This window comes from Heteronotia binoei, chromosome 15, assembly GCF_032191835.1.
Source record: "Heteronotia binoei isolate CCM8104 ecotype False Entrance Well chromosome 15, APGP_CSIRO_Hbin_v1, whole genome shotgun sequence".
Lineage (NCBI taxonomy): Eukaryota > Metazoa > Chordata > Lepidosauria > Squamata > Gekkonidae > Heteronotia > Heteronotia binoei.
This window is the reverse complement of record NC_083237.1, coordinates 20,983,774-21,103,526: the sequence shown is the minus strand read 5'-3', so window position 1 is coordinate 21,103,526 and position 119,753 is coordinate 20,983,774. Positions and strand designations below refer to the sequence as shown.

The 119,753-nt window shown below is 49.0% G+C and overlaps 3 protein-coding genes across 9 annotated transcripts; 2 read left to right on the top strand and 1 right to left on the bottom strand.

Annotated features, from left to right (window-relative positions):
- Positions 1 to 5,487: 5,487 nt before the first annotated feature.
- Positions 5,488 to 56,430, bottom strand: FBXL19 (F-box and leucine rich repeat protein 19). 4 transcript variants are annotated; one of them, XM_060255670.1, is made up of 13 exons: positions 56,078 to 56,430; positions 55,858 to 55,908; positions 43,384 to 43,588; positions 40,821 to 41,003; positions 40,625 to 40,711; positions 38,906 to 39,121; positions 36,415 to 36,447; positions 35,021 to 35,161; positions 30,149 to 30,864; positions 20,484 to 20,647; positions 18,976 to 19,137; positions 16,198 to 16,416; positions 5,488 to 11,143 (listed from the first exon to the last, which is right to left on the bottom strand). In XM_060255670.1, the coding sequence occupies exons 3-13, from the start codon at positions 43,555 to 43,557 to the stop codon at positions 10,920 to 10,922; spliced, it is 2,319 nt and encodes a 772-aa protein (XP_060111653.1). In that variant the 5' UTR covers positions 43,558 to 43,588; positions 55,858 to 55,908; positions 56,078 to 56,430; the 3' UTR covers positions 5,488 to 10,919. The 4 variants fall into 4 exon arrangements, with proteins under 4 accessions (XP_060111653.1, XP_060111656.1, XP_060111654.1 ...); XM_060255673.1 differs by having other exon boundaries at positions 40,821 to 40,964; XM_060255671.1 differs by lacking the exon at positions 55,858 to 55,908.
- Positions 56,431 to 61,212: 4,782 nt separating this feature from the next.
- Positions 61,213 to 82,679, top strand: LOC132584314 (zinc finger protein 436-like). 4 transcript variants are annotated; one of them, XM_060256171.1, is made up of 4 exons: positions 61,213 to 61,454; positions 67,586 to 67,691; positions 74,501 to 74,617; positions 79,919 to 82,679. In XM_060256171.1, exons 2-4 carry the CDS (start codon positions 67,604 to 67,606, stop codon positions 80,839 to 80,841), a joined length of 1,128 nt encoding a protein of 375 aa, XP_060112154.1. In that variant the 5' UTR covers positions 61,213 to 61,454; positions 67,586 to 67,603; the 3' UTR covers positions 80,842 to 82,679. The 4 variants fall into 4 exon arrangements, with proteins under 4 accessions (XP_060112154.1, XP_060112155.1, XP_060112153.1 ...); XM_060256170.1 differs by lacking the exon at positions 61,213 to 61,454 and adding an exon at positions 64,873 to 65,053; XM_060256172.1 differs by lacking the exon at positions 74,501 to 74,617.
- A 16,193-nt stretch (positions 82,680 to 98,872) lies between these two features.
- On the top strand, positions 98,873 to 110,560 carry LOC132584705 (cardiotrophin-2-like). The gene is made up of 3 exons (XM_060256599.1): positions 98,873 to 98,991; positions 102,778 to 102,923; positions 110,038 to 110,560. Exons 1-3 carry the CDS (start codon positions 98,976 to 98,978, stop codon positions 110,512 to 110,514), a joined length of 639 nt encoding a protein of 212 aa, XP_060112582.1. The 5' UTR covers positions 98,873 to 98,975; the 3' UTR covers positions 110,515 to 110,560.
- The last annotated feature ends 9,193 nt before the right edge of the window (positions 110,561 to 119,753 follow it).

Genomic DNA, 119,753 nt, shown 5'->3' with positions numbered 1-119,753 from the left:
GGTTAACAAAAAAGTTTAAAAATAAATAAATAAATCCTAGTTGGAATCCTTCATCCTCCTGCAGGGGGCTGGTTGGGCCTGTGTCGTGCCCTGTGCGGAGCCTGCGTGCAACAAGCTGCTGTCCGCCCCCTCCCGCAGTCCGAAATGGTATAGTCCAGGGGACGCTGCAGAAAGAGCCCTGTAGTCCTGGGCCCCAGTTAGAGGAGAGTCGAGGCCATTCAGTTGGAAGAAAGAAGCAGGCTGCTTTCGTTTGCAAAATGAAAACTGGGGACCAGGACCGGCATTGCCTTTCCGTGCACGTCGCTTTTCAGGAACTGTTTTAAATTGCTTTCTAGCGGTTTATTGGTTTAAGTCACGAGTGGCCAAACTGTAGCTCGGGAGCTACATGAGGCTCTTTCACGCACATATTGTGTGGCTCTCGAAGCCGCCGTCAGCCAGCTTGGAAAAGGAATTTCTCTCTTTATAATGTATAATTTGTCGGCTGCCTGGGGGCTCCCTTGTGCAGCCAGGCAGCTTAGAAAATGCATTTGAAGTTGCTTTCTTTCGACCTCCCTTCCTCCTTCCTGCCCCCATCTATTTGCCTGTCTTCCTTCCTTCCTGCAGCTCTCAAACACCTGACGTCCATGTCTTGCAGCTCTCAGATATATTGTCTTTATTCTGTGTGGCTCTTGTGTTAAGCATGTTTGGCCACGCCTGATTTAAGCTGTCAGGCAGAAAGTGAAGTCCTTTGACCTGTGGTGTTGGAGTTTTATGGACACCAAATCAAGCCTGAGCCTCGTCAGAAACGAAAATGTCCAAATGGAAGCTTTTGTCCTTCGATCACATAGTGAGAAGCTAAGAGTCACTGGAAAAGACAATAACGCTGGAAAGGTTGGAGCAGAGTTGCTAAGTCCGACTCAAGAAATATCTGGAGACTTTGGGGATGGAGACGGGAGCAAGGATGTGACAAGCATGAGCAAACTCCAGAAGGAGTTCTGGCAATCACGTTTGTTGGGACTGCTCCTTTTAAATGCCTACCTTCCATAAGAAATAATGGGAGGATGGAGGCACCTTCTTTGGGGGCTCATAACTGGACTCCCTGGTTCAATCATTTAAAAACTTGTGTTTTGAGGATAAGCACTGCATGCTATGCTGAAAATTTGGTGTCTCTACCTCAAAAAAACAATCCTCCCCAGAGCCCCAGATACCCACGGATCAATTCTTCATCATACCCTATGGGAATCAATCTCCATAGGGTATAATGGAGAGTCCAGCAGACATTTCCCTCCCCTCCAGCTTTCTGATAACCCTGAAGCAGGGGGAGGGCCTCCAAACCCAGGGATCCCCTGCCCCCAGCTGGGGATTGGCAACCCTCAGTTGAAGACAGCCAGAAAAGAGGAAGCCTCCATTTGCTAGAGCTGAGAATGACTTTAATCACAGGACATACTGAAGGACAACTCGTACGGCTGCCAGAAGTTGAAAGCAACTTGAGAGCACTTTTAACGCCCACATTGGTTTATTATTTTAATGGGGGGGTTTGGCCTTTGAATTACCTTGCGGACATTTTTGTTTCTTTGATGTCATTGTAAGAAGAGCAGGTCTGCTGGATCAGACTTTTGGTCCATCTAATCCAGAATCCGGTTTCATGTCATTTCTGAGCAGAGGCCCACCGGAGGCCCATGTGGAGGGCATGGATGCTGAAGCCTCCTGTGCCCCTCCCCTTTCATAACGTTCTCGAACCACCAATGTTTTGAAACCACTTCAAGAAATTTGTAGGAGAAAAAGGAAACTTGAAGGCTCGTCATTGATCTGGATTAAATTAATGGCTTTGCCACTGTGGTTTTCCACCAAAGACTGGGAATTTCAGTCTCGTGGAGGGAAGGGAGACTTCCTCTGTTTGCAATTTTATCTACCCATCCACATCATACACATTTTCAGTTTGGAGAACTTCTTGCCTGGGACCTTTTCAGTTGAACAAAGGATTGGGTTGCAAAAAAATAGTGCAGATGTAGACCAGACTTCAGGAGTGAGGAAAACTGAAGACACAAAGGGAACACAAAGAGCATAACGGTGAGGGAAAAGGATATAGTTCATGCTGAAAGTCATAAAAAGTGAAATGTCCATACAGGAAATAATGAAAACGAGGTTTTTTTTATAGTAGGGACTCCTTTGCATATTTGGCCACGACCCCTTGATGTAGGCCCTGTAAGAAGAGCCCTGTAAGCTTTTGGAGGATTGGCCACATCAGGGGTGTGTGGCCTAATTTGCAAAGGAGTTCCTGCTACAAAAAAAGCTCTTGACACAAATTAGAATCAACTTTTACCTTCAGAAATGGGTAGGGCGGGATATAAATCTAATTAAAAAAGACATTTCCCTGTGCAAGCCTTGAGTTGTTACCGACCCATGGGGTGACATTACATCATGATGTTTACTTGGCAGATTTTTTTATGGGGTGGTTGCCCATTGCCTTCCCCAGTCATCTACGCTTTATCCCCAGCAAACTGGGTACTCATTTTACCAACCTTGGAAGGGTGGAAGGCTGAGTCAGCCTTGAGCTGGCTACTTGAACCCAGCTTCCGATGTCTCACACAGTACTTAATTGCCTCAATACTACAGGCTGCCTTCTCTCTATCCAACCCTCCTCCTCCATCTTGCTCATCCTTTAGCTACATCTGAGCAGGGTGTGATCCATAGGGAGAAGAACCTTTCGAGGGATGTACTAGGATCAGATACTGGAACCTGGGAGGCGATGGATGGGGTGAGTGGCACTCGCAGAAATGGTCCACAGATCGAAAGACAGAAGGCTATTTGTGGATGCACGCAGAACTTCTATGAAGCTCTGAAAACATGACCATACCTGTGGCTGCGTACAGAAAAGACAGGTGCTGACCAGGAGATAATGCAACAATCTGAACAAGATGAACCTGCCCGGCTTCGTTTAAATTTTGCAAGGCACAATCCAAGGACAAAAACTATTTCCTTGTTGGTCCCAAATGGTCCATCTAACGGCTCTTAGGTGTCCATGGGAAATTCAGAAGCACAACATTATAGAACCCATTTGGTCTGGCAGTGGAGTTTTTTCACCTCTGATCAGAGAGGCTGCACTCTGAGCGGAGCTGATAATGCCCCCTCCAGGTCCTATGAAGGATACCGGTCATCTTCCACACAACCAAGCTGGTCCAGCCACACAAGATAGCTCTGCATCCATCCACAGGGCTGTGCTGCCAAGCGTTACAGTGCCCAATGGAATGGGCTACTTCATACCTACCACTGATGGCTCTACCCCAAAGGCTTCTTTCAACATTCCATGAACCAACACAGGATTTTAAGGTTCAGAATTGGAGACTTCACCCTCCCAGGTCCAACTTGGTGACTTCCACCAGGGGCATTTCTAAATCATTTGTAGGGACAGACAAATTTGGTTTCCCGTTTGGTGTAGTGGTTAAGTGTGTGGACTCTTATCTGGAAGAACCGGGTTTGATTCCCCACTTCTCCACTTGCAGCTGCTGGAATGGCTTTAGGTTAGCCATGGCTTTCACAAGCGCTGTCCTTGAAAGGGCAGCTGCTGTGAGAGCCCTCTCAGTCCCACCCACCTCACAGGGTGTCTGTTGTGGAGGAGGAAGATAGAGGAGATGGTAAGCCGCTCTGAGACTCTGATTCAGAGAGAAGGGCGGGGTATAAATCTGCAGTCGTCTTCTTCCAGAACAAAGGACCAACACGATGATGGCAGACTGCATTCTCGTTTTGACCTAAGCTTTAGCCTACAGGGGGCTCGAAGGAAACAATAATCAGGGTTGAAATGACTTTGTGATTCCTGTTTCTCATCATTGTGAACTGAATACTGTCTGCTAGGATATCTGGCTTCACCCGTTTTGTCCCTAGGATGTCCGTTCCCTCCAAGTTCTTAACAGAAACCTGCTAAAGTTTGGCCTCTGGCTGGAGTCCTGCAAGTTAGCAATGGTAGTGGAATTACCACAAGGATTTGGGTTCGAATCGCAGCTCAGCCTGTGACTCACCAGGGCAGCAGTCTCAGTTTCCCATTTGTAAAAAAGTTACTCATAGCATCACCTTCAGGGCTGCTAGGACGAATATGGTTTAAAAGCTTTGTGTGAAGACATAGCTGTTCTTTAACATCTGGTTGTAACTGTGGCTTTTGGAGAAGGATCCAAAGACAACGACTAATGACTGGGGAGGGCAGGGGGTGCATGCTACTAATTCCTTCTCCCCACCCCCCGTTGCATGGCCAACTGCTTATGTAATGCAGGGGACTTACAAAGTTGGTGCATAAATATGACGGGATCAGATGTTCAGGGCAGGGAGAACCAAAGGTGACTGGGCTGCTGGCAAGCGCTTGTTGGGGAGAAGTCTGTTCTCTGGAGTGAGCCATGAAGATTTACCTGTTGATGTGACTTTGCTATAGGAAGCAAAAGCTCTCCCAGTCCAAATTTTGATCTTCAGAACACAGGCACATGGTTAAAGGTGGCCATTAGTAACTGCCAAAATGTGTTCCACAAGAACCCTGTTTTATTCAAAACCACGTCTCCTGTGAGCCTAAAGAACCCACCCACCAAAGAGGCTGCCTTCTGTGTCCCTGTATGATCCACTGTGTTGGCCTCAGAAGTGATTAGCCTCCACCAGAGCTAGGTAATGTATGTCCCTGCATGGGCTGTAATTGCCTCAGTTGTCCCTACATGGGCTGTTATTGCCTCAGCTGTTCCTATAAAAAGACGCAGCAGTTACCCAGTCTCAGAGGCGGCTCTTTGTTGCACCTCTGTACTGTACCTGTTCTGTTTTTTTCTCCTTTCTGAAAATGGGAAGCATAATTCTGGCCCAGGATCTGCAAGGGCTGTGCTTGGAGTAGTGAAATCAAACTTACTACAAAGACTTGAGTCCACATGCAACACAAGAGACCGGCAAAGTTTTCAGGGTAACATGCTTTAGAGAGTCAAAGCTCAGTTTCTCACTTTATATCCAGAAAAACTTGTCAGCCGCTAAGGAACTACTGAACTTGAACCTGGCTCTTCTACTGCAGATGGACTCCGATGCCCTCTGGAATTACCTGCTCATAGAAAAGCCATGCACAGACTTGCCCCCAGACACAAAGAATGGGGTCTGGACCACGGCTTCTTTTTTGTACCAGGGACTCCTTTGCATATTAGGCCACACCCTCCTAATGCAGCTAATCCTCCTGGAGCGTACTAAGAGCCATGTAAGCTCTTGGAGGATTGGCTACATCAGGGTTGTGTGGCCTAATAGGCAAAGGAGTTCCTGCTACAAAAAAAACCCCTGGTCCAGGGGAACCTTTTTAACAGGCTGAAGCAGGTTTCTAATTTAAGTTCTGGAAGAAGAAAAAGGTGACCGTCAATATGTCAGAAATTGTCAAGATGTTGGGGATTTTCGGAGGCGTCAACCTAGACCCCAGCCCGCTTGCCTGCTTCTCCTCCTGCCCACCCTAGACCGGGAACGTCAAGAACCAATGCAAAGTGAAAAAGAAAAGAAAAGAAAGACTTTGAAAAAAACCAAAAGGAGAGTTTATAAAAAAATATTTCCAGAAACCATAACAACAGAACCCAAATAAAATAAAATAATTAAAAATAAAAAACCCAACAATTTTATTAATGACATTTTTTAGGGGGGGGGAAAGGAAAATAAAAGTGGGGTGGGGTGGGGTGGGGGAATAACGAAAAACAGGCTTTAGACCAAAACATTTTTCTTTTTTTTTTCCTTTTCTTTATATAGCAAACAGTTATTGTACAATAATAGAACCCCTGAAATTCAGATCGGAACCTGGTCTCGCATCCCCTTCCCCCTCCATCATCCAAGCAGTCCCATGGGGCTGGGATGGGGGGGGATTTGCAGGTTGAAATTCACAAAAGACGCATTGCTCCAAACTGGATTTTTCTTTCTTTCGCTTTCTCCCCACCCCACCCCCGACTGTCTTTGTCTCAATGGAGAGGTGTGGAGGAGAAAGAATGGGGGTGCGTGTGCCATCAAACTGGTAGCCAAAAGGATGAGATCTGGCAGAGGGGGGAGGAGTATAGCTTTGGTCCACTAACTTGGGGGGGGGGAGGCATATGTATATGCATGTGTGTCCATCCAGATGTCCCACGGTATACCTGGGAGGAAAATCCCTTGGAACGTATTTTAAGATAGGCTACCTCCTTGGGGGTGGGAGGGGGGAAAGTGGGGTTCAGTAAGACTTCCCCACGTTTGTTCTCCCCATCCCTGTGTGTCTGAAACAGTTGTCCTATGCATGTACAATGATATGTCTTTCGAGTGACCGGAGGGGGAGGGGGAGCGGGCTTATCTCAGCGGCCTCTTCTCTGCCTGGGCTGCCGATGCCCCTCTAAGTCGGACTTCCCCGGCCTCGATCCCTCCCCCCCCCCCGCGTCCACGTTTCCCAAAGCAGCAATCTGTGGTAACGCATCCATAGATGAATAGTCTCGACTAATTTTTTTTTTCTCTTCACCGTTTCTTTTTTTAAACCTGAGGTATTTTTCTTTTTTTTTTCAGTTAAAACATCCATAAAAATAAAAAAAATACAACCCTAAAAGATATGTTTGAAACAGCACCTTCTGGCGTATCACTACCCTTGATTATAGAAGGAAAGCTGAAGCTGGGGGCCACCGCAGCAGAGTGGGGGTGACTCTCCTCCATTGCCACTCCCCCCACCCCCCAATAAAGCATGCAAAGAAACATGGAGTTGGTTAAGGTTCCAAGTCTCTTTTGCCAAGAGGGTAATCTGAGATCGGTGGCTTGAAGCCCAGGGGTGGGGTCTGGCTTGGCCCCACCTCCCTTGTTTGCACCATGGAGTGTATCTCTTCAGGGAGGATGGGGGTGCTAAATAAAGGGGGAAGGAGGAAGCCATACAGTACATAATTGATGCCAAAGCACCTGTGCCCACAAAAGAATTTAAACGTACAGAGAAGGAGGCCTTTTCCCACACATGGACGCCCCCCTCGCCCCCCCTCCTCTCGAATTGCAGAATACCAACCCATACTTCCATCGCTTGGCCAAAAGGCCTCCCCTCCCCACCGTTTCTGTTCTTCCCCTCCCAAATCTTTTAATACTTCTTCGGAGAATTCTAATGGACGAATAAGGATGTAGGCAGCTGGAAACTCCGGTATAAAACGGAAAGAAACAAACAAAACCCTCCGGAGAACAGGGGAAGGGAATAAAACACCTTGGCCCTCTTTGGCTAATGGAGCGAGGGAAGGATTTTTTTTCCTTTATCAGACAAATTAAAAAAAAATTAAAAAATAAAGACCAACAAAGAAACAGAACCAAAGTTTTCTTAAAAACAAATTAAAAAAGAGCACCCAACAGAACCTCAAAAAATTAAAAAAATAGACACCGAAAAACCTCGCCTCCGATTCCACAACCTATCGCTGCGTTTTTCAAGTAATGCTTTAGTAATAAATGAACGTTCAAGTATATATATTAAAAAAGAGTGTTATGGTTACCAATTTTAAAATCCATCTCATGCCACCTCTCCCCGCCCCTCTTCCCGACACGTTTGTCGAGGGGCGATATGCTCTAGCCCTGGGTGGGGGGGATGGGATAAAGTTTGAAGTAGATGGGTGATGCGAGGAGGGGGGGACAGGAAGGGACCAGGCACTGGGACGTGTTTGTAAGGAAGGGAAGGGGGTCACTCTAGCTAGTGTGAAGTCAGACAACCTGTCGCTCTGAAACCCAGAAGAAGGCTATCGTCACCTCTAAGGAGCCAAGAAGGAAGCAAAATGGTGGCGGAGGGAGCAGAGGAGGCACCATCGAAAGTGGGTGGAGATGGCCACCCAGAGGAGGAACTCCGTGGCTGTGCCCTCTCCCTGGGGGGAGGCAGGAAGGAAGCACCGGGGGGGGGGGACAACAGTTGCACCCACCACTTTCTCCCTCTTCTGCATTTGAGGAAAAGAGCCAAGGGCAGAGGTGCCTTTGGCCTGGAACATTCGTTTCTCGGCTCTTCTTTTTCTACAGTAATTCCCTCTCCCCCTTATTTTTGAACGCTCCCCCCCCTCCCCAACACACTTCCAGCAGAAAACTCTCCTGCACGAGTTGGTGGTGGAGGAGCAGAAGGGAGGGGTTCAAGTCTGCAAAATCCAGGGCAGAATTCAGCCTACCCCGAGGCCAAGCTAAGCAGTGCAGTGGTCGAGAGATGCAGCCCTCTGCTCCGCTCCCCACCACCACCCTGTTTCCAAAAAGTGGTTATTAAAGCTGTATGGGCCAAAAAAAAAAAAAGTAAAAGAAGAAGCAGGGGCTGGAGTAGAGAGGTCAGGGCTAACAGCTGCATCTCTTCCCAAGACAGGGCTGAAACCATTTGTTTAAAGTGTACAGGAAGAGGGTGAGCTGGGTCAGACATCTCCCCCTGCACTCCTCCCCCCAGTGCTCATACAGATGCTTCTTGGAGAAAAAGGGGGAGAGGAGAGAAAGAGATGTAAAGGATGGTAAAGAGAGCTCTCTCTCTCTCTCTCTCTCTCACACACACACACACAGTCCTGTGGAGGGAAAGGGTGAGAAAGTAAGAAAACCGGGAGATAAGGAGGGCAGGGAGGATACTAAGGGGGTTCGTTTACAAGGAAAAGGCAGCGGGGGCTGGAGACCTGCCTTGCGACATGGGAACTCTAGGGAGAGGGGCTTTATGCGGGGCACAGGATGTGAGAGGGACGTGTGTGTGGCAGGGGGATACGGATGTGCAAGGATGCGCTCTTACGGGAGGGCAGAGCACGTCTGGGCATGGGAAACGGTTGATGCATGACTGTGGTTCCCAACCGCCCTGGTCCTTTCCAGGTTCTCTTCTCCAGCATAGCCCGGGAGAGGTGCAACACCACAAAGGGCACACGAGGAGTCGCCTGCAGAGTTATCCTGTAAGATCTGGTCTCCGCACATAGGGAAACGCAGGGTCTGTGGCAGCTTCATACCACTGAACACAAAACCTCTTACAAACAGGAAACTGAGCTCATTGGAGGAAAGGTTCTCGCCTGAGTCCCTTTCTTGCTAGGCTGGCTTTCTGCTTACAAGGGGTTTCCTAACAAACCAGAAGCATTCAGAATGTGATGCTTCCATCCGTCCCCTGTAGTCTGAAGCAGCACAGTCCCGCCCTTGCCATCTGAGGACTGTACCACCTCATTCTGCTGCAGGTGGAAAGGAGCCCAAGTTACACAGAAATGAGGCAGCAGAACACCGGGTCGTACCACTTCAAACTGCGAGGGAGGCAGTGTGTTACATTTTTATAGGCCTTCCCATATCAACGCATTCCAGGCATCTGCTAAACTCAGACATAAAAGTTTAACATGCCCCTCCTGCTATCATGTGGTAGTGGAACTCATGCAGGGGAGTTTTCTGCTGGAAGTGTGTGTGTGTGGAGGAAACACCTTCAAAAATAAGGCTCCGTGCGCACCCCTGAGAAATCTGGAATGGTGCGGTCCAGAATTCCGCCATCTGAAACCTCCCATCTCATTCTGCGTCTTGTCGCCTTTACTGCCAGCAGAACTCGGAAAACTTGTGGCCTTCCGGCTCAACCAGCCTCAAGGCAGATTGTGGGACTGTGCCGATCCACCGCCCTCAATTGCTCAGGTGGGTATCCTGTTCGCCAACGGGGTAAAGCGGTGCCGTCTGGAGAACAAAAGGACCCACCGCCCAATTCCCAGCACCCAGCCTGATGCATGTCAATGGAGCACTGAGAAAGGAATATTAACTGCACAAACAGAAGCATTTTTTTGGAGTGCGCTTGTATAACACTGTGCATACGAAAAGTAAGACTTCTGAATGGATGCAGGAAAGGGGCAGCCTGGTACTAAGGGTGGGAGGATTGAAGGTTGGGTGTTGGACATTCACTGGCGAGCAGGGGGCCTGCGCACGCACCTCGTTTGTGCGGGCAGGTTGATTGCATGTGCAAACAATACAGCAGTGGAGACAGCATTCATACAGACTGCAATGCGTGTGTCTGAAGGTTTTGGCAGTCCGAGCACAATGAGGACACGGGTTAGGCACACGTGTCAAGATCCCAGGGCGTGTGTCAACAAGATCAGAGGGTGGGGAGTGCAGTGGGGAGAGCAGGTGGGAAGACAGAGAGGAGGTTACAGAGGATCAGGATGGGAGTGGAGACCACTCGCCACGCAGGCGCCCTGATGGTGGGCGGCACGGCATTTCTACAAAGAACGTCTCCTTCCGGGGCTCCACAGAGCAGATGCTGTGCACACGCGGCAACTCGCATGCTGCGGCGGAGGTGGACGGAATTTCAGCAGGCGTGTAATGAGGTGGGGCAGGGGGGCATGTAAGTATCAGCTGCCTGGCTCCCCTCCCTCCGTAAAAACCGCACTGAAAAACCAAACCGTTGGGAAGGGGTGACGGGGAGAGAAGGGACAAGAGACTGACAGAAACACATTCACACAGCTTTCAGAAGTATAAAGGCAGCATGTGGGAGGGGGATGGATGAGATTACAGTGCAGATGTGTGGAGGGGGGTGAGGAGAGAGAGAGAGTCCGACACCATACAATAAGCTGCCTACCTCGTGAGCCGGCATTTCAAGGCTGGGTGTCTCCCCCTCCCAATTCCACCCCCCCAGTGTGTGGTACCAACTGTGACATGGACTAATGGACAGGGGGAGGAACGGCGCAGTGCATGATAGGAGGAACACACCTTCCTCAACATTGTAAAGCGACAAGGCTCCCCCGGGCCCTACTTACTCCGTGGCTCCATCCTGGAACGAGAGGGGGGAGGGCACGGGGGCGGAGCGAGAGGTGGCCTGCCCCCCCTTACAGGCCAGACCGGGGAGGGGGAGACACGGCCCTCCACCCTCTTCGCTGCGCACATAAAGGGGGTGGAGACGCCACTCCGGTTCAGTGCATGGCTTTAAGTAAAAAGGTTCTCTCAGAGTCCGTGTGTCCGGTCCGGTCGTCCGATTGGCGAGGCAGACTCCTCACGCCTCCACCCCAGGGCGGGTATTAGCTGTCCTTCAGCAGCAATTTCTCCTCGGGGCAACGGAACGGAGGCCCGGGGGGCGCCGAGCCAGGGGCAGGAGGGACAGAGGTGCTGTTGGAGACAGAGTCCTCGGCAAAGCGGGCGCAGGCCTCGGGCGTGACGTGGTGGCAAGAGCGCAGGTCGATGAGGGAGAGGCGAGGGCAGCGGCGGAAAAGGGGCAGACACTGATCTGTCAGCCGGTTGCACCCTGCGAGGAAAGGACGAAGCAGATGAGTCAAAAGTCTGTCACAGTCATGTAGCGGCAACTGTGATTCACCTCAGAGGGCCCTGCGTTATGTGGAAGGAGATGGTAAGCTCAGCATGAGGGAAGCCCCCGTCCCTCTCCACACAGGCTATCTAAGGCAGGGGTGTCGAACTCATGAGGGTTGAATTTGGCATAAATGAGACCTTGTTGGGCTGGACCATGTGTGCACCTATTTAAAATTAGGTAGCAGAGATGTAACTTTAATAAAGGACACAAATAAACACTATGAAATATTTTTTTTTCAAAAAAATTTAAAATAAAACATTTGTAAAACATTAGCACTTGTTGGTCTTAAAGGTGTTTCTTGGTATTTCTCCCAGGGGATTCAGGGAACTGGGCAAGGAAGCTCTGGCTCTTTCCTTCCTTCCCCAGGAGACCAGGAGGGGGAGGAGCCTCAGCCAATAGAAGGAAGAGAGGCTTGGCTCAGTAGCTCTGCTGTGCGATTGAGACAGCCTCCCTCTCCCCCTTTCCTCCCCAAGGGAGGAGCCTCCGCCAATGGAGAAAATAGAGGCTTTGCTCTATCGCTCCTGTGCGATTGAGCAAGTCTCGCAAAGCAAGCTGCAATGCAGAAAGAAGCAAGAGAGAAGGAGAAGGAAGCAGGTGACAGCCAGTTGCTCGGGGGCCTGATTTAGCCCCCAGGCCGCATGTCTTGACACCTCTGATCTAGGGCAAATACCAGTCCTCAGGCATGCAGAGAGATCTGAAAAGGTGAAGATCAAGAAAGATAAAATGACAGAGAAATGCTGAATGAGGTTTTTCAAACCCAAGAACCACCAAAGGACTTCTAGCACAGTGGCTCTCAAATTGGGGGTCCTGTGGGGCACTAAGAGGGTGGCAGGGGGAGTGCTGGATGTAGGTCACTTTGACTGTGGGGTTCACATTTATAACTGAACAGGCTAGAGCCTGGAGTGCAAACACCTTCCTCTGCTTTGTGTTTAAAGTTTTACTGCCCTTACAGCTTTCGAAGTTATTTCCTTTTGTCACATGTGCCTTTAAGATTGAATTGTTACAAGTCACAGTTACTGGTAACAGCTAATAATTTTCTTATAAATTAGTAACTGTAAATCTGCAATATGTGAAGGTTTAGGTAAGATTAGATCAGAGTATATATTTATTTTCGAGTACATAAAATGATGCACACTCATGCCTATAAATTGGCTTTTCTGGGAATCTATATTTTGTAAAAAAAAAGTGAGGGTAATTTTTTCTCTTTTGAACTGAATGTGGGGATACCAAATTTACTGTATATTAAGCATAGATCTACATTAGCTTGCATTCCAAAAAACCACAGAAAAATCATCCTTAGCAGCTAATATTGTTTGTGGAAATGTTTGTTTTTGCAAAATATCCCAGGATGAAGCGGAGATATTCAACTTTTTATGAATATAACTAAAACTTCATTGGTAATTAGCTGTACCATGCAAATATTTAATTTAAGAAGGTAACTTAATGTAAATGTATTTTTAAATCTGACATCTCATTGGTTTTTTTATGAAAGAGATCCAATAGAGATCCAATGCCTTTTCATTTGTCTGCATTTAGACATGTTTCATAGGCTGTTTATCACAAGTAGAAGAAATAGTGCAGCGGTGTCAACCCTGAGCGCTCCTATCAGGCCCCTGAGCAACTGGCTGTCTGCTTCCTTCTTCCTCTCTCTTGCTTCCTTCTGCATCTCAGCTTGCTTTGCAAGGCTTGCTCAATCACAGAGGAGCTACAGAGCAAAACCTCTATTTTCTCCATTGGCTGAGGCTCTTCCCCCTCCTGGTTTTCTGGAGAGGGAGGGAAAGAGCCAGAACTTCCTTTGCCCAGTTCCCTGGATCCCATGGGAGAAATACAACGAAAGCACCTTTCAGACCAACAAGTGCTAATGTTTTAAGCATGCTTTATTTTAAGTTAAAAAAAAAAATCTTTGTGTTTGTTTGTGTCCTTTATAAAGTTTATATCTCTGCTACCTAATCTTAAATAGGTTCACACATGGCCTGGCCCTACAAGGCCCGGCCCGATAAGGTCTCATTTATGTCACATCCGGCCCTCATGAGTTCAACACCCCTGAAATAGTAGGATTATGGCCCTGGGCTGGGAAATGGCACTCCAAATATGCCAAGTGACCATCTGGATGCATGAAGCACTTGAGAAATCTGAGGCTCTTCATTCGATGGGAAGTCTAGACTGGGTAAGAAATCCATTTTCAGATACTGAGGAAGTTGGGGTAACTAACTGAACCACAAAATGACATCGAGCTGAGGCCAAAAGTTTTAAGAAGTCGTAGGGAGAGTTTGGTTACAGATGGAAATGTCTGATAGTTATCCTGAACAATTAACAGTCGTTAAGGAGCTCTTTGATGTATTCCCAACATCCTGTTTGGTGGAACGTGCTTTTAATGTGGTCATCCAACTTCTCTCCAGGGAAAGAAATTAACTCCAGATTACCACAAGTGGTGATTCAAGACTCATGCTAAGCGACTTTAAACCAGACACTGGGAAACTGGTATCTGTCAGGAGTGCCTATTGCCCTGAATTTGGTCCCTGTGCTTGCCATAATCATGCAATAAACTTACTCTGCTAAATTCTGAGAAGTGTCTATCGATGAGGACTGTGCAAAACTTGACAGTATCACTTCCTCAAGCCCATCCAGTGCATTACGAATTTACTGAACAGTGAAGTAACAGAATCAAAGAGTTGGAAGGGACCTCCAGGGTCATCTAGTCCCACCCCCTGTACCAATGTGCTAAGATCCTTGTTAAATGGCTGTCAGACTATGACAATCTAGTATCACTGGATCAAGGCCCTCAATTTTGTTGAATAAATTGCACTAAAAAAAGTGTTCACTGGATTTGGAATAAATGTGCAATTAATTTCTGAATTTTATTATTACCATCCTCCTTAGTGGGTTGCACCCGTTGCTCTACCCTGCTTTTTATAGGGTAAGGCAAGACAGGAGGTTCTAGGGATGCGTTTATGGAAGCAAGGGGGTGGTTGCTTGAAACAGTTTGGGAGCCACTGGTCCAGAGTGACAGTGAGAATGATGGCAAGCACATGGTTCCACTGGTGGACTTCTGATGGCCTGGGTTTTTGGCCTCTGTGTGACAGAGTGTTGGACTGGATGGGCCATTGGCCTGAGCTAACATGGCTCCCCTTATGTTCTCTTACGTTCTTATGGAAATCTCCAGAGGGTCTGCTTAGCCGTACAACAGTCTTAAACTGGTTTAAGAGTCAGTCTCTCAACCCAGGGATATTCAAGACCATTTCAGTGTGTGGGAAGGGAATGCCAGAGAGCTCTCAGCACTCTCCGGCATAACTCCTAGAAATCTATGGCCAACTGATACATCGTTGAGGGTAGTTTTCTGACGGCTGTTCAGTCTCTCTCAGATGTGAACAAAAGCAGATTTTAACCCTCTTCGGAACAAAACAGATGGGGTAGCAGTCAGAGTGTCAGACGAGGATTTGGTAGACCCAGGTTCGAATCCCCACTCCGCCATAGATGTCTGCTGGGTGACTTTGGGCCAACCACCATCTCTCAGCCAAGCCTACGTCACAGGGCTGTTGTGGCGAGGATAAAATGGAGGAGAGGAGAAGAAGAAGAAGATATTGGATTTATATCCCACCCTCCACTCCAAAGAGTCTCAGAGCGGCTCACAATCTCCTTTCCCTTCCTCCCCCACAACAGACACCCTGTGAGGTGGGTGGGGCTGAGAGGGCTCTCACAGCAACTGCCCTTTCAAGGACAACCTCTGCCAGAGCTATGGCTGACCCAAGGCCATGCTAGCAGGTGCAAGTGGAGGAGTGGGGAATCAAACCCGGTTCTCCCAGATAAGAGTCCGCACACTTAACCACTACACCAAACTGGCTCTCCAAGGGCAGGAGAAGGACACGGGCTGCTTTGGGTTCCCACCGAGCTGAGAGGTGGGGGGATCAAGTGGAATTTAAAAAAACCCAAACCCTGAAAGTTCTGAGATGAAGTTGGGACTGCACAGTGGCAATAATGACAAGGGCAGGACCTCTACAAATCAGGAACCCCTCAGCAGGTTTTTGGATCTCGCCACAGTTGGCTCGAAAACAGACTTCTGATTCCTGCTTCAAAATCCCTTCCTCTAGACAGGAAGGGAGGCTTCCTGGGAGTTACAAGAGGGCAAAAGAAACAGAACAAAGTTGGAGTCCAGAGATGTCTTGAACCAGAGCTTTTTTTTTTTTAGCAGGAACTCCTTTGCATATTAGGCCGTGCATTCCTGATATAGCCAATCCTCTTGGAGCTTACAGTAGGCCCTGTACTAAGAGCCCTGTAAGCTCTTGGAGGATTGGCTACATCAGGGGCACGTGGCCTAATATACAAAAGAGTTCTTGCTACAAAAAAAAGCCCTGCCTTTAATACTGACAAAGCTCAGTTCTGGGTATAAGCTTGCAGTGTGCACACACCAAAAAGCTTATTTAAAAAAAAGGTAAAGGCAGTCCCCCTGCACAAGCACCAGTCGTTTCTGACTCTGGGGTGACGTCACACCATGACGTTTTCACGGCAGACTTTTTATGGGGTGATTTGCCAATGCCTTCCCCAGTCATTTACACTTTCCCCCCAGCAAGCTGGGTACTCATTTTACTGACCTCGGAAGGATGGAAGGCTGAGTCATCTTGGAGCTGGCAACCTGAACCCAGCTTCTGCCAGGATCGAACTCAGGTTGTGAGCAGAGCTTGGAGTGAAGTACTGCAGCTTTACCACCCTGCACCACGGGCCACCTCAGCTTATGCCCAGAATTAAACTTTGTTGGCCACTGGACTCCAACTTTGTTTTGTTGTTCAGACCGACATGGCTACCCACCTGAATCTATCTTCCTGGAGGGCAAAACAAAGGAGCGCTTGCCCAGAACAGAAAGCGCTAGTTCCAAAAGCTTCAGCAGGAAACAGTGAATAGAGGGGGGGCTAGAGCTTCACAGTCAGGCAGCAGGACAGGAAACCCTCTGGGAGGGGACCGAGAGCCACGCTCGGGGCGAGGTGTTCTCAACTCACCGGCGAGGTTGAGCTCGGTGAGGGTTTCTCGGAGCGGGGAGTTAGCAGCGGTCAGCAGGTTAACAGACTGGTCGCCCACGTGGTTGCAGTGGCTCAGGTCCAGTTTGGCAAGCTGGGGGGTGTGCCGGATCACCAGGCGCAGCGAGGAGTCCGTGATGTCCAGCCCGGAGAGACGCAGCTCAGAGACATTCTGGAGCCGACCCCGACTGTCGGTCTGGCCTAGGGATCGGGAGGAAGGGGAAGGAGAATGAGCCAGATGTGAACCAGGTCCAACGGTCTGCTTCGGGCAAGAGATTTTCATTGCCTGCTCAAAGATGCTGGGTGAACATCATTATTTTGAAATATAAAACAGCCTGGGCTTGGGCCATTTTATCTATTTCCAGAATTTATACCCCACATTTCTGTCCTCATTAGGGCCACCAAGGCAGCTAACAAATTCAAACACACATAATAAATCACATCTTAAGTACTACTTAAACAAGCAAAACCACATCGTTAAAACTGGAGCTAAAATACCTACAAAAACAATAAAAACAACAACTGAAACACTGGGCAGGAAGGAGGGATCACTGAGGGAATGCCAAACAAAACAACAACAAGGTCTTCACCTGCTGGCAGAAGATGGCAACAAAAGGAAGCAGAAGAGTCTCCCCTGGGGACAGAGTGCCAGAGTTTTGGTGCCACGACTGAGAAGACTCTGTCCTGGCTTGCCACCTGCCTAATCTCAGACAGCAGGGGCACCTGAAAAAGATTCCTGTCGTGGCCAGTGTGTCATCTGTGATCCAGTGAGAGAGGGTGGGAAGGACAATGACAGTGCATTTGTGATGGTATTGTCCCCAAAGTTTGCCTCCTCCAAACAGGGTAGGGACAGACCACCTGTTGACAGTCTTTCCCCTCAACGTACTGAAAGGCTAATAATGGCAAAATGGCAGTTTTGTGACCCGCCAATGGGAATGCAGCCCACCAGCCAGGCACTGTGGCTCGCCACGTATGCAGCAACCTGCTTGGCTCTGCAGGCCCAGTAGCAAAACCAGCAGGCTCCTGATTGGCCACCGCCTGTTTGGCTCCTGATTGGCCAACGCCTGTTTGGCCCAGTGAATAGCATAAACCTGACCTAATTGGCAGATCTCTCAGCCAAGCCCCTCTTCCTAGTCTGTCCTAGAGAAAGTGCCTGATCAAACAGCATGCAGAAATATCTCTGGTGTCTCAGGGGAATGAGGGCGGGGAGAGGGGACCGTATGGGGTGGGGGCATCCTCAGCACAGCGCAGGAGAGGAATGAGCAGGTGAGAGATCAGAAAATGTGGAGAAGCTGGACCGCTTCTGAAATGTGCACTTAAATGCTGCAGTGCAGACGAATCCGTGGCTGCTGATGCTCCACCCCTAGTTACTGACTCGGACTGTTGCTATGGAGCAAAGGCTCTCTCTCTCTCATTTTTCATTACATCCAAGCGGCACCTTGCACTATTTCCTCATTCTGTGTCTACAGAAGTTTACATTACTCTCATTCTTAAAAGAGAATTCAGACTGCTGATGCTGTTTGCAGTAGTTTCAATAAATAAAGATTATAAGTAAGTAAATAAGCACACACACGTATGCATGCCATGTTTTCTCTGCCTTTTGGGGGTGGGCAGGTGAAAGGACATTCATTCTCTGGAGGGAAAAAAGTCTTCGGGCATTTATAAAAACTATCACTAATTATCAACCTTACCGGCTCCTTCCGAGCCCCCTCCAGTTAAACTGGTTTCCACTGTGCCACAGTGGTTAGAGTGTGGGACAAGGGTTTGGGAGACCCAGGTTCGAATCCCCTTGGGCCAGTCACACCCTCTCTCAGCCAAACCAACCTCATCAGGTTGTTGCAAAGATAAAATGAGATGGGGGAGAACAATGCCTTAAACTGCTTTGCCCACCCCTTCCCCCGGGGAGAAAAGTTGGTTAAAAGCATGACTAAATAATTGGAACGGGTGTGGGAGAATTTTGCCATTATTCTTGCTTCCTTAAAATGTGTGTGAGTGAAGATGGCGGGGTGCTCGATCACTGAAAACTCCATGGGGTTTGCCAGAAATCGACTGTGACTTGATGGCACTTTACACAAACAAAATGTGCACACAAACAAAAACCCACAATGGGAAAAATAAAAGGCAGGAGAAGAGAGTCATTCTTAAAAGGAAGGCTCTTGCCTTGAAACTCTATTGCAGGGGTGGCCAAGCTGCAGCTCAGTAGCTACATGTGGCCCTTTCAGACGTATTGCGTGGCTCTCGAAGCCCCAACAGCCCCATCAGCTGGCTTGGAGAAGGCATCTGTCTCTTCACCAAGCCAAGCCAGATGCCTGCTTGGAGAATGCATTTAAAATTAAAGTTGCTTTCTTTTCACCTCTCTCCCTTTCCTCCATTTGCCTTCCTGCCTGCTCTCAAACATCTGATGTTCATGTCTTGGCTCTCAGACATCTGGCGTTTCTTCTACATGGCTCTTACATGAAGCAAGTTTGGTCACCCCTGTTCTATTGCTTGGGAAAATACTCCTCCCCTCCTACCCACCCACTGGCACCCGCTCCAGGTTACTGATACAACCAACCGTCCAACTACAGTGGACAAAAACAGCCTTTCCCTCTCCTACCATGCAGGCCGCTTGGGTGGTCTGTACTTCTGGAACAAATTGGATGCAAACTCCACCGCAGAGGGAGAAAGCGTGCCTGAAAACCGTTCATACCACATGTCATCACATGCTGTCCGTCTTCCTCCCACCCCCCCAGCCACTTTGTGGGGCAGGTCCAGCTTTACCCGGCTTGGTGTCTGTGGCAGGCAGCAGCAGCTCGCGGAGGTGCGAGTCCTTGACGTCTTCGATCCAGCGCAAGTCCAGGAGCCGCAGAGAGGGGAAGCTGGCGGTGCTGAGCGCCGACACTGAGCACCAAGAGCAGCCTGTCAGGATGAGCTCCTTGAGGCCTGGGCGGGCGAGATGGAGATAGGGGGTGAGCTGTATGCAGAAAAGCCTGATCTCTCACTCCTCTCCTCGCCCAGGCTGTTCCTCCTCTTCTTCTCCCAGCACAACAAACCCCTGCCCCTCAGAGGTCCTACCCTCCTCAGCTAACTCCAGGAGCAATAAGTCTTTGCTCTTCACTCCAATCCTTCCTGTTCCTCACAGAAGACCTCCTCGCTTTCTTTCCCATCTGTTTTCCAAGCTAATCCTCCCCTGACGTCTATGAGCGCAAAACCTGAACCAGGATACACCCGGGCATCACTGTAGACCTTGAACAACCACACAAGCCGCATCTAAGTTCCGGGGGAACCTTTAGAACAGTGCGACATTCAGCACAGGGAAGGGAAATCAGTGACACCTCCCTGGATGTATCCAGAAATTTGTTCCCCATTAACACTTGGGGATCAGAGTGCCCAGAATTCATTTCTCTCTCTAAAATGAGGCCGATGGGGATCAAATGCAGACTGGGATCCTACCAAGAGGTTGGGATTGAAAAGCCGCCTTCGCTATGCTGCTTCCCCTGACCTGAAACAGCCCCGGAGAGCCTTTATTTGCCCTGCTGGGGAAATAAACAAGGGCCACTTCAAGTCTGGAAAAACCATACTGGGACCTGATTTTGAGAGAAAACAACTCCCTGAGGAGCTCAATTAATGGAACCCCCACTGCCTTGCCCAACTTAGCCCTTTCTGAAGTGGAAAACCTGCATTTGTGGCATATGCAGGGCTTTTTTGTAGCAGGAACTCCTTTGCATATTAGGCTATGCCCCCCCCCCCCCCCGATGTAGCCAATCCTTCTGGAGCTTACAGGGCTCTTCTTACAGGGAGCTCCTGCTACAGCAAAGGAGTTCCTGCTACAAAAAAAAAAGCCCTGGGTCTATGAATCCAGACTGCTAACAGGGGCTCATGTGACAGAATACTCCTGTATATACCAAACAAAAAGATTCCAGGGCACAAAGGCCACTATGTCAGAAAGAAATCTAGTCTATTCTGTGTTGGATAATTGCTCTGAATGAAGGGCTATTCAGTCGCACAAGCTCCCCAGAGCAATCGAAAGCAGAACTGCTCCAGGGGCAGATTTGCCACTGCAGTGAGGAACGACCCTCAGCCGATCCAAGAATCTCGACACGCTCTTCCTCTTCCAGGGTACAAATGAAGTCCTGAAATTGTGGTTCGCCACCTTTGCTTCATCTGTTCCATTTCCAAACTTGTACCCCACCCCCATCCTTCCCAAGAGCCCAGGCATCCTGTGTCGGTCCTACAGAACTCAAGAGTGATGGGCAACTGTCCCTCCCCCTGCCCCCCCATCCCAATACCTTGTAGCCTGTTCAGGAGCCACATCAGCTGCTTCTTGGAGATGTTGGTCCAGCTGAGGTCGAGGCTGGCCGGCTGCCGGCGGATGATGCCGCTCAGCATGGAGGGAGTGATGGATTTCCGGCGGCTCAGGTCAATGTGCGTCCAGAGCCGCTTGTCACAGCACCTGCGGGGGGCAAAGAGGAAATAAACCGGTTCAGGCCGGGCAATAACACGGAGAAACAGAGCTGCAAATACAGAAGGAAGCTTTCGCTGGCGGCTCAGAGCTCGAGGGTAACAATCTCCCAAACTGTGTCTGAAGGAACCTCAGGGGTCTCCGATGTGTCAGGGGTGCTTCTGTGAGAAGGCTCATCCCTCCGTTTGCCCATCTCTGCGCATCTCCTGCAGAATCGCACCGCCGCGGGAGGTGCAGTTACAGCATGTGCTTAGGGTCATGCTAGGCGGGGCTTTTTTTGTAGCAGGAGCTCCTTTGCATATCAGGCCGCACCCCCCTGATGTAGCCAATCCTTCTGGAGCTTACAGTAGGCCCTGTACTAAGAACTCTGTAAGCTCTTAGAGGACTGGCTACATCAAGGGATGTGGCCTAATATTCAAAGGTGTTCCTGCTGCAAGAAAAGCCCTGATGCTAGGTAAATTACGAGGAAATCTGTGAATTGATCTGCACAGCATTTTTCATTGATAAATAGAAGGGGTGTGTTTCTCTGTAGGTGGAATCTGGTCTAAGTGGGGGTACAGATTGGTGCATGTGTTTGTATGTAATTTGAGGTACCTAAAGGATTGCTTGTTGGTGTCTGCCGGTCAACCTGAGTCCCTCTCTTCATGCACGCACTTTCCGAAGCAAGACAGGCAGCTACCAGAGAGAAGGGGCCCCTTCTGCCTTTGGAAAGGCCTCCCCCTTGGCCCCTAGTTGGCCACTCTGCAAATACGTTTCTACAGGCTTCCTTGGGAGATGGTGGGCTCTCCTTTGGAAGTGTTCAAACAGGGGCTAGATGGCCAACTGACAGCAATGCTGATTGGATAGACTTAGGCAGACCGTGAGAGGAAGGGCAGGAAGGGCTGCATCAGCGCTTAGTCCTCGTGGCCCTTTCTTACACGTCCGAGGAAATGCTGACTGCCACTTTGGGGTCAGGCAGCAGTTTTTCTCCAGGCTAGTTTGGCCAGGGGTCCTGGAGGGTCCCCCCATCTTCTGGCCATGGAATTGGGGGTCCCTGGGTGTGTGTGTATATGGGAGGTATTTGTGAATTTCCTGCACTGAGCATGGGGATAGACTAGATGACCTTGGAGGTCCCCTTCTAACTCTATTTAGGTCTGTTTGGCTTGTGCTTAGTACTTCTCCCCCCACAGCACTGCAGTAAAAAGCTCTCTCAGCCCCACCTCCCTCACAGGGCGTCTGTTGTTGGGAGGGGGAAGTAGAGGAGATTGTGACTGCTCTGAGACTCTGAGATTCAGGGTATAGGGCGGGATATAAATCCAATATCATCATCATCATCATCATCATCATCATCATCATCATCATCATCATCATCATCATCATCATCATCATCATCATCATCTTCTTCTTCTCTCCTCTTCTATCCCATTAGTTTTAGTTTCCTGCATTTTAGGTGTTTTTAGAGAACATATAATACCTCACATTTGTCTTGCCCTCAAACATTCTTCTGGAGCTGCCACTGGCTTTGCTGAAGAAGCATTCTCTGGCAGGAACACTCCCAAGACACAGATGTATGCTTTCCCTAGCTTAAACAACCCCAAAACACCAGATATCTTCCTCACTCGATGAAAACAATGTACATAAATACACAAGCGCTTGAAAAATACACAAAACACAAACAATATAAGAACAATCAATCTATACGGCAAAAAAAGACAAAATGCTATATTACACACACTATTGCCAACAAATGCTAGTGCCAATAAACACCAAAGTAACCATATACCAAACGACCAAGTAGCAATACAATTCCAGGCTTCCGAAGAAAACGGAAGCCATGTTCACTGCTCAAAACTATATGAATAAGAATTCTCCAAATGGGCATAAAGGTAAGTTCTCAACGGAATTTCAATCATTATACTTCCTGTTTCGATAAATATCTTTATCAAGAGATGCATAAGAACATAAGAGAAACCATGTTGGATCAGGCCAATGGCCCATCCAGTCCAACACTCTGTGTCACACAGTGGCCAATATATGTGTGTGTGTGTGTATGTATATATATACACACACACATATACATACATACATATATACACACACACACATATATATATGTTGTGGCTAATAGCCACTGATGGACCTTTGCTCCATATTTTTATCCAATCCCCTCTTAAAGCTGGCTATGCTTGTAGCCGCCACCACCTCCTATGGCAGTGAATTCCACATGTTAATCTCCCTTTGGGTGAAGAAGTACTTCCTTTTATCCATATTGACTCGACTGCTCAGCAATTGAATGCCCACGAGTTCTTGAATTGTGAGAAAGGGAGAAAAGGACTTCTTTCTCTACTTTCTCCATCCCATGCATAATCTTATAAACCTCTATCATGTCACTCCGCAGTCGACGTTTCTCCAAGCTAAAGAGCCCCAAGCGTTTTAATGTTTCTTCATAGGGAAAGTGTTCCAAACCTTTAATAATTCTAATTGCCCTTTTCTGGACTTTTTCCAATGCTATAATATCCTTTTTGAGGTGCGGTAACCAGAATTGTACACAGTATTCCAAATGAGACCGCACCATTGATTTATACAGGGGCATTATGATACTGGCTGATTTGTTTTCAATTCTCTTCCTAATAATTCCCAGCATGGCGTTGGCCTTTTTTATTGCACACTGTCTTGACATTTTCAGTGAGTTATCTACCATGACCCCAAGATCTCTCTCTTGGTCAGTCTCTGCCAGTTCACAACCCATCAACTTGTATTTGTAGCTGGGATTCTTGGCCTCAATGTGCGTTACTTTGCACTTGGCCACATTGAACCTCACTGCCACGTTGACGCCCACTCACCCAGCCTCAACAGATCCCTTTGGAATGCCTCACAATCCTCTCTGGTTCTCACCACCCTGAACAATTTAGTGTCATCTGCAAACTTGGCCACTTCACTGCTTACTCCCAACTCCAGATCATTAATGAACAAGTTAAAGAGCGTGGGACCCAGTACGGAGCCCTGTGGCACCCCACTGCTTACCGTCCTCCACTGTGAAGACTGCACATTTATACTCACTCTCTGCTTCCTATTAATTAGCCAGTTTTTGATCCACAAGAGGACCTGTCCTTTTACTCCATGACTCTCGAGCTTACTAAGGAGCCTTTGATGAGGAACTTTATCAATAGCTTTCTGGAAATCAAGGTAAACAACATCTATTGAGTCCCCTTTGTCCACATGTTTCTTCACCACCTCAAAGAACTGTAACAGGTTAGTGAGGCAAGATCTTCCCTTACAGAACCCATGCTGAGTATTCCTCAATAACTTGTGTTCATCAATGTGCCTACACATTCTGTCCTTGATAATGCTTTCTACCAACTTTCCTGGGATTGAAGTCAGACTGACTGGTCTGTAATTTCCTGCATCTCCTCTGGAACCCTTTTTAAAGATGGGGGTGACATTTGCTACCTTCCAGTCCTCAGGAACAGAGGCAGATTTCAATGAAAGATTACTACATATTTTTGTCAGGAGATCCACAAGTTCAACTTTGAGTTCTTTCAGAACTCTTGGATGTATGCCATCTGGACCTGGTGACTTATTAGTTTTTAATTCTTTAATCAGTTGTAGGACCTCCTCTCCTCTCTTGTTAACTCAATCTGACTCAGGTCTTTCAACACCCCTTCCAAAATTAGTGGTTCTGGAGCAGGCAAACACTTCTCATCTTCCACAGTGAAGACTGGGGCAAAAAATGCATTCAGCTTCTCAGCCATTTCCCTATCCTCCTTCAGTAATCCTTTGCCCCTTTCGTCATCCAAGGGCCCCACTGCCTCCCTGGCTGGTTTCCTGCTTCTAATATATTTGAAGAAATGTTTATTGTTGGTCTTTATGTTTTTTGCAATATGCTCCTCATAGTCCCTTTTTGCCTGCCTGATCACAGTTTTGCATTTGATTTGCCACAGCTTGTGTTCCCTTTTATTAATCTCACTTGGACTAGCTTTCCACTGCCTAAAGGAGTCCTTCTTAACTTTTACAGCTTCCATTACTTTGTTTGTTAACCATGCAGGCCTTCTCTTATACCTGTTTGTGCCTTTCCTAACTTGTGGTATATATTTTATCTGAGCTTTTAGGACTGTAGTTTTAAATAGCCTCCAAGCTTCCCAAGGGTTTGGACTGTATTTACCTTTCCTTTCAGTTTCCTCTTCACATGCCTCCTCATCTCAGAGAATTTACCCCTTTTAAAATGGTTACAAGAATTTGGCTACACTATTGACTTAGATAATTGGGGGAAAATATGGAAAGAAAATAATAAATTGTCTAAATCCTCTTTATTAAAAGAAAAATTGTACAAAATGGCTTACCGCTGGTACTATACCCCCGAAAGACTCTCTAAAGCATTTCCAAATAGCTTGGACAAGTGCTGGAAGTGCACAAAAGTAAAGGGTTCGTTATATCACTTGTGGTGGAAATGTGATTATGCGAAAAAATATTGGGTACAAATATCCCTCTGGTGCCAAAAGATGTTAAAAACAAGAATTCCTCATGTACCAGAACTTTACTTATTAAATATTTGTCAAATCACATTATCCAAGAAAATAAAAAGGCTGTTACTGCATATTATTACTATAGCTAGGATATTGTATGCTAAGTACCGGAAAAAGCCGCAAACGCCAAACAAGAATGAATTTTTGTCCAAATTAATGGAAGCAGCTGAAATGGATATGTTAACTTGTAGATTGAAAGGAGGAAATATGGAAGAATGTAAAGAGACATGGAGCCCGATGTATTTATGGGCTAAAACATTAGGACTTGAAACGATATGAAAATATTGAAAGTTATAGTCTTTTCTTGACTCATTCGCTCCATTAGGTGTTGTATGTTAGTAGGTTGATGTCGATGTTGATATGTAAATGTGTATATTTTAGTATGTAAGGTGTATTACTGTGTATTATTGTGTTAAATGTTTAAATGTTTAATAATAAAAAGTAACTTTAAAAAAATTAAGTGGTTGTGCTGGTCTTTTGGGGCAACTCCCTATTTATACAAATGGTGAAATCAATAACGTTATGGTCACTGCTCCCAAGCGGTGCGATCACTTTTACATCTCTCACCAAGTCTTGGGCATTACTTAGGACCAAATCCAGGATCGCCCCACCCCTGGTAGGTTCTGTGACCATCTGCTCCATAGCACAGTCATTGAGAGCATCTAGAAACTCAATCTCTTTCTTGCGACCTGAACACATATTGACCCAATCAATCTGCGGGTAGTTAAAATCACCTATTACGACAGTTTTTATGTTTAGCCGCTATCTTTAATTCTTCCATCATATTATAATCATCCTCTATCTTTTGATTTGGTGAGCGATAACAAACTCCCATAGTTAAATTTCCTTTTGGGCCCTCTATTTCGACCCAAAACTTTCCTAGAAAGGAATCTAATTCTTTGACCTCAGTCTTACTGGACTGTATACCCTCTCTGACATACAGAGCTACCCCACCTCCAACCCTTTCCTCCCTGTCCTTCCGATATAACTTATATCCAGGAATCACCGTGTCCTGCTAATTCTCCTCATTCCACCAAGTTTCTGAAATTCCCACAAAGTCTATGTTTTCCCCCAACACTAAACATTCCAACTTACCAATTTTACTTCAAACACTTCTAGCATTTGTATACAAACATCTATAATTTCCCAGGCAAGTTAGGCCCACAACCTTCCTCCTGCTGCCTCGAGACTTTGGCAGACACTCCATACTGTTTGTCGCCATCTCATTGGACAACTCTGATCCATTACCCGGTAGAAAAGTAACACCTAACCCTTCATCTCTTTGAGATGAGTCCTCCCGAACCAGAGACATTTCATCTCCTGTCGGCTTTCCCCCAACATTTAGTTTAAAAACTGCTCTGCCACCTTTTTGATTTTAAGCGCCAGCAGCTTGGTTCCATCTGGGGACAAGTGGAGACCATCTCTTTTTGTACAGCTCCCGCTTGTTCCAGAAAGCATTCCAGTGCCTAACAAACTTAAACCCTTCCTCCCTACACCATCATCTCATCCACACATTGAGACTTCTAATTTGTGCCTGTCTCTCCAGCCCTGCACGTGAAACAGGTAGCACTTCTGAGAAGGCTACCTTGGAGGTCCTGGCCTTAAGTCTCCTGCCTAGCAGCCTAAATTTTTCCTCCAGGACCTCACGACTGCATTTCCCCACATCGTTGGTGCCAACATGCACCACGACCACTGGCTCCTCCCCAGCACTGTCTATCAGCCTATCTACAACACGCGTAATGTCCGCTACCTTTGCACCAGGCAGGCAAGTCACCATACGGTCAGTATGTGGTTTTGCCACCCAGCTGTCTACTTGCCTAAGGATCGAATCACCAACTACCAAGACCCTCCCCGCCCCCTGCCCAGGAATGGTTCCTTGGCGTGAAAGGATACCCGCTCACCAACTGAGGAAGAGGTCCCTTCTGAGGGCGCATTCCCCTTATCCTCAGCACGGTGCCCTGTTCCCTCTCGGCCCTCATGCTCCCTGGCAGCAACGGGGCTGCCACGTTCAGAGTGGGGCTCATCTAATACGTTCCCGAGAGTCTTCTCCGAGTGCCTAACTGACCGTCTTTGCTTCTCCATGTCAGTCACCTCAGCCTCAAGGGTACGAACTCATTCCCTGAGGACCAGGAGCTCCTTGCATCGAGCACACATCCAAGATTTCTGTTCTGTGGGCAGACAGTCATACGTGTGACACTCCACCCCCCTGCTGGCATTCTACCTTCACGATAGCTTTTTTAAAATATACAGTCCCCTTTTAAATCCTGTTTGTTTATGTGTGTCTCCTTCTGGAGGGTCTACTTACCTTATTGGGAACATAAGGAAAATAAGAATCTGGGTTCCTGGTCCTTACACAGCCCCCAGGCTAAGAGCCACAGACCAAGAGTCCTTTAGCTCTCGCCCTTCGGCTCACTCAAGGCGCAGCTTAATAATGCAAAGAGGGTGGGGCCTCAGTCTGCCCCAGGAACACAGCCACTCCTAATCAATCAGCAACAATCACCTTCAGCCCACTCAAACCAAACAAACAGCAGTTCCCCAGCAACCACAAACTCAGAATTTTCAGCAGTCGCACAAACTCAGAAATTCTCAGCAACTCCCCCAGCTGTTTAGAAATCCAAACCTCACCCTCATAGCACTTCTTATCTACTCTCTCTCAGAGCTCTTTGAAATGCACATTTCAAGTATATAAAAAACAACCCAAGTATATAAAAACATATTAAAATATATAATATAAAATACATATAAATAAATACATTTCCTTACATTACTTGTGTTTTGTGTATTTTTCAAGCACTTGTGTGTTTATTTACATTGTTTTCATTGAGTAAGGGAGATATCTGGTGTTTTCAGGTCACTTTTCCTGGCTTGGCTCCTGTTTGCCTGGGAGGTGGGGCAAAGACCTCTATGCAGGACTGACTGGAGAGGAATCCTGAGGAGCTGACAGGGGGAGGAGGGAGCAGATCCCAGCTCTGCCGGGAGGCCCGATGTTAAAGTGATGCTGTCAGGTGAGAACTGTGGCTCCTTGATCTTCTGCATGCCCAGCCTAAACAGCACGTGTGCAGAATTTGCAAGCCACGGCAACGGATCTCTGGCTTGTTAAGAATTTGCCTGCAAGGGGACCAACAGCCCAAGCTGAACAAGGTGCTGGGTGCTCGAATCATTGCACAGGGAAGACCATGGCTGCTGGAATGGCCTTGGGTCAGCCATGGCTCTAGTAAAGTTGTCCTTGAAAAGGCAGCTTCTGGGAGAGCACTCTCAGCCTCACCTACCTTTCAGGGTGTCTGTTGTGGGGGAGGAAGATAAAGGAGATTATGAGCTGCTCTGAGACTCTGAGATTCAGAGCAGAAGGTGGGATATAAATCTAACATCATCTTCTTTTCCCCTGCCAATATTGTGTTGAAACCAGGGCTGATGTGCTAGGGGGGGGAGGGCCGGAAAGGCAGCAGTATTGGCAGAGCCCCAGATAGTTGAGGGTTTCCTGGGTGGGGGAGAGAACCAACAGCTTCTGGGGACAGCTGTTTCCTGAAACACTTGCTGAGACTGAGAAAAAGCCACCCAAGAGAAGTGGCAAGCAGAAAAGGGGAGGCCCCACTTTATGTTCCCAATGGCCAGAAGAAAGGTTGCTGAACCGAGGAGGCCCCTTTAAAATGCTCACCCATGAGAGCTGCCTCCAAGCAGTGAGCTGTTGAATGCACTGAGGCACAACCCAGTGGATGGCAGGGGTTCTCTTCTGAATAATATACTGGAATGGGGCTTTAAAAAAAATAGCAGGAGCTCCTTTGCATATTAGGCCACACATCCCTGATGGAGCCAATCCTCCTGGAGCTTACAGTAGGCCCTGTACGAAGAGCCCTCTAAGCTCTTGGAGGATTGGCTACATCAGGGGTGTGTGGCCTAATATGCAAAGGAGCTCCTGCTGCAATAAAAACCCTGTACGGGAAGTCCCCCCTCCAGTATGTACGGCGAGCCTGATGAGAGATAACAGCCACCACAGGCAGGAAAACTGGCGCACACATGCCAGCCTCAAATCTCTATGCCACGATTCTCTATATAAAAACATGAGGGCACATAAAACCTCACCCTCAAGACCAAAGGTCACATTTAGCCCTCATTTCCCTACGCAGCAGATGGAATACGCATGAACTGCATTCATTCACACGCTTTCCCTCTTTGAGCTTTGTGGCCTCTCTCCCCACGTCGGGACCCAGATGGCAAGCTCCTTGTCTGTCATTCTGCAGTGCGCTGTGCCATGACAGTTAACCTCAAAGGCAGCCCCCAGCATCCTGTCCCACTCTAGTGTGAACAAAAGACAAGAGCCTATGAAAAGGCAGACTAGGAAAAAAAAATCAAGAGTAAGCTTGATTCTTATTGGCTGCGGTCGCCAGATGCAGGTTAAGCCCCACCCCTACAGTGACCCCCTCCCTCCCCCCACCAGCAAACGGCAATTGGACCGAAGCAGAGCATCAGAAAAGCTCCGTTTCCAAAACTGGCTGGTCTGGCCTGCGCTGACACAGACCGCGCAACATCCCTGAAAGAGCACACAGAGACGTACCTCTGCAAATCCTCCTGCCCCACTCAAAGCGCCTGTCCTAACGACAGGGACGTGGGTAGAACCTATCATAACTGTCCTTGCTTGTGGTGTGAACGCTCACTTCTTTTGCCTCTTTACCGTCTCCGTTCACAGATCCTCGCATTGGTTCAAAGTGGAGAGTAAAAGCAAACCGCAGAGCTGCAGAATACACACAGCTCCTGACTGGGGGGGGGGGGGGGGGGCAGAGACAAAACCGCTCCGGACCGCTCAGGCCGGAGGACAGACTAGAGCTGAGCATAACAGGAGCGCGAGCCAAAGAAGGACTCCTCGGTCACCCATCCAACGAACTCCTTCCCTCTCCCCCTCCCTGGAGCCTCGGATGCCTCGCCAGCAGTGCCCCGCTTTGTGCTTCTCTGGGGTGCTGGCTCATCTCTCCGCAGGCAAACGCGGGCCACTCACCAACGGCTCCATGTCCGGCATACCCTCATGCAGACGCACAGCTCCCGATAGCTGAGGTATTGGAAGACGGCCAACCAAACATCCCGCTGCATGATGTGGTCAGAGCCGCTGTCCAGGGGCAACGAGTCGGGTTCGGGGCTGTCGGGGGGAGGTCGGACCACGTGCCTCTCCAGCTGGAGCAGAGGCTTGGGAGGGGAGGGCACCAGGGGCCAGTTGAGGAACTGAGTCCGGGCCACCATGCGGAGTCCGGTCTGCCCGGCAGGCCGGCCTGCCTTGCGGCCGCCCGCCTGCTGCTTGCCCCTCTCGCTCCCCCTGCTGGACGGACGGTGATTGTTCTCTTTCTCCTGAGAGTTCCCACGAGCTTTCGGCTGCTTGCCGTTACGTGCTGTCTCTGAGCTGCCGTTGCGCCTCCCACCCTCCTCCTCCTCTTCTTCCTCCTCCTCCTCCTCCTCCTCGCTGGCGCTGAAGCCCAGGGCAGCCAGGCGCTGGGACCGGGTGGCTGGAGAGGCAGCGTGGCTCGAGACGCCCCCACTGGAGCCGTCGGAGCCCCGAGAGTCCGTGTCGGAGTCAGAGTCCGAACTGGAGCTGGAGCTGCTGCTGTTCTTCACCCGCTCCAACATCTGGCACATCTGCTTGAAACGCTCCAGTTTCTCGCGCTGGTGGGACTTGTCCGACTGGGGAGAGGGCTCCAAGGGGCCGGAAGGAACCTTCGGTTTCTGGTGGGAAAAGGAAGGGAGTGTGGTCATGCATGCGCAGGGACCAGAGCTCATTAACACCACTAATTTACATAACTTATCTGCATCTGCCACACACCCTTGACATCACTGGAAGGTGTACTAAATTGTATCAGCTCAGCAGGTACCTTAAAATGCTTCTTGAATGATAACTCTCATAATAAAACCTTCCTCCCATCATACTTTTTAAATTACTTTCTTCTACGTGGCCACAGTGGCATGAGGAAGACTTCCATCTGTCTGTTTTATATGTTTTGGTTATTTTTGCCTTTTTTGGTAGGGAAAAATATTAGAAAGTTTGTCGCATCTTAGAATTCATCAAAATTTTCACCGGGGTTTGAACAATGGAGCCCAGAAGCAATTATTGAGGGGGGAGGGGTAAGAAAGAAAGAGTGCAATAAGATTTAGAGGTTCCGGAGCTCTGCTCTTGGGAGCTCCTGCCCCAACTGAGGCCTGAATGCGCTGCATTGCTTACCCCAAACTGGGACTGCAAAGACCCACAGAAAAGATTCCCTTGGGGCTCGACACTCTGCTACGGCATACCATTGGCCTGGAAATTGACTGACATTAATGTCTGAGCATTTCCCAGAAGCAGCAGGTGGCTTTATAAAACAGTAAGGCCACACATTGGCCACAGGCAGGGTTTCTACGGCTTAGATCTGACAGCGTGGTCTTGGAAACACCACTTTTGCCACTGTACAAGTCAGGTGTGGCCAAACTGTGGCTCGGGAGCCACATGTCGCTCTTTCACACATATCGTGGGGCTCTTGAACCCCCCCCCCCCCGCCCTATCGGCCAGCTTGGAGAAAGTATTTGTCACTTTAAATCACTTGTCCAAGCCAAAACAGCTGGCAACTTGGGGAATGCATTTAAAGTTGCTTTCTTTCTACCTCTCCCTCCCCATCTGTTTGCTTTCCTCCCTCCCTCTCTTCCTTCCTGTCTTGCAGTTCTCCAACATCTGATGGTCATGTCTTGTGGCTCTCAGACATCTGGCATTTATTCTATGTGGCTCATACACTGAACAAGTTTGGCCACCCCTGGAATAGGTGGAGAAGCATTTGCTGATTCCCACTTCTCCTGCAAGCGCCCACTTTCTTCTTCCATGGTGTGCACGCAGGCATCATGACTCCGGAAACAAGAGTTTCAGTAGGCCCAATTCCTTGCCGTGCGAGGTTGGGGGGAAGGCAGGCAACAAAGGCCCACCCCATGAGCCCTCTGCATGCATCCTGTAGGATCCAAGCCTACACGTTGCAACAGAAGCTGCAACTCAAAAGGATCCCAGAGCCAGGGGATTTGTTGTTGTGAAAAGTCAGGATACCTTTCTAACTCCCTGACCCTGAAAAGTGGCCGGTGCCCCAACATTCCATATTGTATGAGGACAGCCCCATCTGCTGGCTAAGGAGAGGCATGACAGAAGCTCCTGAAATCTGTTTAAGAGCGCTCCCACGCTTTGCGGAAACCAGTCTGAAACAGGTTTTCAGTGGCTTCTCACCAAGAATTTGGGGGATGGCAATTTTATGAGAGTGCTGAGAGTTTTTCAGGCAGGGAACCCCGTCCGTCTTTTCTGAAAATGAGCTTACATCTTCTGTTCCTCGGTGGCCTGTCTGCTGCCCCCTGTCCTCATCGACTCCTGTCCTGATCACTGACCTTTCTCTCTGCAAGGCAATGCAGCCAATGCCAGACTTGCCCCAAAGGCTGCCAGTGGCTGACCTCCAGCATAGCAAGGGCTCTACTGGATCAAACCAGTGGACCATCGAGTCCAGCCCCCCATCTCTCACAGTGGCCAACCAGATCTTCTGCGTCGACAGTGTGTCAAACATGCAGCCTTGGGGGCCAAATCAGGCCCCCAGAGGGCTCCTATCAGACCACCGAGCAACTGGCTGTCATCTGCTTCCTTTTCCCTCTCTCTTGCTTCCTTCTGCGTAACAGCTTGCTTTGCAAGGCTTGCTGAATCGCACAGGAACTACAGAGCAAAACTTCTATTTTCTCCATTGGTTGAGGCCCCTCCCTTGGGAAGGAAAGGGAGGAGGGATAAGCTTGCTTTGCCAGGCTCTCTCAATCGCACAGCAGAGCTACTGAGCCAAGCCTCTCTTCCTTCTATTGGCTGAGGCTCCCCCCCTCCCCATCCCCTGGGAAAAGAACGAAAGACCCAGAGCTTCATTTGCCCAGTCCATGGATCCTATGAGAGAAATACAAAGAAAGCACCTTTAAGGCCAATGAGTGCTAGTGTTTTAAGCGTTTTAAAGGTTTTTTTTAAAAAAATCTTTGTGTTTGTGTGTCCTTTATAAAGTTTATATCTCTGCTACCTAATCTTAAAATAGGTACACACATGGCCTGGTCTGATATGGCCTGGCCCAACAAGGTCTCATTTATGTCAAATTCGGCCCTCATAACAAATGAGTTCAACACCCCTGTTTCAGGGAGCCAACAACAGGGAACACAGGCTGAGGCCTTCCCCTGAGGCTGCCTCCTGGCACTGGGATTCAGAGGTTTACTGCTCCAGACAGGGAGGTTCCCTTTAGTTACTGTGGCAAGCAGCCACTGACAAACCTCTCCCTGAATCTGCCTAATCCCTTTTTAAAGCTGTCCATGCCTTGTTGGGATACGGCAAGATCTAAATTTCAGTCATTACAGAGTTAACATATTTGCTTTGATTCCAGCACAGACCTGACCTGGAAGGACAACCTGGCTCAGAGCCAATCCTGTGTTTTAATTGACGTGCTTGATAAATTGTTTGGGTGGTTTTTAACATCGGTATTTTTGATTGGCTAACGAGCCAGCTTCTCCCTGTCAAGTTTATAGAAAAGAGGCTAATTGCCTATTAGCCTCACCTGCCTATCTATTCTTTTGGTATCTGTGTCTTGTCTGCTGCGGCCACTGCCTGTGTTTTGGGTAAGCCTGCTCTAGAATAAATATGTAACTTTTTAGAACCTTTGTTGTTTTATTAGGCCCTCCGCCTTCCCAACAGACTCAGAGGAAGAGCTTTCATTGAAATAACGATCTGTCCCCTCCATGCATTATTTATTTATTTATTTATTTTATTATTAATTTCATTTATATCCCGCCCTCCCCCACCTCGGCAGGCTCAGGGCGGCTAACAACATTTTATAAAAACATACAGTAATAAATAGAGCCTTAGATTTACAATATAAAACATTAAGCTTAATAACATTAAAACCAGTCTAATAAATGCAGTTATACAGCGGTATAGGTCTTTAGACCGCGTTGGCGGATACTTAATTACCGATCCTTTTTAGCAGTCCGAGTGTGCAAGTTTAAAAAGGGTGGTCTTGCAGGCCCTGCGGAACTGATCAAGGCTCTGCAGGGCCCGCACCTCTTCGGGGAGTCGGTTCCATAGGGTAGGGGCCGCGATCGAAAAGGCCCGTGCTCTAATATTCTGGTGTTTAATCTCCTTCGGCCCGGGGATGGTCATTAGGTTTTTCCCGGCTGACCTCAGTGCTCTCCGGGGTTCATATGGTGAAAGACGGTCCCTCAGGTAGGCAGGTCCTCGGCCATATAAGGCTTTAAAGGTAATGACCAACACTTTGTACTGGACCCGGTATATAATTGGCAGCCAGTGCAGTTCACGTAGCCCCGGCCGTATATGTTCCCGTTTCGGGAGTCCCAACAACAGCCTGGCCGCCGCGTTATTTACCTAACATGCCTGTGGACACCACTATATCCTCAGGCAGCGAGTTCCAGATTTTATTCACTCTTTCTTAAGAAGGATGTCCTTTCGTCCAGTCTGAATCTACTGCCCATCGGCTTCACTGTATTCCCTCAAGTTCTGGTATTTAGGAAAGGGAGAAAAAGTCCTCTCTGCCCACACTCTCTATCCTGCACATAATTTTTTCACTCTCTAGCATGTCCCACCTTGCTTAGTTCTCTCTAGGGCTTTTTTGTTGTTGCAGGAACTCCTATGCATATTAGGCCACACCCCCTTCATGTAGCAAATTCCCCAAGAGATTACAGGGCTCTTCTTACAGGGCCTACTGTAAGCTCCGGGAGGACTGGCTACAGCAGGGGTGTGTGGCCTAATATGCAAAGGAGTTCCTGCTAAAAAAACAAAAAAAAAGCCCTGGTTCTCCCATTTCCAAATGGAAAACGTCTTCCCTTCCTCACCCACCCAGCCCCTCACCTCTAAGTCGCTCGCCGTGATCTGGTTCAGGTGGATGGAGGGGTGGGAGATGGTGCCCTTCACCTCGAAGTCCCCGCTGCCCGTGCGGCTCCAGGTCTGCATCGATTGCAACTTGTTCCCATCGGCGGGCTGCTCGGTGGCCTGGAAGGAGGAACAAAGCCCCACTGAGGCAAGGGCACAGCAATACAAGCCCGTTTTCCTACAGAAAAGGAGCTGTTTTCTAAAAATGGAACCTACATAGAGGAGCATTTCCTTGGACAGCAGCGGCACCTGCCTTCCACACCTAGCAAGAGTCTTATCAAGCCAGGCCCAAGACATAGCTGTTCAAGACTCTTCACGGCCGCCACGGTTCGCACAAGCTCTGTGCTGGTTACAGCAGTGCAAGCGTGTCTAATCCTGGATGGGCTGGTGAGCCGCATTGGGGGAGGATGATGAGCTGCTAGGTGGGGGAAAGGGAAGGCGGCAGGGGATGTCAGATTTCGGAAGCTAAGCAGGGTCAGTAGTGGGATGGGAGGCCACCAAGGAAGACTCTGCGGAGGACGGCAGCGGGAAAACCACCTCTGCCTCTCACTTGCCTTGAAAGCCCCTTTGCTGGAATCCCTGTAAGCAGGCCTCGGATTTAGCAGGAGCGTGCAGGAGCATAGCTCCTGAATCTTTCTGAGTGTTCTCCCTCCTCCTCCCCACCTACCTGCTTTGTCCATTAAAGAGTAGGTGCAGCTGCATAACAATCCCTGGATTAGGAGAGTGGGCAGCCAGCCAGTCACCAGGGGCTTTGCCACGCCCCCAGCAGCCTTCATTAACTTCTGGAGAACCCCACACCACCCTTTTCCCACTTATGCGATTTTGGGTGTCTGCTGGCTTGCTGGCCTTTTGACTGGGGTGGGGGGTGGCCTCGCTCGCCCGGAGCTCTCCTTTCTTGTGTTGGGTTGCTTTTGGCTGGGGGAGGGGGTGACATAGGCTAATAAGTTATGCTAATGAGCTCTGCCACCTATTTTTCTACAAAACAGCTCCTGCCCATAAGTCATTTGTAACTTGACAGGACTTCTGTACATTCATAAACAAGGGAAGGGCCACAGCTCAACAGCCAAGCCCAGGTTTTCTGTACCCCAGGGTCTCAGGTTCAATCCCTGGCCAGGGCAGGCTCCTGGGAAATAAATTTATTTTTGCTTGTGATCAAAGCGAACGACTGCCCGTTGGGAGAAGGTTCCAACAGGCGGGGTGGGCCAAGAACCCCTCTGCGTAACAGAACTTTACATGTCCACGGAAGGATCAAGAAACCTGAGTTCATCGCTTCATCTAATTCCCACCACCTTTTCTCTAACCCGTCTTCCCGATGGATGGCCATCCTTCCCCCCTCCCAAAGCCAGCTGGGTGGAAATATCTAATGGGCTCACCTTTTTCAAATGCTTTTCCCGCGTGCCTTTTAACTGCAAGAGAGAAAAAACGAAACAAAGGAGAAGCTTGGTAAAACTGTTGAGTCAGATGGATCCTGGGAGCGAAGGAGCTCTGGGTCTTTTCTCCAACCCCTTTCAGCAGGGCCTTTAGGAGTTCTCTCCTGCACTCTAGAAGAGGAGGAGGCAAGGAGGGTGATGAGTGGGAAATGAGGAGAGGACATCTTAGCAGGAGAAGCAGTGAGCAAGCCGTCGTCCTCTTTCACGTGACAGTGAATTCAGAGCCACAACTGGGGTAGGGTGCAGTGGGGGGAGGCATATTTATTTAAATAAATATGTATTGCATGGGAAAAGAGGAGGGGAAGAAGAAGTCGTCTCCCCCCTGCCCCGAATTTTGAAAAAGCAGAGAAGAATTCCTCCCCCATCTCAAAAATATTAAAATCAGGGATCACCCAGTGAACTTGATGGCCAGTAATATTGGAAACGACTGGTGCTTGCGCAGGGGACTACCTTTTTCTTTTAATTCAGAAAGCACAAAAACACACATCTTTACACAACGCTCAGCTCACTGATTTATTTACTTCAGTTATACCCCACCCCCTTTCCTCCCCATCAGGGACTCAAAGAGCCTGACTTTGTTCCCCTCTGCTCCATTTTATCCTCCTAACAACCTGGAGAAATAGGTGTGGCTGAGCGCATGTGGATGGCCCCCAGATCACCCAACAAACCCTTCCCCCCATGGCAGAGTAGGGATTGAAACCTGGGCCTGTCAGATCCTTATTTGATACTCTAACACAGGGGTGTCAAACTCATTTGTTATGAGGGCCAGATCTGACATACATGAGACCTTGTCAGGCCAGGCCATGTGTGACGTAAAATGTAATGCCAAGTAGTGGAGATATAAACTTTCCAAGGGACACAGACTAACACAAAGATTTTTTAAAAAGCTTAAAATAAAACATGCTTAAAACATTAGCACTCGTTGGTCTTAAAGATGCTTTCTTTGTATCTCTCCTGTGTGATCCAGGGAACTGGACAAAGGAAGCTCTGGCTCTTTCCTTCCTTCCCCAGGGGACCAGGACAGGGAGGAGCCTCAGCCAATAGAAGGAAGGGAGGCTTGGCTTGGTAGCTGTGCGACTGAGAGAACCTGGCAAAGCAAACTATTCCTCCCCAAGGGAGGAGCCTCAGTCAATGGAGAAAACAGAGGCTTTGTTCTGTAGCTCCTGTGTGATTGAGCAAGCCTGGCCAAGTGAAGTGTGATGCAGAAGGAAGCAAGAGAGAGGGAGAAGGAAGCAGATGGCAACCAGTTGCTCGGGGGCCTGATCTGGCCCTTGGGCTGCATGTTTGACACCCCTGTTCTAACCACGACATTGTGCTGGTGGAACTCACTGCCAAATGCAGAGGCAAGCAGTAGCTTATATGCCTTTATAAGGAGGACTAGACCATTACCCATGATGGCTAAATGGCACTCTCACATTCAGAGGCAGGATCTCCCTGGAAATATCTACTAGGGAACCCCAATGGGGCGGGACCCTTAATCTTTGCTTATGGGCTATTTGGGGTGCCGAGTTAATTGCTGTGGGGAAATGGATGATGGTCTAGATGGACCCTGAGTTTGGGGCTCTCACTTACCCATAGTCCTCAGCTCGAAAAGAAAAAGGCTCTGATGTCATAGGGTGGGGGGTCCCCAACCTTTTGGACGCCTTTGGAATTCTGACCCATGATAGGGCGGGAGGCAACCAGCTGCACAATGGCTGCCATCTGCCACAAATTACCTTCCGTTTCCCACTGGAGATCCTTGTGTTGCGGTGGTAGCTGCTGGCCAGGAAGTGTTTTGAAACTCCCGCCTGGCCCGTCAAATCTCCAACAGCCAATCGCAAGCCTTGCTGGGCAACAGCCCCATCTGGCTCTTCCCACTGGCTACAAACTCTTGGAAGGTACCAAGAAAGGTGTCAGCAGGTGCCACATTAGGAACCCCCACTGTAAAGCAAGAGAGTCAAGGAGCCAGGATTGCTGGGCTCCGCCCTCAGTGCCAAAGAGAGGCTAGTTTCATAGAAGAACTAGCATCTGGCAGCCCTAGGTCTTCACATGGGTGAAAAGTGGAGGAGGAAGAAGAGACTCTGAATCAGAGTCTCGGAGTGGCACACAATCTCCTTTACCTTTCTCTCCCACAACAGACACCCTATGAGGTAGGTGGGGCTGAGAGAGCTCTCATGGAAGCTGCCCTTTCAAGAACAACTCTGCGAGAGCTATGGCTGGCCCAAGGCCACTCCAGCAGCTGCAAGTGGAGGAGCAAACCCTGTTCTCCCAGATAAGAGTCTGCACACTTAACCACTACACCAGACTGGGAGCCAAGCTGGGAACTGGGAAGCCTGGGTTTCATGGGGAAAGGAGCAACCTAGGGTGTTGTTCCCAGGGGGTTGGGCAGCAAACAGAGAGACTCCTCCCCTGCTTAATTCATGGCACACAGTGCTTTTCCAGGAGAGGTGCTCACCTTTTTCTTGGGCCCCGTGTCCGGGGCCGGCAGCTCCTTCTCCTTTTTGCGCTTGTGGACTCCAGCTTGGACTTGGGTCTCCTCGGTGGGCGGCGGGGGGAGAGGTGGGGCAGGTGCCAATTTCTTCTTGTTCTGAGCAGGCTCGTCCGTCAGCTTCCACCGGACCCCCTCCTCGCCGTTGTCGGACCGCCGCTTCCCCGTGCCGTCGCCCGAGTCCTGAAAGTACCCAGGGGCCAGTGAGGGGGCTGCAAACCTGACACTGCACAGCGCGAGAGGAGACTGAGCAGGCAGGGTTGGATCCTGCAGGGCAGCTCTCCTTTGACCCCACCTACAACAGGGCCCTGTAACCAATGCTGCCTCTAATCCTTATGAGCAAAAATTCTGGTTTCTGAGCTACTGGTGCTGTGAGCAAATAATTTGGCTACTGCATAAATTCGTGTGCTCTGAGGTCATCCTTCCTGAGGTAAGAAGAAGACTGCAGATTTATACCCCGCCCTTCTCTCTGAATCAGAGACTCAGAGCAGCTTACAGTTGCCTATATCTTCTCCCCCCACAACAGACACCCTGTCAGGTGGGTGGGGCTGAGAGAGCTCTCACAGCAGCTGCCCTTTCAAGGACAACTCCTGTGAGAGCTATGGCTGACCCAAGGCCATTCCAGCAGGTGCAAGTGGAGGAGTGGGGAATCAAACCCAGTTCTCCCAGATAAGAGCCGACACACTTAACGACTACACCAAACTGGCACACAAAAATGGGTGAGCCAGAGGCTAAAAAACTGTGAGCTAGCTCATGCCAACTCAGCTTAGAAGAAACACTTCCCGTGACTGTGGCGGGACAGAGCAGAGGAGCCCACCAGCTTCACCTTCTTGGCAACAGAGGCAAAACCGAGACAACCAACTCGAATGGGGTGAGGAGGAAGGCTGCCCTGGACATGAGCCAACGCAATTCCTGAAAGGCCACCTGAGACCGCGTAACACGTTAATTAAAAGAATATTTTCCTCTGAGTATGGAGTAATGAAGCAGGGTTTGCAAGATGGTAGATGGCAGGCCAGATAACGGCACCTCTTCGGGTGGAGCAACATGTTACAACAAACTTTTGGTCTTCCCAAGCCAATATGTTATTCGTAACGTTTCTCTGGGGATGGGTAAGAGAACCCTTCCCTGTCCCCATCAAATGCCCTCCTCTCCCAAATTGCTTCCCTTCCCCCCCCCCCCCGCTAAGGGAAAATGGGGGCTGCAGGAAAGAATGTGAGGATGTGGGAAGGGATAAGCACCACTCCCCACGTTTGGGGTCATGCACTTGCCTAAAGAGCATGCTGCGCCACCCTTAGAGTTTGTGTGCATGGTGCCTCAAAGCAGATGCATGCCACCCGGGAACTTTGGACTCCAGCAGGGCTTTATTTGTAGCAGGAACTCCTTTACATATTAGGCCACACACCCCTGATGTAGCCAATCCTCCAAGAGCTTACAGGGCCTTCTGTAAGCTCCAGGAGGATTGGCTACATCAAGGGTGTGTGGCCTAATATACAAAGGAGTTCCTGCTACCAAAAAAGTCCTAGACTCCAGTATCCCAAAGGGCTTTTCTGAAACCAGACGCGCACCTTGGTGTGCTGGAGCCCGTAGGTTTCTGTGTGAGCCTGAACAGCACAGGGCCTTCAGCCTGTTTATTGTCACGATGGACCACCTACCCACCCACCACTCCCGGCAGCCCAAAACACGTACTTTCATCGATTTGCCTTCTCTCTTGCACTTGGGACATTCCCAGCAGTTTGGAATCTCATTGTTTATGACCCCTTCGGCTCTTCCCATCTGCAGAGAGAAGGGCCAGCACAGGTTACACGTGGGGAAGAAAGAAAAAAATCAGCTGGGTCAACTCCCCGCCTGCCTGTCCTGCCTCCTTCCCTGCCCCCAACCTCACCTTTAAGCAGCCTGGATGCACAATCTCGTTGCAGATGGTACACTCCATGAGCGACAGGTTGAACTTCTCCTCTTCGCCCTCCACCGTGTCTTCTTTCCCGGCTTCCCCACACACCAGGCACACAGCTGTGTGAGGTAGAACTGGCTGCAACGACAGCGGATCAAGAGGTGAGCAGGGGGATTCCTGGCTACCGAGAGAGCAGCTGGACGGAAGCATTCCCGAAGGCGGAACCCCATAGTTCACGCACTGCTCGAGGGCTCCAAAGGGGAACCCAAACGGAGTCCTTTTTAAAGACCATTCTAATCTGAGGATCCTTGAGAGAAGTCTTACAAGTGGATTGCTACCAGGGCCAGATTAAACCCTGTGGAGGCCCCTGGGCACTCAAAATCTTGGGGGCCCCCTTGCAAATTATCTCAGAGTTGGAGCGCCCACCCCACCGCCTGCAACCCCTGCTGCAGCCTGCAGGCCCCTTCTCAAAAGCCCCTCTGACAAAGCTGCAGGGGAGGGGCAGAGAGAGGCGAACGTGGTGATAATGCCAGCAGCAGCTGCACCAGGCAAGTCGGGCAAAAAGCAGCTCAGTTGCTGGCTGCTGGTGCAGGCTGGGAGGGCTGCAAGTAGGGGGAAATCTGGGGGGGGGGGGAAAGCCAGCATGGGGCCCCTAAAGATATGGGGGCCCATAGGCCAGTGCCTACTTGGCCTAATTGTTAATCCAGCCCTGATTGCTTCAGAAATTAATCCCTACCTGAAACCCTGCTTTGAGCTGCTGAGGCCATCGCGCCCCTCCATTCCTGCCTGCAGGGCCGGTGTCAAGAAAGTGTTTCTTGCCAATGATCTTATGTGCTATTTGGTGGCAGTGCCATTGCGCTAATGTTTGGCTTATATAATAAGGTTTCTCGCGGCTTTGCGGGGAGGTAGTTTAACTGGAACGCAGAGGCTTCGCGAGAGAAACGCCGCATCCCTCTTCTCTGACCTTGAAGACCAGACACTTATCAGGGCTGCTGGAGAAATAGTTTTGAATTTCATTTTCAGGAGAAAAGAGACCTAACAGCTGGGAGGGGAGGGTTATGTTTGAAATGCTTTTGCCGCTTTTCCCTGCATGCCTAGAATTGCTTACGTAGACTAACTGCTATGCAGAGTGCATAAGCATCTGAGCCCCACTGTAGGTGGACAGTTCTGGCAAGAAGGTCCTTTGCTGTGAACGTGTATCTCCTTCAGGGCTTTTTTTGTAGCAGGAACTCCTTTGCCTATTAAGCCAAACGCCCTTGATGTAGCCAGTCCTCCTGGAGCTTACAGCAGGTCCTGTGCTAAGAGCCCTGTAACCTCTTGGAGGATTGGCTACATCAAGGGTGTGGCCTAATATGCAAAGGAGTTCCTGCCACAAAAATGCCTTATTTGATTTGAATCAAGGAGTTGATGAGAACTGCACAGAAGCTGCTAGTCAGGGCCAGGGGCCAACGGAGGCAGGGAGGGGAATCAAGGAGCTGATTCCGGGGTGGCTCCATCAAGAAATGAGCCATGCCTACTTCACCCCTGCATCCCAAGGACTTGGAAATAAGAGACAAAACAGTCCATTAAAAAGGTGGAATTAAACTACGGGATGTGGACAGCTGGCAGCCGTTGTTCAAATGGGGAGATGGAAAAGAGTGAGAGGGGAGGAAGCCACAAGAGGACCCTGGCTCTGGGTACAGCGAAGGTGACTTGGTTTTGAGTCTGGCAGGGGCTGACGGCTGCCATTAGGGGAGTCAATTCAAACCACTGGGGAACGCTGATGATGCAATCGTGGTCAAGGTGTTCCACCTTAAGGAACAGCACATTTGAATGGTCTATGTTTTTTTTAAAAAATCAGATCACACGCAAAGCTAGCATGTTGGGGGCGGGACCCTTGCCTCAAACCCGGGGCTTTTTTTGCAGCAGGAACTCCTTTGCATATTAGGCCACACCCCCCCCCCCCGATGTAGCCAATCCTCCTGGAGCTTACAGTAAGCCCTGTACTAAGAGCCCCATAAGCTCTTGGAGGACTGGCTGCACCAGGGGGGTGTAGCTTAATATACAAAGGAGTTCCTGCTACAAAAAAAGCCCTGCTCAAACCTATCCACGCTGCAAGGACTGATTTTTTTGCTTTGCTTTGACAGGATGAGGGCTTTTTTTGAGCAGGAACGCAGTGCCAGCTGGCTTGATGTCAGAGGCTTGGCCTAATATGCAAATGAGTTCCTGCTGGGCTTTCTCTATGAAACGATGTGACATCAGGGGGTGTCTCCAAATATGCAAATGAGTTTCTGCTGGGCGTCTACCAAAAAAGCCCCAGATAGGATCCTGTTTTCCTGCTCCCCAGCTTTACCCTCAGCCTGTTTAAGTGAGAGTTGTCGGCCAAGCCAGAAGAAAAAGTAATCATCTGGGGAGAATGAGGGACAGGGCAAAGAAAATTCGGTCAGTAAAAAGTGGCCAAGCCGTGACTTTCCTAAGCAGCAACAGCCCTCGCGAGATGCAACAACGAGGACTAGAAACCTGGAACCAAGCAACCTCCCTTCCCCAATCCGCCAGCCCTGCCCGGCTTCCCCCTTACCGCCGTGCACTGCCTCTGGAGGCACGACTGCTTCATGCGCCCGGGCCCACCAAACTTCTTCATGTCCTTGCAGAAGTGGCACTCCCCACACTCCGACCGCAGGCAAGCTTTACACTTCCGGCACCGCGTCCGCCGCCGGCGAGCTCCAGCCCCCGCCCCTTTGCTGGACGACATTGGCTACGTCCCGCTTCAGCTACTATCAGGGCTGCAGGGTGTGTGGGGGGGGGAGGAGACAAAAGAGAAATGACAGATGAGCTGGTAAGAATTTGCACCATGGCAGAGGGGGCCGCTGGATGCCTGCAGAGGGGCAGCCGAAATGCAGAAGGAACAAACATCATGACCGTCACTGCCACAAGGGGGGGGGGAAACGATGTGCGCTGAAGATGCTGTGAGAAAGCTGCGGATCAAAATATCTTATCTGTCCAGAGAGCCGGAAGGATCGCCAAATTTGGAGAGCAGGGGAAAAAAACAACACGCTGCCGGTCGGAATGGGAAATACTGAGCCCATCGGCCTATTCTTATTCCTTTGAACACAGAACTCGTTCTTATACAGAGACCAGGGAAACAAAATACGGAATACAAATGCCAGGAAAACCTTCTCTAGGAAAAGAGCATCAGGTCTAAGTAGAAGCAGACAGACCCACTTGAGTCAGCTCTGGTGGAACCACTTGGCAGGACTCCTGGGTTCTGGGTGATTTGTGCTGCCCATAATCACAGAGCGATAGGCGCATCCAGGAAGCCCGAGTCTGAAGAAGACCCAGGAAGTCTAGACTGCGGGGCTGAGATTCTGGCTGGGGGCCCCAAAGGAGGCAACTGCAGGACTATATTACGAGCCAGCTGCACACAGCCACAGGAACTCCTGCCACACTCCTGCCACAGGAGGTGGTGGCAGCTACAAGCATAGACAACTTCGAGAGGGGATTGGATAAGCATATGGAGCAGAGGTCCATCGGTGGCTATTAGCCACAGCATATTCTTGGAACTCTCTGTCTGGGGCAGTGATGCTCTGTATTCTTGGTGCTTGGGGGGGGGGAGACAATGGGAGGGCATCTAGTGTCTGGCCCCACTGGTGGACCTCTTGATGGCACCTTTTTTGGCCACCGTGTGACACAGAGTTTTGGATTGGATGGGCCATTGGTCTGATCCAACATGGCTTCTCTTATGTTCTTATGCAGGACAGATCCCAGCCTCTTTGAGATCACTGCTGTAAAGGACTGGGCTCTTTGGCCTGGCAGCCACAGGGACTTCTCTACAGCAGCCCCGCGTCACCTGCGACCTGTGCCTATCTGCTCTTCCGGCTGGGCTGAAGTTTCCCATTTGTTCCGTGAGCAGAGAAATGCTCTGTGCAAAGGATGGGGAGCCCCCCACCTGCTCCGACCAAAAGAACGGGCAGCTCCTTGGCACGGCTCACAAACGTAAAGCAATGCATTAAGATTACAAAAACACTGCAACGATTGTCAGTCCTAAACTGCCATGAAACCAGCCGTTAACACAAGCAGGGTACAAAACAGAGTGAAATGGCTTTAGAACGGCATTTGCTCCGCGAGCCAGAAGGGTAACCATCACCGCAGCTCTAAAAGATGGAGCCTCTGGGTTAAAGGCCGGAGTAAGAAGGAATGTTCTGCCCCAGCGCCTGAAAGATAGCAGGGGAGGCAACCAGGGAAAGACATTCTGAAGGCCAAGAGCCACCGCTTGGAAAAGCCTCACCCCCAAAGGGACAGACTTGCAAAGAGGACTGTAACTTGCAGCCTGGTCAATACGGGGGGGGGGGGGGGAGCAGGCTCTTCAGGGACCCAGTTCCAAACCATGGAGGACCTCCAAAAAAGAAGGACGAACCGCTTGAACTGTGTCCAGAAACGGAAAGGCACCTGCTGCCCATCTTTCAGCACGGGGGCGACAGTCCCTACATCCAGCCTGCGGCAACAGCGCTCCTGCAACATTTTGAGCCAAATGAGATTTCTGGATGGCAGTTCCAGGGCTTTTTTGGAGCAGGAACTCTTTTGCCTGTTAGGCCACACACCCCTGATGTAGCCACTCCTCCAAGATCGTACAGGGCCTACTGCAAGCTCCAGGAGGATTGGCTACATCAGAGGGTGCATGGTCTAATATGCAAAGGAGTTCCTGCTACAAAAAAAGCCCTGGGCAGCTCCACAGAAAGCACATTACCGTAATCTAGCTTGGATGGATCATGCTTCTCGGGGAATGGCCGTAACTGGCATATCAGCCAAACCTGAGAAAAGGCGTTAGGTGTCGTGGAGGAGACCTGCGCCTCCAACTGCAGGCCACAATCCTGCAGCACCATCAAGCTGCTGAGCTGCTACGTTCGGAGCAGTGCAAACGTCCCTTCCACAACAAGCCTTGTCGCTCCCCCGTGGCACCTCTGCTTTGTTGGGTTGTACTGGCCCTCATCCATCCCGTTACCTTCTCCGGGTAATGGTCAGCTGTTAAAGAGAAATACATCTGGGTGCCATCTGCATAGTATTGGGCCTTCCACTCAAATCCCTTGCAATCTCTCCCAGCAGTTTCATGTGGATATTAAACAGCCCGGAGCAGAAAACAAGCCCGATTGGGCCCTGTCAATGCAAAGACCACTCTTCTCCCCAACCCAGGCCTCCCCCTGGATTAAAACAGATCTCGACAGAATCCGCCCCCTCCAAAACCACTTGAAGCTGAGAAACCGTCAGCCGCTCAAGCACCTTGCCCAAGAACAGAATCCTAGCCATTGGCTGGCAGTTAGTTAGACCGTTTGAGTCTGGGGATGCCTCCTTTAAGAGGGATCTTGCAGCTGACCGCTGCTTTCGGCCGGAACTGTGCTCTCCCGCAGAGAGGCGTTTATTACCACCTGGACGCATTTGACGAACCCGACCTGCTGCCATCAACCGCAAAGGGCAAGGAACTGCGCTGAGACGCTGTGGGGTCTCACACTTCTAGGACGCTCGCCACATAACCGGGACAGAACTGTACTGGAGAGCTTCCTGCCGAAAATGCGGGGTCTGAAGGAGTCCTCCTGCTCACAGAAGGCAAACTTCAGACCCAACCTTCACTCCAGTAGTGGCTCCGCATTTTAGTACTTTTTTTTTTCACATTATATTTTACGGCTCTCTCGGGAAGCCCATTACACTATGGAGAAATGTTGCATAGCAATCAGGAATCACTCTAGCTTAGAATATCGGCATGCCGAACGCACAGCGAGAGAGCCTCTCCAGCGAACCACTGCGCAATGAAGTTAACCAAATACTACTCACAAAAAAAGAAAAAAATAAACTCCTAATGAATAAATAAAAAACTCTGCTTCCCGGCACTGGGGGGGGGGGGGGGAGAAGGCTGGCTCTTCTTCTCCTGTTGTTCTGGCCGGGGTTAATGAAGTACAACCGTGACATTCTTAAAATTATATTAATAAGCACAGATAGAGCAGCGCTCTGGTTCCATTCATTTCTTCTCTGAGTCACTGGCAGTGCGAGAGCTAAGTTGGGAATGACGCTAAGAGGAAGTTCTCTGGTTTGCTCCGACGTTGTGGTTAACTTTTGGAATCAGGCAGCTGCAGCGCAGTGTTGGAGCGGCTATGGTCGTCCAGCAACTTTTTCAGATAACCTGGGGATAGTTACTATCTAACCTGCTTAAAGAGAAAACAGAGGATGGGGTACCACATTTGCCATATTGGGCTCCTCAGAGAAAGGAAAAATGTAACACAGGAGGAGGAGAAGACTGCAGATTTATACTCTGCCCTTCTCTCTGAATTAGAGCGGCTTACAATCTCCTATATCTTCTCCTCCCACAACAGAAACCCTGTAAGGTGGGTGGGGCTCAGAGGGCTCTCACAGCAGCTGCCCTTTCAAGGACAACCTCTGCCAGAGCTATGGCTGACCCAAGGCCATTCCAGCAGCTGCAAGTGGAGGAGTGGGGAGTCAAACCCGGTTCTCCCAGATAAGAGTCCGCACACTTAACCACTACACCAAACGAGATGCCCATCCTGGCTGTTGGCTAAGAGACAGATAAATGGAGACTCCGCATTCAGATGTAATATAACTCTGAATGGCAGTTACGGGGGGGAGGGGGGGACGCTGCCCAGAGGCATCTGATTTGGCCACTGTAGGAAACGGGATGCTGGACTGGGCCGCCCTGGGCCTGATTCACCAAGGTTCTTGTTGCGTTCCCAGCACAAAAAGTAAGAACAAATCAAAAGACCAAAAAAGGAGGGAAAAAAAACTATGATACCAGGCAAAGATCCTGAACATAATCTCTGATACTAGGCTCTGTTCTGTATCAAAGCAACTGAATTTTACATCTAGGAAAGCCGGACTGAGCAACCTGCATATATGAAGCGGTTTTCCGCCAATCTATTTGCTCCACAAAAGTCTTGCTTTTCCTAGTATTATTATTCATGTAATGCCCTGAGTGTGCATGGCACTTTGTAAGAATATAAGGCAGTAGGTCATAGAATCACAAAATCATAGAGTTGGAAGGAACCTCCAGAGTCTAGTCCGGCCCCCTGCACAATGCAGGACCTTCACAAATACCTCTCCCCCGATACATACATCCCCAGTGACCATGCCCCTGTGACACATGCATCCATGCCCAGAAGACGGCAAAAACCTCCAGGATCCCTAGAGAAAAAATTGTTGCCTGACCCCAAAAGGGGCCATGAGAACAAAGCACAGATGCCACCCATCTTGCCCTCCTTCTCATGATCTGCCTAATTCACAGAATCAGCATTGCTGTCAGATGGTCAGCTAGCCTCTACTTAAAAACCTTCCTGCCCCAAAGAAGAAGAATTACAGATTCATACCCCGCAATTCTCTCTGAATCAGAGACTCAGAGCGCCTCACAATCTCCTTCACCTTCCTCCCCTACAACAGACACCCTCTGAGGTGGGTGGGGCTGAGAGGGCTCTCACAGCAGCTGCCCTTTCAAGGACAACCTCTGCCAGAGCTATGGCTGGCCCAAGGCCATTCCAGCAGCTGCAAGTGGAGGAGTGGAGAATCAGACCCGGTTCTCCCAGATAAGAGTCAGCACACTTAACCACTACAACAAAAAGACCTTACTGTTTAAAATCTGCCCTGTAAGAGGCAACAAAGGGAGGTGAGGACATGTGTGCATTTCATCTACGCATAAATGGGCTTCCTTTCAGCAGGTGGGTGAAGGATTCAAAAGTTACAGCAAAGCAGGGCTTTTTTTGTAACAGAAACTCCTTTGCATATTAGGCCACACACCTCTGATGTAGCCAATCCCCCAAGAGCTTACAGTAGGCCCTGTACGAAGAGCTCTGTAAGATCCTGGATGACTGGTTACATCAGGGGTGTGTGGGCTAATACGCAAAGGAGTTCCTGGTACAAAAAACCCCCTGCAACAAAGGATTCAGAGACTAGGTGGGTTTGGACTAGGGTTGCCAATTCTCAGGTGGGGGCGGGGGATCCCCCGGTTTGGAGGCCCTCCCCCCACATCAGGGTTTGCAGAAGGTGGAGGGCGGGGAGGGAAATGTCTACTGAGCACTCCATTATTCCCTATGAAGACCAATTCCCATAGGGTAAAATGGAGAATTGATCTGTGAGTATCTGGGACTCTGGAGGGGATGTGTTTTGAGGCAGAGGCACCATATTTTCGGCATAGCATCCAATGCCTCTCCCCAAGAGACCCTCCAGGTTTCAAAAAGATTGGACCACAGGGTCCAATTCTATGAGCCCCAAAAGAAGGTGCCCCTATCCTTCATTATTTCTAATGGAGGAAAGGCATTTAAACGGCGTGTAATCCCTTTAAATGGGATGGCCAGAACTCCCTTTGGAGTTCAATTGTGCTTGTCCCACTCTTGCTCCCAGCTCCACCCCCAAAGTTCCCGGATATTTCTTGAGTTAAACCTGGCAAGCCTACTTTGGACGAAGGGTTTGAGGACGGAGAGAAAGGGGCATCACAGATGTGATGGTGATGGGGAAAGAGGAAGAGGCTACTTACATCCCAGAAACCCTTCTCAACCCTCCTGGCTTCTGAGGTGTCTCAGTCTTTCAAGCCTTAAGGGTCAGAACCTTTCATAATGGTCTGTGCTCAGCAACAACCAATTCTTCCACTTGCACAGTACAGTCAAGGATCGTGCGCCCATCTGGAAGCATTTATACAGCGAGGACGAGAATACAGCTAAGCAGGGCTTTCGTTTGTAGCAGGAACTCCTTTGCATATGAGGCCACACATCCCTGATGTAGCCACCCCCAAGAGCTTACAAGGGTCTTAGTACAGGGCCTACTGTAAGTTCTTAGAGGATTGGCTACGTCAGGGGGGGGGGGTATGGTCTAATACGCAAAGGAGTTCCTGCTACAAAAAAAAAAAAGCCCTGCAGCTAAAGACCTCTGCAAACAGGGCTTGCGCCTTCGGAAAGAGAAATGCAGAAGCACCGAACTCAACGTGCTGGTTCTCCACTCCCTCCCAGGGGAACTTTTCTGAAACGGAATCTGCCAACTTAGCTGCCACAGTTTTTTTTTCTTTTCAAAAAAGCCTTCTCTCCCAGCTTTCCACTGTAACACCCTTCGAGGCAGCTTACGTCTGTCATTATAAATCACAATAATCGATAACAAACAATTAAAAGGTCAACTAAAAAGCATGGCAATACCAACACCGATCACGGGCAGTTAACATTAAGTTGCCCTGACTTGGATAGCCCGGGCTAGCCTGATCTCATCAGGTTGCAGAAGCTAAGCTGGGTCAGCCCTGGAACGGAGACAACCAAGGAAGCCCAGGGTTGCTACACAGAAGCAGGCGATGGCAAGCCACCTCTGAACACCTCTTGCCTTAACAATCCTAGGCTGCTGCCATAAGTCAGCTGCCACCTGACAGCAAAAAAACAAAACATTAAGAACTAATTAAAAGTTCTTAGCCTGGTGTCTGTAAGATGATGGCTCCAAGTGAATCTCCTTGGGGAGGTAATTCCGCTGCTGGGGGCCAGCACAGAAAAGTCCCTTTTTTGGCCAGAAGTCACTCACCTAACCCTACAGAGCTGCGGTTCATCCAGAGAAGATCATAAGGTAGAAGGCAGATGCTGCAGCCCTCCCGTGAACAAACCATTCATCTTGTTCAAATACAAAGAAGCAGGTCGTGAATGAGGGGCAAGTGATGGGAAACGACTTCCTGCCTTCTGACTAATGTACCATAACGCCTAGAGAGCTGGATCTGGATTCAAGTCCCTTCCCCTGACATGGGCTCAGGTTCAGACCTCTAAAGCACCAAAAATTGCCAATCTACCTTGCAAAGCAAGTCAATCAAACAACATTTTGCAAGTAGGCTCCTACAAAAGAGAGAGAGAAAGAGAGTGGAGGGGTGGTGGGTTTTGGTTTCTAATGGAGTCACTCAATGGAGCCTGCTGGGTTAAAACCAAGGGACTCAATTCCATGTTCTAAGTCTTCTGCCTCCTCCATGCTCTGAAGATGCAAAAGCCACCCTGATTTACAGCCATGGTAATCACAGTTGTTCCAGGTGGTTGGGTTGTGAGTTCTATAAGCTAGCATGTAGACAGGGAAAGGGGCCAAAGGAAGGCAGGCCACTTTCCCTCAAAAGCAGATGCGGCAAGAGGGAAAGCCCCGGAGAGAGATACGCAAGACTCCTAGACAGAAACAAAGTATTTAAAGACGGAGAGCTTTGCTGCATGTTGCTTTTTCATACGATAATCACGAATCTGCTTTAAAATGGCAAGCTGGATACAGATTTCACAAGCAAAGCACTCCTTCCAGGTGACTAGGGGCATGGAAACGGGGGGAAATATTCCTGCTTTTAAAGTCCACTATCAGATTTTTTTTTTAAAGAAAAGAAAATACAGTTCTGCACAAAGAAAGACAAGGCAGAGTCCCCAGCACTATTGTGAGCAGTGTTCCCTCTAAGTGGAGTTAGCGTGAGCCAGCTCACCGTTCTTTAGCTTCCAGCTCACACGTTTTTGTCTTAGCTCAGGAAAAATGGCCCCAGAGCAAACTGATTTAGTCAATAGCTCATAACTTTAATGCCAGTAGCTCATGAAGTAGAATTTCTGCTCACAAGACTCCAGAGCTTAGAGGGAGTACTGATGAAGAAGACCGCAGATTTATACCCTGCCCTTCTCTCTGAATCAGAGTCTCCGAGCGGCTTACAATCTCCTTTATCTTCTTCCCCCATAACAGACACCCTGTTCTGAGAGAGCTCTCCCTGAAGCTGCCCTTTCAAGAACAACTGCGAGAGCTATGGCTGACCCAATGCCATTCCAGCAGCTGCAAGTTGAGTGGGGAATCAAACCCGGTTCTCCCAGATAAGAGTCCACGCACATAACCACTACACCAAACCGACTCTCTGAGTGAATCATAACTTAAAAGACACAGGATTTTTCAGGCTGATCTAGAAGCCCCTTTGCACAGCTGGTATCTGATACAGATGCAATTGACCTGCAACCTGAGATCTTAGGACGCAGGTTGGGAGCTCCCCGTTCCCTAAAAAGCCAAAGAACCAGCATGAAGGAGCACCCTCCTGAGACAGAAAAGCAAACAGTGCTGAGGATTTGGTGGGGGTGGGATGTTGAGCAAAGAGGCACAACCATAACCTCCAAAGAGAGAGGGGAATAAGTCACTGGCCAGGGGCCCCCAGCACCTCACCCAACATTCTGCGCTTTATTCTTTAATCTAAAAGCGATAACTTTCGTCCCAGCATCCTTCTGACGTGCAGAGAAATGCTAAGAGGGAAAATAAAAAGGAAGAGGATGTTGTCCAGAGGACGGTCTGGGGTCGGTGGCACCTGACCCAGCCTCTCCCTCCCTGGGGCTGCCACGCCCAGCCAGCCTTACAGCTGAGAGGAATGCAGCTGCCAACAGGTCCACGAGCCCTCTCTCCTTTCCACTCACCCAATGGCCATCACAGCCGGGAAGAACATCTTCACGCTCAGGAAAGCAAGAGAAGAAGCCTCAGCAGCGGTCGGAGCAGCAGGCCTCACTACCACTGACAAGGCCCCGCAGGCACAGCCAAGGCCAACGCACCATGAAGGCCAAGAGGCAACAACCCAGCAGGAGCTCCCGTAAGGGGCAGGGTGGGGCAGAAAGGCAAGGAAGAGGGCTTTTTTTTGTAGTGGGAACTCCTTTTCATACTAGACCACATACCCCTGATGTAGCCAATCCTCCAAGAGTTTACAGGGCTCTTAGTACAGGGTCTACTGTAAGCTCCAGGAGGATTGGTTGCATCAGGGGTGTGCGGCCTAATATGCAAAGGAGCTCCCGCTACCAAAAAAAAGCCCTTATTAAGGGTGTGGTAGTCCAGGTGGTGAAGTTTAGGCCAGGAGGGCGGGACTCACTGAAGGATGAGAGAGGAAATTAGAAGTGTTTGGTTTAACTAAGGGAGCAACTATCTGCAGAAGAAGGGTACTGTAACCCTTGCTCCTATCCCCTTCACCCCTGTTCTAAAATTGGGAAGCCCCACATAGGTGGGACATGATGGCAGAGGAAAAGAGGGGCAGTGCTGGTGAGAGAGGACTCTCAGGAGAAAAAACAGAAAGGTTTTCACCTATGTGAAAAGGAAAGCACAAAGAGAAGGCTCAATTAATGTTGTTTCAAACATCAGTCACATTGTTGATCCATACGTGGCAGTGTACGTGCGTAGGGTGGGAAGGGACTAAGGACCCTGCCCCAAGGCACTTACAATCAGAGTCAAGCTAGATGCTACTGTGCTTCTTCCACAACCAAAATTCAGAGCTGAACATACAACATCAATTCCAGCCTTCCCCACATCATATGTGGTTGAACATTCCTTGCATCGTGATATCGCAGCTTTCCACCGCCAGCAGCCAATTATAGGGAGCAGGGAAATGTGGGTCATCCTGACTTCAAAACACCAAAAACTCCAGCGGGGAGGGGGGGGAGCTGCCAGTTTCTGCAACAGCTGGGCTTTTCCAGTGCAGGGGTGGCCAAACTGTGGCACCCTGACACATATTGTGTGGCTCTCAAAGCCCCCACGACTCCATTGGCTGGCTTGGAGAAGGCCTTTGTCTCTTTAAATAATTTCTCCAAGCCAGCCAGCAGCATGGAAAATGCATTTAAAGTTAAAGTTGCTTTCTTTCCACCTCTCCCTCCCCCATCTATTTTCCTTCCTTCCAACCAATATATGATGTTCATGCCTTGCGGCTCTCAAACATCTGACGTTTATGCCTTGCGGCTCTCAAACATCTGATGTTTCTTCTATGTGGCTTTTCCATTAAGCAAGTTTGGCCACTGCTTTCCAGTGTGTTCCTCAGCTTTGACAGTGGAAGAAGCAAAAGTATGAGACAGACAAGGGTAATGGGGAGATGGAAGCAAAAGGCAGTTAAAGGCAGCTACACACCTCTCATTCTCAGCTGGAGAGTAAGGCCTAAAACAGGGGTGGCCAAACTTGCTTAACGTAAGAGCTACATAGAATAAATGTCAGATGCTTGAGAGCTTCAAGACACGAATATCAGATGTCTGAGAGCCACAAGGGTGGGAGGAAGGCAAACAGATGGGGGAATGTGGAAAGACAGCAACTTTAAATGCATTCTCCAAGCTGCCAGCTGCCTTGGGTCGAAGAAGTTATTTAAAGACACAAATGCCTTCTTCAAGCCAGCCAACGGGGCAGTGGGTGCTTCAAAAGCCGCACAATATGTGTGAAAGAGCCACATGTGGCTCCTGAGCCACAGCTTGGCCACCCTGGCCTAAAACATAAGCCAAAGGGTTTCACAGAAAAAGGTGATGCCGAGAAAATGTCAAGGGGTTGGCACCACAGAGGTGCTGCTGAAAGGGGACAGCTTCATTCAAACTAAAGCACTCAAGTTAAGGGTCTGTTGTCTACAAAAAATATTTCCATTCCGTAAGAGCAGAATTGAGCTGAGGGGAGACATCCAAAATCCGCAAGCACCTAAAACATGTCGATGCTTTGTTTAAAAAATAACAATAATAATTCCCCATCTGAAGGGTGACATTTTGAGGGGGGGGGGGAGGGAGGAATCAGGCTGGGACAAAGCAGGGAGGAGGGGTATAGGAGGGGTGTCCTACACACCTCAGTTTCCAGGGGCACCACCAAAGTTCGGGGGCTAGCTTCACCTTGTCACGTGGGCCCAACACAACCAACAATTTTGAACACACAACACCTGCATGCACAAGTTGCTCCCTCCCCACGCAGAATCCGGCTGCGGCTCCTACCAATCCCTATCCCGAGCCCTGCTCCTCTGCAAGACCTCCCCACTCGCCCTCGTTCTCCCCAAGCATGCAGCTCCAAGGATCCTGCCGGGGGTGGGGTGGGGGGCCTCGGCTCCAATACCTCATCACGCCCCAAGCTGGCTTCAGAGCTGACAGGTCCGGTCGTGGCGAGGGATCCCGCAAGCCTCGGCTGGGCCCACCATGGTGCCGATCGCTGGATCCCTGGGAATCCTCTCCGCCATCTATCTGCAGCCTGCCTGACACATCTCCCTTGGCGCTCTCCCCCCACCCCGCCTCCGCCACCCACTCCCTTTAAAAAGCCTTTCCAAGCCCGGCGGCTTTCAGGAGCGAGCCCTTCCCGAGAGACCCTTCCGGATCCCGCGGCTCTCGGAGGCGCAGCAGCGAAGCCATCCTCGGGCCAGGCCCCCCTGCAATCGGCTGACACGGCCCATCCCCTCTCCCTCCCACCCCCGGGGCTTCAAACATGAGAAACACACAGAGAGGCAAAGAGGCTTTGACGGCCACGAATTCCTTCCCCTGGAAATCGGAGAGGAGAAACTTTGGTTCCACGTTGGCCCCTTCGCGCACACTCACTCATACACACACACACACACACATCCATCCTCCAAAGCCAGCCCTGTTCCTTCAAGATGCCCCCCTTCCTTCCCCACCTCTCCGGTTCGGTCCACCCAGGGGTACCTCCCCCCCTTCCAAACCATCTGGCAAAAAAGATGCATTTTGGAACGGGATTTTTTGCCCCCCCCCCTTTTTGGGGGGGGGGATAGGGAAAGCAAACCCTCCAGACCCAAGGTGACAAAACACAGGGATTGGAAAGAGAAGAATGCCAAAGAAAACAAAACAACAAAGGAGGTAGCAATTGCCAAAGCAAGTGGAGGGGGGGCACACAGCGGTATACCTTGCATTTCAAGGTGGGGGGGGGGGTGCAATGGTTCTGTACTCCCCTCCCCAACAGAGACATTCTTGCAACCCGCCTGAGAGCTCCAGAGCCCTCCCCCCTTCCCTGCAACCGAGTTGTTGTGATGTTTTCACATGCCGTGTGCATTCACACAATCCACCTTACACACACAGTCACACGTTTGTGTTTGTTTTTTTTGGAGGGGGGGAAGGAAGATCGTTTTTTGTGCACAGCAATAGCCAGTCCTCTCCAAGCGTCCTATTGAAGAGGGGGATAGGATTAATTTTGAATTTGGGAAATTCGGGGTGGAGGGGAGGGAAGAGCAAGAGTTTGGTTATGGGAGGAGGGGGAAAGGGGGGGGCCAAGGCTTTATTCCTGGAGAAGGTCCTTCCGCCAATTCAAGAGAGGAAAGCCCCCAACTCACCTTTGGGAAGCACATCCAACCACCGAAGAGTCTTCCTCACCCATCAGCAGTCTCAGGAAGAAAAAAAGATGCTGGATGTCTTACAATCGCTACCCACACACACACACGCGCGCATACACATCCCAGCGAAAGGTGCCTGAGGATGGGAGATGGGTTGGACCCCCCCCCTCCCTGTTCAAAATCAGGAAGAGGGTTAGGGGAGGAAGAGAGATTTACTCACCTGCTGTGTAGCCATGGGGTAGATGGCGATTCTAGTGCTGGATTTGTTGTCATGGTGGGGTGGGGGGGTGGGTGGGAGAGAAGAGATCCAGCCAGCTGCTGAAGGATTTTGTGCGTGCGTGTCTCTGTCTCTTCGTCCCCCCCACGGATACGGTGTGTGTGGGGGGGTGGGAGGACAAGAGGATGATGGGCAGGACGATCTCCCCCAAAGAGGCTATTCCAGAGCCATGGCAGCTGTGCCCCCACGCCTCACCCCCTCGCCTGTTTTACCCTTCACTCTTTCCTTCCTTGCCCTTGGGAGGATAGCAAGGGATGGAGGGTGGGAAGGGAGCTCTCCTGCCCGGATCATTGAAAGAGAAGGCGCGACCCCCCTCCCGCACCCGCACGCCTCACTCGGGGACCGCTTGCACCCCTAATTTCGGACGGAGCCCTGGCATTGCCTATGCGCGGTGCAACCTCTAGTTACCCCCCCCTTCCCTCCTGACTCCTCCTCCTCTTCTGCCCACCACTGAGATTTCCCTCAATTGCCCAAACACCCACCCTCCCCTTTTCAAATGTAGGCAGACCACTCCCCTCGCGAAGCCCACTCCCCACTCTTTGGGCTGGCTGGAGGAGGAGGAGGAGGAAGGCGGGGGGGCACACTTCACCCTTTCTTGGCTTGTTACTCTAATAACTCCATTCACTTTGGAGCACAAGAGTGGGTTGGGATGGCAAGGGGGCTAGGAGAAAGCGCTCTCGCCCCCCCCCTCGAAATAGTGTCGATCCCTTCTCTCTTTTTTAATGCAGGGGAGACATCTCTCGCCTCCCCCGAAATCCAAGAGGCCCGGCCCCCTCCTTAGCAACCCCTTAGCAAAGGGGGAAGCTGGTAACCTTACAAAACCCCGGGCTGATGCAGTGGGGTGGGGCCCTGCGAGCTTCCCTTTGCTTCGAGGCTAAAAGGCAAGCCCACCCACCCCCCTTTGCAATTCAGAGGAGGGGGTCTGGTGCCCCCCCCACTCCACACCTTTCCTCAAGGGGGCTCTGAGCTGCCCGGCTGCCCCTCCCCCCACATAAGGGAGGGCTTTAAAGGCACCCACCCCCCTCCAAATTGGCCAGCCTGGGCGCAGGGCGCGGGCCCCCCCGCAGCATCCCCGAGGGGGGAGAGCTCGGCCCCACGGCGCTGGTGGAGCCCCCTCCGCCTGTCTCTCTCATTCTCCCCTCTTCCTCCTTCCCTTTCCCATGCCCTCGCGCACTCACTGGCACATACTGATACACTCACCACATTCACTCACATATACACACATACACACAAAAAAACCATCATGGCGGCCCCAGGAAACCCAAAAGGGAACAGCGCCGCGCGGGGGCCGATGGGAGGCGTAGTTTCCCCCAGCAGGTCGGACACATCCGGCTCTATAGGCACGGGGGGAAAGTTTGGACTACAGGGAAGATGGCGTCGGAAAGCGCGGCGCGGGGCGATGTGGGGGTGGTAGTTTGGCTCCCGCTCCACAACGCCTTGAGTTCATTGGTTGCTATGGCCAGAGAAGAGATGTTTGGACTACGGTTAAGATGGCAGGCGGAGGCTGCGGCCGCAAGGAAGCTTGGGAAAGGTAGTTTGGCTCGCCCGTCGACTCAGCGTGTTGTGCCCGGCTCTGGTAGGAACATGCTTGGACTCCATTTAGGAAAGCAGCAATGGGGTTCACGGGAAATGTAGTTTTCTCCACGACCGGGGCAAGGATTTTCTCAGCGCTTTTCGTATTGGCCTCAAGGAGAAAGCTTGGACTACAACTAACATGGCTGGCGGGAGGAGAGGGGCAGAGTCAAACTGCATGGTGGGAAAGGAGATTTTTTTTTTTAATTTTCCCCCTCCCAAAGATTACAGCACAAAGTCTAGAGAGTTCTATGTTTGAATTTAATAACAATTTTCTTTTCCAACATTGTACCTCATTAGGCAGAACAGAAATAGAACCCCTCTAATGAGCACTAGATATAGCTACCTTTTAGGTTTCCAAAATCTTGACATCTAAAGTTGAGTACCCCTCAGCATCTATTTCAGGGGTGGCCAAACTTGCTTAATGTAAGAGCCACATAGAATAAACACCAGATGTTTGAAAGCCACAAGACATGAACATCAGATGTTTGAGAGCCACAAGACAGGAAGGAAGGAAATATGGAAAGAAAACAGGGGAGGGACGGTGGCTCAGTGGTAGATCATCTGCTTGGTAAGCAGAAGGTCCCAGGTTCAATCCCCGGCATCTCCAAAAAAGGGTCCAGGCAAAATGGTGTGAAAAACCTCAGCTTGAGACCCTGGAGAGCCGCTGCCAGTCTGAGAAGACAATACTGACTTTGATGGACCAAGGGTCTGATTCAGTATAAGGCAGCTTCATATGTTCATATGTTCATGTTCAACAAATAGATAGGAGGAGGGAAGGAGAGGTGGAAATAGAGCAACTTTAACTTTATGCGAATTCTCCAAGCCGCCAGCTGGCTTGGCTTGGAGAAGCTATTTAAAGAGACAAATGCCTTCTCCAAGCCAGATGATGGGAGTGGTGGGGGCTTTGAGATCCACACAATATGAGTGAAAGAGCCACATGTGGCTCCTGAGCCAAAGTTTGGCCACCCTGATCTAAAAAGTCCATTTCCTGCTATTTTTTCTTTTTTTAAAAGACCTCTTTTTAAAAGGAAGGACCTGAGGGCTAAGCATTGCTGGTTTTGGCAGAACGCCTTTCTTTTGTCTAGCTGCCTACTAGAAAACGTTGCCCTGCACAGATCTCAGTGTGGCTCTTAATATACACCATCCAGTCACTTCCCGATGTGCTGCATTTTTGTGTGCGTGTGCCATATAACAACACGAATATCCTCACAACACCTGGTGCCTCTAATCTGTTTTCTGACTGTGGGAAGCGATTACAATACCAGATTTCGATCTTTCTCTGTCAGCCTAGCCTACTTGATTGATATCCTGCCTTTCTCCTCAACCCAAAGCATCTTGTGTCATCTCCTCTCCTCCCCTCTATTTTACCCTCACCACAGCCCTGTGAGGTAGTTCAGCCTGAGAGTGCATGACTGGCCCATGTTCACCCAGCAAACTTCCATGGCACAAGTGCGGATTGAAAACTAGCTCTCCCAGGTCCTAATCTGACACTTTAACCACTAGTCCAGTGTTCCCTCTAAGCTGAGTTAGTGTGAGCTAGCTCACACATTTTTAGCCTCCAGCTCACACATTTTTGTCTTAGCTCGGGAAGAATGACCCCAGAATGCACTAATTGATGCAGTAGCTCACAACTTTAATGCCAGTAGCTCACAAAGTGGAATTTTTGTTCACAAGACTCTGCAGTCTACAGAACATTGACCACTACATCACTCTGGCTCTACTTTCAGGGTTGCTCTGAGGAGAAAACGAGAAGGTGAGAAGGAGAACCATAAGTACCACTCCAAGCTCATCGCAGGGACCATATGGTAAAAATGAAATACATACACATTCTTATGTTTGCATCCTCATTTTGTGGCAACAGGCCAGAAAGTGGGCGTTCTGGCCAGAGCCCCAAAATTGGTGAGTGAACCATCCCACTGAACCCTCACCGCAGTGGAAGATGCAGAGGAAGGAATCTCATAACTCTGCAGTTATTACAGAAAGACAAATGAGATTGTAGTAAGCAGGGCAGGTACACCCCCCCACCACCACACCTGTTCTTTAAAAAGCCCCCCCCCCAAGAACTGCAATTAGACCTCCTGCCTGATAGTTACTAATTATATAGTATTTAAAATATAGGCGGGGCCAAGGAGGGAGCTTAGTTTAAAAACAGACAGAAAACAGAGGAAGTGGGAATCAGTGATAAAAAGGCACACATTTCCACTACAGGGACAGCTGCAGATTTTTCATCTGTTTCCAGTCTGGTTTGGGTGACTTGGTTCAGTGGTGCCACCTGTTGGACACTTGCTGTCAGTGGAGATTTATGGTGAGAATTAGATGAGGCTGGAAAAGACAATCGCACCAGGAGAAACTGAAGGCAGCAGGAAAAGAGGAAGACCCCGACAGGAGATGGATGGACTCTATAAAGGAAGCCACAGCACTTAGTTTGTAAGACCTAAGCAAGGCTGTTTTGGAGGCCATTCATTCATAGTGTCGCCCTAAACTGGAAGCGACTGGACACAGCACATAACATACGCACTGGACAGCTCTGAAATGGGAGATGGGAAAGAGCTAAAAAGCTGATGAACAAAGGTCCAGTGGCACCTTTAAGCATGGCCGGTGCAGGGGAGTAGGCCAAGTAGGCAGCCGCCTAGGGCGCCCCTGGCCTAGGGGTGCTGCCGCCATGCACAGTGTGTGTGCTCCTTGGAGCCTGTCTTCCCCAATTGAAAGCAGGTACCATGAAGTGCAGACGCTGCCCAGCTGGTTTTGCATTCTCTGGGCCTGCGCAGTGGACTCCTTGGAACCCGGCAGGGATAAATTAACCAAATGTAAAAGCTGAAGAAGAACCAATTAAAAAAATGGCTCCTGTTGAAGTTGTCTGCTGCCACTCATCCTTCCTACTCTACTTTAACAGAGCCATGGGGTGGGAGCTATAGCTCAGTGGTAGAGCATCTTTCTCGCATGCACAAGGTCTTGTCACTAGCACCTCCAATTAAAAGGATCAAGTAGAAATGGTCATGTGAAGGTCTTGTCCCTGGCACCCCCAGCTAAAAGGATCAAGTAGTATTCTCACAATTTTTATTGCTTAATCTCTCACACACAAAAAAACCCCTAAATTAAATATGTAAACAGTTTCAAGTTCTCTTATTTCTCCTACAATTCTCTGTTTTTTTCAATTTCGGGGGGGGGGGGGGGCGCTAGCAGGCAGCTCGCCTAGGGCGCCAGGGATCAACAGATCAACGAAGTTTTACTGTGGTGTGAGGCAAAGCAGAATTTTGCCCATGCAGGGTTAAGTCATAGGATTATTTGTGAGTACTCTCCAGCTGGTATTGATTATGGGCTACAGCTAGGTCTAACAACATCAGAGCTGAGGTCATGAGCTGAATTAGTATGAGCTAGCTCACAGAGTTTTAGCCTCCAGCTCACACATTTTTGTCTTAACTCAGGAAAAATGGCCCCAGAGCAAACTAATTGATGCAGTAGCGCACAACTTAAATGCCAGTAGCTCATGAAGTAGTATTTTTGCTCCCAAGACTTCACAGCTTAGAGGGAGTATTGGTCATGGGTGGAATGGAAGAAACTCTGTAAAGACCTAGAGAATGGGGGAAGCTGGTTGGAGGATATTGTTACCTGAGTGGTAAGGGGAAAGTATATTTTGATACATCCTCCAACAGTAGAGGTTCCTGACTGGAATAACTCAGGTGTGGTTGCTCAGGATTTCGGCCCAACAGCTTGGGGGAAAGACCATGTTGCTTGGTGACCTGAGGTAAAGAAACTTTATTTGCTGTGCACAGTTAGAAGTGCTGCTTTTAGTCTAGCAAAGGTAGCCTTTCATGTTTTGTGTTTGCTTGTCTGTTTCCTATGCTTTTGGCCTAATGTAATGTTGGTTACCTTTGAATGGAATAAAAAGATATTTTATATTTAAAAAATAAACAGTTCTAGTCATTTGTGCACTCTCTCCCTGAGAGACCTGAAGAGTTAGAAACCTTTCTGCTTAACGTCGGGATATAAACTTTTATGAGCATGCACACTTTTTTCAAAGAACTGTGCAGCATGCACACAAAAGCCTATACCCAGAATTTAAACTTTGTTGGTTTTAAAGGTGCCACTGGAGTCCTACTTTGTTCTGCTGCTTCAGACCAACATGGCTGAATTTAGAAAGCTGGTGTAGACTTTTTTTTAAAAAGCTATAATTTTAATTATAATTTTAGACATTTCTGACAAACCTATAAAGGAAAGGCTTATTTTCATTTTAACTTAAATATCACACAAGCGAAACTGAAGCATAATTAGATTATCTTGTACCACGTACTACACAACTGAGGCTGAAATACTGTCTTCCACAAGGTATACACACAGTTTCTTCATCTTCCCTCCAAATGGCTGACCTCCTCTGCTAAAGGTTACAAGGATTTGCCTTTGTGAGGGAATGTTAAAGCAGATACGGTGTATGTGTGGTACTGTTTTTGACCTACTAGCAATGGTTATCATGAGACAGGAGGGGTGAGTCTGGTACATATGTACATATGAAGCTGCCTTATACTGAATCAGACCCTCGGTTCATCAAAGTAAGTATTGTCTACTCAGACTGGCAGTGGCTCTCCAGGGTCTCCTCGGGCTGAGATTTTTCACTCCTACTTCCCTGGACCCTTTTTAGTTGGAGATGCCGGGGATTGAACCTGGGACCTTCTGCTTACCAAGCAGATGCTCTACCACTGAGCCACCATCCCTCCCCGATAGTTTTAGACCAGAATCAGGATCCCTTTGTTATAACTCTGAGGAGAGTGATAGGGACAGCCAGTTCAACTGCAGGATAGTGAATCTCTTTTACCTGTCAGAACCACTTGGGAATACTTAACTGCAATGCGCCTTTCTGTCATTAGTATCTGATACTTAAAAATCACTTCAGAAATTCAATGGCAATATGATGAGGCTCCTCAGAATTAAGGCAGCTGCCTAACAGTCATAGAAAGGATAGAAAGCAGCTACCCTTAAATGGAGCTAAAAATCCACATAATTAGTTGAATTAATGTAGGAAATGGTATACTTTCGCAAATGCATGAAGTTGCCTTATACTGAGTCAGACCCCTGGTCCATCAAGGGCAGTATTGTCTACTCTGACTGGCAGCAGCTCTCCTGGGTCTCAGGAGGAGGCCTTTCACATCACCTCCTACCTGGTCCTTTTAACTGGAGATGCCAGGGACTGAACCTGAGACCTTCTGCATGCCAAGCCGAAGCTCTTCCTGAGCCATAGCCCTGCCCCAAACAGTGACACCACATTCTCCTTGTAGTAGCCAAGCCTTTGAGGTGAATTGGCTGTGAATGTTCATGGATATTCTAATGTCTCAGGGAACAAAGAGCCAGTTAGGTGTAATGGTTAAGTGTGTGGACTCTTATCTGGGAGAACCGGGTTTGATTACCCACTCCTTCACTTGTAGCTGCTGGAATGGCCTTGGGTCAGTCATAGCTCTTGCAGAGCTGTCCTTGGAAAGGGCAGCTCCTGTGAGAGCTCTCTCAGCCCCACCCACCTCACAGGGTGTTTGTTGTGGGGGAGGAAGATAAAGGAGATTGTGTGCCACTCTGAGATTCAGAGTGGAGGGTGGGGTATAAATCCAATTCCTCCTCCTCCTCCTCCTTCCTTGTTGTCTGGCTTCTGAGAAGGAAAGGGGGGTTGTCTGTTTGATGAAGTTCAAAGCCTGAGACAAGCCCAAGGGGAAGTGGATTTGTGGGACAGGTTGAGAACTGGACATAGGGAGGTTAGGAGGCTGGGCCACAAGGCTAATCAGAGAAAGGATACAAAGAAATGTATGGAAACCAAGAATCCATGGAAGGCATTCTGCATTTCCCATTGCACATAGGATGCAATGTGTTTGGTAGGTCCGCACACTCCAGTGTCCGCGCAGCCACCTGTGTGGGTCTTTGCAGGCTTCTGCATGACATTTCCACATTTGAGACTGTGTGATTACCATAGCTTCTGAATGATCCTGTTCCTCCCAGCTCAGACTCAAATGCTTTCCCGCACAATCAATTCACATCTTCAAGGGCTGGCTTCCACACCTCTGGAGGGCAGCGAGAAATGCACACTAACCTCCCAGACAGAAATTCACGTGGCCTCTGATCATCTCGAAGGCAAAGCCTTTCAAGGGGAGCCAGTGCTCACATTCCAGCATCAGTCATCCGAAGTAGACACACATGCGGCTTTAGCCCAGTTGTGTAACAATGTTAGAAAAGTTCTCATTAAATAAGAGCACCACGTGGGCAGAATCCTTTGTGGCAGAAACTGGTGTGTGTTTTTAAAACATGTTTGCGTTGCTGAGGCTGCAACTGCATGCATTAATTTTTTTTTAACTTTTCAAAACTTTATTAAAGACCAAAAAATCCAGTAGTGCATATAAAGCACCAGTCATTTCCAACTCTGAGGTGACATTGCTTTCATGGCAGACTTTTTTACGGGGTGGTTTGCCATTGCCTTCCCCAGATGTGAGTAGGCTCAATCAAATTAATGATAAAACCTTAACATTATCTAACAAAAAACTAAAAAAAAAAGTTCTATTATCATATGGCAGGTTTTGATGAAAACTAAAATCGTGGCTGCAGCTGTATCGACAAAATATATCATTATCTAAAAACTTAATGGAAAGACAGTAATGAAAAAAAAATTACCAGCTTGACCAGTGTTCCCTCTAAGCTGAATTAGTGTGAGCCAGCTCAGTTTTTTAGCATCTGGCTCACACATTTTTGTCTTAGCTCAGGAAAAAAAGGCTCCAGAGCAAGCTAATTTATGCAGCGGCTCACAACTTTAATGCCAGTAGCTCAAGAAACAGAATTTTTTCTCACAAGACTCCACACCTTAGAGGGAGTATTGAGCTTGACCTATTGTTGCGCACATTAAATAATGCACTTTCAATCCACTTTCCAACTGCATTTTTTACCGTGCGAACTAGCAAAATCCAGTTGGAAAGTGGACTGGAAGTGCATTATATAGCGCCTTTGATTGCAGCCTTGGTAAGGCAGGCACGCTTAAGCCAACAAGGAACCGGGGAGGCTTTCCATTAAATTTTAAAACAAGCCCTGCCACTCCGCCGAGCCAGGAGTTAAAACGACGGAGCCGCGCTTTCCTTTAACTCCTAGAGAGGACTGCATTCGCAGGAGCAGGAGGACTCGGGATTGTGCGGGGAACTTCCGGTTGGCGCACAAGGCGCGGATGTGTGTGTGTTTCTCTCCCTTTCATCAGCTGGGGGTGGAGAAAGGGGCCGGGCCCCTGAGATCACGTCCCCCCCCCGCGCCCCCTCCTCCTCCGAGAAGAAGGGGGCAAGTTCATAGAGGGGGGGTTGCATTCCCCACGAAGCCCAAGGAAGGCACTGGGTGAGTGGGCTTCCCTGGGCAAAGATGCATGCAGAAAAGCAAAGATCCAGGCAAAGGGGAGGAGCAGAGAGGGGAATTAAGCTTTCTTTTGGGACTGGGGAAATGGGGAGGGCGGGAGAGCCACAGGCGACTGACCCAGGTAGGGGAGAGGTTGGGTATATTGGAGCTTTGTGCCCCCCTCCCCAGCTGACTTGGTAGCGGCACTTACCTGGCACAACCTGCTGTCATTGAAAAAAAGCAACCTGCCATACAGGGCTGGTTCCACTTTGGGAGGCGGCAAAGACATTCTCTCTTCCCACCCTCCCTTCAAGGTGATGCTGGAATTTACTTTTTAAAAACTCCCCAAAGTCTCTTCTGGTTCTTGATGGCTAACGTTTCCCTGGGTTGGCATGGGGCATAGCATTCACACATCCACACCCCAGCTCGTATCTGGCTTCTTCCCGTTCTTCCGCTTAGTTGCTGCCCTCTGCTTGCTTCGCTGCCTGGCTTCTCCTTCTCTCCCTGAAGATCTCTCAGGGACGGTGCAGGTTAAGTTGCCACTGTGATGCGCTAATGATTTTTTTAAATATTTGCAAGATGGGTGGAGTTAATACAGATCTTTTCTTGTGGGCGGAGCCAAAAAGCAAGAGACCCACAGATGAGACGAAGGGCGCAGCCAGTAAAGGGTCCAAAACTGGACCACCAGATGCCTTTCAGCCTGAAGTTGATGGCCAAACCCACACTCCCCACATCTGTTATTCAGCTGCCTCTGAACATGGAGGTTCTATTTAGCTCTCAAGGTTAATAGCTGCAAATACACCTTCCCCACCCTTGTCATGTTGCAGCCGACTTATGACAAAACCATAGGGTTTTCAAGGCAAGAAATGTCCGGAGGTGATTTGCTGTTGCCTGCCTCTGCGTACCAACCCTGGACTTCCTTGGTGATCTCCCATCCAAGGATTAACTAGGGTCGACCCTGCGTAACTTCTGAGATTTTATGAGATTGGGCTAGCTGTGATGATTGCCCAGGCCCCTTTAGAAGCCAGTCTAAACCAGTGACTCTCACTGCATCTTGCGGCAGTGAGTTCCACAAGTTAACTTTTCGAGGTGCAGAGAGGTAGTTCCTTTTGCCCATCCTGAATTTGCTGCCCAACTGTTATACTGGGTGACCCCGAGTCCCAGTGTTAAGAGAGAGGGAGGGAAAAATAATTTGGTTTAGTGGATGAGCAAAGGATTCTTATCGATTTACTGTATTGTCATTATGTGCACTGGTGTTGACTTCACGTAAATTAATCGGCAGTAAAAGAATGGGATCTTGCGTGAACTTCTCCACAGACCTAATTTGTGCACATCTTGCCCCCTTCTTCAAGAATTCCGAAGCCAGCTTTCACAAATTTCTAGCCAATATCTTCTGCTTTGATCCCCTGTCTTCCATAGTTAGTCTGGGACCTGTCTTTGTATATGCGTATCCAAATCTGACCTGTCTGTCGTATTGAGCTGTGTTTGGTCCCTAAAATTCCTTGTGCATTCATTGTAACTGAAGGGGGGGCGTGTTTAATTTTGCAACTACTTTAACTCAATTAATAAAAAGGTAAAGGTAGTCCCCTGTGCAAGCACCAGTCATTTTCGACTCTGGGGTGATGTTGGTTTCACAACGTTTTAACAGCAGACTTTTTACGGGGTGGTTTGCCATTGCCTTCTCCAGTCATCTACACTTTCCCCCCAGCACGCTGGGTACTCATTTTACCGACCTCGGAAGGATGGAAAGCCGAGTCGACTTGGAGCCGGCTACCTGAACCAGCTTCTGCTGCGATCGAACTCAGGTCGTGAGCAGAGGGCTTCGACTGCAGTACTGCAGCTTTACCACTCTGCGCCACGGGGCTCTTTTAACTCAATTAATGCTCACCCACAAATACCTGCTGTTGCAGAACACCAGGATGGGACACCTGCAGAAGAGTGCTGAGTAGGTTGCTGGGGTCAGACAAAGGAGTCTTGGGTTCAAAACCCCGCCCCTCCGTGATTCTTAGTGGGTTACTTTGGGCCAGTCACTATGCCTCAACCTAACCTACCCTGGGAGAAAGATACAAATGTGATATTTGTTGTGAATCTCTGGGTGGCTTTTGAGCTAGGTGCGAGCTTCATATAAATCTGTACCCAAACTCACAATGCATGAAGCTGCCTTATCCTGAATCAGAGACCCTTGGTCTATCAAGGTCAATGTTGTCTACTCAGACTGGCAGCTGCTCTCCAGGGTCTCAGGTAGAGGTCTTTCACGTTGCCGACTGCCTTTGACTGGAGATGCTGGGTATTGAACCTGGGACCTTCTGCATCCCAAGCAGAGACTCTTTCACTAAGCCAAAGCTCCACCCCATAATTGAGCCATCAACTCGACTCAATTGCTCAAAGTTGAGTAAGTTCCCCTCATTACAAGCTTTATTTTGGATGCATGTTTGAAATCTTGCTTGTATCGGGAACCAGTGCGGCATTAAGCAGCAGTAAGGGGGAGTGAGTGGTCACAGCTGTGTATGTTTTTTAAATCTCATACCATTACAGGGGCTCGGGTGGACTGCAATGGAGGAATGGGGTGTCCTGGATGAACGTCGGAAGGAGCTGTACAGGGACGTGATGCAGAAGAATTACAGAGACGTCATCTCATTGGGTAAGGCGTCAAGAACCGTTGGACCCTCGGTGTCCCGCAGTGGCCTTTACTGGCAAGCAGATGCCTCATCTTGGTTTAAACACAGCAGGACCTATTTTATTTATTAAAAATAATTAGTTGTCGTTCATCCTTGCGGAGCTTACGTCATAGATTACATAAAAAGGCAAAATTAAATGTGGTCTGCTAGTAAATTAATCAAATGTGGTCCTAAATAAAACGACTCCCAAAATGGTGGGTGGGCACCTTTTCAGTAATGAATTTTTGTTATGCTGATCATCTAGTAAAGGGGTTGGCCTCTGTGTGGTTAGCAAAGCAGGAAAAGCAGGCTGCAGGTACTGCATCTTTTTTTTACATAGCAAATCTCATGGTTTTACAATACTAATATATTTTAGGAAAGGACAAATTTGTTGACTAAATTTGTGGCAGTTTATGAGCTTTCGTGAGTCACTGCTTGTTTCTTCGGAAGAAGTGAACAGTGACTCACAAAAGCTCTTCCTCTGCCACAAAGATTGTGATTCTTTGCGCTCCTGGAGTCTCCCTCTTTTCTGTTGCTACAGGCAGAGGAATGCAGCTGTCCAGATCTCATGTATTTGACTAATTAGCAAAAGTATCAAGCTTGATGATCGTTCAGTTTTTGTGGTGGTGGTTCTGAATCCAATTTATGCTTTGAAAGGTTTGGCAGTTATTTCGCACATCAGTTGACTTTAAAAAAAAAATGATTTAATGTCCAGTTCTTAAAAAAAGAACTGTCTGTTCGGCGGAACGACCCTTGGCACTTACCGTGAGGGGTCCTTCTCCTAAGAGGACAGGAGGACATCTTGGGTGTTTCCCACCGTCCAATCAGGGAGGCAGGAATCTTAAAAAACTTCCCCTTCCTGTGGATGTGGGAACCACCCTCCTTCCAGTTCGGGTGACTCTGAGAAGCAGTAAAAAACTCTTGCAACCATCGCTGCTATGAAAAAAGGTGAGCTAACTGGTGGTCGGTACAAAAACTTGGCATGAGCCTCCCATACCGACTGAAATAAACTCGTATAGAAAATGAGAGAACAGGTAAACTACAGGTAGCCTGTGTTAAATAGTAACCAACAGCTGTAGACGAAGGCTACAGGAGAAGAAGCTAGATACAGGTACATAAAAGATAGATGCTGCCCAAGGTAGGGCGATAGAAGAAGGGGAGGGCAAGATGTCCTCCTGTCCTCTTAGGAGAAGGACCCCTCACGGTAAGTGCCAAGGGTCGTTCTCCCTAAGAGGCGGAGGACATCTTGGGTGCTCCCATAGCAGTATGTCATCCAGGGTGGGATCGTCCTACTCAGGCAGCACGTGTTGCAGGATTCGTCTGCCAAAGGCTGCGTCCGCCGACGCATATGTGTTCAACTTATAGTGGCGGATGAAAGTGGAGATAGATGACCACGTAGCTGCCTTGCACACCTCCTCTATGGAAGCATTCCTGTTGAAGGCAGCATTGGTGGCCGCACTCCTAGTTGAGTGTGCAGTGATCCCTGGTGGTACTTGAAGGTTTAACGCCTTATACGCCTCTGATATACACTGCTTGATGGCGTAGCTAATTGCTGATTTGGACATCTTCTGTCCCAGTCTAGGAGCCGCTATATTAATGAACATGAAGTCTGATTTTCAGATAGATTCAGTTCTTGTAAGATAGACCTTAATTGCTCTTCGCACGTCTAAGGTATGCCATGTGCGCTCCTTGGGATGCTTGGGATCCAGACAAAAGGATGGTAAGTTGATCTCTTGACTCTGATGGAATCTAGAAGAGACCTTCGGTTGGAAGGTAGGGTCTGGATAGAGGACTACCTTGTCCCTGTGGAACACACACAGTTCCCTTTTAATCGATAAGGCCCCGATCTCTGAGACTCTTCTGGCCGATGTTATTGCCACCAGAAAGATGGTCTTCATACGCATGAACTTTAGGGATACAAAACTTAAGGGCTCGAAAGGAGGACCTGTTAGGGCCGAGAGTACCAGGTTCAATCTCCAGGTAGGAAACCGATGTACTTGTGGAGGAGAACTCATGGAAGCTCCTCTAAGGAAGTGTCGAACATGGGGGTGAGATGAGAGGTTCACGCCGTCCACCTGCTGGAGAACTGAGGATAAGGCTGCCACCTGACGTTTGAGGGTAGCTGGCTTCAATCCAGAATGGAGACCGTCCTGAAGGAACTGTAGGATCTTGGGGACAGAAGGATGCAATGGTTCCACAGCTTTTCTCCGACACCATCTGTGGAAGGCTTTCCAGGACATGTCGTAGATCCGCGTTGTGGAGCTTTTTCTGGATGCTAGGATGGTGTTCGTCATGTCACTTGCATAACCAAGATCTAGAAGAGAGCGCCGTTCAACCTCCAAGCGGTCAACCTCAGCCAGTCTGGATGAGGATGCCACACCGGGCCCTGTAACAGCATGTCTGGACAGATTGGTAAGTGAAGCGGCTCTGCTACTGACATCTGTTGGATTGAGGAGAACCAGTGACGCCGCGGCCACCAGGGAGCAACCAGAATGACGTCGGCCCTTAGCAGCCTGATCCTTCTGAGCAACCTCGGAATGATCGGGATTGGGGGAAAGGCGTATAGAAGGCCTTGCGGCCAGGGAGAAGTTAACGCGTCCGTGGCCTCCGCTTGATAGTGGTAGTACCTCGTGTAGAATCGAGGAAGCTGGTGGTTCTGAGAAGATGCAAAGAGGTCCAACACCGGCGGGCCGAAGCGTGTCACTATCGTTAAGAAAAGCTTCTTGTTGAGAGACCACTCTCCCGATTGAATGCTCTCCCGGCTGAGCCAGTCTGCCTTGATATTGCAAGTCCCCTTGATATGCTCCGCCCTTATGGACTTCAGATGTCTCTCCGCCCATTCGAACAGTTTCACGGCCTCCTTGCGAAGGGAAGTCGACCTGGACCCCCCTTGATTGTTTAAATAAGCCTTGGCAGCGATATTGTCCGTTCGAACCAGGACATGCTTCCCGGTCACCTGGTTCTGAAAGTACAGGAGAGCCAGTCGAATGGCACGGAGTTCCAGAAGGTTGATGGGAAGACTCGCCTCCTCGGTTGTCCACTGGCCCTGGGTAGGTATCTCGTTGAGGGTCGCCCCCCAACCTGAAAGACTGGCATCCGAAAAAAGCTGTATTTCCTTCTCTACGAGGAACGTTCTCCCCTGACGCAGGTTGTGATCCTTCGTCCACCACAGGAGACTCTCCTTGACCTTCTTGAGAACAGTCAACGACATAGGGCGCTTCTCCATGATCTGGATCTGATAAGGACGTAAAAACATCTGAAGATGTCTGGTGTGAAAACGGCCCCATTGAAGCGCCTCTAGATTTGAGACTAGAAGACCCATAAGTCGTGCCAGGGTCTGGAGAGACGACGATGGCTCCCGCACTATCTGGAGCACCAATGCCTTGGTCCTCAGTATCTTGTCTTCTGGGAGGAAAACAGAGTTCATCCTTGTGTCGATGACCATACCCAGATGTTGTAGCCTCTGGGACGGCCGTAAATGACTCTTGGGAATGTTGATTATGAACCCGTTTGTTGAAGGCAGGATATGGTGTGTATAACGTCCTGCTCTGCACTCTCCCTTGACGAGGATCTTATCAGCAGGTCATCGAGGTAAGGGTGCACATGTATCCCTCTCTGTCTGAGGATTGCTATCAGGTTCACCAACACCTTGGTGAACACCCGTGGTGCCGTTGCCAGGCCGAAAGGTAAGGCTCTGAATTGGTAGCGAGTCCCGTTTACGCAAAAGCGAAGAAACTTGCGATGTGCTGGGAGGATTGGAATGTGCAGATATGCCTCTGTTAGGTCCAGAGATGACATGTAGTCCTGATGGTGCAGGGACTCCATTATAGATTTGATGGACTCCATCCTGAAGTGACGGAGGTTGATATGCCTGTTTAAAAATTTTAGGTCTAGAATCGCTCTCCAGTCCCCGTTTTTCTTGGGCACCGTGAAGAAGATGGAATAGACGCCTTGACATCTCTGCAATGGAGGAACAGGTTCTATCGCTGCAATGTCCAGTAAATGTTGAATTGCTTTGAGGGTGATGCTTTTTCGTTCTGGGTTTGAGCGAAGAGGAGACACCAAGTAACGATCTTGAGGTGCCCTTTTGAATTCTATGGGCCTTGAAACGATTTCCAACGTCCAAGCATCGACCCTCGAGGCCGCCCACGCCTGCTGGAAGTGTAGTAGACGGCCCCCCACTGGAATAGAATTCCAGTCATGCTTTGTTGGGCTTGGGGCCCTTCTCGAATTTGTCGGACCTATCGGGCTGATTCCTCTGGAACTGGGAATTGGAGAAGCCCTTTCGGAAACTCTGTTTGGACTGTCCCCAGGCTGTTCTTCTGAAGTCCTGTTTTGGTTTGGAGAAGCTGGAGGAGGCACGAAAGGAACCATACCCGAAGCTTCTCTTATCGGAGTGGTGCAGGTACTTGGGCATGGCCTTTTTCTTATCCCGTGTTTCCACCAGGATCTTATCCAGGGTGTCTCCAAATAGCTTTTCTCCCTGGAATGGGTATGCTGACACGATGGACTTCGAGTGCATGTCTGCCGGCCAGGCCAGGAGCCATAACCCCCTCCTTGCTACGGTGCTTGATGCCATTGCTCTAGCGGAGAAAGTGAGGGCCTAAGGAGTCTGTTGGTACCTTCCAGGACCCGTTTATCCACGTCTGGCAGTAGCTGGGTAAGCCGTCTTATCCAGACGATCGCTGCTCTGGAAACTATAGAGGTGGCCGCAGCTGCCTTGATGGCTAGAGCCGTAGCTTCGTGGCTCCTCTTCAAGGCCAAGTCTATCTTTTTGTCCCAGTTGTCTCGCACCGAGCCATGGCCATCCTCAGCTAACAGACCGTGGGACTGTAAGGCTGCGATTGGTGCGTCCACCAATGGTACTTGCAGCATATCGTTAGCAAAGGCAGGTAATTCATAGAGCTTCTTGATAGAATTGGGTACCTGCCTGTTGGTACTAGGTTTGGCCCACTCAGATTTCAACTGACGCTCAAAGAACTCAGGGAAGGGAAAAACCTTTTCAGAGGATCTGAATCTGGGGAAAAACTCCGTATTTCCCTTGGGTTTGTTTTTGGGGTTGGCTAGTGGGTGGGGAGACTCCTGCTCCTCGGGTGATGTTTGTAAGTCTAGAGCAGACAGCACCTTGGCTAAAAGAGGTTGGAACTCTTCTGCCTTGAAAAACCGTGATGAGGGTTCCGGAACTGCAACGTCCTCTATCTCCTCATCAGATAAGAATTCGCCCTCCTCCCGATCTCCCCCATAGGAATCATGAGAGTGGGTCTCAGAAATGGATCTTTCGCTCTCCATCTGGTCACAGAGCAGAGATTTCTTTGAAGCCCTATGGTGGCTGGAGCTATCTCTGGACCTCTTTGCAGAAGGGGATCTGGAGGAGTAACTGGACCTGGGGGACCTTGGTCTCCTATGGCCAGATGCTCTGACTGCTGCCCCCACCATCTGTTTTATTGATTCAAGAAACTCAGTAAAAAAGGAGGGTCCCATAAAGGGTATGTTACTCAAGTCCGTCTGGGGCTGGCAGGTCTGCATGGCTTCCATTGCAGGTTGGGTCTCATCCGCAACTGAGTCTCCCGCCAAGAGGTTGGCATCGGGACGTTCCTGCGTCTGGAAGCTGCATGGCTGAGGTCTGTCCCCGTTTCGCGCCTTTTTGCGCTCTCCAAGATGGCCGCCGCTAGTGAGGAAGAGCCCTGACGAGGAAGCCTCCTCCGCGGCTGGGGAAGACCAGCGCCGCCTGCGTTCGCCTTTGGGCTTCTCGCCCCTACAGGGCACGTTGCCGGTAGCCGAGGCAAGCTTGGAAGTCATGCCGGCTCCGGAGGCGGGCCTCTCGGTTCCGCGCCAGGCGTCAGGAACCAGGTCGTCGTCCATGAACGCGTCTCTTGACCGACGCGTCATTTTCCCTCTCTTCTGCGGCTTGAATGCTGTGCGCTCGGCCGCGGCTTGAGTTTAAACAGCCGCACCGCTTCTGAAGCGCTGAAGAAAGTGGGGGGGGGGGGGAGAAGGCAGAGGAGCTGAGAGGGACTGAAGGACGGATTGAAAGGTAGAAAAAAAGATCTGAGGTAGAATATCAGGAGATGATATAACAAGGTAGGAACTGAAGGGAAAGAAAAATATCTTTTTTTTTTAAAGAGATAGGCACGTAATGAGAAAGGGTAGGAACCTAGCCTAAACGCTGCTACTCCCTGTCGAGGCAGGAAATAAACTGGAAGGAGGGTGGTTCCCACATCCACAGGAAGGGGAAGTTTTTTAAGATTCCTGCCTCCCTGATTGGACGGTGGGAAACACCCAAGATGTCCTCCGCCTCTTAGGGAGAAGCTGGGTTTTCAGGTAGCTGGCTCAAGGTTGACCCTGCCTTCCATCCTTCTGAGGTCGGTAAAAGGAGTACCCAGCTTGCTGGGGGGAAAGTGTAGATGACTGGGGAAGGCAATCGCAAACCACCCCGTAAAAAGTATGCTGTGAAAACATTGTGAAAGTATTGTCACCCCAGAGTAGGAAACGACTGGTGCTTGCACAGGGGACCTTTCCTTTCCTCTTAAAAAAGAAAAGTTTCTCCCTCCCCCCGGAAGACCATGCTATAAAAAACTGAAGGTAGAAAACAAGCCTTTAAAAACAAACTAAAGAAGAAGCATATTAGATATAAATGGGATAATGGTCCATCCGTTCTGAAATGAGATAATGGTCCATCCATTCCTGCATCCCATCTGGGACACAGGACATGTTAAGAGATGGTTTTAGAGAGAGAAATGGGGTTTTAGAGAGAGAAATGGGGTTAAGAAACATGTTTTCTGCTTCTGAGCAGGTTTCCCCATTGTTAAGCCCAACCTGATCTCCTGGATGGAGCAAAGGGAAGAACCCCTGGTCCCAAACCAGGACCAAAGGCCTGAAGAAAGAAGAAGCTCAAGAGATGCCCATACAGGTAAGTGAGCAGTCCCATTGTCTCAGAGAAGAGGGAAGCCAGCCAATCCCAGTGCAGTGTGCTGAGAGCCGCAGCTGCCTTGACTGTTTTGTATCACACACTGTCGGTAGGATTTCCGCAGTCCTCATCTTCCACTTTAATCTAAGTCACTGCTCCCTTCTTCAGATCACAAAAGCTTCTACTCTGCCATCAGTTTGGTTAGTCTTTAAGGTGCAACTGGACTCTTGCCCTTTTCTACTGGTACAGACAAACATGGCTACACATCTCGTTTATTCTAAGTGGGTCTGCTTCAGAAGAGGCAGAACACCTGACGACTTGTCCAATGTGAAGCCAAGTTAGGGTAGCCTTTACTTTAGAGGGTCGTAAGGGCTGGAGCAATCCGACCAGAGGACCAAGTAGCTAGGAAAAGGAATGCATAATGAAGAATGGGTTTTGCTAGACATGGCCTGGAGAAGAATAAAAGATTAGAATCTCGGCAGTGTTCCCTCTAAGCTGCAGAGTCTTGTGAGCAAAAATTCTTCTTTGTGGCCTGCTGGTATTAAAGTTGTAAGCTGTTGGCATTAAAGTTGTGAGCTACTGCGTACAGCATACACCTAGGGGTGGCTATAGGGGAGCAGTTGTCCCAGAGGCATCCTCTTGTGTGTGGGGTCCCTCAGGGGGCAGTCAACTCCCCGATGTTGTTTAACATCTATATGCGCCCCCTTGCCCAGATTGTCCAGAGATACGGGCTGGGTTGTCACCAGTATGCGGATGACACCCAGCTCCATCTATTGTTGGGAGGCTGGTCCAGCTGCGCCCTGGAAGATCTGGACCTGGCATTGCAAGCTGTAGTGAAATGGCTCAGGCAGAGTCGACTGAAATTGAACCCAGCGAAGACAGAGGTCCTGTGCCTGAGTCGCAGTGGCCTGGGTAGGGAAATCCCCTTGCCAACCTTTGATGGGACGCTATTAGCACCAGCATCCAGGGTCAAGAGCTCGGGGGTGGTCCTGGAGCCTTTGCTGACAATGGAGGCCCAGTAGCAGCCACTGCCAAATCCGCATTCTACCATCTTAGGCAGATAAGGCAGTTGGTTCCATACCTGGAGCGCGACGACTTGGCAACAGTGATCCATGCAACAGTCACCTCGAGAATAGACTACTGTAATGCCCTCTACATGGGGCTGCCCTTGACTCAACTTCGGAGGCTGCAACTGGTGCAAAACGCAGCAGCCAGGTTGTTAATGGAGCTACCTGTACAGGAGCACATTCAACCTGTGCTGAAAGCGTTACATTGGTTGCCTGTGGTGTTCTGGATTCGCTTCAAGGTGCTGGTCTTAACCTTTAAAGCCCTATATGGCCTGGGACCTGTCTACCCTCGAGACCGCCTTTCCCCATACGTACCCCAGAGAGCACTATGTTCAGGGTCTCAAAATCTCCTTAAGATCCCTGGACCGAAAGAAGCTCGATTGACCAGCACTAGAGCCAGAGCGTTCTCGGTAATAGCCTCCACTTTGTAGAATGCCCTCCCCGAAAACATCAGGGCCCTGCGGGACCTGCCACAGTTCCGCAGGGCCTGTAAGACCGAACTTTTCAAACTTGCCTTTAATGGTTAGGTGGAGGTGGCTATTACCTTCAGCATCGACAATCTCACTGAATTAATATAATGGAAATCAGAAGCTTGCCATCTCGGATTTTTAATATATATGGAAATGTTTTTATAGATCTAATTTTAATATGTTTGTAAATTGTTAATGTTTTTAAACTGTTGTTAGCCGCCCTGAGCCTGTTGGGGGAGGGTGGGATATAAATCTGATAAGTAAATAAATAAATAAATTAGTGAGCTTCTAAGCTAAGACAAAAATGTGTGAGCTGGAGGCTAAAAATCTGTGAGCTAGCTCACGCTAACTCAGCGTAGAGGGAACAGCCAGGTTGCTGTTGGGGCTCCCGAGATGGGAGCACATACGGCCAGGGCTGCGCGGACTGCACTGGCTGCCAATTACCTACCGGGTCCGGTACAAAGTGTTGGTCATTACCTTTAAAGCCCTATACGGCCGAGGACTGGCCTACCTGAGGGACCGTCTCTCCCCATATGAACCCCAGAGAGCACTGAGGTCAGTTGGTAAAAATAAAATGACCATCCCTGGGCCGAAAGAGATCAGGCTCCAGAGTACCCGAGTACAGGCCTTTTCAACAGCGGCCCCCGCCCTACGGAATCAGCTTCCTGAGGAGGTGCGGGCCCTGCGGAACCTTGATCAGTTCCGCAGGGCCTGCAAAACCGCCCTCTTTAAACAAGCATATATTGACTGCTGCTGTTAACTAAGGACACGCCAACATGGTCCTGTTCAAGGACCTATGTCAATATGGAAATAATCATGCTGGCAGAAATTAGCGTCAGAATGTCACCATTGCTGCCAGATTAAATTAAACTATGAATTTTAAATACATTAACGGGTTTTTATGATGTTAAGTTTAAGTTTTATTGTTAATGTTAAGCTTTTATATTTATTGTATATGTATAAATGTTGTTAGCCGTCCTGAGCCCGCCTAGGCGGGGAGGGCGGGATACAAATAAAATTTTACCTTACCTTACACTGAGTCTCAGAGCAGCTTACAGTCTCCTTTCCCTTCCCCTCCCAGCAGCAGACACCCTGTGAGGTAGGTGGAGCTGAGAGAACTCTCTGAGAACTACACTTGAACAGAACAGCTCTGAGAGAATTAAGACTGATCCAAGCTGTTCCTCAGTGGAACAGGCTTCCTCAGGAGATGGTGGGCTCTCCTTCCTTGGAGGTTTTTAGGCAGAGGCTAGATGGCCATCTGACAGCAATGCTGATTCTGTGAATTAAGCAGATCATGAAAAGGAGGGTGGGAAGGGTTGCATCACGCTTAGTTCTTGTGGCCCTTTCTCACACACCCAGAGAAATGCTGATTGCCACTTTGGGGGTCAGGCAGCAATTCTTCTCCAGGCCAGTTTGGCAAGGGATCCTAGAGGTTTTTGCCATCTTCTGGGCATGGAGCCTGCAGGGGTCACTGGGGATGGATGAGGGGGGAGGTATTTGTGAATTTCCTGCATTGTGCAGGGGGTTAGACTAGATGACCCTGGAGGTCCTTTCCAACTCTATGATTCTAAGGCCATTCCAGCTGCTGCATGTGGAGGAGTGGGGAATCGAACCTGGTTCTCCCAGACTAGCGTCTGTAGACTTAACCACTACACCAGACTGGCTCTCAGACAACACTGAGGTTGAACCTTACATTGCAAAGGCCAGAACCAGAGTGAAATGTTTTGTAGAGAAGTAAGCCCATAAGACACAGCTGGGCTGCACTTCCCCAGACTAAGAACCAGGGCTTTTTTGGTAGCAGGAACTCCTTTGCATATTAGGCCGCACCCCCCTGATGTAGCCAATCCTCTTGGAACTTACAGTAGGCCCTGGACTAAGAGCCCTTTACGCTCTTGGAGGATCGGCTACGTCAGGGGGGTGGGGCCTAATATGCAAAAGAGTTGCTGCTCCAAAAAATGCCCTGCTATGGACCATCTTCTGGTAAAGGGCTTATGCTTGGGTCTTGGAGAACTACTCCTGTAATGCTCCGGACAACCCTCAGCTTGTCAGAGCTTCAAAGCTAAGTAGGTTTGGGCCGGTTAGTACTTGAATGAGAGACCCCCAAGGAATATCAGGATTGCTGTGCAGAGGGAAGCCATAGCACATCACCTCTGCTCATCTCTTGCCCTGAAAGCCCCCATGAGAAGCTATTGGATTTGGACTTATATTGGATTTATATCCCGCCCTCCACTCCAAAGAGTCTCAGAGCGGCTCACGATCTCCTTTACCCTCCTCCCCCACAACAGACACCCTGTGAGGTGGGTGGGGCTGAGAAGGCTCTCACATCAGCTGCCCTTTCAAGGACAACTCCTGCGATAGCTATGGCTGACCCAAGGCCATTCCAGCAGCTGCAAGTGGTGGAGTGGGGAATCCAACCTGTTTTCAGAGAAGAGTCTGCACACTTAACCAAGTAGAAGAAGAAGATAGAAGAAGATGAAGATATTGGATTTATATCCCGCCCTCCACTCCAAAGAGTGTCAGAGCGGCTCACAATCTCCTTTACCTTCCTCCCCCACAACAGACGCCCTGTGAGGTGGGTGGGGCTGGAGAGGGCTCTCACAGCAGCTGCCCTTTCAAGGACAACCTCTGCCAGAGCTATGGCTGACCCAAGGCCATTCCAGCAGGTCCAGGTGGAGGAGTGGGGAATCAAACCCGGTTCTCCCAGATAAGAGTTCGCACACTTAACCACTACACCAAACTGGCTCTCCAACACCAAACTGGCTCTCCAGTTTGATGGAGAGAACAAACCCCCGCTACACCTTTTTGCCTGGAGCCATGGCATGTGAGTCTCCGTCAGCAAGGGCCTGGACTCGGCCACAGGAGGTGGTGGCGGCTGCAAGCATAGATGCTTGCAGTGGCAGTGATGAGGCAGTGATGCTCTGTATTCTGGCCACAGGAGGTATTCTGGCCACAGGTATTCTGCCACAGGAGGCAGTGATGCTCTGTATTCTGGCCACAGGAGGTGGTGGCGGCTGCAAGCATAGACAGCTTCAAAAGGGGGTTGGATCAACATCTGTAGCAGAGGCCCATCAGTGGCTATTAGCCACAGGGTGTAGATGGAACTCTCTATCTGAGGCAGTGATGCTCTGTATTCTGGGTGCTTGGGAAGGGCACAGTGGGAAGGCTTCTAGTGTCCTGGCCCAACTGATGGACCTCCTGATGGCACCTGGGTTTGTTTTTCAGCCACTGTGTGACAGGGAGTATTGGATTGGATGGGTCATTGGCCTGATCCAATATGGCTTCTCTTATGTTCTTATGTCTAGGGCAGTGATGCTCTGTATTCTTGGTGCTGGGGGCCACAGTGGGAGGGCTTCTAGTGTCCTGGCGCCACTGATGGACCTCCTGATGGCACCTGGGTTTTTTGGCCACTGTGTGACACAGAGTGTTGGACAGGATGGGCCATTGGCCTGATCCAACATGGCTTCTCTTATGTTCTTAACCACTACACCAAACTAGCGGGAGGTGCTGGGGATTGAACCTGAGACCTGCGTGACATCAAACACTGAGCCGTAGGCCCCCCCTTCAGTTTCAGATTGGAATTTATAAACAGATGGAATCAATCGGCACAACGTTTACTTTGAACTGAGATCTGGATGTTTCCAATATCAGCATTGTACTCAGTGAGATGCAAAAATATATTTTTTTAAATGTAAAACACACAGATGCACAAATAATACGTAATTTTCATCTTTGCATTTTAATTCATGTTTTCCTTCCCCTCTTTCCAGATGAGGCAACCACCAGTGAGAACGAAGAATGGGAAGAGGAAGAAGAGGAGGATGAAGCCCGCACGGCCCCTGATGGGCTGGATCCAGAGGATACCTCAGTGGTCGCCCCATCTGTCCTTGACTGGGAAAAGGCATGTGAGGCACTGCAGGGTACCGGGGGCAGCGTCAGCGATGGTATCCCCAGTCCCAAAGTCAGAGGGGAAAAGCCCTCCCGAGGGAGGCATCCCTGGGGCAACCGTCACCGTCGCCTGGGCTACCACCGAATGGGGTCTGCTGCCCCAAAATTCTTTGACTGTCCGGACTGCGGGAAGAGGTTCACATTGAGCTCCCACCTGATACGACACCAGCGGGTGCACACAGGGGAGAGACCGTTTGGCTGCCAGTCGTGCACCAAGAGCTTCTCTCAGCGGTCGGACCTGGTGCGTCATGAGCGCACGCACACGGGGGTCAAGCTCTACCGCTGCACCCAGTGTGACAAATCCTTCTCGGAGAGCTCCCACCTCATCCGCCACCAGATAATCCACTCAGGCGAGAAACCATTCAAGTGCAACGTGTGTGGCAAGCGCTACGGAGACAGTTCTTACCTCACGGTGCACCAACGGGCCCACACGGGGGCCCGCCCATATAGCTGCGCTTGTTGTGGCAAGAGTTTTGGCCGGTCCTCCACTCTCATTCGCCACCAACGTGTCCATGGCGACCCTGCCCCTGCCCCGGGGGATAAGCCACGCCCACAGGGCATCTGGACAGCATTTGCTCGCCTACCAAACAGCAGAGATGGTGACTCAGAACAAATTCTGTCCCCTCAGAGATCACCGACTTCTCCTGGCTCGTCCCTTGTGTCATCCATTTTGCCACTGCAGCCACCATCTCACCTTGACCCATGTTCCATGAGGATTATGGGGTGGCAGTGGGGGGTAGAATGAAGGGCAGAAGCGTGAATAGGGGAAGAAGCAGTGTTGCTCATGGTAACTACTTGCTGGGAAGGGATTGGCCAGAGCATGGGATGTGGTTGCCAGGGAAGCAACTGGTCCTTAGGAAGAAGAATTGGTGATGGGCAATCAGTTGCTAGGTAGGGGAACGGTTACCAAGGTGATCAAAGAACTCATGTTTTTATCATGAAGAGTTTATTGATCATTAGACAAGGTTGGCAGGGAGAGTTTATGGTTAAAGGATTAGTTTGGTTGGGGAACTGTGAGATTATGTTAACATTTTGGGTTCATGGAGGTAATTCCTTCTCAGGGATGGAAAAACAGGAGAACGGGACACTAGAGCAGTGTCCTGGTAACCATGGCAATGAAGCAGGGTTGTTGGGTTACCGTGGGAACTATTGCCAAGGAGAGAAGTGTATTGGTTACCAGGGTGAGTCGAGGAGTGATCCTTTGGTTTCTCAGGCTGCAACAGAGTGTGTTAGGTAGTGCAGCCATTGATGAGTTGCATTGCTGTGGGAAGCCATTTTCAAAAAGAAAGGCCAAGATTACTGAACTGGATGTTTAAGACTACTGGCTGATAGGGAAGAGAGTGCAAACTTGGCACCCAAGTGGTAGTGGAGCTTTTAAAGCAATATTTTGATTGTCAGAGGGGGATGATACAAATTGGGAGTTGTGACTGGTTTCCATGGTGGCTGAAAAAACGGGTGGTTGGATTAATGGCTTCTAGAATGAGGCATTAAGAGACTGGCTAGCCATCTCTGTTAACTCTCCTCCAGGAATGCAAAGGATAATCACTGGTGGGTTGAAGGCCTGCGTTTCTACTTTTGCATTGGTCGTGAGAGGAACAGCCGCTAGCTTTTCCAGTGGTTGTATTGAGGGAATATTTTCTCAAGGGAGCAATTGTGTGAGGACCAACTAGATGTGGTACCATCCCCAAGTTCCCCCTGGGAACAACTCTACCATTTTAGGGTTGAAGTTCCCTCTGTTTACAAACACCACAGAGGCCCAATCCTGATTGGGACTGCGGCATGGGAGCAAGGAGAGGGGTACTTGTTCCCTCTGCCCACGCACCATTTTCAAGGTCCCAAACAAGACAATAGAACCCCTGCTGGTGGGCAACAATTCCTCTGGTTCTTCCAGGCCTTTGGCCTCTGCTCCATTTCCAGCTTCCCTTTTGAGGGAGAGCAGGAGTGAGTATGCCTGGACAAGGGCGGCCCGTGAAGAATTTGAATGCTGCTGACTGAGGAAGTGGGAAGGTGGAAGGTATGGGGTGGGTGTGGAGGATGAATGAACCATCCTCACTGAACTCTTCCCTGTGCCAGATTGGGTCTTTACTTTTGGGAAATGAAGAGACTTGGATGGCAGAAGGGACACCTCTATGTGGAAAGCAGCCATCTTGTGGAAGAAATGAGATTTGGATGGCAGAACGGACGCCCCTTGTGTGGAATGCGGCCATCTTGTGGGAGAAGAAGTAGTATGGAGATAGTTACACATTATTTATTGGGGCTGGATCCCGAAACAGCAACTCAGTAACTTTTCTTTCGTTGACTTATTTTTGGCTCGTTTACTGCAGTTTCGGGATTATTGACTTTTTACAAGATGACAAATGTATTTATTGATCCTTCTGTCTTGGCCTTTCTCATTCCTGCATTCGTCTCTTTACAGAATTATCTAATTTAGAATCTAAATTCATTACAGGCAGGGATCTTTTTTAAAAAAATTAAAGGGTTACAATATGAATAGGATTTCTAAAAAACAAAGACCCTGAGGGGGGCCCCTTTTGCAATGGAAATATTACTAAAAATAAAATTAGTAATATATTTTTAAACAAACGCTGCTGAGGACCCTGCCAAACCAAGCTCCAGTTTTGGGATTTCATGACTCATGTCAGCCTCCACGATGATTTAGTCTCTCTGGCCTGACTACAATAAGATACAAAGCTGAAATGGGGGAGGGGGGAGTTAGGGTTGCCAGGTCCGACTCAAGAAATATCTGGGGACTTTGGGGGTGGAGCCAGGAGACTTTGGGGGTGGAGCCAGGACAAACACATTAAACAAGGGGAGTTCTGGCTTTCACATTTAAATGGACCAGATGCCTTTTAAATGCCTTCCCTTCATTTGGAAATAATGAGGGATAGGGGCACCTTCTTTGGGGGCTCATAGAATTGGACCCCCAGTCCAATCTCTTTGAAATTTGGGGTTTCAAAGTTTTATTAAGTTTCCATACAAACAGAAATAGGGGGCAAGGGAAAGATGGGTATAGAAACTTTGGGGGGGAGTGTTTTGAGGAAAAGCACTGGATTCTGTGCTGATAATTTGGTGCCTCTACCTCAAAAAACAAAGAGCCCCGTGGCGCAGAGTGGTAAAGCTGCAGTACTGCAGTCGGCGCCCTCTGCTCACAACCTTGAGTTCGATCCCAGCGGAAGCTGGTTCAGGTAGCTGGCTCCAGGTTGACTCAGCCTTCCATCCTTCCGAGGTCGGTAAAATGAGTACCCAGCTTGCTGTGGGAATGTGTAGATGACTGGGGAAGGCAATGGCAAACCACCCCGTAAAAAGTCTGCTGTGAAAACGTGAAAGCGACATCACCCCAGAGTAAAAAATGACTGGTGCTTGCACAGGGGACTACCTTTACCACAAAAAACAGTCCTCTTGAGCCCCAGATACCCACAGATCAATGCTCCATTATAGCCTATGGGAATCGGTCTCCACAGGAAATAATGGAGTGCCCAGCAGACATCCCTCCGCCCCGCTTTCTGATGACCCTGAAGCGGGGAAGGGCCTCCAAACGGGGATCCCCTGCCCCCATCTGGAGACTGGCAACCCTGGGGCAGTTCAAGACATTCCGGTTTTAGAAAGCTTTAGAAAAGGTTGAATTACTGGACACTAATGGGGTTGGACACAGCCAGCTTTTTCAAGCAAGCCGTTCCACATGGAGCCACAAGAGGGAACGCTTGGGGAGGGCCAGCCGTTGACCACTCCTGTGTTGCGGGGTGGCGCCTTCAGAAGGCTTTGCTCAGCCGTGAAGCTGCTGTTGTGGTCTGTATCAGGGGAGGCAGATCTGCGGGACCAGGGCTTTTTTTTGTAGCAGGAACTCCTTTGCATATTAGGCCATGCCCCCCGATGTAGCCAATCCCCCAAGAGCTTACAGAGCTCTTCGTACAGGGCCTACTGTAAGCTCCAGGAGGATTGGCTACATCGGGTGTGTGGCCTGATATGCAAAGGAGTTCCTGCTACAAAAAAGGCCCTGTACGAGACAAAGGCTGTGGAAGACTTGGCAGGTGATCTGGAATGGGAACCAGGAACTGGTCTGTAACAAACGGAGCAATGGCATGATAGGTATGGTATGCACAGTCTGCCTACGTCCCCAGTAATCAAAATAAGGTGTTCTGTGCCAGCTGGACTTTCCAATCCTATTCTACAGCCTTCTGTAATGTGAGGGTGAATCCAACCCTAATGGCATTTGTAGAGAGGTTTAGGGGGAAAACAAAATGGGAGGGACTAGAGGCTCAGTACTAGATGTTTTGCTTCCCATGTGGAAAGTCCCAGGTTCAGTTTCCAGCATCTCCACCTAAAAAGGTCAGGTAACAGAGAATGTGTGCTTCCAAGTCAGAGTTAGTGACTACTCATAATGGTCAGAAGAAAACCGTCCAGATATTAGGGGAGCCTTTTGACAAGGAAACTCAAATGGAACTCTTTGGAAGAGGTTCCAAGTTGTTCTTTTCCTGGGCAGCTGGGAACTGATTTCATGTGATTTCCAGGGAAGAAGATACACTCTCTGATAGTTGTGGGAGAATTGCTTTGGAATAGCTTAACAATGTGGCACACACAGGGACCCAAAGGTTGAAAAGTTGATTCTCAGGTTGTAGTAGGACCCTTAAGTGGCAGGGTAGCCACTAGGGGACAGCACTGAGCCAGGAAGAAAAGGTATGCAAAAGTAGCGGCTCTAGCAGGAGCAGAATGGAATCTGGAGAGGCATCTCTTCCCTGGAAGGCCAAAGGGCTGTTCCTCCACCGACTCTTCCCTGCTGTGCTGTAAATAGATATGACCAGGGCTTTTTTTTTTTGTAGCAGGAACTCCTTTGCATATTAGGCCACACACCCCTGCTGTAGCCAATCCTCCAAGAGCTTCCAGTAGGCCCTGTACTAAGAACCCTGTAAGCTCTTGGAGGATTGGCTATATCAGGCAGGGCTGGATCTAAGGGGGGGGGGGCAGAGGGGGGTGCTTGCCCCGGGTGCCAATGGAGGGGGGCACCAAATTGGGTAAGGAGTCCGTTGTATTCTATGGGACCATAAGAATGGCCCATAAGGGGGTGCCATTTTTAATCCCCCCCCCTCAAAAAACATGTAGATCTGGTTCTGATATCAGGAGGGTGTGGCCTAATATGCAAAGGAGTTCCTGCTACAAAAATGCCCTGGATATGACATTTGCACAAGGCAGCTGGCCAGACACAAACAACTCGGCCCCACTGGTTCAACTCTCACCTCAGCCACAAACCCACAAGGTGTGTTCTGGGAGAAGGATTTTGGCCTGCTTTGCAGGGTCACTGTGAAGGTAAGATTTGTGTCAAGCATCTTGGGATACTTGAAAAGGCTACATATAAATGTGGAACTGGATGATCTTTCCAGTCTGGCTCCTGCCCATAATAGTTCACTGTCATGATCAAACTATTATCCCTTTGCCTTCTCTCTCCCAGCCATTCCCATCCAGGCCTCGCCACAACACCCCTGTAAGGAGGGCCAGAGTTACGACTTCCCAGTAGTGTGGTTCGAGGCCTGATGCTGGAGAAACAACAGGCTTGCCTCAGCAGCAAACCCTGTCAGGAGCACCCAGGCTGGTCTGAGAGCAGGAAGGAAGGCCCAGCAGTTGATTCAGACTCTGTTCTCTCAGTAGGGTTGCCAGGACCAACTCAGGAAATACCTGGGGACTTTGGGGGTGAAGCCAGGAGCAAGGCTGTGACAAGCACAACTGAACTCCAAAGGGAGTTCTGGCCATCACATTTACAGGGACTGCACACCTTTTAAATGGCTTTCTTCCATTGGAAGTAATAGAGGATAGGGCCACCTTCTTTTGGGGCTCAGAATTGGACCCCCTGGTCCAATCTTTTTGAAACCTGGGTGGGTGTTTGTTTGGGGTTTTTTTTGGAGGAGAGACACCAGATACTATGCTGAGTACAGGAGTACAATTCTCGCTGAAAAACAACCCCTCCAGAGTCCCAGATACCCACGGATCAATTCTCCCTGATACCCTATAGAGATTGATCTCCATAGGGGAAAAGCGGGGGGGCGGGGGAGAGAAAGCGGGGGGGGGGAGTGCCCAGCAGATATTTTCCCCTCCCCCGGCTTTCAGATAACCTTAAAGTGGGGGGAGGATGTCCAAACCAGGGGATCCCTTGCCCCCAGCTGGGGATTGGCAACTCTATCTCTCAGACTGCTGATTTACTTGGTTTTCCGCTAGGCTGTTTCAACTTCCTGTGCATTGGGTCGCCAACCTCCAGATGGGGCCTGGAGAGCTCCCACAATTATACCTGATCTCCCAACTTCAGAAGACGGCCGCTTTGGAGGGGGGATTCTGGCGTTCTGGCCCACTGAGGTCCCCCTCCTCTCCAAATTTTATCTTGGTGACTGGAGTCAACGCCAGTGGTCAGTTGCCAAACCAGCTCTGGAAATTTTTGGAGATTTTTTTGGGGGGGGGGGTGCTGAGGAGGGAGCTCAGAAGGGTTGTGAGTAATGTTCCCTCTAAGCTGAGTTAGTGTGAGCTAGCTCACAGATTTTTAGCCTCCAGCTCAAAGATTTTTGTCTTAGCTCAGGAAGGAGGACCCCAGAGCACACTTATTGATGCAGCAGCTCACAAACTTGAATGCCAGTAGCTCACAAAGTAGAATTTTTGCTCACAAGACTCTGCAGCTTAGAGGGAGCATTGGAAGGCCAGAGAATCTGCCCACCAAAGCTGCTGTTTCCTTAGGGTTGCCAATCCCCAAGTGGGGGCAGGGGATCCCCCAATTTAGAGGCCCTCCCCACATTTCAGGGTCATTAGAAAGCAGGAGGGGGGAGGGAAAAGTCTGTTGGGCACTCCATTATTTCCTCTGGAGACTAATTCCTATAAGGTATAATGGAGAATTGATATGCGGGTATCTGGGGCCTGGGGGAGCTGTTTTTTGAGGTAGAGGCAGTAATTTTCAGCATAGCATCTAATGCATCTCCTCAAAAGACTTTCCAAGTTTCAAAAGGATTGGACTAGGGGGTCTGATTCTGTGAGCCCCAAAAGAAGATGCCCCCTATCCATTATTTCCAATGGAGGAAAGGCATTTAAAAAGTGTGCGGTTCCTTTAAATGTGATAACCAAAACTCCCTTTGGAGTTATGCTTCTAACTCCACCCCCAAAGCCCCCAGATATTTCTTGAATTGGACCTGGCAACCCTATTTCCTCCAGGGGAGCTGACCTCTGGGAGTTGGAAATCAGTTTTAATTCTGGGAGGAGAACTCCAGTCCCCACCTGGAGGTTAGCAACCCACGCCAGCACTGGCGAAGAGTTAGAAATGCCCAACAGATTGCGATTTTGAACCTGAGGAATGTCCCCCTAAGTACAACTTACCTTTCTGGTAAAGTCTATTTATGTTTCCTTATACTGGGATTTTTTAAAAAGATGAAACGATTTCACTTTGGTAGAAGGAAAAATCTATTTTTAGCTGACAGGGTTCTGTTGAAAGACCAAGGACGCTTGAGTGGTTTGTTTATCGTGGAAACCGTTACTTATTTCCGGCTCCACAACAATACAGATTTGTTTGGAATGTGCACAGTTCCCGGGAAGAGATACTAGCAGTGGTCTGAGCGCTGGACCCAGGTTAGAATCCTGCCCTTGGGGCACGAAACTTAGTTTATCTCACTCTCGGCATAATCTGCCTCAGGGCTGGCGTTGTGATGAAAAATAGGAAGACCCCGTCACCGTGACTTCCTCTGAGGAACTGTGGGATAGCATTGGAGGGAACAAAAGGGCTCTGGCAGTTCTCATTATAAGCTTTTATACAGGACATTCTGCTTCGTGAAACAGGTCTGAGGAATTCTCGACCCAGTGGGTCCTGCTCTTTATGCTGACAACCACCCTCCCCCCACATCGTTATATCACCAGTGCTCCCTGTAAGCTGTGGAGTCTTGTGAGGACAAATTCTACTTTGTGAGCTACTGGCATTAAAATTGTGAGCAGCTGAATCAATTAGTTTGCTCGGGAGCCATTTTTCCAAAGCTGAGACAAAAATGTGTGAGCCGGGGGCTAAAAAATTGTGAGCTAGCTCACACTAACTCAGCTTAGAGGGAACACGGGCTGCCACCCCCTCAAACAACCACTGCTGCTGCTTTGACCTTCGTGGTCGATATCTTGTGACTGCCATCATCTCCAGTGTGAGAATGAGTCCATGCAGGATAGGAGTTAGTTGGAACGTCAGAGCAAAAGAAGAAGACTGCAGATTTATACCCCGCCCTTCTCTCTGAATCAGAGACTCAAAACAGCTTACAATCTCCTCTATCTTCTCCCGCCACAATAGACACCCTGTGAGGTGGGTGGGGCTGAGAGGGCTCTCACAGCAGCTGCCCTTTCAAGGGCGACTCCTGCAAGAGCTATGGCTGACCCAAGGCCATTCCAGCAGCTGTAAGTGGGGGAGTGGGGAATCAAATCTGGTTCTCCGGTCCCAGATAAGAGTCCGCACACTTTAACCACTACACCAAACTGGCTATCTGAGAGGCCCAGGTTTGAGTCTGTGCTCAGCCATGGAAGCTCACTGGGCAACCTTGGCCAACTCTCTGTCTAACTTTCCTTGCAGGGTGGTTGTGAAGACAGAATGGAGGAAAAGAGAAAGGAACTTTAACTGAAAATGTATTTTCCAAGCCACTGGCTGGCTTGGCTTAGAGAATGCATTTAAAGAAACAAATGTCTACTCCAAGTTGGCCACCAGGGTGGTGGAGGCTTTGAGAGCCACACAGCATGTGTGAAAGAGCCACATGTGGCTCCGCAGCCATGATTTGGCCACCCCTGATCTAGATGAAGTGCATATTCTTAATATTGTCTAAGTATTATTGGCAGAGAAACATTCAGTCTTCTGTGCCCCCCACCCAGCCCCCAATGGCCACTACCAACAGCCAGCCCAATAGCGTTGATGATCAGCTAGGTTTATCTATGAATTTATATCCCACTTTTCTCCCCAAGGGGACCCAAAGTGCCTTACAATAGTATTCTTTCCACCTCCCCCGCATCTATTTTCCTCCCTCCCTCCCTCCCTCCCTCCCTTCCTTCCTTCCTTCCTTCCTTCCTTCCTTCCTTCCTTCCTTCCTTCCTTCCTTCCTTCCTTCCTTCCTTCCTTCCTTCTCTTGAGGCTTGCAAACACCTGACGTTGATTCCATGTGACTTAACGTCACATGGACTTCATGGAATCATGACTTCCTTCCTTCCTTCCTTCCTTCCTTCCTTCCTTCCTTCCTTCCTTCCTTCCTTCCTTCCTTCCTTCCTTCTCTTGAGGCTTGCAAACACCTGACGTTGATTCCATGTGACTCAACGTCACATGGACTTCCTTCCTTCCTTCCTTCCTTCCTTCCTTCCTTCCTTCCTTCCTTCCTTCCTTCTCTTGAGGCTTGCAAACACCTGACGTTGATTCCATGTGACTCTTATGTTAAGCAGGTTTCGCCATTCCTGATCTAGATCATTTCAGAGGGTCACCATGCAGTAGAACAGTTAAATTTGCATTCAGGAGTACCTTTGAGACCAACAAGATTTCCAGGGGATGAGTTTTTGAGAGTCAACACTCTCTTCCTACTCGTGTCTGATGAAGGGAGCTTGGACTCTTGAACACTTCAGCCCTGGAAACCTTATTGGCCTTTCAGGGGCTCCTGGGTGCGAATCTTCAGTGTTCACTTCGTCTATTAACTTGAGGTTCCCCACACAATGGAGGGCCAGCCCAGACTCTCATTGAGAATCGTCCAGGTTTGTAGAACAATTTTGAGTCTGTTCAACTAATTTGGGGGTGAACATCTTTAGCTGTGACTGGTGTTCCCTCTAAGCTGAGTTAGTGTGAGCTAGCTCACCATTTTTAGCCTCCAGCTTACACATTTCTGCCTTAGCTCAGGAAAAATGGCCCCAGAGCAAGCTAGTTTATGCAGCAGCTCACCACTTTAATGCCAGGAGCTCACAAAGTTGAATGTTTGCTCACAAGACTCCACAGCTTAGAGGGAGCATTGCCTGTGACATCTGTGCAAAAGCACATCTGGGCTGGGCCACGACCCGTGTTTGCATGCCATTCGAGATTGCCGCAGCAACACAAAACGTTCCTAAGCGCCATCTGCGCATTTTGTAAAAAGCCAATCCACAGAGTTCAGGCAGCCTTTTGGGTTGCTGTAGCAACTTCCAAGTGGCATGTGAGCACTGCGGGTGGTGGGGACCAGAAGAAGCGTGTGTGCACATGGTGAGTGTGTGAGAGAGCATGCCCCAGAGCCAGCGGTGAGGAAGGAGAGAGGGCAGAGCAGGTAGCAAGCGTAGGGAAGCTGGAGGCAGAGTTGGTAGTCAGGGTGGAGCGGGGATATGGGATTCCCCCCTGACTTGCAAGTCCCTTGTACTACTGCTGCTACTCCTAGGAGTAATACTACTAGAAGTCAGTGTTCCCTCTAAGGTGAGTTAGCGTGAGCTAGCTCACAGTTTTTTAGTCTCCAACTCACACATTTTTGTGTTTGCTCAGGAAAAATGGCCCCGAAGCCAGGCCTTGAATTCAGCAGGAGCTCATCTCCTGAACCTTTCTGATAGTTCCCCCTCCTCCTTTCCCCCTTGCCCATTGAATAGTAGGTGCAGCTGCATCACAATCCCTGGGTGAGCTCCACCACCTGTTTCCCTACAAAGGGACCCCTGCCCAGAGCAAACTGACTGATGCAGCAGCTCACCACTTTAATGCCAGTAGCTCACAAAGTCGAACGTTTGCTCACAAGACCCCGCAGCTTAGAGGGAGCATTGCTTAGGAGTATTATTGTTGCTGTTACTATTAGTAACAATAATAATTCCTTTCAGATCTAGAACTGTCGATGCAAAGGATCCTCACGTAGGCTTCTTTAAAATACAAACGGATGTTTGATCATTTGGATCTGCCCTGACACAGTCTTACCACCCTCTGTGAGAACTTGGCCATTGTTTCCACCGTGTCTCCTGTCCTAACATGCCACATCAACAGCTGTCAGCACAATCCCCGCTTTCAGCCGCCATCACCACCCGCCAGAAGTACCACAGCCTGCCTTGACTGCCGTCACTGGCACTGTCCCTGACGCTGCTGCCTCAAGCTCCGGCGTTGCTGGAGACGCCATCACTGTCTGTCACTGGCCTCATCATCAGAGAGCAAAAGGGAAACCAGTTCTGGATGGAAAGAAAACTGTTCCAGGAAAACAAGAAAAGCAAATGTTGGTCGGTTTATTTGCTTCTGTTTGCTTTTTTTTAATATACGTCTCCTTCTTTCCTCCTTGATGTGGTCACCCTTGCTCTGCTGCTGTCTGTCAGCTTCCTTTCGACTGGGCCACGGCTGCGTGTTTAAAAAAAGCTGGGGGATTTTTGCAAAACTCCCTTCAGGCTGTCCTAGCGAAGTGCTTTCCTGAGCAGGTGCAGCAGGGGCCTGGAAACCTGGCTCTAGGGCTGCCAACCTCCAGGGGGTAGCTGGAGATCTCCTGGCATTACAACTGCTCTCCAGGTGTTGGAGATCTATTCACCTGGAGAAAACTGCCACAGTGGAAGAGGGGCTCTATGGCATGAGACTCCATTGGAGTCCTTCCCCTCCCCAAACCCCACTCTCCTCAGCCTCTACCTCCCCAAATCTCCAGGTATTTCCCAACCCAGAGCTGGCAACTCTATGCTGTTTGCCATCATTTAGAAATCAGCAGGGAATATTTTATTATTGCTTTAAAAAGGTCTATTGTGTATTTTAAAATAATAATAATACTAATTGCATCATTTGTGTATTTTAATTATACATTACCTCAGGGGGCTTTTTTTGTGGAAAAAGTCCAGCAGGAACTCATCTGCATATTAGGCCACACGTTCTGATACCAAACCAGCCGGAACTGCTTTCCTGTGTGTTCCTGTCCTGCTAAAAAAAAAAGCCCTGCATTACCTAAAGAGGAGGGGCTGTGGCTCTGTTATAGAGATGGGGTACCTGGGATGAAAAAAACTCAGGTACATGTGGTCGGCAGTTCTGCATCATCGATCCCTGGGAGCATTTAGGGGGTGGAATTGAGCCTAGTGAGGGGAGGGGATGCCCAAATAATCACCCTGAAGTTAAGTCACAGCCCCGTACCACTCTAGGAATATTCACAATCTCTATGGTAAAGATGGCCAAGCTTAGGAGAAATTCCTAGAGTGGCACAGTGAGGTAGGTTAGGCTGAGAGAAAAAGAGTGCCTGAAGGTCACCCAATGCATTTCACAGTAAGTTGGGGGATGTGAAGCTGAGTCACCCTGGGGCCTAACCCAGCACTCCAACCGCTGCAGACTTTTATACACTTTGTGGACATGTACCGAAAGCTGGTTTACCAGTACCATCGATAAAGAAATGAAAATGGAAAATGACTAGGCATGCTGTTCATTTTTTAAAAACCCAGAGAGACGGATGTGAAAGGCAAGAAAACCTGCCCTGAATCTTCCCCTGCCCCGAATCTTCCACCCCAAGTGGTGGCATATTTCTTTGCCCTGAGCAGGGCTTTTTTTGTAGCAGGACCTCCTTTGCATATTAGGCCACACACCCCTGAAGTAGCCAATCCTCCAACAGCTTACAGGGCTCTTATTCCAGGGCCTACTGTAGGCTCCAGGAGGATTGGCTGCATCAGGGGTGTGTGACCTAATATGCAAAGGAGTTCCTGCTACAAAAAAAGTCAGTCTCCTTCTCTGTCCTTCATTTTGCATGTGGGGTCCCAACTTGCTGAGAGACGTCCCAGCCAGGGCTGGTTGGTGTAGTTGTCTGACTTCGAGGCCACCCATGGAAGGAGATTCTCTTGGCTCCCCAGGGGTGTGTGTGTGTGTGCTGCCCAGACATGCAAATGAAGCGGCACTTTCGCAGCAAGGGAGCCAAGAGCTGACATCACCTGGCACTCGGCTTCGTTTCCATAATGACCAAACCGAAAGGGAAGTTAGTCACAGGGGAAAAATGAAAGTGCGTCACGTCCGGGGCAAATAATAATTAACGCTTGAAGAGAGAAAGAGCCGAGACGTGATCCAGGGGCTTGTCGCCACTCACATTTGCAGCCTGGTTGCTTTTCGCGGGGTCCCCCAAACTCCTTGGGAAACAAACAGCCCCGTGGCAGACAGCAGCGGAGACAGGTGTGCAGAAATGAAAGCAGCACGCATCTTCACAACCTTCGACTCTTCTGGGGGAAAAGAGGGACTGACCTCCCAGTGGCATCTGGGTTTTGGCCATCGGATGGGCCATTGGCCTGATCCAACACGGCTTCACTTCTGTTCGTCTCTTTTAGGACAGCTAGAACTGAGTCTTGTAGCGCCTTAAAGACCAGCAAGATTTTCAGAGTATAAGCTTTCGAGAGGCAACACTCCTCTTGTCACATACCTCCAGTCTTGAAACTTCTGTCCTGAACATTTTGTTGGTCTCCAAGGTGCAACTGTGCTAGGGTTGCCAGGTCCAATCCAATAAATACCTGGGGACTTTGGGGGTGGAGCCAGGAGCACTATTGAACCCCAAAGGGAGTTCTGGCCTTCACATTTAAAGGGACTGCTCACCTTTTAAATGCCTTCCCTCCATTTGGGAATAATGAAGAATTGGGGCACCTTCTTTTGGGGCTCATAGAATTGGACCCCCAGGTACAAACTTTTTAAAACTTGGGGAGTGTTTTAAGGAGAGGCACTGGATGCTATGCTGATAATTTGGTGACTCTACCTCAAAAAACAGCCCCCCCAGAGCCCCAGATACCTGCAGATCAATTTTCCATTATACCCTATGGAAATTGGTCTCCATAGGGAATAATGGAGTGCCCAGCAGACATTTCCCTCCCCCTCCCCCCGCTTTCTGATCACCCTGAAGTGGGGGGAGGGCCTCCAAACCGGGGGATCCCCTGCCCCCACCTGGGGATTGGCAACCTTAAACTGAGCTCAAATTTAGTTCTTCTGCTGCAGACCAATACAGATACTTTCTAAACTGATCTTCTCTTTTAGGTTTGATAGATTCTGGATTGATACCGATGGGACTTTTAGGAGACCAACTAGCTGATGTTTAATGTGGCTGCCGTTGTTTGAGAAAAGTCAAGCGTCCCTTGAAGAAATGGAATTTTCAAAGGCAAACGTAAACGCATTTCAAATGGCAGCTGGCAGAGAGAAACAGTTCAAATTCAGAAAAGCTGCTGCAGTCTGAGCATGTGCAAAACCTCATATCAGCTGAACTCAAACGCAGGACTTTTTTTGAGCAGGAAAGGCGTTCTGGTGACATCAGGGGTTTGGCCTAATATGCAAATAAGCTCTTGTTGGGATTTTTCTACAAAGAAAGCCCCGGAGCGACAATATGTTTGTATCATTTAAAAATATATTTTTAATTATATGTTACCTACAAGGGAGGGGCTGTGTGGCTTAGTTGCTGTATCTGAAGAAGTATGTGGAAGCGCAGAATTAAATTAAACTTGGTTGGTTTGAAAGGTGCCACCGGACTCCAACTTTGTTCTGCTGCTTTGGACTAACACGGCTACCCACCTGAAACAAGATGCTTAATCATTCATATGTATTGCATATTTACACAGAGGGTCGAGACTGGGAGCCACCCCTTTTACGCTCACAATAACCCTGTGAGGGAGATTGCCACAGGAGACGGGAAAGTGGAGCACTTTCGCTCACCGAGTCAGAATTTGAACCAGGCCTCCCTGCTCCGGCTTCATACCCCACTAACTCCCATCACATAGATATACCTGGAGCAGGCCAGCGGGGCGGCAGTGGGGAATGTATTTATTTATTTTGTGCATTTATAGTCCGCCCTTTCCCATAAAGGGCTCAGGGCGGATTCCATCAAGCTGAAACATTAAAATCAACAATAAAACATCAGAACGGTTAATGCTAAAACGTCAATACTAACACCTTGAAGCGGATCCGGTACTCAATTGGTAGCCAATGAAGGGCATCGGCAGATCCAGCTGGGAAGAGGGCTGCCATGGGCTAAAATGGAGCTCTTGTACCCTTAACAGAAGAGGGAATTTTTGTAGACGCAGTTTGTCTCCCCTCTACGGCCGGGAAAGGTGACAAGCAGGGCTGGCCCTAGATTGTCTGGCAGCCTAGGCAAGGCTAACTTCTGGTCCCCTCCCCCCCCCCCGCACAGATAACCTCACTGAGTCACATGGGGTGCCCAATTCGACCCCCACGAAGACTGGCGCCCTAGGCAACCACCTAGTTTGCCTAGTGGCAGAGCCAGCCCTGGTGACAAGTGGAGCCTGCTCCAATCCCCGCCTCCACAGAACCCGTAAATACTTAGGAACTCTCTCCTCTTGGGAAGCAGACCCAGGAGGCCTGGCACCCAGCCCTGCTCCTCGCCTTCCCCTCCCCTCTCTCCTCCTTCTTCAGTTTCTTTGCAAGTGGTAACCCGATGCCAGGACGTGCGGGGAGGCCTGTAACAGGCAGGTGGCACAGCCCAGGGTGTTAATTTTATTTGTCCATGCCCATCACAGTTTCCGCTCCCTGAAAGGCTGCAGATTCTTTCAAGTTTTACTCATAGCCATAAACTTTTTTATATTGTCTCCCCCCCGCCCCCTCCGCCACACACTCATGCAGAGAGGCAACCCAGCCCTTCCTGCTCTCGAGTGGAGGGGGGGGAGTGTCTTGATGTCGGCACCCCCTGGTCCCCACACAATGCAGGATCCGAATCTGGAGCACAGTGGCGCAGGAGGGGAGGATGGGGTTGCCAATCCCCCGTTGGGGGCAGGGGATCTCCCTGTTTGGAGGCCCTCCCCCCGCTTCAGGGTTATCAGAAAGCGGGGAAGGGAGTAGGGTTGCCAGGGTTGTGTTAAAAAATCCCTGGAGACTTTGGGGGTAGATCCAGGGGGTGGGGTTTGGGGAGGGGAGGAGTCTTTGCACGGTATGATGCCCTAGAGTCCATCCTTCTAAGCAGCCATTTTCCCCAGGGGAGCTGATCTCTGCCAGCTGGAGATCAGTTGGAAAAGTGGGAGATCTCCAGACCCCACCTGAAGGCTAGCAACCCTAGGAGGGAGGGAAATGTCTGCTGGGCACTCCATTATTCCCTATGGAGACTGATTCCCATAGGGTATAATGGAGAATTGATCCATATGTAGCTGGGGCTCTGGGGGACTGTTTTTTGAAGTAGAAGAACCAAATTTGCAGCATAGCATCCGCTGCCTCTTCTCGAAACACCTCCCAAGTTTCAAAAAGATTGGACCAGGGAGTCCAATTCTACGAGCCCCAAAAGAAGGTGCCCCTAGCCATTATTTCCAAATGAGGGGGAAGGCATGCTGTCCTTGTAAATGTGATGGCCAGAATGCCCTTTGGAGTTCAATTATGCTTGTGACACCCTTGTTTCTGACTCCACCCCCAAAGTCCCCAGATATTTCTTGAGTGGGACCTGGCAGCCCTAGGAGAGGAGGATGGGAAACGGAAAAGAATGAATAAGGAACTGGAGATCAGGCCACTGTGCTTAGCTCCCCACCCCCCTTGGCAAGTCTGTTGTATCTTTGCGTGCCAGGAAGAAATTATATAGTTTCTCCTTACAGTAAGATTGTTTTTATTCAGGGATTTTGCAGAAAAAGAGGTGCCTGAGCTCATTAGCACAACTCATTTGCACATGCCACACACCCCAGACATCACCGGAAGGTGGACTCAATTATATCAGCTCAGCATCTACCTTAAAACGCTTCTTGAATTGTAATTGCCATCATAAAACTTTACTCCCCTCCTACTTTTTAAATGACTTTCTCCTGTGCGGTCCACAGTGGCGTGAGGAAGATTTCCATCTGTCTGCTTGATACGTTTTGGTTCTTTCCCCATTTTTTGTGGGAAATAATGCTAGAAAGTTTGTCAGATCTTAGACTTCAGCAGAATTCTTGGAGGGAGTTTGAACAATGGAGCCCAGAAGCGAGGGGTTTTTTTTGTGGGGGGGGGGGAGGTAAGAAAGAAAGAACACAATAAAATTTAGACGTTCTGAAGCTCTGTTTCTGTGAGTTCCTGCCCAAAATGAGGTCTGTTTTTATTTATTTAATTATTTTTTAATTAAAAAAAAAATCACACCCCATCTTTTTCCTAAGTGGGGGACAGAGGTGCCAACTCTAGGTTGGGAAATTCTTGGATATTAGAAGATGGAGGGGGTTTTTTGGAGCGGGGGGGGGGACATCAACAGGGCATGGTGCCATAAGAGTCCACCCTCCAAGCAGCTGTTTCCTCTGGGGATTGTGACTCTGTGCCCCTCCCAGTGACTCAGCCCCATTCTTTGGGTTTATCATCTCCTCTCCTGGGTAGCTCAGGAATCCTCCCTTCTTCCCTCTTATCTTGGATTGGAAGCTGGTGGGAAATGTGTTCGTCAATGAATAGCAAGCTCTTGGTATCTTTCTTGAGCCATATCCGGAGTGCCCCAAACCATTCAGTGGGCTTGTCTGGATAAAGGTGAGCTATGTTCCCTCTAAGCTGTGGGCTCTTGTGACCAGAAATTCTACTTTGTGAGCTACTGGTATTTAAAGTTGTGAGCTGCTGCATAAAATAGTGTGCTCTGGGGTCATCCTTCCTGAGCCAAGATAAAAATGTGTGAGCTGGAGGCTAAAAATCTGTGAGCTAGCTCACACTAACTTGGCTTAGAAGGAACACTGGCTAGAACACAGATGCCCCAGTGCCATCTGTTCTGGTATGGGCCCTGCTGCAAAAACCCTAGGCTGAGATGTGGGGTAGAGAAAAGAACAGTTGAACAATGAGAATAGTGGCTCCAACTGTTTCCGCTCCCTGGCAAGGAAGGATGGAAGCAAGGAAGGAAGGGAGGGAGGGAGGGAGGGAGGAAAGGAAGGAAGGAAGGAAGGAAGGAAGGAAGGAAGGAAGGAAGGAAGGAAGGAAGGAAGGAAGGAAGGAAGGAAGGAAGGAAGGAAGGATACATTTTGGAAGGGAGGAATACATTTGGAATACATTTTTTGTTTTCCAGGACTGCTAGGCAGCCCCAAGGGATACACTCAGGAACTGAAGCAGTAAACAGTGTACAGCTGCCAACTCCAGGTTGGGAAATTCCTGGAGATTTGAGGGTGCAGCCTGGGGAGGGTGGGATCTGAAGAGAGAAGGGACCTCAGTAGGGTATAATGCCACACAATCCACCTTCCAAAGCAATAACTTTCTCCAAGGTAGCTGATCTGTGTCCTCTGGAGATCAGTTGTAATTCTGGGAGATCTCCAGGCCCAACCTGGAGGTTGGCATCCCTAAGTAAGAAGCCACAGCCAACCGGAATCCAGAGAGCCAAGGGGTGGAGCCAGGGTGGATGAGTTTTGAAACAGCGCTAACTTTTCAGCCTCCCCATACTGGTTACCTGACAGAACACAGTTTTGCTGCCTGGACCATTCCAATCCTGGCACGCTGACAACTCTGAACATTTTAGAAACGAAATCCTCTGGTGGCTCCTTGCAGCCCTTCTCCAGTGCCTTCTTTTCTTTTTCTTTCTTTTCTCCTGTGCAGGAAATAGAACCGATTTCACAATCGACCCCACCCCTTTTTGCCCTCCCTCACATCCCCTAACTGGTGTCTTCTTGGGAACAGACTCCAGGAAACAAGGCTGATGCTTTATTTCCCCCTTTCTGGAGGAGGTGTTTGCCACCAAGAGGAGGGGAGGAGAGCTGGGGAATTACAGAAGATGGGGAGAGCACCTTGTCTGGCTATAAAGGAGCCTCTGACTGGGGCTCAAATACCAGCCAGGGCAACAGCCTACAAGGAAGAGAGGATCGCACAGAGAGAGGAGTTAAGGGAAGGTGAGCTCAGCATCATTTGTTCAGGAACCAGAGAAGGAATTCAACAAGGTTGAGAGATATCCTCATCCTCCACTTGGGGGCAGCATTAGAACGTTGCTGGAAGGTGAGATACCTTCATCATCCATTGGGGGGCAACAAAGAGAAGCCCTCATCCCTACCGACGTTGAAAGTTCTCATCAAACTGAAGTAGCCATGACTTTCCCTTTGGGTAAGTGGAATTTTTTGTCCAAAGCTTGAAGAATTAATTTTGGGGGTGGGGTGGGGAGTAGATTTTCTGCTAGTGGGAGGCTTTACAGAGGTTCATGACTTGTGCCAAACATTTATGTTGACAGATTCACGTGCTACATCCCTAATACGTGGATTCTCTGCTCTGATTTACAGTGCAATCATAAATAGAGTCACACCCATGGAAGCCCTCGGATTTCAATGGAATTAGAAGGGTGTAACTCTCTTTAGGTTTGCACTGCCCGAGATGACCCAAGACATGTCGAAGGAGAAAATCCAAGTGAACCTCCTCCTTCCCTATGTTAGTAAAACAAAGAATTAGAAATGAAAGCCAGGCATGAACCCACTGCCTGCCGAGAACTGTCTCTTGCTGCCACATGATGGGGCTGGTGGATGGGCAATGAAGGGTGTCTGGGCTGCATGGTGATGAGTTCAAGGGTCAGCATGTCACCAGATTGAGGGGCAGGCAATTGGTGCCAGCTTTTTGGGTGCTGGGTGTTGGGGAGGTTGCCTGCCGTGGGCTGCCCATTCAATTCTGTGTTCATAAATCATACAAACAGGGCTTTTTTTGTAGCAGGAACATCTTTGCATATTAGGCCACACCTCCTTGATGTAGCCAATCACCCTGGAGTACAGTAGGCCCTGTACTAAGAGCCCTGAAAGCGCCAGGAGGATTGGCTGCATCAGGGAAGGTGTGGTCTGCTAGGCAAAGGAGTTCCTGCTACAAAAAAACAAAAAAGCCCTGTATACAAATAGTTCATTTTTTGCTTGTACATTTGGGCAATGCCAGCTGTCTCACACTTGAAGCTTGGTCAATCCAGTGTTCCTGTCCATCTCATCGTCTCCAGGCTACCCATAAACATTGTGAAAACGTTTCTATCTGCCCAGAAGAAACTAACAGTGCCATCTTAAGCAACTCTACTCAGAATCCTACTTAGGTGGTCTATCTGAGGGAGCTGACTCCCAGGGAAGCATCCTTAGGATGAGTTTCTTTTCTTTTCTTTACACGTGTTGTAAATAAATAACAGTTCTGCAGATCCTAGGGCAGGGTTCCCTGCTGATATCTTTCCCTGGGGCCAGGGCTTTTTTTAAATAGAAAAAGCCCAGCAAGAGCTCATTTGCATATTAGGTCACACCCCCTGGTGTCACCATTGTTTCAGCAGGAACTCATTTGCACATTAGACCCCATTTGCACCCTGATTCCAAGCAGGAACTGTGTTCCTGTGCGTTCCTGCTTTTAAAAAGCCCTGCTTGGGGCCCACTAGCCAACGTTAACTCTCCAGATGTTTTTTGCCTACAACTCCCATCAGCCCCAGCTAGGGTTGCCAAGTCCAATTCAAGAAATATCTGGGGACTTTGGGGGTGGAGCCAGGAGACTTTGGGGGTGGAGCCAGGAGACTTTGGGGCAGAGCCAGGAGCAAGGGTGTGACAAGCATAATTGAACTCCAAGGGAGTTCTGGCCATCACATTTAAAGGGACAGCACACCTTTTAGAATGCCTTCCTTCCATAGAAAATAATGAAGGATAGGGGCACCTTCTGTTGGGGCTCATAGAATTGGACCCCCTGGTCCAATCCTTTTGAAACTTGGGAGGTATTTTGGGGAGAGGCACTAGATGCTATACGGAAAATTTGGCACCTCTATCTCAAAAAACAGCCCCCCCCAGAGCCCCTGACACCCGCGGATCAATTCCCCATCATTCCCTATGGAAATCGTTCCTGGAGGTGCATAATGGCCGTGGGGGTGGAGCTTCCCCCGCCGGCCAGCTGGCTGGGGGAGGGGGGAAGCTTGTAAAACCAGGGGATCCCCCGCTGGGACCTGGGGATTGGGAAGCCTAGCCCCAGCCAGTATGGCCAATGGCTGGGGCTGATGGGAGTTGTAGGCAAAAAACATCTGAAGAGCTAACGTTGGCCACCCCTGCACTAGAGGTTTTTAGAAAGTGGGTGTGGACACATGAGGTCCTTGACCAGGCTTCAAGAGTGAGACAGCTGGCATTGCCCAAATGTACAGGCAAAAAATGAACTATTTGTATGCAGGGCTTTTTTTTGTAGCAGGAACTCCTTTGCATATTAGGCCACACCCCTCTTATGTAGCCAATCCTCCTGGAGCTTACAGGGCTCTTCTTACAGGACCTACTGTAAGATCCAGGAAGATTGGTTACATCAGGGGTGTGTGGCCTAATAGGCAAAGGAGTTCCTGCTACAAAAAAAGCCCTGCCCTTGACCAGCAAGGACTTCTGATTGGCTGTGAAGATCGGAAGAGCCTTGTTTCAGCTACGCCTGCCACTACAGTGTTTTGTTCTCCCTTACTCCACTTTCCCAGTGCATTTTTTCAATTACCCAACATTTCCCCTGCACTCGGGCTCCCTCTGTGTTGGGGGAGGGGCTTCACCCCCCTAGCTGTGCCCACCACCCTGTGTCACCATTCCAAAGGTGCCTATAGGCTCAAAAAGATTGGGGACCCCCCTGACCTGGCAAGGCCGATCTTGTCAGATCTCAGAAGCTAAGCAGGGGCGACTCTGGCAATTACTTGGATGGGAGACTTCCTTGGAATACCAGCAGTCGTGAAGACAGGGGCAGGTTTTATTCAGCCGTCTCCTTGAATATCCTCCTGGTCCCCAGTAGGGGTCAGTCACCAGAGGTGGCCATGACTTCCAGGTGCACCTCACACATACACACCTGCAAATATAAACACAAAAATACCCCCCTCCAAAAAGCTTGAGGACCCCCCCCACACACACATCATAGTGTATCAATGAGCCGTCCCGTGTCTACCTGCCAATTGGGCACTGAACTCAGGGATGCAGAAGAGGTTCAAACAAGGGGGGAAAATTAATTAATAGCAGCCTGAATAGTCCAGACTAGCTCTAAAACGATTAGGGTGGGCCACAGTTAGTGCTTGGATGGGAGACCACTGAGGAAGACCTGGGTAGCTACAGAGAGGAAGGCAATGGCAAACCCTCTCTGCTCATAGGGTTGCCAATTTCCAGGTGAGCGCCAGGGATCCCCCGGTTTGGAGGCCCTCCCGCTGCTTCAAGGTCATCAGAAAGTGTGTGTGTGGGGCGTCTGCTGGGCACTCCATTATTCCTTATGGAGACCAATTCCCATAGGGTATAATTGAGAATTGATCTGCGGGTATCTGGGGCTCTGGGGGGAGCTATTTTCTGAGATAGAGGCACCAAATTTGCAGCATAGCATCCAATCTCTCTCCTCAAAACATCCTCCAAGTTTCAAAAGGATTGGACCAGGGGATCCGATTCTATGAGCCCCCAAAGAAGGTGCCCCTATCCTTCGCTATTTCCAGTGGAGGGAAGGCATTTAAAAGGTGTGCGGTCCCTTTAAATGTGATGGCCAGAACTCCCTTTGGAGTTCAGTTATGCTTGTCACAACCTTGCTCCTGGCTCCACCCGCAGTGTCTCCTGGCTCCACCCCCAAAGCCCCCAGATATTTCTTGAATTGGACCTGACAATCCTCCCTGCTCATCTCTTACCATGGAGACCCATCAGGATTTGCAATGAGTCTGTGGTGACGAGGATTCTGATTAAATCCGTTAGCTGAACAAAGGAAGGTGTGCTTAGGAGGATGTTCTTCCCTGGGGTAATTGCCTGTGGGTTCCTCCAAACCTCAAACCAGTCCAGTCCCAATTTCTGTGGTTAAGAAGATTAGACCGTGAACAAGGAGCAGCCGCTGCCAAAACCCGTTGCGACATCCCCAGCAGCAGGATGTGGGAATCCTGATCTTTAGCAACCGGCTCCTTTCATCCCTTCTCAGGCAGAAGCGCCCTGGTGCTCTGGGCCCTCTGGCTGCACATGGTCTCCCCCGACCCGGATCTTTCCAGAGCCGCTGCCGTCATCGCCCAGACCTTCAACCTCGTCCACCACATGCAACTCAACAGCTCAGAGCTTTTGCACACCTATGTGAGTACCAGAGGCTGGGCCTCGTGCAAACAGTTCTGAGAAGTTCAAGCTTCTGTGAGTCACCTCGGTGAGAATGTTGGTCCCTCTCGGCATAACTGTTCTACTGTGTCAAAGGTGACCCGAGAGGCTGGCTAGGATCTACCGGAAGGTTTTTGCAAGCGCTGGGGTCTTAGCGCAAGGGGAAATCCCCCGGTGGGCAAACACTAGCAATAAACCACTGCTTTTTTATGTTGAAAATAAATGCTTAAGCAATTTCTTTCGTAATGATACAATTATATTATTATCATCATCACAAACCAAAGTTCATTAAATGTCCATAGAAAAATCAAAAAGTTATTTCACACCACTCTTGTAAGAGAGCCAGTTTGGTGTATTGGTTAAGTGTGCGGACTCTTATCTGGGAGAACCAAGTTTGATTCCCCACTCCTCCACTTGCACCTGCTAGCATGGCCTTGGGTCAGCCATAGCTCTGGCAGAGATTGTCCTTGAAAGGGCAGCTGCTGGGAGAGCCCTCTCAGCCCCACCCACCTCACAGGGTGTCTGTTGCAGGGGAGGAAGGTAAAGGAGATTGTGAGCCGCTCTGAGACTCTTCGGAGTGGAGGGCGGGATATAAATCCAATATCTTCTTCTAAGGTAGTACTTTCAAAATCAGAATGTTATTTCACATCACTCTTGTGGGGTAGCACTTTACAGTCCACTGTCTCAGTTCTCCTTTGCTTGAAAGACGTAGACAGCACCACGCTTGTATATGATGCCTCCTGTGGGTTGCAGACCGAAGTCTGGCAGGTGCGGCGGCTACACAGGTCCTGGGTTCAGTTCTGTGTTTCGTTCACCTCCCACTGGCCGCTTTCTTTTAGCTTTGGAACCCGTGCTAAAGGCAATTGCTCACATGTTACAAGACAGTGTTACTTTGCAGCTTGTACAAATTCGTAACATTGTATTGTAACGTGTGAGCAATTGCCTTTAGCGCGGGTTCCAAAGCTAAAAGAAAGCGGCCAGTGGGAGGTGAACGAAACACAGAACTGAACCTAGGACCTGTGTAGCCGCCAAACCTGCCAGACTTTGGTCTGCTACCCATAGGAGGAATCATATACAAGTGTGGTACTATCTACGTCTTTCAAGCAAAGGAGAACTGAGACAGCGGACTGCAAAGTACTACCTTACAAGAGTGATGTGAAATAACATTCTGATTTTGAAAGTACAACCTTACAAGAGTGGTCAGAAATGATTTCTTGATTTTTCTATGGACATTTAATGAATTCTGGTTTGTGATGATAATAATATAATTGCATCATTATGAAAGAAATTACTTAAGTAATTATTTGCAACATAAAAAAGCAGTGGTTTATTTCTAGTGTTTGCTAATCAGTACACGGCAGTTTCCAGTTTGTCCAATCCCCAGGTGGGGGCAGGGGATCCCCCAGTTTGGAGGCCCTCCCCCCACTTCAGGGTGATCACAAAGCAGGGGGTGGGGAGGGCAAACGTCTGCTTGGCACTCCACTATTCACTATGGAGACTGATTCACATACAATATAATAGAGAATTAATCTGCAGGTATCTGGGGCTCTGGGGGGCTGTTTTTTTAGGTAGAGGCACCACATTTGCAGCATGGCATCCAGTGCCTCTCCTCAAAAGACTCTCCAAGTTTCAAAAAGATTGGACCAGAGGGTCCAATTCTATGAGCCCCAAAAGAAGGTGCCCCTATCCATTATTTCCAATGGAGTGAAGGCATTTAAATGGTGTGTGGTCCCTTTAAATTTGATGGCCAGAACTCCCTTTGGAGTTCAATTATTTATGCTTGTCACAACCTTGCTTCTGGCTCCACCCCAAATTCTCCTGGCTCCACCTGCAAAGTCCCCAAATATTTCTTGAATTGTACTTGGCAACCCTATGGGGGCTTCAAGAGCCACACAATAAGTGTGAAAGAGCCATGATAATGGATGATAATGATAATGGATGGAGCAAGTGTCTGACTCACTAGACCTCAGCTTTGTATGTGCACATAAGGGCCACCCTCCACCTTCCATAGGAGGCTATGCCTTGCAGGACTTGGCTTGCCCCGGGGTTGCCAGATCTGGGTTGAGAAATACCTGGAGATTTTGGGGGTGGCGCCTGAGAAGGGTAGGATTTGGAGAAGAGGGGACTTCAGTGGGGTATAATGCCACAGAGGTCACCTTCCAAAATGGCCATTTTCTTCAGGGGAACTGATCTCTGTCGCTGGGAGATCAGTCATCCCAGGAGATCTCCTGCCACCACCAGGAGGTTGGCTTCCCTCCTGGAAAGGGCCTGTATCTACAACCAGATGCATGCAGCGCACAAACCTCTAGGCTTTTAACCAAGCAAGTAAAGTTGCCTACTCCATCTTGGAAATTCCTGGAGATTTGGGGGAGGTACTTTTAGAGGGCAGAGTTTGGGGAAAGGGCATGTAAGGGAGGCCAGGTCTCCAGCTCCAGCGGGAAACCTCCTGGCTTGGCTCCCCATTCCCCAGCACTGCTCATTAGGCTGCTGGTGGGTGGAAAATGGGAGGATTTGCATTAGCAAAGATGTGTGACATCACTTCTGGTACGAAAGCAGAAGTGATGTCACCATGTTGGGGTGACAAAGTGTCACCCCAACATGGTGACATCACTTCTGCTTTCGTACCAGAATTCACTCAAAAGAGTCACTCAAAACTCTATGGTTTGACCATAGAGCTTTGGGTGAATCTGAAAGCATTGCAATGATGTCACTTCCAGTTTCTTATTAGGAGAGATGTCACATTTTGCCATAATGTCAAAACCCTCGACTTCTCTCACTGGCAACCCTAGATATCATGCATCCTGTTAACGTTGTCAGGTCTGCGTTGGGGAATACCTGGAGACTTTGAGGGTGGAGCTAGGAGAGGGTTGGGTTTGGTGACGGGAGGGGCCTCAGCATGGCACAAGGCCATAGAGTTCACCCTTCTGAGCAGCCATTTTCTCCAAGAGAGCTTATCTCTGCCAGCTGGAGATCAGTTGTAAAAGTGGGAGATCTGCAGGGCTTTTTTTGAGCAGGAATGCACAGGAACACACTTTTGGCTGACTTGGCATCAGGGGGTGTGGTCCAATATGCAAATACCTGCTGGGCTTTTTAAACAAAAAAGCCCTGTGGTGAAACAATAGTGACATGAGGGGGGGGGATGTGTGTGACCTAATATGCGAATGAGTTCCTGCTGGGCTTTTCCCCTACAAATAAAAAGCCCTGGATATCTCCAGGCCCCACCTGGAGGCTTGGCAACCATCCACCCTATCTCCCAAAGCTGCTATTCCTCCAGGGGACCTTGGGTCTCTATTGTGCGGCGATCAGGCCCAGAGATGCCAGCTCTTTGTTGTGAAATACCTGGAGATTTGTGGGTTGGTGCCTGGAGAAAGCAGGATTTGAGGAAAGGAGGGAACTCATCTGAGTAAATGCCTTAGAGTCCACCCTCCAAAGCAGCCATTTTCTCCAGGGGAAGCGATCTCTGTAGCCTGGAAACCCACTGTGAAAGCAGATCTCTAGGCTCCAATGTTTCAGTGGCCATAGACTGAGGATTGTAGTAGTTGCCTGTCTTTCTTGTAATAAATGTATGTTTATTATTATCAGGGCTTTTTTTTTTAGCAGGAACTCCTTTGCATATTAGGCCATCCCCACCCTCATGGTATAGCCAATCTGCCTAGAGCTTACAGTAGGCCCTGTATCAAGAGCCCTGTAAGCTCCAGGAGGATTGGCTATACCTTGAGGGTGGGGATGGCCTAATATGCAAAGGAGTTCCTGCTACAAAAAAAGCCCTGATTCTTGTTGTGATTTGGGTCATATGTTGTTGTAATTTGGGTCATAAACCTTTGGGTTTATGTTGTTAGCCCACCTGGAGGCTGGCAACACTGCTCCAGCCCCCACCTTGTGATTGGGCACTCTGCAAACATACTGCATTGCAAGACTCCGGGGGAAAATAACACTCCCGGATAAGGACCCGTAGCCTTGCTGACCCCACCGTGTCCCTGCCTTCATTCCCTACCTGAACCAGAGCAAACCTGTCCCAGCAACAGGAAACAGCATGCCAGACTGCCCACCGTAGCGCCTTTGTTCCCCAACTGGAATGCCTCTGCAATATGATCGAGGGAGAGGAGGTCCCTCCCTTGTGGCCCCCTCCCAAATTGGGATCAACAGCAGAGGCCTCCAGGGCTCTGCCAGGAATGCTCCTAGGACTGTATCCCTATTCTGCAGTCGGTGGCTGCATGCCCAGATATTTGCAGGCTCCACTTCCCCCCGCCTGCCCGGGCATAAGATGCCAGATGTAAATGAGGTCATCCCTGCCCATACCTGGGCAGGCGGCCAAGCTGCCCGACCGGCACCCACCTCAAGGAGAAACTTCACTGAGGTGGAATTACGGTTCATTAGTCTGGGAAACAAGAGGCCCGTTTCTCTGCCCGTGGATTCCGAACGGAGGAAGGGCCGAGTGGGCGCCGCCCCTGGAATTATTGAGAGGTGACGGCAGAAGGGTACATTTCCCAGTGCCCCCCCCTGGGCCCAAGTACAGATCAGGTACTGTCATAGGGATGCCAGCGTCCAGGAGGGACCTGGGGATCCCTTGGAATTACAGCTCATCTCCCAACTATAGAAATCACCTCCCCTGGAGACAATGGATGTGGTGAAAGGTGGACTTTGTGGCATTGTGCCCCACCCAGGCTGCATCCCCAATCACCAGAAGTTTCCCAACCTGGATCTGGCAGCCCTGTCTCCCCATCCCCTGCTGGTAGCTATGGGGCACCTGGGAACCCTTACTGAGGGCTGCCTCTAATATATGAAATCCTCCCATGGACTTGGGAAGGAGGCATGGAATACATTTACCACGGTTGTTTTCCTGGTAGATTCCTGTACAGAAATTCGACAGGTACGGCCTTTCCCAGCTGGAAGGGAGAACAGAGTAAATGAAGCGCACACAGAGATTGATTGCTTATCTCCTTTCTTTCTCTAAGCTCTGCAGCAGGGGTCCCCGATCTTTTTTGGAGCCTGCAGGCACCTTTGGAATGCTAACAAGTAGTGGTGGGCACAATTGCAAAAATGGCGGCTGCAGGAGGCGGAGCCAACCCCACGTGTCAGGGAGTGAGGTTATGCAGAACTCTTAATTGTAGCTCTTCAACATTTCAGTGAGATGCTCTGCTTTACAGGAGGCCTTTTGAAAGGAACAAATGGTTGAAGGTATTTTCTTGCTGAGGCTGACCTTTGGTCACACAGTGAAGATCCTTCTGCTATGGCGGCCGCTGCTGCCAAAGCAATAGTTTTTTTTTTAAATCTGCCCAGTCAGTCAGATCTTCAGGGGCTAATCAGAAGCCCTGCTGGGCAAAAGTTTTCCCTGACCTCCCCCCACTTTCTAAAAACCAGGGCTTTTTTGTAGGAATAGCCCAGCAGGAACTTATTTGCATATTAGGACACATCCCCTGTCATCACCATTGTTTCACCCAGGGCTTCTTTGCAGAAAAAGCCCAGCAGGGACTCATTTGCATATTAGGCCACACCTCCTGACATCACCATTGTTTCACACAGGACTTTTTAAAAAGAAAAGGCACAGCAGGAACTCATTTGGATATTAGGCCACACCTCATGATGCCAAGCCAGCCGGAACTGCATTCCTCTGCATTTCTGTTCAAAAAAGCCCTGCTGAAAACACTTGGCAGGCCGGGGACTTGAGATCTCCCAGAATTACAGTTCCAGACAGCCTAAATAAATAAATAATAAATAAATAATACATAAATTAAAGCATCGTTCCACTTCTGGAGAAAATGGCTGCTCTGGAAGGTGGACCACATGCATTATACCCTACTGAGGGCCCTCCTTCCCAAAGCCCCCCGCTCCCAGCCTCCAGCCTCAAACCTCTAGGTATTGCTGAACCTAGAGCCCTATGGCAGGTGCCAGGAAAGGTATTGGCAGGTGCCAGGGTGTCCGTGGGCAACGTGTTGGATGCCCCAATTCTACAGCTATGGTTTCTCCAGTGAAACTGTCTGGCTTTTGAGTCCAACAAGGAAACATTCCATCATGCGTTTTGCTGCCCTGTGATATTGTGATGGCCTTTGAAAAAGGCTTAAACAAATGTAGGGCAGATTCAACTCTGCGAATGGCTCTGAGCCACTGAAACCTCCCTCTGTAGAAACATCTGGCAGATGACCATATCCTGAAGATAAACCATAAAGGAATTCTGACTGTCCTGATATCAGCCACAGCCTTACCCTTTCTCTAAGGAGTTCAGGGAAGGCTGCATCGCACCCCTCCCCTCCCCTGCGTTATCCTTACCAGAAGGCAGGTCGGAAGAGAGAAAAGTGCCTGCTCCAAAGTATCCCAGTGAGTTTGACAGCTGAGTGGGGACACAAACCCAGGTCTCCCTAGCCATAAGGCCACACTGTCTCTCTTCATCATGCCTGGCCCCTTCTGAAGAAGCAGAGGGATTTAAGAACATAGGAAGAGCCCTGCTGGATCAAACCAGTGGTCCACCTAGTCCAGCATCCTGTCCAGTTTCTCTGGACAGCCAACAACAGGGCATAGAGGCTGAGGCCTTCCCCTGATGTTGCCTCCTGTCACAGGGATTCAGAGGTTCCCATTAGTCACAATGGTTAGTAGCCACTGCTAGACATGTCCTCCACGAATCTATTGAAAACTTTTAAAAAGCTGTCTATGCCTGTGACCATCACTACATCCTCTGGTAGCAAATTCCACCTTTTAATCGCTCTTGTAAAGAATTTTTTCCTTTTTTCCAACCAGAACCTACTGCTTATCGGCTTCATTGGATGCCCTCTAGTGTTTTGGGAGAGGGAGAAAAAAATTACCCTGTTTTGATCGCACAACGTAATTCTTATATTCAGGGTTCTCTTTTTTGGGTAGAAAAAGCCCAGCAGGAACTCATTTGCATATTAGGCCACACACCCCAGATGCCAAGCCAGCCGGAACTGTGTTCCTACTCAAAAAAAGCCAGACCTATATTCATAGGTTTCATGAGAGGAATTCTCAAAGGTGTGGAGATTGAGATATGGAGGTGCTGGACCACATCAGGTGGGCCTGTTGGGTTTCTGTCTGCTTTCCCTCCACATACTCACTCGGTTGTATGTTTCTCTCTCCTGTTTCCCAGTTGATTCACCAAGGCAGCCCATTTAGCGACCCTGACTTCAGTGCCCAAAAGATCGGTTACGAAGGGGTGCCGTCAGCTGACATTCCCTTCCTCGTGTGGTGTAACCTCAGCGACTGTGACCGCCTCAGCCAGAACTACAAGACCTACAAGGAGTTCTTCAAGTTCCTTCTGCTGATCAGGAATGACCAGATGGAGCTCAGCCCTGACAAAGAGGACCTGCTGGAGATGTTGAAAGTCACCCAGCTGCATATCAAAGGCCTGCTCAGCAACTTGACTTCCATCATGATGGCCTTACAGTTCCCACTCAGCACCAGGACTGAGGACACTCTCACGTTGCAGGCAGCTGGAGCCAACAGCTTCGAGAAGAAAGTTCGGGGGTACATAGTCTGCCTCAGGTACAAAGAATGGGTCGACCGGACAGTGAAAGACTTTGCTCGCCTCACAAAGAAATTCCCCATGCCCAGCTTCTCACCATAGGTTGTTGAGGGGAACCCACACGTTCAAGGCAGATATCATGCGATAATTTCAAGCAGGCAGCTTCTTTGACGGAACGGCATTTCCTTTGGTGGTACAAAGGTGGAGATTTCTAAGATTCCTTTTTCCGTGACAGACTTCCATTGTTGCTTTTAAAGATCTGAACGCTGACCTTCTGTGAGCAAAATCCGGATGGGTACTGAGGTTTGCCAACTCTCTGGAGAGGAAAATGTCCTGCCACTTTAGCAGAGGCTTAAAGGAACGTTATTTACCAGGTGATGTTATTTAACTGATGCCATGAAAAGCTGCCTATTTTGAGACATTAGGCCTATGTTAAAGGTGGAAAAACTGAGACTGCTAGCCCAATCTTCTCAGATTTCAGAAGCTAAGGAGAATTAGCCCTGGTTAGCACTTGGATAGGAGGCCACGAAGGAAGTCCAGGGTTGCTCTGCAGAGGCAGGCAATGGCCAGCCACCAATGGCCAACCAGTTTGGTGTAGTGGTTAAGTGTGTGGACTACTATCTGGGAGAACTGGGTTTGATTCCCCACTCCTCCACTTGCAGCTGCTGAAATGGCCTTGAAAGGGCAGCTTGAAAGGGCAGCTGCTGTGAGAGCTCTCCACCTCACAGGGTGTCTGTTGTGGGGGGAAGAAGATAAAGGAGATTGTAAGCTGCTCTGAGACTCTGATTCAGAGAGAATGGCAGAGTATAAATCTACGGTCTTCTTTGTCGTCTCTTGCTGTCCAAACCCCATGGGTTCACTGTAAGTTGCCTGTGGCTTAATGGCACTTTCCACCATAAAAGTGGTAGGATATTTTTCCTCTAGGTCTCTTGGCAAACCTAGGCAGAGTAGAGGGCAAAACAGGAGTGGGAAGAGGGAGTCTAGGAATGGTAGTATAGTATGTATTTAGCAAGGGATCTGGAATCCAAATGCACTTGTTCTTCTCCAGGGTAAATTTTGATCCTGAAGGAAACCCCAACTTTTGCAAGTTTGCAGCTGAAGTTAATTGGCTGCTAAATCACTGAGGCTCCTCCTCCTTAACCCCTGGAGCGGCTGGACAATTTCAATGAAACCGAACTCTTTTCCTTTAAAAAATTAATCAAGAGGAGAATATACAGGTATATGTTGGAATGTTAAGAAATTGGAATACTTTAAAAAGACTGCTTTCCTACAGTTTGGGAGGAGCGAGTAAGGCAGCCGGAATCTAACTGGCTAGAATGCATGTCTGTCAATTCAGCTGCAAATCCAGCTTCACGTAGTGGTTGATAAACGATTGTTATGATGTCTGACTTTACTTTGGGAGGCTTGCGTATCCAGCAAGACCACTTGGATCCCTGGCTTTGCTCTTAACCTTTGTGCTATGTGTAGTTCTTTGATTTCGGAGGAAAAGTCCAGTAGACCTCAAAGTGCTTTAACTTTGGTTGGGTATAGCTATGATCATGTGTGTGATATCTTTGTATATATTGGGCTGTTATTTATACCATACAGGAAAGTTTATTTATGTCCTATTTAATGAAGAACAACCAGATGTAACTTATTTTGCATTTCTAAGGTTTTGCAAAGCTCTGAAGATATACTGAAAGTGTATAAGAATATTCCCAAGGGATGAGTCATTTATGAACAGACATACTCTGTAAAGTGCTATGCACATTTGATGGTTAATAATGATTAATCAGATAGCAGTACAACTGAGAGCAAAAATAATCCCCCAACCCGTTAAGAATAAATATTGATCATCCGATGGTCAGGAACATCAAGAGGTGTCTTGTTGCAGATTAAGGTTGCCAATCTCCAGGTGGTAGCTGGAAATCTCCTGGGATGATGACTGATCTCCAGGCAACCGAGATCAGTTCACCTGGAGAAAATGGCTGCTTTGGAAGGTGGATGATTCTATGGCTTTATGCCCTGTTGAAGTCCCTCCACTCTCCAAACCCCACCCTCCTCAGACTCCACCCCCTATATTTCCAGGTATTTCCCAACTTGGAGCTAGCAACCCTATCAGATACAAGTTTTCAGGTCACTTCAAAATCGAATGGCCGCCAGATGGTAAGTACCACTGGCTTCAAGGCCTGTTCACAGGCACTTGCTCATACCAAGCAATGCTTTCTTTTTCATGTGTGAGTGGGGCCACCACAGATCAGGCCCCACAGATTGGTTTCATAGATCTTATGACACAATCAGAAATTTCTTATCTCCTCATCACCTCCGGTCCAGTGTTTCTCAGTCAGATCACATCATCAAGGGGCTGATTCTCATATATATGTCACAGTTTCCTCAAGACTTGATTGCCATACCCTCAGTGCTTGCCACCTCATGGCAGTAGGGTTGCCAATCCCTAGGTGGAGGCAGGGGATCCCCTGGTTTGGAGACCCTCCCCCGCTTCAGGGTCATCAGAAAGTAGGAGGGGAGTAGGGAAATGTCTGCTGGGCACTCCATTTTTCCCTATGGAGACCGATTCCCATAGGGTATAATGGAGAATTGATCCATGGGTATCTTGGGCTCTGGGGGGGGGGGCTGTGTTTTGAGGTAGAGGCACTAAATTTGCAGCATAGCATCCAATGCCTCTCCTCAAAAGACCCTCCAAGTTTCAAAAAGGTTAGACTAGGGCAGGGGTCATTTTGAAAAAAATAGGTGGCGGAGCTCATCCAGGGATTGTTATGCAGCTGCACCTACTATTCAATGGACAAGGTAGGTGGATGGGAAGGAGGAGGGGGAACCATCAGAAAGGTTCAGGAGCTGGGCTCCTGTGAGCTCCGCTGATTTTAAGGCCTGAACTGGGGGGTCCAATTCAATGAGCCCCCCAAAAAGGTGCCCCCTATCCTTCATTATTTCCAATGGAGGAAAGGCATTTAAAGGGTGTGCGGCCTCTTTAAATGAGATGGCCAGAACGCCCTTTGGAGTTCAATTATGCTTGTCACAACCTTGCTCCTGGCTCCACCCCCACAGTCTCCTGGCTCCACCCCTAAAGCCCCCAGATATTTCTTGAACTGGACCTGGCAACCCTACGTGGCAGACAAGAAGCCACGTGGAGTTTGGGGTTTTCCTTCTCCATTTTTTAAACAAAAAATTTCCTTGGCAAGCTGCCAGACTGAGCGGAACAGGCATGGAGAGCCATTGTTCCACCTTCTCCCTTCCACTTGTTTTTCAGCTCAGATTCCACCCCCCTGCCCAAGCTGCTTTTCTCCTCATGAACAGAGTGGCCATGATAGCTTTTTCCTCATGGGTGGGAGAGCAAATTGGAAGGGGAAGGTTTGCTATTTTTAGGGGACAAAGAAGTTAAGCTGCACCACCCTGCCTCACTTCAGTTCTTGACTGAACTTTTCAGTGAAAATGAAATTCGGCGCCATGTCTAATTTCTCCCTGGATGTGTGAATTGACTGACACGTTGAATTGCAAGGGATGTGAGGTGATATGAAAATTCAGTTCCTGGAGTTCCATCTGTGAGTGAGCTAAAGGGCTATTATTTATCTGCACTGTGTGCCTTATGAGTAGGAAAAGGTATAAATCGATACCACTTCTAAGGTGCAGTTGCTTTTGAGGTGGGGCATTTTGATAACCGTCATATATATGGAGTCAAATCCTGAAAAAAGATACATAGCGCTCTCGGACAGAATAAAGTAACTTTCAGATAATCACCTCCATAGCCCCCGCCCCTTTAGTTGTATTAAATGTGCTTTAAAAAAAAAGTTATATTTTTAAATATCTTTTTGATGTCGAACATTGTATATTTTTGATAAACAGTTGCTTGGGCTGCATTTTTTTTTCTATGTAGGACTTTATTTTGTATAATAAAAGTCACATCATTGGATGAAAAAAAATTGTCTCTATGGGCTTTTGTGTAACAGTTGTCAGTCTCAGAAGTAGAATTATACTTCAAACCACTTGGAATGAACATCCCCCCAAAATGTTTTTTTAAAAATTCAGAGAACAATCTAAATGCACCTTGACATAGGTGACTGCTGAAGATAACAGGGTTGAGATTGGGTCTCTTAAATTGGGTGGATGGGAGATTGTCTACAAATCAGGGGCTGGATCTGCTGCGAGAAAAGATGAAGAAATCTATGCGGGGGCTTGTGGAAACTGCATGGACAAAACTATATGGCAGGGGTGGCCAAACTTAACGTAAGATCCACATAGAATAAATGTCAGGTGTTTGAGCCACACGACATGAATGTCAGGTGTTTGAGAGCAGGAAGAAAGGAAGGAAGGGATGGAAAGAAAGCAAACAGATGGGGGAGGGACTTGGAGGTAGAAGGAAAGCAACTTTAACTTTAAATGCATTCTCCAAGTTGCTGACAAATGCCTTCTCCAAGCCAGCCAATGGGGCAGAGGGGGCTTCCAGAGCCATACAATATGTGTAAAAGAGCCACATGTGGCTCCCAAGCCTCAGTTTGGGCACCCCTACTAAATGGGATGGAGGCTATAGGAAAGAGAAGAATTGCATAAATTGGAGCGAAAAAAAAAAAATCTGGCTCTATCCACCCCTGTGGATATAAAGAGGTTTGGGCTCTCTGCAGAAAGGACCTATTAAAATAATATAGAAAGGACCTATTAAAATAATATAGAAAGGACCTATTAAAATAATATAGTTCACATCTGAGAACCTGTAAGTCCTCTTTCCCAGACTTACATGTGATTCTAGCTCTTTGATTTTCAGTAGAGACACACAACACTTGAGGAATTAAAATGAGCCACAGCTCACTCCATAAGGAAGCCTTTCACATTCCTCTTCTAATTCCATGTATGTTTCATTACTTATAAAAGAGTTAAAGCTGTAGTCCTGCAGTCCTAAACTCTGCTCCCAACCTGAGTTCGATCCCTGGCGGAAGCTGGGTTTTCAGGTAGCTGCCTTGAGGTTGACTCAGCCTTCCATCCTTCCGAGGTCGGTAAAATGAGTACCCAGCTTGCTGTAGGGAAAGCGTAGATGACTGGGGAAGGCAATGGCAAACCACCCGTAAAAAGTCTGCCGTGAAAACGTTGTAAAAGCAACGTCACCCCAGAGTCAGAAACAATTGGTGCTTGCACAGGGGACCTTTCCTTTCCTTTTCTTCATTACTTATAATTATGTCACACTTACTGTGATTGTGATAATACAATTATATAACTTATTTCATAGCTTTCTCTTTGCATAAGGAAAATTCTGAGACAATAAGAAAAAGCACCACTAACTGAAAAGCAAATGAGGGAGACCCTCTAAACCAGGGGTGTTGAACTCATTTTTTATGAGGGCCGAACCTGACCTAAATGAGACCTTGTCGGGCTGGGCCATGTTGGACCGGCCCATGTGTTTACCTATTTAAGATTAGGTAGCAGAGATTTAAATTTTATAAAGGACACAGGCAAACATAATTAAAGATTTTTTTAACAAAAACTTAAAATATGCTTAAGTTAAGCTACTACATAAACATTAGCACTCATTGGTTATAAAGGTGCTTTCTTTGTATCTCTCCCATGGAATCCAGGGAACTGGGCAAAGGAAGCTCTGGCTCTTTCCTTCTTTCCCCAGGGGACCAGGAGGGGGAGGAGCTTCAGCCTATAGAAGGAAGAGCGGTTTGGCTCAGTAGCTCTGCTGTGAGATTGAGAGAGCCTGGCAAAGCAAGCTCTGCCTCCCCCTCCCTCTCCAAGGGAGGAGCCTCAGCCAATGGAGAAAATAGAGGTTTTACTCTGTAGTTCCTGTGCAATTGAGCAAGCCTTGCAAAGCAAGCTGTTATTCAGAAGGAAGCAAGAGAGAAGGAGAAGGAAGAAGATGACAGCCAGTTGCTCGGGAGCCTTTCGGGGGCCTGATGTTTGACATCCCCCAGGTCACATGTTTGACATCCCTGCTCTAAACCTTTTCAGGTATAATAGTACACATTGCTTGCTTTCGGAAAAATCATTTAGGTCCTTTGACATATTTCTGTGAGAACTACTATTCCAGGCTCACTTTTTGATTAGAAGGAGGCAAGCCCAGAACATGACTCCTATAGGGACACAACAGGCACTCTCCTTTGAAGACACACAATTCTCCTGCATCTCTGTCCCAGGAGTGATTGAATGATCCAGTTGCACTTGAGGCAGAGAGATAGTGGAATCACCTGCCACCAAGAGAGTTCTACAGTAAATCATGCAGAGGCACAACAGGCACCCTCCTCTGCTGATCCCCTCCTTTGAGATCACAGCTGCCTCTAATTATTAACTTCCCTCTTATTGCATATTAGCAAGACTCATGCAGCCCCAGCACCTGCAGCTTGGAAATTACTAGGTTTACATGTTTGGCCGAAACTACTGTAATGCTTTTGTTGGCACCGGCAGCTTGGGAGTGAATAAGTGACATACCTGCTGATTGCTGCCCATTTCTGCCCATTTTCATCACTCCACTGAATCCTGCCCTTCCACCCATTTCTCAGCTCTTAAAAGTCACCTCCCACACAGGCCAAGAGCAAACCCATGAGGCATAAATCATAACCAGTAACCCAGGCCTGGATATGCCCAGAGTGGCTTCCAAGGAAGTGAAAGTGAGGGCAAAGTACTTCCTGCTTTCATAGAAGCTGTGGGGCAAGAGTGGGGGGGGGGGGGAGTGTCCTTTGTTTTCTGTTTCCTGAGGGTGTGTGGGCAGTAGCGTTGCCAATCCCCAGGTGGGGGCAGGGGATCCCCCGGTTTGGAGGCCCTCCCCCCGCTTCAGAGTCGTCAGAAAGCGGGGGGAGGGGAGGGAAATGTCTGATGGGAACTCATGATTCCCTGTGGAGACTTATTTCCATAGAAAATCATGGAGAATTGATCTGCGGGTATCTGGGGCTCTGAGGGGGCTGTTTTTTGGGGGTAGAGGCACCAAAATTTCAGTATAGCATCTAATGCCTCTCCCCAAAATACCCCCCAAGTTTCAAAAAGATTGGACCATGGGGTCCGATTCTATGAGCCCCAAAAGAAGGTGCCCCTATCTTTCATTATTTCCTATGGAAGGAAGGCATTGAAAAGGTATGCCGCCCCTTTAAATGTGATGGCCAGAACTCCCTTTGGAGTTCAGTTATGCTTGTCACAGCCTTGATCTTGGCTCCACCCCTAATGTCTCCTGGCTCCACCCCCAAAGTCCCCAGATATTTCTTGAATTGGACTTGGCAACCCTAGTGGGCAGGGTGCCAACCCCTAAGTCGAAGGACACCTGCAGATAACCTGCTCTTCTCTCTAGCTCACAGTTGACTCACATCCCTTTGCTATGAACGCATTGAGATGTCTGACTGGGTTTCAGCAAGGGAAGGGAGCCAGCCATTTTGGGTCCTCCCGCTCTGGACAAGGAATAGGGTTGCCAATTCCAGGTTAGGAAATTTCTAGAGATTTGAGGGTGGAACCTGGGGAGGGTGTCATTGTGGAGAGAAGCACCTCAACCATCCAGTCTACCCTCCAAAGAAGCCCTTTTCTCCAGGGGAACTGATCTCTTTTGTCTGGAGATCAGTTGTAATTCTGGAAGAATCTTTGGGTGCCTGGATCCTACAGTAAGGTCTGATTGGGTTAGCTAGCACAGGCCTCGAAACTGGCCCTCCTGTGAACTCTCTAAACACACAGCGTGGGGTGGGGGGTGTTCAGTTTCTACCCTTTTGTCTTCAGGGGGTTTTAATCTTTATTTTTCTCTAATTCCAATCCTCCCCCTCCCCTACACTTGCCTGCTGCTGCCCCCTGTTGGGTGAGTGTTGGTATGCCAACCCTCAAAACACATCTCCCTTCTCTAGCTTGAAAGTCTGGTTACAGTAATGTCTCTTGGCAAGTCCCCTGCTGTTTCTTTGCCAGATTTATGGATGCCAAAAATTCAGCAAGTGCAGATTTCCCCTTCACTACCTCACCATGTTGAGACAGCTGTAGATGGAATAGGTATAGAAGCTCCATTTTGAGCTACTGGCATTAAAGTTGTGAGCTACTACATAAATTAGTTTGCTCTGGGGCCATTTTTCCTGAGCTAAGACAAAAATGTGTGATCCAGTGGCTAAAAAACTGTGAGCTAGCTCACACTAACTTATAGGGAACACTGGTCCTCACAGAAAGCCAAAAACATTGAATGATCAGGGTTGGGAAAGAGCCGAGCACAATGGCTTACAGTCCTAGAACCCTTTCCCAGAAGTAAGTCCTATTGAATAACATAGAACTTCTAAGTAGATTTGCTTAGGATCCCCCCCCCCCCCCCCCCCCCCCCCGTATCTCTATATACAAGTTTGGGAAGGGCAAACCTTATTCCTTGCTGGTTTTGCCACCCATCCTAAACCATACCCCATCTTTTTACCTTTCCTCTGCCTGATCAGTTAGCAATCCTAAATCTATTCCCTGAGACCATTTTTTCCCCTTGTAGAAAATCCTGATGCCAAAACCTCATAAAATAAGACAAATGAGCTGTTCAGAGAAGCACAAACATCTTCCCACCATTAGGGAGACTTTACTGGCAACCAGCCACTCCAAAACTATGAGAATTGCCTTTCTGTAGATTTATCATGAGACTAAACGTTCTTTCAACAACTGAATTTGTGCTGGGAGGAGTCATTTTATTTCAGCATTGCAGGTTTTTAAAAAAGTCTGAGGCCCGGTTTGTTTACTGGACCTATTCCAAAGTTCTGGGAAGTACACATCACTTGCTAAAGCAGTGTATATTCAAAGCTGAAGGAGGAAGAATAATTTTACAGGCATTCTTCAATATGGCTCTTTTAGCATACTTTCTTGTAGGAGGGATGATGAGTGAACATCTCTCGTTTGTTTCATTTTGTTAAAAGTTCTGTTTTACATTATAGACTTGTTTGAATTATGAGCAGGTGTCAGTTTTTATATGCAATGTAGATAGCATATGTATATGATGAATGGCAGTTTGAATGCCTAATGTACATAATGATTCCAATTCAGTCACACAAATTATGCTTAAAATATGTACATTTTACAGGAAAAGCTGGGCGTGTGAGGAAATGACACAAAAACAAGTTCAATTTGCACAAAGACAATTGAAACAGAGCAGAAGAGTGAGGATGGAAAATTAAAAACCACCAGGGTGGGGAGTGATGGGTAGGTCGCAATCCTGCCCCTTTTCACTAACTACCAATCCCTTTTAAACCCTAGTTGGAATGTTCCAGTGAGTCAGTAACAGCCAATCAGGACACTTGGAACCTTGATAGCAGACTGAGAATAGAAAGCAGTTAAACTGCCGTTTTTAAAATTCAAACTGGATTTAGCTGCCAGTGAGGCAGGTTAGGGAATCCTTGGTGTCTGGAGACAGTGTTTGTGGCTCACATCCT

Excerpts from the sequence above, each read along its gene's own strand:
- LOC132584314 (XM_060256171.1), top strand. The coding sequence starts at position 67,604 with ATGGAGGAATGGGGTGTCCTGGATGAACGTCGGAAGGAGCTGTACAGG. Across the intron at positions 67,692-74,500 it reads CAGAGACGTCATCTCATTGG|GTTTCCCCATTGTTAAGCCC; the intron begins GTAAGGCGTCAA and ends GCTTCTGAGCAG. Across the intron at positions 74,618-79,918 it reads CTCAAGAGATGCCCATACAG|ATGAGGCAACCACCAGTGAG; the intron begins GTAAGTGAGCAG and ends CCCTCTTTCCAG.
- LOC132584705 (XM_060256599.1), top strand. Across the intron at positions 102,924-110,037 it reads CAGAGCTTTTGCACACCTAT|TTGATTCACCAAGGCAGCCC; the intron begins GTGAGTACCAGA and ends CCTGTTTCCCAG.
- FBXL19 (XM_060255670.1), bottom strand. The coding sequence starts at position 43,557 with ATGTCGTCCAGCAAAGGGGCGGGGGCTGGAGCTCGCCGGCGGCGGACG. Across the intron at positions 20,648-30,148 it reads TGCCGGACATGGAGCCGTTG|GTGCTGTGACAAGCGGCTCT; the intron begins GTGAGTGGCCCG and ends TGCCCCCCGCAG. Across the intron at positions 16,417-18,975 it reads TGCCACAGACACCAAGCCGG|GCCAGACCGACAGTCGGGGT; the intron begins GTAAAGCTGGAC and ends CCCGATCCCTAG.